Source organism: Acomys minous (genome assembly GCF_964271855.1).
Source record: "Acomys minous genome assembly, chromosome: 4".
In the NCBI taxonomy this organism is placed as follows: domain Eukaryota; kingdom Metazoa; phylum Chordata; class Mammalia; order Rodentia; family Muridae; genus Acomys; species Acomys minous.
The window spans coordinates 8,583,617-8,700,423 of record NC_140486.1 but is presented as its reverse complement, the minus strand read 5'-3'; the positions used below and the strand labels follow the sequence as shown (position 1 = coordinate 8,700,423).

The following is a 116,807-nucleotide window of genomic DNA, read 5'->3' as shown; positions in this document are numbered from 1 at the left end:
AGGCAGCCAGGCCACCTATGGAATGACTCCATTATAAAAACACCAGTAACTGTTTGAGAATGCCAGAGACAATACCTAAGTGGTCGCTACAGTCTGAGGAGGGGCCTGGGGGGAGGGGATGCTTCATAGGTGAGGGGTTCTTTATTGAGGAACAAGTTTCCCAATTGTAGATTGCTGCAATGGCTGCGGAATCTGTGTATATACTAAAAATTATTGAATGACAGGGCTTCTCTGTGTCATATCCTTGGCTGGGTAATAGACCAGGCTGGCCTCAGACTCACAGAAACCCACCTGCCTTTGCCTCCTCAGTGCTGAGATTAAAAGAGTGCCACTTCTGCTTGGCTGGAAAGCCCATCCCAAGCAACATGCTTTCTTCAGCAAGGCCACACCTCCTAATCCTTTTAAAGAGTGCCACTCCCTGGTGATGTGAGCCTATGGAGGGTCATTCTTGTTTAAACCACCGCTGACTCAAAAGACAAAATGTCCATACTTTAAAAATGTATCATTTAAAACACATTAACTGATATATAATTGACACACTATAAAATTCACTCAAAGTAAGTCATTCCAAAATCAAAATCAAAACCAAACAAAATAAAATCTTGCTCTCCTGCTTGCTTAGTTTAAGGCAAATGCAACTAGAAAACTGTACCATGGAGAAGGGAGGACTTGGTGGGGAACTAGAGGCGCCCAGTACTTACCTGCTTTGTGAGAGAGAGCTGAGGGTATCCCCGAAGTGGTCTGTCGGCTGGACAGCCGCTTACCCAGCTACAGCAAAGAAAGTAAAACAGCTGTCATAGACAGAGCATCTGTGAGGGTCCTCAGCAACAGTGACTCACACATCATGTTGGACTGAGCACTTCTAGGAAAGATGTGAACATCATAGAGGGGAAGTCCTGGTCCCCGCGTCACATGAAATGCCAAGAGCCACTCTAGTAGCCAGAGAGGACAAAAGACTTGTATCAAGACCGGAGAAGCCAGTGTCAGAACCGCTTTACAGAAACAGGCGACATCAACAGCGTGTGCCTGTGAGCAGCTCCCCACACCAGACTGGGGCTTCCATTTGATTGCAGGAGTAGCTATAGAGACCATACCCCATACACTCTGTGATTTACACCAGACCCCACTCTCAGAGAAAACATTCTATGTCCAGACCCACCAGCCACAGAGAAGAAACCAACAAGAGATTACATGGGAGTTAACTGGATGAAACAGACCCCTATATACAAAGTGATACTTCAAGACCCATGGTAAAGAGAAGGCTACTTGGGGCTGGGGAGATAGCTCAGTGCTTAGGAATGGTTAGAGGATCTGAGTTTGATTCCTAGCATTAGGTCAGACAGCTGGAGTCATTGTTTAAAGAGATCCAACATCCTCTTCTGGCCTTCATGAGCACAGCATGCATACATATGCTCATAGACCCAGGCACATAAATAAAAATAAAATCACTCTTTAAACACACACACACACACACACACACACACACACACACACACACACACACACACACGGATGGAGGAAGGGATAGAGAGAGACTTACATAGAAGGCCCTACCATAAAAGTGAATTGAAGAGATGTCCACCCCAATAGATGAGCAGATCATTGTAGAAACACAGTAAGTGTCAAGGTAAATAAATATCAAACAAACACACAAAAAATAATGGAAGACTCAGACATCAACCCATGTATACAATTGCCATTGTGTTCCTAACAGCGTTGTCAGAAACATATTAATTACATATGTAATTTAATTACATTGTTGTCCAGACAAGGTCTGCTTCTTTGACAATGGACATCACATGTAGAAGACTGAATATATTTGCCTATTTCTCATGTCATATAAAAACTCAAAATGGATCAAAAATCTTCATGTAAGAACTAAAATTTCACAGTGTTTATTAAAGAACAAGAGACATTTCAAGCCAGGCAACGGTAGTGCACACCTTTATAATCCCAGAATTGGGAAGGCAGAGGCAGGCGGATATCTGGGAGTTTTAGGCCAGTCTGGACTAGAGTGAGTTCCAGGATAGCCAGGGCTTCACAGAGAAACTCTGTCTCAAAAAACAAAAAGCAAAACAAACAACCAAAAAAGAGACATTTCAAGATGCAGGCATAGGCGATGATTTTCTAAAAGAAATTCCAATATCCCAGGAAATAATACAAGAATTGACAAAGGGAATTGTATAAAATGAAAAGATTTCTGTACAGAAAGGGAACCAATGATCAGAGAGAAGAGAGAGAGACTGCCCTCAGAGCAGGGTGGAAATTCCAATGGGAAATTAATATCCAGAATACATAAATAATGTTTATATATTAATGTTTATATTATTTATATAAATATGTTTCAAAATCAAGTAACTCAATGAAAACAGAGCAAATGGCCTGAATAGATACTTCTTAAAAGAATAAGGAGAAATACCAATAAAAACCAGCTAGACCATTTCTGGGTATCCCTCAGAAGAAAGTAAAATCAACATGCAAAAGAGATGCTTACACTCCTAGATTTATTTCGGATATTCACAATAGCCAGGAGGGAATCAGCCCAGTCCTGGAAATGTTACATATTTATTTGTATAATACATGTTAATAAAAAAGGAAACTGTATAGCCTGCATGTGACTCAACAAACATGAGACTCTTGGACATCAGTGGGGATTGATAAATGGCCTTGCAGATGCTCATTAAATATTAATGAATATTAAAGTGCTCTGTAAAGAGATAGAAATCAGGCAGCCATTTCCCTGGTTTGAAGAAAGCTGATCTCAAGAAAACAGTCTAAGACTGAAGTTCTTCTACACAGTCAAAGATGCTGACCACTGCACAGAAAGGTAATGTGGAGTTAAATTAGGAAACACGTTTCATTTGGAGGAGTAAGTGCATACATAGTACAAGCAAGGCAGCAGAAAGCCGGGAGAGCAGCACCTGCCGGCTCACTAGCTGCTATTCTGCCCTCTGGGCCTCAGCAAGGAACAGGGTCTGGCTAGGGCTTGGTAACAGGCTAGCAGCTGCCCATGGGCAGTTGGATGTTCCTTCTCACCCATGCGTAACTACCCTGCTGCTGACATTTTTAAAGGACTCTCATGCTGCCTTAAAATGTTTTTTACTTCTTTAATCATTTTATACAATAGATCTTGATCATTCATTCTCCTCTCTCAGCTGCTACCAGATCCCCTCCCACCTCCCTACTCCCCCACTTTCATGTTCTCTGTCCCTCAAAAGAAAAGAGGGAGGGAGGGAGGAAGAAGAAAGAAACTTCTGCAGTCCAGTTTGTGGTGACCAACTGTTCCTGCTCTGGAGTGTGGTCAATATGCCAAGGCCACTCCACTGAAGAAAACTGGCTTTGCCTCAGGCAGCAGCAGCTATCATATAGCAAGAGCTCCGTGGCGAGGGCGGGGGTGGTGCCCACATCCCTTCTCTCTGCTGGGATTTGGCGTGTCTTGGGTTTATGAAGGTCGTATGCATGCTGTTACAGTCTGAGTCAGTTCACGCATGTGCCCTCCGGTGTCTGCTTCCTTGAGGTCACCCGCCACATCTAGCCTTTGCCTTTTCCAACCCTTCTTCCACATAGATCCCTGAGCCTCGAGGGGAAGCATGTAATGCAGACAACCTATTTGAGGCTGAACATTCCAAATTTCGTATTCTCTGCAGGTTGACCAGTTGTGTCTGTGACAATTGACATATCTACTGCAAGAAGTTTCTCTCTCTTGCTAAATAAAAACCATTACATTCCTGAAGCTGGTCCCCAGGGACTATTTCCTTATTTGGCCACTGACAAAGGGCTGCATTCCTGAGACAAACCACCAAGATCCGATAAACAAAATTAGTTATTTGGCTAATATGTCCAGTCAGGATTTATGAACTCCCCCTAACACAGACTCCCCACTTTCCCACTCCTGCAGAAACACCCTCTCTTGTTTTTGCTTTGCTTGACTCTCTTGCTCTCTTGTTTGTCTTGCTTGTACTTTGTTGTTGTTGTTGTTGTTGCTGCTGCTGCTGCCGCCTTTGCACCACCCAACTTCCCCCTCTGGGGTAATAAATCTCTTTTGTGCTGAGAATTTGCTGTCTGGGTAAGTCCTGTGCCAGTTCTGGGGGGCCTGACTTCCCTTGCAAACACTGGTGAGTTTTGAGGACTCTCACACTGTCACTATCGCACCAGTGTGCATGTCTGACTTTGCAGGTGTTTATCGTAGCTTGCAGGGCTCATAGGCTACCCTTGGTTCAGTCCAGCTTTCAAGGCTGTGTTTGACCTCTGTCTCTGTGCCCCATCTGTGAATACTAGCCAGTAGGGATGAAGCTTCCCCTGGCTAGATTTCTTCATGTTATGACATAAGTATGTGGTATCTTACTCTTAAGTGCTGGGGTTGGGGGTTTAACCGACAGTATTGGCAATAGCCTGTAATATTTGGGGCAGTCTATGGGACCACATTGGGCAACAACTCAGAAAGAGGTAACAACTTCCTGGTAGAGTTTTATTTTGTGGTGTATAATGGCTAGTTAGGGTATTGAACTACCATTTTAGGGTAACTCCAGTGAGTTCTCTTGTATGTGTATATATTTTAGGAAGCGTCTATACCCCAGTAAGTCTCCGTACGGCTGTTGAAAAGTGTTAAAATTTCTTCCCCATATTTCCTCTTCTGCCCTCCCATCCTTTCCTGATACTCTTACTTTCTGCATTATTATGTTATTACTAAAAATACTAAAAAGTTCTGTAAAAGAACTCTTTTGGGGGTAAGTATTTGAGTGTGCAGATTTAAGTATATTTTTTGCTTCTTTTCATTTATTCTAAAAACAGTTGAAATATCCTCATAATGTATACTTTTAAATTTTTATTTTATTTTTGATTTTTCAAGGCAGGGTTTCTCTGTGTAGCTTTGGTTGTCCTGGAACTCACTCTGTAGAACAGGCTGGCCTGGAACTTACAGAGCAGGAAGATCCACCTGTCTCTGCCTCCGGAGTGCTGGGATTGAAGGGGTGCGCCACCACTGCCAGGCAACGCATGTTCTAAGCTGTAGTGTTTAGAGTTACAGGCAGCCTTCCACATACTGGGCTCATAGGCTACCCTTGGTTCAGTCCAGCTTTCAAGGCTGTGTTTGACCTCTTGTCTCTGTGCTCCATCTTCACTGGCCGCCTCCTGTGTTCCTTTAAATCTGTTTTCTCCTGTGAAGATGCATGTAATTGTTCTTAAAGGCCCCCTGGACAGTACCCAGTCTTGAGTGGGCCCAGCTCAAGATACTGAATGCCATCACATCTACGAAAACAAGATGTTTTTTTCCACGTATGATAGTATGCACAACTGTCAGAAATTAGGGCAAAACATCTCCGGAGGCCATTCTCCAACCTTGCACAGCTCTGTTGGCTTCCTTTTAGGAAACGTGTGGAGTCAGATGTTGTGGTGCATCTGTCAAGAACTGAATGCCCTTGCACAACAGATACTCTAGACCAAGGGTTCAGAACCCAGATACGGTGATATTAAAAAAGCACCCACAACTCTACAGATGATAGCTTGCCTTACCAGAGACTACCATGGTATGCAGTACTGCACCAGAATGCAAGGTGGCTTTTGGAGGTGCCTCTGGCATATGCTGAGCAGCAAGCCCCCATTTGTGCGTCCACAGCCCCTGCAAGGTGACCATGTGTGACTCCTTAAACGCATCATGAGAGCCAGGAGAGGAACGGACTCCCAGAAACATTGGAGCCTTGGGGTGCAGGGGGCGTGGTTAGGAGGTGGGAGGCGGGTGTGGTGGTGTGCCAGCTAACCGGGAACAGCCACTGCCCCCTCCCTGAGTCCTGTCATCGCTTCCTTCTGTTTATTCATCTTCCTGTTCCTTCAAGGCATTGAGTGTTGGGCGTGTTGTTGATTCAGGAAGTTGCTAGGGGGGCTGTGGGCTCCGCTGGAGAGTAAGCTTCCTGTGTTTTCTAGGCCCCTGGACAATCAAGCTTGTTTGGAATTGATCTTAGGTGAGTTTTATAATCCTTTCCCACAAAACCAACCAGGTGGGAAACAGGAAAAAATACCTGGTGGAGTCAGCTGCGTTCTGGAAGCGGGGTGGGAGTTCCCCTGCTCAGTCCCCTCTTTGCAGAAGGATGATGCCAGGCATAGTTTAATAATGTTTCCTATTTGTTTGCTGTCCCCGTCATCGGGCACCTCATTGCATAGGTCGCTCCTGCCAGACAGGGCAGCTGGTCCTTCTGGTTCAACTTGCCCAGGCTCCATCTGAGGTTAGAGATTTTCTTTTCCTGTAAATGAGTACCGGAGGACTGATGTTACCTACAGAGGAGTTGTGGCGTGCTGACGCCAGCCTTGTTTAGTTAGTTGGATGCCTGGGGCAGTCAATGAGTAGTTCAGCTCTGATGCTAGGTTAAGAGTTGCCAACTTTTCATAGGCTTTTCAGAGACTTTCAAAGACCCCGAGAATCCCGGGGAGGATGGCGTCCTAGGCCTCGAGCTGGCCACTGTGACAGCTTTTTTTCAACATCTTCAGCTGTTAGTGGCTCCGCAAGGCATCTACTGTGCCAGGAGCGCGGCGCTACCTAGAGACAGGTTCACGTGGTCACTTGGCCTGAAAACGCCTCCCTGTAGGTTCTTCCAGATCTAGGACAGACAGCAAAACAGAGTTGAGTGCCTGCCACCTCTTCTTTCCTACCGTGTCAGGCGCGCGCGCGTTAGGACCCAGCGGGGTAGCCGCGGGACCCTAGAGTGGGCGTGAAATCCATTGTGACGTCACTGGGCGGGGCTTCTTCTGGCTGGGACTGAGGGACAGAAGGACCGACTGGCGCGGCGTGGCTGGTAAGGGACGTGGATTCGCTTCACTTTGGTTGCTCTTTGCTTTCTGACGGCGCCTCCCTTGGGGGAACTTGAGGACTTGGGGTCCGAGTTGCTATGTTTCCCTCTGGGCCACGCGTCCACCCCTCCCCCTACTAGCTGAACCCGTTTTGGGGCGGTGTCACTTCGGCTATAGCTCTGGGGCGGTGCACCCCTAGCACTATACTCCTCCCTGCACCTGGGAGGCAGACAGATGGCCGGGCGCACATCTCCGTCTCCCTAGCTTTCCTGGGAGCAGGACGGGTGTCTGGCTTTGCGGGGAAACCCTGGCCGCGCGCCCCGGGGAGCCTGTGCGCAGCGCGCTGCCAGGCCCCTACCTAGACTCCAGGTCGGGCACAGGTGTGTCCAGGTCAGTTCCTGTCAGTGATTTACCCCAGTTCCCTCTTCCAGGTCGGGATGGTGGCTGACTGCGCAGGATAGCGGCGGCCATGTGGAGGTGACAGTCAGCTTGCGGACTGAGAAGAGAGCGCAAAGGAGCTTGGACCAGGTGGACGTCGTTGGCTGGCAGCGCGGCCTTGGTACTGGCGATGGAAGCGGAAGGCTTGGGTTGGCTTCTGGTCCCGTTGCACCAGCTGGTTTCTTGGGTAGCCGCAGGGGCCATGGTCTTCGGAGGGGTGGTACCTTACATCCCTCAGTATAGGGACATCCGGAGGACTCAGAACGCCGACGGTTTCTCTACCCACGTGTGCCTGGTGCTACTGGTGGCCAATATTTTACGGATACTCTTCTGGTGAGTTGAGGACTTTCCTACCTGGGAGTGCTGCTGGAGAAATGGCTTTGTTCTTGGGGGTTTCAGGTAGCAGCGAGTGGAGCTGTCTGCTTACCCGGAAGATCTCTGGAAGAGCAGGCGCTTATTCTTCAATGGTGGTTGAGCGTCGTAAGCTATTACTGAACTTCTTAGGATGCGTCATTTCCAGCACATTGTGGCAGGGCTGGAGCCGAGAGTCAAGTATAATCTACAGATCTGCTCGTTAGTTTAATGTGTCCTTACCTTTGTATGACACATCCTGGGGCCTCTCTGTGGGCACAGTTTCTGGATCCCTGCCTTTCCTTTCTAGTGTGTGGAGTGGGGCACCACCACGCCCAGCTTCTTCCTGACTTCTTAAGTGGCTGTGCCTTAAGTAGGAAGCCAGACTTTTCTCTATAATACTTAGAGGGAGTTTTGTTTTGTTTTGTTTTGTTTTAACTTTTCTTGGGTCAACTGCCTCTCATTTTCATTTTCATTCTGCTGAGGAAGTTGGAATTAATTTTAACAATTGTTGAAACCATATGTACTTGAGGTTTTTGTTATTGTTTTAAAACAAGATTTCACTATGTAGCTTCAGCTGTCCTGGAACTCACTATGTAGACCAAGTTGGCTTCAAACTCAGAGATCCTTTCTGCCTTTGCCTCCTGAGTACTAGGATTAAAGACAGATGCCACCGTGGCCATCCCATACATATTTGAGAGGACGGATTTTCAGAGGAAATAAAAAAAGGTCTCTTCATTGCATACTAAGCAAAAAATGTAATTTACCTTCTGGCCAATCCCAGGTGCTCTGTGCACACAAGGAAGGCTATTTATGCACTTCTCATGAAGGTAGCTGCCTGCAGAAGCCGAGGAGAAGGGATCCAAAGATCTGGTTGCAGAGCTCTTTGCTTTTGACTTTTTGTTTACTGTTGGAAATGTCCCAAGGTTTTCCTAACCAGTGTTAAAATCAACTTGACTGATGGGTCAGTGAGATGGCTCAGAGGGTATAGGAGCTTGCTGCCAACTCTCTTCCTCATGCCCTGTTGGTTGTCCTCTGACCTCCACACGTGGACCATGACACTTGTGCACACACACATAAAGAAATAAATTCAGTAAATCTACGTTAAATAAAACACACCTACTTTGTACAGTTCAGTGAGCTTTGCCAAGGGTGTTCATTCTGAATGTATGAGTAGGCGGTTTTCTCTGCACTTTTGCACTCTGTCCCAGCACTGGGCCCCCTGTGTCTCGGGAGTAGCTAGCTGCCTGGGTCTGTTAGGAGGTAAGTTAGTGAGCTCTCTCAGATGGAGTAAGCTGGCATTGTTGCAGCGTTGGAGGATGCCACCTTCCTGTTTGCTTTGGGCCAGGAACCTTCTGAAGAAAGGGTCATTGAGTTCTTACTTTTGTTTAAACAAACAAACAAACAAACAAACAACTGGGAAATTGCGTTTCAAAGATTCCTTCTCTTGCCTTCCCCTGGGAGGAGGGTGGAGGTCCCCAGCTGGGCTGTCTGGGGCCCGGTGCAATCAAGTAGTAGCCCTAATTAAATCTAAGGGTGACTGGAAGTAGATCTTCGATATAACCATGCTCATACTGTTGGCTGGTCTGTGTGCACAGGATGGAGCCTTGATTTTAGGCAGGCTGCCCATGTAGTGCAGCCACACTTTAACTTTTGTAGGGATGGCATACTCACTTTTAGGGTCGCCTACTGCCTGAGGTCGGACTACTGACCTGGTTTGGAGAAATCAGAAGGGAGGCCATTTTCCTCTGGGCACTAGTGGAGAGGGACAGTGGGACTGGTCTCCTTTTGTGCTGGGGCCTCTGAGAAGACATCCACAAATGGTCTCTTCGGTAGAATCCACGTCCCAAGATGTCCTGGGCTACCCCAGGCCTCCAGTGGGCACTGTGTACAGGTCCTGGTTTCCCAGTGCCTTCTAGAAGACTGAGGAAAGGAGGAGTTGAGGGCCCTGGCCCTCCTGGGTGTTTCTACCTGGGAACTGTCTCTCTAGATCCTCACAGGATGGAAGCTAGAAGTCTGGACAGTGTCTGAGACACTGGTGCCTGTCTGTAGAGACCCTGATGTGCCAAGGAGATATAATGGTTGTTCTTCTGTGCTTCATTATAGAGCCTTCCGTAGCTGTGGTCTTGCCATCCCTCTCAAGGTTTCACAGCTCAGCATCCTCTTAGACTATATAGCCAAAGGCTGTAGTGTCTGTGCTTTAACGGGAGCCGTCCCGTTCTCGTTCACACAGCTCCCTCAGGGTGGAGAGCAGCAGGTCCTGGTGGTGGCAGGCTTCAGGTGAGATGGGACCCCTTCAGAATATGGAAGGGGTGGAGTTAGAACCTCACGGTTTTTCAGTGCTAACTGGGACGTAGACATTAGAGCTCACTAGAGGTTTGGTGCAGGGTTTTGTTTTTGTTTTTTGTTTTTGTTTTGTTTTGTTTTGGACAGTCCTACAAGAAAAGACTGCAAACCTAGGGATTCAGAAACATCCGGAACCCTCATGCCTGTAATCCTTACCGTGTTACAGAACTCACCTTTAGCAGGCTGTTCTCAATGTGGGTTACAGGATTTTGCATTTTTGATGTTAGAAGCTGGGGCCAGGCAATCCTTTACCTAATGCTTGCAGGCCAAGAGAGGCAGTAAAGTGGAGAGTGGCCAGAGTGGCACTCACTGTAAGGCTCGTGCCCAGGTTCTGCTTGAGCCAAGGTCTCCACCCAGCCCTGGGAGACCTGAGGCTGCTGGTGCTCAGTCTCTTCCACTGCTGGCTGGCAGCAGGTCTTGGCTGTGAGTGTGAAACACTATCTGAGAGGCGGTAACTTTCTGCTACACTGGTGATAAGTTTCCTTTGATATGTAGGGAGTAGCCGGAGTGGTGTCACCTCCTCCTCGTCTGAGTTTTTCTGTCACTTTGCAACTTGGAGAGGTTGTCCGTAGAACTGGTTGCTGGACTTGGTCGGTCTTGAGCACCCCACTCCAGCACGGTGTCTCCCACGAGGAGTCCCATTTCATTCCTGAGAGTCCTTGGACACAGCACCCACTGTGGCCATTGCCACTGGCCCTCAAAACAGTTCTGCTAACCTCCAGTCAGGAGCAGGAGAGGAACACCCTCGGCAGATCTGCTCAGCGACAGACTGTTGCCATTTAATTTGTTAAGAAGTGACACTTGAAAAAAATACCTTTAAAAATTGATTATGTTACACTTTGTTTCCTCTTTATCTTGTTCCTTATGCCTTTTGGAGTTGTGCTTTTTGACAGTTTGTGTCCTGTTTCGGCTGCCTTCCCCCACACAAAGCCAGCCAAATAAATCCTCTGTTCTGCTCGCTGGTCTCCTTTATTGTGACCATCATGCTCATTAGGGTTGATTTTGATGTGGTTCATGGGAACATAGGCCTTGGCTTTTTTTCTCTGTAATCTTTGCAGCAGTAGGTGTCAGTTTGTTTGGGAAGCTTTGCCTTTAGCTTCAGGTGGCCCTGAAGTGGCACTCCCCATGTTAATCTTCCCACGTGACCTTCTCTGTGAGCAAATTACCAGCTGGACAGCCAGCGTGGAGGAATGGTTCTTAGGGGTGACCAAGGGCTTGGTTCTGTCTCCCAATAACTCTAAGGCTCATGCTCTGCGATGATGGGTCATAGGTGAACAGATCTGGGGGGCATTGTGGTCACCACAGAACCCGGGGACATATCCTAAGAACAGAGCTTGTCTACCTGTGCCAGATCCTATTTCCACTTGGTGCCTAGGTTGCTCTTTCCTAAGCTCCCCTGACCTCACGTAGCTGGTTAATCTGTGGAGCCATGAACTCCCAGGGGACTTTCGGGCCTTGAAACCTACACAGAGGACTTGTAAGATCCAGGCTTGGCTTGCCACCCGGCAGGAAACTGAGACTTACCCTGATGGCAGAGAAGGGCCTCACCTGCAGCCTGTTTTTCCTTGTGTAGTAACTGGCTCTGATTACCTGGGTGGTACATTTAGAAAATGTCCCGAGCTCTCTGAAGGCCTCAGGCCAGTTAGGAGTCTCTCTGACTGGGAATTGTTTGTAGACATAGCCTTAGGGTAGGTTGCAGGTCAGTTACAGGGTAGGTATGCTCCACACCATAATGGGACAGCCTTTCCTCACAGAGTGGGCAGGCCTGGCAGACACTCTTTGAGACACAGGCAGGATTGCCCCGAGTATCTCCAGGTGGTCTTTTACCAATTCCGTCGTGGCAGAGTTTTGAGAAATACCTTTATCTTATAACTAACTTATTGTCAGGCCTGGCTTGGAATTTGCTGTGTAGCCCAAGCTAGCCATGACCTCGCCATCCTCCTGTTTCCGTCTCCCAGATGTGGGCCTCTAGGAATTGACCATATACCCAGCATGTCAAATACTGCCTGGTTTTCATGTGTGGATTGTTTTTATTTTTTATTTATTTTATTTATTTATTTATTTTTTTGGCAAGTTCCTGGTGTAGCAGTAGCCACAGGGATGCTCTGATAAAATGTGCCCCTGGGTAGACTTGGTGCTGCCTGTGAGTCAGCAAGACCACACACGCCCCAGCCCCGCCCTGCCCCACCCCCACTGTGTCCCTCCTGCAAGTTTTACTGGCAGCTCTTCTCAGCTCGAGGTAACTCCCGTCCCAAGAGACCAGTGTAGTCAGGGGGCTGCAGACATGGAGGAGAGGCCGGGACTGTGACTCAATCTCCTTACTTTCAGGGGGTAGCGCTGTCAGGCCACTGTGTGGAATCGGCTGAATGTCGTGCTAACCACCAAGTGAGGTCTCAGAAATAACTTTCAGGCCAAACAAATGTCTGAGGCCAACTGGAGCCTGCATTTGGGCTTTATAGGGGTGGTGTAAGGGCTGGGCTGGGACCTGCCTTTGGAGATGAGCTGTGTGGGCTTGTCTGTCTGTCACTGCCTGGTGGTTTTCTACCCTGCCAAGGGCATGTGCCAGATCTTGCTGGCTGCTGAATTGCAGTTCTGCCCTCCAAAGCTAATGGCCCTAGATTGGCTAGTGGAGGGGTAGTTAGGGAGAGAAAGTGGTCCTGGGCTGGGAGGCCTGGGTGGAGCGAGGCTTTTTCGTGGGGATAGTCCTGGCTGCCTTCTGTTGGTAGTGGAGGGTGGAAATGGAAAATTGGCACCAGGCCACACGTCTTCCATGGACACTTCATCTCCAGGCAGGATGCAGAGCTACTGTGGTCTAGAAATAGTGTCTTTCCTGGTGAAGACTAGACTTTGACAGGAGGGTAGGTATGTAGGGTCCTCTAATACCAATGGGTGGCCCTGGGTGGGGGCCACAGAGACTAGGTCAGAGTCCATGGTGAGGAGAGAGAGATGTGGACTTTGGAAAAGCCTCTTGTGCGCATGGTGTTCCAAATTCCTTGCAGAGTCTGGCCTGGGTCCCTTGGCCCTTCCTCACTCTAGCCCAGTTGCACATGCAGACCTTGGAAGACTAGGCAGCAAGTGCCAGGGCTGTGATGCACGCATGAGACTCTACCTGGACTTCACACCCATTAGCAGCTCAGGTGCTGGCTGAGGAGGCGCTGGCTGAGGAGGCACTAGCTGAGGAGGTGCTGGCTGAGGAGGCGCTGGCTGAGGAGGCACTGGCTGAGGAGGCGCTGGCTGAGGAGGCACTAGCTGAGGAGGCACTCTTGAGGAGGCACTGGCTGAGGAAGGGCGGTGGCCGTGCTGGCTGGGGCTGCTATCTGTTCCCTTCCTGATTGGCTGTCTTCACTCCCTAGGTTTGGAAGGCACTTTGAGTCCCCGCTCCTGTGGCAGAGCATCGTCATGATCCTGACCATGCTGCTGATGCTGAAGGTCTGCACTGAGGTCCGTGTGGCCAACGAGCTCAACATTAAACGCCGCTCCTTCACAGGTGGGCGCAGCATCTTCTAGGAAGGCTTGCCTAGTCAACAGACAAAACTTAGCTTCTGTGAAGCCAAAAAACGACTTCGTTGTTATCTAGGCAGCTTTCACTTCACTAGATGATGATTATCTGTAATTGGTACTAGTGTTTTTCAGATTGTAAAAGACGAAACAATTCACAGTTTGGAACAATTAAGATAAGATTTTCTTTCCTGGAAGAAGCTAGAATCTGGGTGGGGTTTCCTGGCACTTTTGCTCACATCCTCACGGAGTGTTGTCACAGAAGAGCTGGAGAGGGCAGAGTTGTTTCTGAGGGCAGCGGTCAGGTTAACCAAACCCCATCCGGGTGCCCGTTAGCCATGTCCCACCTAAGGCATAACACAGCCAGGTCTTTGTGTTCTATGGCCTGACGACGTGGGCAAGACTCATCACCTGCTGAGCACAAGCCCCTCCCTTGACCTTGGGTAGCTCAGAAAACACAAAGTACTTGGTGGTTTTGGCCCTTTCTTCACAAAATCTTTCTCATCTGTACTTCGAGGTCGGTGCCGACTGGTGGGCTTCTTGTGCACCAGAGAGTTAAATTCTGCCTCCTCCTTCTAATTCTGATTCTCCTTTCTCTTTTTTCTTCAAGGCTAGTTCCCTCTCCACAATTCACACTGGCCTTTGCTCTCAATGCCCCTACCTCAGCATTCTGGGAATATAGGCACATACCACCACATCCAGAAAAAGCCTTCCTTTGGTCTTTCCACTAATGAACTAGTACAGCTCTCTCTTTCTCTGGATTTGTTGGAGAGACAGATGACAGACAGACAGACAGACACAGAGTTGGGGGGGAGGGAGGGACAAGAGTGTTTATTCTTGTTTATAGAAGCATTTAGTGTTTAGTTTAGTTTGAGGGGGATACCTGGGAGATGATGTCGCTGTGTCTTTATTTCTGACCATTACTTTCCACCTATTAACAGGACCCTTTTCCATCTAGTTGTAGTAAAACAGGTGATGCCATCCTCGTCTTCATGGAAAGTGGCTACATCTGGTGGTGTATCTTCTGCTGAGTTCTCATCCATTCTTTCCACATTGATATCATCCCTAAGCTCCCCTGAGCATCTATTCCCCATCCGTGTGTGTGTGTGTGTGTGTGTGTTTAAAGCAACACCAGTGCTGGTGCTGATAATATTGAGAGTCCTACCTCGAGAGAACATAGCTATCACGTAGGAGCTGAGGCTCACAGCCCTCCTTGGAACCGTGGCCTTGCCTTTTAGCAGCCTGACCTGCCCTTCTCTTTACTCCAAGCTTCCATACAGCCTTGGGGCAGGATGGTGTGGCTGCAGATGCACCATGCTCACACAATAGGAATGCTGAATGGCAAGGGGACAGTTGTACCCAGGATCCCAGGGCTCGCTGCATGTTTGCGCTGCTTCTGTGTTGTAAATACAAGAACAGGCTTGTGACTTCGATTGCCGTGTGTGTTGGCTCTGATGTGACCCATATCACATGTCGGCTGCAGGGGGCTTGTGTATAGTGTGGCGACTTAATGGCGTTTGTCTACCCAGGCGCTCACTGTCCTTCACCTCAGGTGACAGTGAGTGTAGGGAGCTTTAAGAGTGTACCCGAGTGCCACACCACAGCACAGTCCAGATCAGAAAGTGCAGTCCAGTTGTTCTCTTGTGTGTTGTTGTTCTGGGTAAAATTTTCAGGGCACCATTTGTATCCTGGTAACTAGGACTGAGTTAAACTAGTGAAGCAACAGTTTCCAGGCCTAGGACTGGGATTTGAATTTTTATCAGGGGCCCCTAATGGGCATCAGAGTAACCTCAGGGATGTCCCTTAATTTAGGAAGGCCCTCTGCAGACATGATTAAGATTCATGGGCTTGAGGAAGAACCCTTATTCTCGGTCTCCTTGTGGCTAATCTAATTTCAGGGGACAGAGCAGGTCTCACCACATGGCCCTGAGCGTCGCTGGGCCTTAGACCTGCATGGAGCAGCAGGGCTTGTCTGAGAATTATTATTTTTGTTGTTATTAGTTTGGTTTTTTGAGATAGGGTCTTGGGTGTCTTAGAGTTCACCATGTAGACCAGGCTGGCTCAGAACTCACAGAGATCCTCTTGCCTCTGCCTCCCGAGTGCTGAAACTAAAGGTGTGTGCCACCAGACTCGCCTGAGAATTCCTGATATTAACACCCTTAGCAATTTTAGTTTTTTAGTCCAATTCATATTTACCGGGCTTCATGTCAGCTTTAGCTAAGACACTGGCCTTAGTGTATTCCTGAGAATAGCTTTAATGAAATGTGTGGGTTCATTTCCTACCATCTGTGAGGAGGGAGAGGAGGGTGGTGTCTGAAAAAAAAAAAACCCAGAAATGCACCCTGGTGCCAGCCCACAGCCACCCAGCCCTGAAGCTGCCGAGGTCCCGGGGCTCAGGAGACACCTCACTTTCTTTCTTTTTTCTTTTTTGTTTTTTTGTTTATTATGTATACAGTGTGCATTAGGTCATGTTATAGCTGGTTTTGAGCTACCATGTGGTTGCTGGGAGTTGAACTCAGGACCTCTGGAAGAGCAATCAGTGTTCTTAACCACTGAGCCATCTCTCCAGTCCTAACACCTCACTTTCTTACAGCTGTATTTTACACAGGAAGTTGGTGCCTTCTAACAGGCCTTTTAACACCCTCCCAAGAAGAGAGATGGTCTGGTTGTACCGTGAGCCTCATAAGGCACAACTCAGGCAAACTGATTGTGAAAATAATTTATGAAGGGCTAGTAAGAAGTCACGTGCTGTTAAGTCTGGGAACCCCGGTTTGACCCTTGGCACCGACTCTTGTGTGTTGTCCTCTGAACTCCACATACACGCCATGCCATGCATATGCACACACACACACACACACACACACACACACACACTCACACACACACACTCACACACACACTCACATACACACTCACACACACACTCACACACACACACTCTCACACACACTCACACACATACACACACACTCACACACACACACACACTCACACACACTCACACACACACACACTCACACAGATAAATAAATGTTAAAAAGTTGAAAAAAGAATTAGTATAAACCTGTGTGTGTGTGTGTTATGTGTATGTGTACATGCGTGTTACAGGTGCTTATGATGCAGAGGGCAGAGGAGGGCTCTGGGTGTTGTCTTAGTTAAAGTTACTATGGCTGTGCCGAAACACTATGACCAGAAAGCAAGTTGGGGAGGAGAGGGTCGATTCCACATCATAGTTCACTATCAAAGGAAGTCAGGATAGGAACAGGGACCAGGAGGCAGGAGTTGATGCAGAGGCCATGGAGGGGTGCTGCTTACTTACTTGCTTCCCGTGGCTTGCTTAGCCTGCTTTCTCATGGAACCCAGGGCCAGCGTCCCAGGGATGGCACTGCCTGCAGTGTGCCGGGCCCTCCCCCTCAATCACAAGTGAAGAGAATGTCTCACAGCTCCATCTTACGGAGGCATTTCTTCAGTTGAGGCTCCCTCCTTTCAGATGACTCTACCTCGTGTCAAGTTGACCTAAAAGTAGCTAGGACAGGTGTCCTGTATTTCCCATTGCTTTATTCCCTTGAGGCCAGGTCTCTCAGTGAACTGAGTGAGAGCTTACCATTTTCCATCGAGGCTGTGGAATCCATGTCAGCTTTCTGTGCGCGCGTCGTGCTGGAGAACAGTGTTCAGGCCCTCATGCTTGCATAGCTAATGCTTGTACCCACTGAGCATCTCGCCAGCCCTATGAAAACATCTTTATTTTGAGACAGAATCTGTGTAGGCCTCGCTGCTCTGGAACTCCCTGTGTAGTCCAGGCTGGCCTTGAGCTCACAAAGATCCTTCTGCTTCTGCTCCCAAGAGAGGATAGGGACATTTAAAAATAGTTGTAACTTAATGTTTTCTTTTTCTTTTTTTTTTAAATGAAAGCTTAATTTTTTCCAGTTGTCTTAATATTATACCTTTAATTTTAAGGGTAACTAGTTCAATTTGCCAGTAAAGATTAAAAACAAAGAAACAAATGGGCGCACACCTTTAACATGCTTTTAATCCCAGCATTTGGGAGACTAAATCAGGTTAATCTCTGAGTTCAAGGTCAGCCTGGTCTATATAGCAAATTGCAGGCCAGCCAGGGCTACACAGTGAGACTTCTTAAGCAAAAAACCCAAAATAAACGAAAAAGAGAGAGCATGATCTAAAACTGTTTTCTTGCTATAACGAACATGCAGAGGTTAATCTCATAGTAGACTTTGAGGAAGACAGGGCGGAGGAAGTAAAATAGACCCTTGTGACTATTTTGAACATTTTGGTACATTTTCCAAGTTTTTTCTTTTACAGTCAGTGGTTTTATCACCAAATCTGTGTAACTTCCAAAATTAGAATCACACGTTGCATGAGACTTTTTTCCCCAACCTCCCTCTGCTCGCTTAGAATGTCGGGCTCTAAGTACTGAGTCTGGGGGAGGCAGGGGATGGAGGTGGCTCCATGGGACAGTGTGGTGCCTCTTCCTGCCAGGCAGGTGCGCTGTGCCTCTGGAGCCCGTGGAGAGTGGGCGTGCCCTGTGGGTGCTTGATGTGTTTTGGTTTTCAGTTTCAGTTTTTAATATGTGAAGTCACTAACACTTATAAAAGTGAGGAGAGAGTCTAAGGCAGGCCATTTGTGGTTGAGCTCACATCATGCACCCACCCTGACCCCTACCCCTCACTTGACCCTATATCCTGATCCTACCCTGACCCCTGACCCCTGACCCCCACTAGGACTGGGACCCAGGTCTGTTCCTGCTGGACAGGTGTTCTACCATTAAGTGGCTTCTCAGCTCAGTGCAGCATGTTTCGAGGCAAACCCCGGACATCACTGCCTTTGTAAATGGTTCAAATTGTATCTCCAGAGCGCAGTTCTGAACACGTGGGTGGTGACCCCTTTAGGGGTCGAATGACCCTTTCACAGGGGTCACCTAAGACCATCAGAAGACACAGATGTTTACCTTATGATTCAAAACAGTAGCAATATTACAGTTATGAAGTAGCAATGAAAGCTGTTCTATAGTGGTAGTGGTGGGGTCACCAAAACAATGAGCAACTGTATACATTAAAGGGTTGCAGCGTTCGGAAGATTGAGAAGCACCGTACTAGAAAGTGATGTAAGAAAGATAGCCAAAAAAGACCCACGCCATCCACATAAGTGCACAACCCCATATAATCAACCATTCCATTGGTGTGGATATTTCTGGCTGTGTGTTCTGACTCTCGGCTACTTGGTTAGCCCTTGAGTCAGGGTCTGAGCACAGGCATACTATGAGGGCTAGTGCTCTTTCTTGCTCAGTAGTTGGGCTGTGTCTTTTCTTTATAACATTAATTACTGTTGAGCTAGAACCCCTCTGCAGCCCCCCTTCTCTCTGCACTGTCCACTGAGAACTGTGATTTATCTGTGGGCGCTCTGCAGCAAGAGCAGGCCTGAGCTGCAGACTCCCGAGGGCCTCCAGGAACCTCTGTGGTAGAGACTGCAGTAGGCACCCGAGCAGTTGCTGCCTCTCAGTCCTTTTTGTCCTGGAAAAGAATTTTAAAGGTAACTGGATCCAGAGGTTGATTGGTCCCATGAGGTCTTTCTGGGTTTTCAGGGCACAGAGATGCCAAGGTTGTGGGTGCCTGAAAAGGAGATGCTCTGTCCTTGAGGGCTGCACAGTGTGTGTTCATCATTAGCTGGAGCGCCTCTGGGCAGAGGCTCCATGGCCACTCACTGAGTTAACAGAGGTCTGATATGTGGAAGAAACATATGTGGAGGTCTCGATCATCCATCAGCCTTTGTGGCTGACTTCCTAGAAGCGGCACTGATGACTACAGTATGCCGAAGGATGAATTCACACGTGCTTGGAGCTCTGATGCGTTCCACTTTGGCTGCTTTATTGAACTCGCCGGTGCCCGCTGGTTCAGTGGGAGCGCTTGGGTAGAAGCACTAGGTCTTTGGACCCTTGCTCCATCTCTGCAGGGTGTTGCACATCGTCTCTGCTCTGGACTGTAGTGGGTTGTGTCTCAGCAGAGTCTGGGATTGGATATCTCTGGCCCGGGCTGTGGTTGTCCCCTGGCTTTTACAGCGGGCCTGGTTTTTGGACCCCCATCGAACCCCCCATTACTGCACACATTCTCCCTGCTGAGCCCTTGTGGCAAGGCCAGCTGAGCTTCAAACATGGCTTTGCTCTTCCACCACCTGTGTCCCAGCCGTGTTTCGCTGGAACCCAAAGTATTATGGGATGTGTGCCATAGCCCACGCTGCTTTCCTAAGTGAGAATAATAATTGCTAGCAGCGTGGTTGCTAGGACAGTGGGTAGACTGGCGGATCATACACTCAGGCTGAGTGCTCCTTGGCCATGTTCTGGCAGAGATGTGCCTCCGAGTCACCACCAGTGGTGCCTTTCCCCAGGTGCACTACCAGCACAGTATGTGTGTTCATTTGGGTAATTTTGTCTCTAATTTACTTGTTTGTTTTTTAATTTAAATTTTGTTTTACAGTGTATTTTTTTTTCCATTTTAAATTTCTCCTAGAAGTTATCTGACAAAATTGTGCCTCAGAGACAGGTGGTTGAATTTTTCTGACATGTGTCAGAGCTCTGGGTAGGAACCTTCTCCAGTAGATGGGTGGCACCTATAGGTAAAGGTTGGCTGGCTTGCTTCTTTCTTTCTTTCTTTCTTTCTTTCTTTCTTTCTTTCTTTCTTTCTTTCTTTCTTTCACTTTTTGGTTTTTCGAGACAGGTGTTCTCTGTATAGCCCTGCCTGTCCTAGACTCACTTTGTAGACCAGGCTGGCCTCAAACTCACAGTGATCTGCCTGCCTCTGCCTCCCAAGTGCTTTGATTAAAGGCGTGCGCCACCACCGCCAGGCCATAAGGTAAATTTTTATGGAGTGTTGTGAGAGGGCTGGTTACCACCCTGGTGCCTTTGCAAACGCTTTGCTATTACTGCTACGCGTCACAGCAGGAACTTGTGTGCTGGGCCTGCATCCCACCCCAGTTCTAAGCTTGGTTCGCCTTGGTTTTATCTCCTGTGCTGCCCTCTAGCCCACCTGCTGCCAATGTCCACAGCCGGTCACACACATAGCAACCCAGGTGGTCCTGCTGGGCTGACCTGCGTGCCTTCCCGAGCCTTGGGAAGTAGGGCACACCTGTGTCAGCTTCTTCAGAACTCCCACGTGAGCCTGAGGCTTCACCTTCAGGTTACCCGAAAACCTAGGCTGAGAAGGGAGAACCTGGGCTGCTGCGTCTTTCTTGCAGTCTGGTCTTGGAAGTCAAATAGCATCTGAGGATTGAAGAGGATGGGAACACACACACACACACAATCTCTCAAGGGTAGGTCACAAGTTACACTTCCTGATGAGGGGCACCCAGCCATTTCTGGGCCACATCCAGATCCCCAGTTCATGTAGAGAGTGCGACACATCTGTAGAGATTTTGTGATGGTTGCAAGTGTCTCCAGCTTTTCTCAGCTTGGGACTTTCTCCTGTCTGCCCTATACACAGCAGTTTTCAGCTCTAAGCCTGTCTGACTGTGAAAACAGGAGACTGTAGGTGCCTGAATGTCCCAGCACATTCTAGATCTTTATCAGAGGCACTAGTGAGCTTGGCCTCAATCATAGCTGGGTGCCAGGAGGCTACACTTTGTGCTCTGCCTGTGGTCTGCAAACCACAGATTTGGTGATAGGTGCCCATTCCTCACAGGGAAGAGGTCATTTGACTGTTAGCTGCCAACCGTTTACTTCCACAGAGTGCTGGTAGGGACACAGCCTGTGACCTCACATCTGTTTCAACAATTTAAACCCCAGAAAGTGAGAGTCTGCCAGCTGACCTGAGGTGCCCTGGCACGAGGTGCTTCGGGCTATTGACCTGGTGCAGTTGTTAGCAGGAAGGTTAAAGTATAACGTGTTGGCAGGTTCTGCTGGCCTGCTCAGTTCAGGTGAGATGTCCGCTCAGGCAGGCTGAGTGTCCTTGTCATGGTGTCTGTGCAACACACCTGTCACATCCACTGTTGAACTTGCTGCCCTATGGCAGCCGGCCTGTTGCTGTGTGAGCTCTAAAACTGTTGTGTCACGCAGCCTGTGAGAACATTTCAGCTCCTGATTAACTGTCCTCAATCCCAGGCTGCCTGAGCTTCTAGGGACATGAAAATTGGGGCCTGTCCTACTGCAGTTGTTAATGTCCCTTGACTGTAGACATGAAGTGAGAATTATGCTGGGGATTCCCGCCTCCCCTTAACTCCTGTGCACCAGCTTAGGACATTATTAGAAGAGAGTAGATTGGAAAACAATTCAGAAAGCAGATTTTTTTTTAACTCAAAGAAACAAAACTCTTTTCTCCTCTGTTGTTGTTCTTGTTTTGTTGTTGTTGTTTGTTTGTTTAATTAAGAAATGCAACAACTGTAGGAAATACACCCTGCCAGTGTTAAAAACCAGTCTGTTTTTGTCTTCTCTCTTTGTTTTGTCTCTCTCTCTCTTTTTGAATGTAGCCACAGACAGTAAGGACGAAGAACTCAAAGTCCTCCCCAGGCGGCCCTACCTGGGTATGTACTCCTGAGACACTGGCTCCATTTCACTCCTGCAACCTGTCCCTCTGCCAACACCTCCATCCGCACTTACCTGTGACGTCACGAGTCGCTTCCCCAAGCATGGCTTGTTCACACTTAGCCCTCAGCTCTGCTGTTCACAGCCTGGGATGTTTTAGAACGTGCTGATTTCAAGGGATGGGGGGACCAAAAGGGAAGGAAGAATGGATGCAGAAAATTGAAGCACACAAGCTTTAAGCCGATGACAAGCTAACTCCTTTTGATGGTGTGCTCTAAGTCTACCTAGATTGTCGGTCGCTTCCTTCTCCACCGTGGCTGTCTGTCCTGAAGTCTGGTTTCAGATGCACCTCAGCGCACCTCTCCAGTCTCTCGCTCTTGTAGTTCCTTTTCCTTCCCTGAGCAGTCGGCAGTGGTCCTGCTTTTATTCTTGACTCTGGCGGTTTTACTCCAGTCTCCTTTGTTTGCTTTTGTTTCTCTACTTACAGCCATGTCAATTCTCTGATCTACTCAAAGAGCCAACTTTTGGTTTTGCTGATTTTTCTTTATCTACTTTACCTAATTCCACTTTAACCCCCCCCCCCCCCATTTTGGTTGTTTGTTTTGTGCTCTGCCTGCTTTTGCCACAGTGAGCACTTTCTTCTGGTTTCTTATTGATTTCTTTCTTATTATTGATTTTAGGTTTATTTCTATTGTACTTTGAAATATATGTTTACATCCAGGAGTTCACTCTGTGGTGGGGGGACTGACCCCCCTCCCCGTGTGTTTTGGTCTTGTGTCCTTTTTTTTTTTCTATCTTAAAGTGGTTTTTTCATTCCCTTCAGAATTTCTCCGACCCATTTACTGTTTAAGACTATACTGCAGCCTTCATATTTATGAACCTCTCAAGTGTCTTTGGTGGTTTTTATTATAATCTGCTGTAACTGTAGAGAATGCTTCCATTCAAATTCTGAGGCAAAGCTTGTGCTGGGGCTTCTCCTGTGGTGTCTCTCCAGGAGATGCCCTTGCTGGTCTGAGGAGAGGTGGGTGCCTCTTGGGTCATGGTTGACAGTCATGCTGAGGCATTTTTCCTCACTATTTCATCTGCCCAGCTGTATCCATTTTGAAAGCTGGTATTGAAGTTTCCGAATATTTGTTAATTATTCGGAAAGTCCGTTGTTGCTTTCTTGATTTTGGAGCAGTTGTTAGGTGCATATGTAGTTGTCTCACACTGACCTTCTTTGTTATTATAAAATGTCTCCTGACATTTCTCATGGTATATACACTGATCCCAAGTGACCTCTCTAGGGACTGGGTTCACTAAGATGCCTCTGTAGCCCAAGCAGGCCTTGAAGGTTTGACCTTTGCCTCAGCCTCCCAGGCAGCCAAGGAGCTGGCCTGCCCCGCAGATCTGGCTTATGGCTTACTCTAATATTAGCATAGCCTCTGTGGACCGCCTGTGGTTATGATTTGAACAACAGGCAGATGGCAAGTTCAAGGACAACCTGGGCTACAGTGCAAGACTTCATCTCAAGAGAAAATAGAAAGCACTTTGAATGTCATCCTTCTGCTCCATTGTGTCTGGTGAGAAGTCAGTTGCTCATCTTACTCGGGGGAGGGGGGGTCCTCTGTAAGTGACATTTTTTTCTTCTTCTGCTTTCAAGATTTTTGTCTCTGCCTCTGACGTTCAGCCATAGCTGGTGAGGTGGCGGAATCCGTGTCTCTGTACTTGGCTGTAACGGCGCGCCTTGGATAGTCAGGTCTGTGATCATGGTCTGTGAGCCCTGCCCCTGTTCTGCTCTCTCTTCTCCTCTTGAGCATGCTCACTACGCCTGTGCAGCTGCACCTGGTGTTGCCTATGGTTCTCAGAAGCATGGTTAGTTTTCCTTCTTTAGGCAGCATAATCTCTGTGGAGGTATCTGGAGTTGCACTGACTTTTCCATCAGATCGGATCTCTTTTTGAGCCCCGATAACGAATCTTATTTGAGACAGAGCCTGCAGCCGCCCCAGATTCTCCTGGAGATTCTGGGTGATTGTCCTTCCTTGAGGAATGTCCCTCCAACAAGTGGGATGACATCCTGGCTCCCCTGTTAGTTCTTTATAAACACTCCTAGGCTCCTTTTAGTTAGTGTTTACAGTATTATTCTAAAATTTTTTCCTGCTTTGTCTACCATTTCCTTGCAAATAATGCTTCTTGCTTTTTCTGGTTGTTGTCCCTCCATGTAGGGACGACATTTCCCTGTTTTGTTTTGTTGTTGTATGTTTGTTTGTTTGGTTGGTTTTTTTTCCCCATACTGGATGCTAAAAGTTAATATTGTGATACCCACTGCACTAATCTCCTACCTGGGGGAGGGTGCCTTATTTGCTGATGTCCTGGTTTGGTTGGGTGGAGCAGGCTGAGCCCACATCCCTCCAGGCCTGGTACTGGATACTGTGCTTCTCCCTGTCAACATTGAACTCCTGAGTGTTCTGCCCTCTCTGGCACCACGTCTGGCCTCCACTTCCATTGTGGCTCTGTTGGCGTGCAATACTCTGGGTGATGCTACATCACAGTAGGCACCGGGGGCCGTTAAGACCAGTCTGAAAATGGCTCCGCTTTCCAGAGAGCTCTTTAGCTGCCTGCTTCTTTTCCCCTCAGCTGGCCATGGAGCTACTAGCTGTTGCTGCTGTTTCACCATGGCTTCCGTTTTTCAAGACAGGCTCTGCCATGGAGCCCAGGCCAGCCTGGTAGTCACTAGCTTCCTGTTTCAGTTCCCCGAGTGGAAAAATTATGGGTATCCAGCCAAACCTGGCTCAACTTCCTGTAGCACCCAGGTCTTTATTCTTTGCTAGCACTCTGGAGCTCAGGCTTGCCTATGCTCTGTTCTAAGTACGTGTCTCTTGGGGCGGGGACTTTGAACTCTCTGCTCCCATACCTGTCCCCCAGGACAGAACCTCAGATGCTACTCCAGAGCTGGTGGCAAGAGCTGTGATGAGCCTCTCGGGCTACAGCTGGCACTGAGGACAGGCCTTGGAGGGTGACTTTTTCACTATTTCAGCCTTCTCCTCCTGGTGTAGAGTGCCCGCCCTGTGTAAGGTACAATAGTGCCACCCAGGATTCTCAGCCTTGGCCCTGTGTGGAGCTCCTGCCCTAAGTGGGCCACCTGGGGATGGAGCCCAGAGGAGAGGAGCTAAGCAGGTGAAGGGCGTGCTGGCTGCAGCAGGTCAGCCCTCATGCTGCACTGGTGTGCTCAGTGCACAGACCTGCTGCTTCTACCAATTGCCTGCTGCTTTTCTACAAGTGCTTACCTGACTATTCTTTTTAACTCGAGCCTCTGGGCTTGACCGCATGCTTCATTGCTATCTGTCACTGCCATTGATGGAGAAACTTGGAGCTAACTTGGAGCTGATGGTTCCAGACCTCTGTTGGCACACTGGAACAGACAGAGCCAAAGGACTCCTGAAATGAGCGAGAATCAACATCACCAACAGCTCGTACATAACAAGCACCTCTCACTCCAGCTTCCCTTGGAGTAGCTGCCACAGCGACAATGTGGCACCACCACTAGTGGCAGTGCCGTGACACAGCCTTATTTGTGCAGCCTCAAGTCTGATTGGGATGCCGGCCTCGGTAGATGGTTGCTTTGTTCTGGCCACGCAACAGGTGCTCCCAGTCAGTTTCCCAGGGCACCCTGTCCAGAAGCCAGGAGAGGGGACTGAACATGGCACACCACCAGCACTGCTGCCCAGCTTCCCAGAACATTGGTTCTGGGTGTCCGGAGCCATCATCCCCTGGCTGATCCACAGCCTGTCCCTTGTCTGCTGTGGGTGAGAGCAGTGCTTGGGGTGGGGAGAGACTACCAGTCTGGCCTAGAAGGTGAGGAGGAACAGTTCAGCTGTTTCAGGAGGTCTTGTTGCTATCTTAAGATCTACTGGTGTATCTGACCTTCAGGCAGAGTGAAAGCTGACGCCGGACTGTGGAGGGCTCGGGCTGTGCGCCTCTTGTCATTTCTCCAGGTGAGGCGCCTGTGCCCTGGCATCTTGTGCGTGTTTGGCCCTGGGACTTAGGCCTCTGCCTCCTAGCCTGAGTCCTTGTGAGCATTAGCTGTAGGAAGGAAGGCTGGCATGAGTCTGAACCAGGCTGGCTAGGATTGCGCTTTTTGTTTGTTTTTGCATTCAGCCTTTTTGTTTGTTAGTTTTTTGCATAGACATCATCACCAAGTTAAATTTGGACCACAGTGGCTTTTTTTTTCTTGAGCCATTTGAGGTTAAGTGTCTTTTCCAAATGCAAGGATGACTCCCTGTAACTACCCAGAATGCTAATGTCAGCAGGTCCTAGAACCCTCTGGGCAAATAAGTTGCTGCGTACTTGATTGTCTTGTCTCCAGGAGCACCTTGGTCTGCTCTTGACGTTGTAAACCTGTGCTGGGCTGTGCTTTCAGCCTGCTTGGCCTTCCCCTGCTCCTGACCTGGGAAGTTCTGGCTTAGTTGGCTTTCTGACCAAGCTGGGGGTTAGGGGCTGCCCTGGGACCCTCAGGACAGGCAGTCTGAATCTCAGGTGATCCAGGCGGATAGTCCTGCTAGACAGAAGTAAAGGTCAGACCGCAGTGCTGAGGAAGCAGAATGCAGCCAGTGTGTGAACCACCCAGAGAAGTGTGGAGTCTTCAGTAGTTCATCAAAGGAGACGGAAAAGCCACGTGCAGCGGGCCATACCCGGAGCCCCACCGCTCAGGAGGCCCAGGAGTCTGAGACCAGCCTGGGCCAAGGCCTCATCTCTCAGACAAGTGAAAACAAATGAGTAAAGTGACCCTTTATGTTTTTTAAAAAACATCCTTCAGTGCAGACATAGCCACCACAGACATTGCTGGACAGACCTGTTCTTTGTACTAAGCCTTTGGAGTCAGGCACGTGCCCTTCACCCATCCCATGCCTGGCTGGGATGTGTGGCATTGCATGCTGGGTGGGACCCTGGGAAAGGAAGGAGGAAGGAGATTTGTCACAGCTGTCTAAGAAGGGCCTTCAGGTTTGTAAATGACCGTGCTTGTGTGACTCATGGGGAAGGGCTTGGGAGGGGACTCTGCCCAACCCAATTCCTTGTGGGTTCCTGTGCAGAGCCCTGCTCCGTCCTTTAATTGCCCAGCAAGGGGCAGAATACCGGATTTCCTGTCTCTTCTGCTTGGTTTAAGGATATTTCTCTCGATGTTGTTGTCTCCCAGGATAGTGAGAACTGTTCTAGATTGCTGACCCGGGGTCTGTGACGACTGCAGGACATGGGCATGCTCATTTGGGATGTTCGTCCCCTTGTGGCCTCATTAAGTGGCCTTGCTCGGTGATGCTCAGAGAAAGAGCTGTCTGTGTTAGTTGCAGCTGATGTGAATTCTTGTCCGCACTCCCAGATTCACAGATTAAAGTGTGGGTTCCAAGTGGCCAGCTGAGTTCCTGCTAGTTCCAATCCATAGTACAGACACATGTGTCTCCCAAAGGGATGTGGTACAGTATGACAGCCACAAGAAATCTTTCTGGAGCTTGGAACCTGTGGCTGTGGGTCTACTGTGGTAGAAACATGCTGTAGTCCTACTTGCTAGGTGGAGCTGTGAGTTGTCACATGTCCTGTCATGATGTCATCGGGCGGTCTAGCCTTACCCAGCTCACCACCCCTAACAGCTCAGTCTCCTGAGCCCTTGCGTCATGTTGGTGCTGAGCATCAGCGACTTTTTCCCCCCGGGCATCCTCTCAGAGGTGAGTGATGCTGCTCGTCTTGGCAGGACCCTGACCTTCTGTTGGCCTGGAAGAGAGTGATCGTTTCTGAAAACTCATTTCTCAGGAGAGACCTGTACCTCATTCCTCACTGGGTCTGGGGTTTGCTCTAGCTCTTCCATGGCTGATTGTCATTGACTTAAACTCTAGGCAGGGAGCTCAGATAGCCCAGGCCCTCACTGCCGGGGTCCCAGACACTGTAGAACGCATGATCTGCTCTCTGGGGAAGGTGACTTGTTCTTAGCTTGCTGCTCGGGAAGCCGGAAGGCTTTGCCTGAATTGGCACAGACAAGCCACACGGGGGTGCTGGTGGGCTGCCGTAGGACCATGGATTGTACAGCAGAGGTGTCAAAGCTGCCCAGTGTAACTGTGGGGCCTCAAGGCAGTATCCACCGCTTCCCTAGAGATGGGCTGTTGAGGGTGAAAACAAACAAAGAGACAAACAGACAAACAACAACAGCAAACCCACAAAGCCCTGGCCTGGCCTTGGTTTCTTTCTGTTCTCAGTGCTGCAGTGGGCCCGGGGTCTTTTCTTCCTCACAGCAGTGTTAGGACAGCCCTGGACTCTACCCGTGGGTCCAGGAGGACTTTGACTTGACCTTAGGACTTCAGGGTGCTGAGTTTTCCTTCGTGTGCTTCTTGGCCACTTCCTGTCCATTCCTTTTGCCTAATGGCTTTTTTGGCTTGTCCATCCTGCTGCACACCATAGGTTCAGAAGGACATTAGGGCTTTCAGCAATGCTTGTTCCAGTTATTAACCTGTAAATATCCTGCGGAGCTCTTTACTTTCCCAAGAGGAAACTTGGGGTGCTGTGCCTCCCCTGTTATCTCACAGCTTCTCTGTAACCAGCTGTCCTGGGAGCCACCCTTGCCCTCATCTGGCCCTTGCTACCTGATGTTGAAGGACTGCCCCTGGCCTCCAGGTTTCTGGTCATCCCATTGCACGTGCGGTGATGTTGCACCGGGCTGATGGCTTCTTTCCAGTGCTCTGTTGGGAATTTGTTTGCCTCTGGGGGTCCTTTTAGCACCCCCTGAAGATGCTGGACTACATGGAGAGGTGGTGCGTGGACCCCTGGGGTACAGTCCAGCTCTGCTTGCCTTTGCTGCTCCAAAGAAGGCTCCTTTCAGGATTGGGCTGCTTATCTGAGGGCCAGTACCTGCTGCTTAGGGCGTCATCAGGATGCACTGGAACTGTGAGTGAGTCCAGGCCAGAATGGCATCAAGAAGGCTCTAAAGTGTAGATAAACTCAAGCCAAGCATAAGGCATAGGCCACCAGCACTTGAGAGCCTCAGCTGTATGTAGGTGCTGTGTGATGACACTCCCATTTACCTTTGCGGGCCTTTAGCCCTGTAGTAGGCCTGTTTGGGCTACATGGCTGTATTTGAGGCTGGGGAAGGGGGCCCCGGGCACCCCAAACCCGGGAAGGCAGCTCTTTATTGTGGAGTTTCCCCTAATTCCAGGCTTCAGTGAGACTTGTAACCTCCATCAGGGTGACTCCTTTGCATCGCTGAGCCTGGTAAGTGGGGTGGTTACGGGGCAATGTACTGCCGAGCTAGATAGCCTGTGACACAAATAAAATGCCATTTGGTGCAGGTAACCTGGTCTGTGTATGCTTATTGGAGTTTTTCCAGGTTAGTCCTTTCTGTTCTGGCCTACCCACCTCCAGAACCAAAGAAGAGCTTCTTTAGAAAAAAGAAATCCTTGGGTAGTATTAGAAATGATGTGTGTGTGTGTGTGTGTGTGTGTGTGTGTGTGTGTGTGTGTGTGTGTGTATTGAGTCTGAGTAATTGGAAGTTAGCCCCCCACCCCCATCCCCCACTTTAAGGAGTGCCACATCAGCATGACCTCATTTATACTGGAGTGGGGGGTGGCGGGCAACCTGCCAATTTCCGTGCACAGTTCAGATGCAGAAATCCTGATGCAGGGCAGGCTGAGCCTCTGAAAACTCCCAGGGCTGCATCTTTATTGCATTTTGCATGTTTAAGTCAATCCAGTTTTTGTTTACAAACTGAGAAACCAGGCCAGTAATGTGCTAGCTGTTTTCCTCATTACAGAGTGTGTTCAGTGGGCTGGGGTGTAGCTCTGTGGTAGAGCACTTTCCTAACATGTGTGAGGACTTTTTCTTCCCCAGCCCCAACAGTAAAGACAATAACAAAAATAGAAAAGAAAAGCCCCACCTCCCCATAAAAAGAGCCTTACTTAGAAGAGTTTAGTACCTCTGGCATGTCTGGGCCCCACCCACCTACACCTGTTAGATGTCCCTGCCTTGGACTTGTTGACCTGTGAGCCAGGTCAGGCACAGCCATGTCACGTCCCACATCCTCTCTTATGGCAGGTTTCCCTTCTCATCAGAAGCTTCCCTGCAGCCACCACTGTTGTCTGCTGAAGTGTCACTTAATTCATTCGTATGGCTGCTTGTGACCACACAGAATCTGTCATCAAACAGGAAGGGGTATTGCTCTGGTGACCAAGTATGTAGCAGTAGTACTGTGTGTTCACTGACCTCCTCTCACGGGATAAGAGCACCGTTAAGACTCAGAACCGATGCAGTAGCCATTAGTGCAGTCCTAGGAGGTGGTACCTGAACCTACGTGAATGGAGACGCGGGCTTAACCTGAATTACAGAGCGAGAGCTGCAGCTCTAACCCAGGCGTCAGAGGCTGTGGTACAGTCCATACTGTGTGCCTTCCTACAACTGTTGAAACTGAGTGAAAGGGCTTTAGCTCCCTTTAGCTGACTTAACATTGGTACCAAGAGTCCCTAGAACTGCTTTCATTGGACGCTGTCATCGCCCCACACTGGCCTCGACCTGTTTGAGTCCCCTCTCCACACTGGCTTAGGCTTGCTCCCATTTCTTCTTACGGAAGTTGAACTATCTGTGTCTCCTACGTTGACTTTGATCCACTCAGATCTCCTCACACTGGCCTTGCCCTGGTCATGTCGCCTCCCACCTCTTCCCCGCACTAACCTTGGCTGGCCTGTTCATTTCTCCTTACGGTGACACTGACTTGTCACATGGTTCAACTCCCTACACTGACTTGGCCTACCCATGCCTTGCTGGTGTCTCTTTCCCCACAAACTCCCAATTTGCTCACCCAACTGAGGCGCCTCTCTCCCTCTCCCTCTAGACTTCGATCCTCACCATTTCTGGCACTGGAGCAGCTTTGCAGACTATGTGCAGTGTGTCCTGGCCTTCACAGGTGTGGCAGGCTATGTCACCTACCTGTCCATCGACTCAGCTCTGTTTGTGGAGACGCTGGGCTTCCTGGCCGTGCTGACCGAGGCCATGCTGGGTGTGCCACAGCTGTACCGCAACTACTGCCACCGCTCCACGGAGGGCATGAGGTAGGGGTGTTCCTGTGGAGGTTCCCACACACTGGGGACATTGAGCACTTGACAGTATGATGAAACCATGCTGCATAAGCACATTGGGCCTTTGACTTTTGTGTGGGAAGATGCATAGAGCTGGGGCTAGGCAGGGAAGCAGGAATGCTCTGTGGAGGCCATGGCCCATCAGGAGCTGCAGAGCTTTCATGCAGGACCAGGGATTGAAGAAAAAGGTATGGTAGGGCAGGGGACTTCACCGAAGGAACCCCAACTATGGCTCTTTCACAGTGGGACTCACCATGGCCTACCAAAGCTACAGTGTCTATCAGAGGAGGATAAAGCTGTTGTTGGGATTATACTGAGAAGTGTCTGGAGACATCTGTCTAGCACAGGACAGTTCCTATAGACCACTGGGAAGTCTTGAAGAGAACAGCAGTTACTGAGCACAGATCAACTGGTGAGGAGGAGGGAGGAACACAGCCATGTGCTTAACTTGGCACGATCCTTAAGGAAGGAAGCCATCCGACTTTACACAGAGAGCCTGTCTGCTTCTCAGAGACCCCACTTGTGAGACTCTATCCGACTTCTCCCTGAGACCCTGTCCACTGCCCACTCCCTATCTACTTCTCACTAAGGCCCACTGCTCCTTTTGTGGAAGGCACCCAGGGGTCCCCTTTCTCTGAAGGTTCTTTGCACCCTTGTGCACACTGGTGACACTGTTGTCAATGGCATCATAGCATTCAGCTTTGTTGAGAAATCCAAAGCCTGGTAAGAAGAGACCGGCAGTGGATAGGCAGAGGTTTGGGGTCCTGACGGGTACCAGATTTTGGTACCCCCTCTGTAGTTCTTTTTATTGGCTGCAGGCTTGCAGGGACGAGGCTCACACACATGCGCAGAGCGTAGGTACACGTGTGTAAAAGCCAGAACCCGCTAGGCTTCAGTAAGATGAACACGTGGGAAGGGCAGATTGGGCTGACAGCAGTGGCCTCAGTGGATCAAGGTTCCCTGGTGAGGTGGGTGCAGCCCTGAGTTAGGTCTGGATGTTTTTTAACATCTGGTGGGGCTGGGTCCCAAAGCTCTGGTTTGGGGCTGGTGGGTGTGAAAGAGAGAGCAGCAGCTACAAGTGCATGTCAACGCGGAGCATGGAGGAAAGCCACATGGTGACTTCTGGAGGCCATTAACTTGTTCCAAAGCTCAAGTGTTGGGTGAGCCATTTTCAGCTGAGAGCAGAGATGTTTTAGGGATGGTGGCATGGAGCCAAGAAGAGAAGCCAATATTGAGGATATCTGGGCTCCTTGCTAGGGCATCTTCTTGGGACAGGGTGCTAGGCTTCATGTGCACAGAGGCACTCACTGACCAAGCCCCCTTTAACTGTCGGGCTGATGCTGCTGTTACGAGGATTGCCCACCAGGAATCCCAGCTGGGGATATCTCAGGTCCCACTGTGTCCTCACCTTCTCCAGGTGGAGGGCTGGAGTACCGCACATCTGTGGGGTTGTGACTCTTGCAGCCATGGAAAGTGCAATTTCAGATAAGTTTGGCAGAGTGAGAGTGCTTTGTGTGATTGATTGAGAATGTCATGTTTAAAACATGTGCGCACACAAAAGCCGGAGGCTGCTGACAGGTGGTGGTAACACAACTGTAGGTTTTTATCACTTTCCTCTCAGGACCTGCTCACATCACTGCACCATAGTAGGGAGGAGATCAGCCCAACTGTACTTTACACGCGGACTCCTGGGGCTGGGAGTCAGGGAACAGGGGTGATGAGGAATTGGGCGGAGGCTGCATTCGTTCCTGACTGATTCTGGTAGCCTCAGAGCAGATTTCCTGGAAAGTCTTTCTTTACCATACACATGTGCACAGGTGAGTGTGCACACATATCTGCAACATATTCCCACGGACACAGACAGCCCCACAGGCACGCACACGCATTTCCTACCTTGGAGCTACTCTGCTCAAGATAGTTTTGGATAATTTCCCTCTTGAAAACTATTGCCTGGCTGCGGCTTTGAGCCAGTGATAAATGATGATGCTTCTGGAATAACTTTACTAATTAATGCAGGAGACCTCTGCAAGGCAGATTCTGTGTGTGGGGTGTTTGCATTCTTCTTCCTCCGGGTTTTACTAGATTGGAAGACTGTTCCCTAACAAGTAATTACTGGAGAATGGGGGTGGGTGTCAAAGCTAAGAGGGAGCCAAGCACTAGGCAGCCTTCAACAGCACGGAGCAGGAAGGAGTCGCTGGCTGGGGAGGCACTGGGAGTGCAGTGCTGGGAGGCAGAGGCAGTGCAGAGGCTGAAGAATGCAGCAGGGGAGGTGCTCAGAGGCAGGGTCCTCAGGAGTGAGGGTGGAGGCCATGTGAGAATAAGATGAGGAGGCAGGAGAGCTTAGGCCGTGTAGAGTTAAAATTAAACAAAGGGGCTGCTGGGACACACAGGCCTCTGAATCATGCCCCCAGGACACCCTGCGGGATCCACTTGGTCCTCTGGGCTCTCTTGCCATAGTGAGATGCTCCCAGGAGCTGGGCTTTGCTTAACCTATGACCCCCCCCCCCCAGGTCTAGCCTTGGCTCCCTGAGCAGGCCCCTTGCATTCATAGCCTTTTGAGAAACCCAGCGTATTGCTTCTGGGGCATGTCTTTGTCACTTCCAGACCTCCACAATCAACCTGTGCTGTTTGCATAACATTCTGATAGCTCCCTGAGAAGTGCTGCTCAGAGTGCCCACAGCAGAAAGGCCAGATACCACCTACTGGACCATACCATTCTATGCCCTGAGTCACTTGCTTGCAGAGTACCTATAGTGCTTGACAGTGGATGCACAGCATCTGATAGCCGGTGCCGTGTTCTAATGCTAGAGCCATCTCTCCTCTCCATAACAGCCATGCCCATCTGACCCAGACTCCTGCACACCGCTTGCTGCTTTCTGCCTTTCCTGATTTGCCTGCTCTGGTCATTACTCGTCTGTGGAATCATATAGCGCGCGGTCCTCTGTGTCTAACCTGGGTATCATTCCTTTTCACGACTTTCATGACGTGGATGTACCAGATGTTTGTCTTCAGTTGATGGGTGTTGTGACACATGCTGTCCTGACTTGATGCATAATGTCTTCTGTGGACATACTGTTTCCCTTTATAAAGAAACCATGCAGGCATAGAATGGCTGGGTCATATGATGCCTTTGCCTGTGATCTCCCGTGGATGTTTCTGCCAGCCTGGTTTTCAGGGAGGCACATTTTTCCGATTCCACCAGCTGTGCAGGGGTCCTGATTCCCCATAGCTCTCTTCTTGTTTGCTGCTTAGTTCCAGCATCCTGCCTTGGGGGTGTGAAGTGCTTGGCCTTTGGTGGTTTGGTTTGCATTTCATTAACAATTAAATGACAGTGAACATCTCCTGTGGCCCTCTCTTCGTCCTTGACGAAGTGTCTCTTCAAGGTCTCTACACTGTATTTGTAGGTTTGTGTTTGTTTGTTTGTTTAATTACCAAAGTGTAAGACTTAAAAAATTCTGTTTAAGGTATTAGAATCATATCAAATATTTGACTTAAAATATTTCTCATACATCCTGCCCTGGCTTATTTTCCTACTTCTCAGCACCCAAGATTCAACTCTAGGGCCAGTGATGGCAGGGAAAGAGCTCACCCAGCATGCCCTGGGGGTTCGATCCTCAGCACCACTTAAACTAGGCATGGGAGTACCCACCTGTAATCCCTAGGAGGTAGAGGCAGGGGGATTATGAATTCAAGGTCATCCCAGCTATGTTGGGAAGGTAAGGCCAGATCCTATCTCAAACAAAATAACTTTTAGCTTTGAGGACATCAAGTGTGTCTACTTTTTCTTTTGTTGCTTTTGGTTTTGGTGTCTCATCTAAGCCAGGCTTACAGATCACCCGCACCCCAAGGGGACGTGGTTTAGGTGGCTTTTGTAGATGGTGGTGGTGGCTTGGTCCTGGGCTGAGGTCAGCATGCCAGTGGGCTGAAGCTGAAAGGCAAGCTGAGCAGGTGCAACAGTTGGCTGTCTTGCCCTGGGTGCCCGGGAGAGGCATTCCCGTCGGCTGCCCAGGGCAGGCATGAGGTGAGGAGGTATTTTAAGAGCAGTGATCTGGCAGTCTGGTTTGGAAGAAAAATGCTGGAGCCAAGAATGAGGTAATGGGAGCCTAGATTAAACCCGTCGGGGAGGACAGGATGGGGTCAGGCCAAGAGGCCCATTGAAGAGACAGCAGTCAGCCCTGGGCAGAGGCAGAGAGAGAGAGAGGGAGGGAGGGATGGAAGAGGGAACTGCAGCCATGCATAGACCACCAGCTACAATATGATCTTGAAGTATAAAATCTAGGCCTTTGGGATGACGGTCTGCTCACACCCACACTGGCTCCACTGCCCGGTTCACTGTACTGTGGGTGTCTCTAGAGACCTGAGGCCAACTGGTTCCTCCATCCAAGGACAAGAGAGGAACTTCATGTCTTGCCCATTGAACACTTGATTCTCCTGCCTCAGCATCCTTAGTGCTGGGATTTCAGGGGCAGTGCTCACTCTTTGCTCATGAAGATGCACTATGGAGAAGAATTAGTGTTTGATGCCTCAGAACAAACAAAACAGTAACAGTCCCGAGAAATTGGCCTGTGAGTTTGCCCCGTGTACAGCGGCCCTTAGCTTCTGATGTGTAGACCCTGGTCTCCTTGCCCTCTGCTAGCTCTCGGAGCCATTCAGAGCGTGGTGGGATGCGTGTCCTGGGAACAGAACTATGTTGCTATCTTTCCTGAGGGATAGAGGCCATCTGAAGGAAGAAACCAGGTAGCTAAGACTATCCCCTGGCACTGGGGAGTGCCATGCTCCAGCAATTACCTCATGTTTCCTCTTGCTGCTGCAGACCCAACTGTGCGTTTGGGGCCTATGGATGCTAACAGTGAGGACATTGGGCAGGTGGCCTGGACAGGGACAGGTGGTCTGGGACTCTGGGCTGCAGCTATATATCCTGTCTGTCTGCCAGACTTTGGGATCAAGCCCAAGGGCTCTCACCGCCACTTAGTGTGATGTTGGGTGAATTATTTAAGCACCCCTCCAACTGGGTCACACAGGTCACTTCTGCATGTTTTATCCCAACAAATGCCCATCATGCATCTGTGGCTTTTAGGGACAAGGTGGCCACCTTTGCCTGCAGGGCCTCCTTAGTTACTGTTGGTTTGCAGCAAACCTGTGTGAGTCACAGCTGGTTCCAGTTCCTTTCTATGCCATGACATGTCCCTTGTCCAGCCCAGTGTACTGTCTGGCAGGGTTTTTTGCCCCTGACTATAAGGCTGGAACCTGAGAGTCTAGCACCTGCTTTCTGTTTGGATACGTGTACAGACATGACTGTCCAGACATTTCCTGAGGGGCTGGACAGGTGTGACTGTCCCAGAGGCCTTCTGGAAGTTTGGCATATCTGCCTGTCTGTCCGAGGAGAATCCTGGCCTCAGTTTGAGGGTTGGGGAGACAGATACAGCTCCCTCTAAGCAGTGGAATGGCCCAGCCTTCTCCATGCTCTGGCCCTAAGCTCAGGTGTGAGGTGGTTGTATAGGTGACCCAACAACAATATATTTTGTCCCCACCATCCCTGGCTGTTCTGAGACTAACAGCGTGGGTTTACTTGACGTTAAGATGAAAACTAGAAGCCTTCCTTCTCAGCTTGATGCTCTTAGAAGAACCTATAGAAATTGTTTCCTATTAATTTAATGTTGTCAGATTATGAGGGGCATTGTCGTCTGGAAACCTACTGGGCCAGGCTGAAGAACCTCGAGCTCCTGGCCTCCCTGCATACCAGCCCTTGTGGCTGTCTAGGATCAGGCCATCCTCAGGGCCTGGTCATTCTCTGACCCATGGGTGTCAGAACTCCCAGGCTCTGGTGCGAGGTAGAATGTTCTCTCGTTCCAGGACCAGGGAAGGCCACAAGAAGGCCAGAGTTCCACCTCTTCCTTTGACCCTCATCTCTTAAGATGCTCCCTAATCCTTTGGTTCACACTACTGATGTCTATACATGTCCCTGTTCTTGGGTCAACACTGACTGCCCTTTTTTGTTCTTGCAGCCTCAAGATGGTGCTCATGTGGACGAGTGGTGACACCTTCAAGACAGCCTACTTCCTGCTCAACGGTGCACCTCTGCAGTTCTCAGTCTGTGGTCTGTTGCAGGTCATGGTGGACCTGGCCATCCTGGGGCAGGCCTATGCCTTTGCTCACCACCCCCAGAAGCCAGCACCCCATGCAGTGCACCCTGCCAGTGCCAAGGCTCTCTGAGGCTTCTAGGGAGGACAAGGACATGTGACTAACCAGCCGTGGGTGCTGAGTCCCAGCCTGTGCTTCTGCACTAGGAAGGCTGGCCCTGTGCACTCCACAGATGAGCCGGCCAGGTGTGAGCAGCGATGTCCTCATAGCCTTCGGGCGGGGGACTCAGGGACAGTGGAGCTAGCGCTGGCTCTGTGGTGTTTTCAAGGTGATAGAAAAGGCAGGTGTCTTTCCCTACCTCCTCCAGAAAAACACTGGCCTGACCCAGAAATAGGGTCATGCTACTGAACAAATGGCGGGCACAGCAACCCGCGGAGTCCCTTCCTCTCAGCCAGCTTCCCTTCGCCAGGCTCTTGTCTCCTAGCAGAGCCTGTGGCACTCTAGACAGTGTGCAGTCATGGCTGCTGGTGGCCTGTCTGCTCTCAAGCTTTGCCCTGTCCTGCCTTGTGTGACACAGGTGTGTCTGCTGTACCTGGTGGAGACTGAAGCTGCTGGCCTGACACTGGCCGCTGTATTTTGCCCTTCTCTCAGCTCATCATGAGATCATGTTATGCTTGGTAGACCTGTGCTGACCTGGCTGATTCCTGGGTCCAGAATGTTCTAGATGCTTCTACATGACAGTATCTTCCCTTCTGCTGGGCAGAAGGACTTCTTGTGTACACAATGACGCCATCCAGTTAGCACAATAGCTCTGACAAGTCACGGTGGCCACCAGATGGCTGAAGAGTCCACACTGTGCCACCTTCAAGCTTCCCTCAGATATTCTAAGTGTGTGAGCAAGATCCTTGCTTACTCTCTGGCCTGTGAGATGCTTGTGAGGATGTTTATTTTTTAAAAATGAAGGGAGACGTCTGTAGTGGTAATTACCGCCAAAGTAAATGCCATGGATCGCAGGCCCTGCTGCTGAACGAACATGCTCCATGTGGTGTATTGAAGTCAATAAACAGCATATGGGTCCAGGAGGGAGGATGGAATCACAGCAGGTAGACAGGGCAGGAGGCGGGTGGTACACGTTTCGGGGGAAGGGTGACTGGTACTAGTTTGGGAGGTGGAAGCTGGTATGGGTTCAGCTGGGAGATTTAGTGTTGCATGGAGTTAAAGAGCTCATGCGGCTCTTAGGGACCTGGGTCCAGGCCTGGGGTGGATGCGGGCAACCGTCTGGCACTTGGGGATGTGGACTTCTGGGATGAACGGACTCAAATGATCCTCCGTGAGGACAACAGAGGGTTCCAGGTAAGCAAGACATAATACAGACCTGACTAGGATTATGGGTGCCCAAGCTCTTGAAGCAGGTGGTTTGGCGATCACTCTGGAACAACTGTTTGCGAGGAAATGGAAGCCCAGGAGTGAGGCACTGCCTGGCCTCAATGGTGTATTCACGGGCGTTGATAGGCTGTGCGGTCAGTTGTCTGCATGGCCGAAGCTGCACCCCACTTTATTCTTAGCACACAAGCTCAGCCTTAGGATGAGAAAAGGAGCCACTTTCCCCTGCGCAATCATGGCTGTGATGTCTTGCCACGTGTTTCCGTGTGGACTTCATCTATTCCCCGAGAGGGCTGACTGGAATCTGAGGAATACGTGTTCCTGAAACCAAACAGGGAGCTGAGGCCACAGCGTGTCTGGCCCTGTACCCTTCGATGGAGGTTTTAGGCGGGGAGTCCTCTGGTCTGTGTATGCTCTGGTTCTCAGCAGAGCTGGCTGTCAACCCCTGCCGTATGGTGACCCAGGTTTGCTGCTTGTACCCTAGTTGAAGGTGCTCTCCGGCCCTGCTCAAAATGACTGTGGATCCCTTGCTCACTTCTTACGGCTTCCATGGCTTCTGAGGGACAGAAACCTGTTTACTTCTGGGATCTTCATGGAGGGAGTCAGTGCATCTGCCTAGCAGGAGTCCATCCTGTTCTTGGAGAAGGGGGTCCACTTGAATGTCAGTCAGCCTGGCACAGGAGGCTGCCTCTGGCTGGAGCTCCATGCCTGCTGGTACCAAAATCCCTGTGGAGACCTAAGCAAGACCAAGGCCATTGCTACATGCAGGGCAGTGCACCTTGAAAGTCCCAGGCCCATGCTCTGTGTGTGGTCCAGGGTTCTACCCATGCTGGGTTGACCAGCCTGACCTCAAGCTATACTTGGGTAACTCCAACCTCTGTCCCCTTTTGGAGGGCTCTCTGGCTCTTCTGGTCCTTGTATTTTCCCCATTCCTTCACTACAAATGCCTTCAAAGACCCTGCTGGCCTTGGCCTTGGCAAATAATGGGCCCAGTAGTAAGAAGGGTGCTCTGCTCCATAAAGAGCTGCTATCGGGGGCTAAGCAAACCCCACACCAGACCCTACACCAGGCTCCATGTTTCAGCTAGGCTTGACCAGGCCATCCTGAGCAGCCATTTCCACATCTAAAAGCAGAGTATCCTCTTCTGCCTCAAAGAGTTTGTGCAGAGATCGCAGAGGAGGTGGATGCTCTGAAGAGAAGTGGGACACGTTTCTCTTGTGCAGTGTGCTGGCCTCCATCTCTTGCCTGTTTGCTTCCCAGGTCCCTTATCCCTCACAGCCTGTGGCTGGGCAGGTGAAGCCCATCTGTGCCCTCAGGGACATGCCATGAGTGTCTAAGCCCCGAAATCACCCAGCTGCCCTGGGTGTGAGGACCATGTGAGGCTAGGCTTAACGGCACCATCAGAGTTGGGGTGCTCTATCACTGTTGTGTGCATTTGCCATCCCCTTAAATCACAGGAACCCCCCTTTCTAGCTCTAGGATCCCCAGGCTCAGCAGGGATCCCCCAGAAAACAGAATTGATACCCAAGTGAGAGGAACTCAGCCTACTGCTGTGATTGGGGGGGGGGGGCTGGCAACTTTATTCAGTTGCAGTAGATTCTTGCAAAGCTGTGGTACAAGGGCCCCAGACGGGCTCACACAGGCAATGATGCTGACCTAGAGACACATGACCTTCCCTCCTGATGGAGAGATCTAGGATTGTCCTAGGTATGGAGGGGCACTCACTGAACGTTTGCTCTGCCTCTCCACTTCCCAAGTGCTGCAGTTCGAGGTATGTTCTACCACGTGTGAGCTTGTTGGAAACCAGCAAAGCCATACGGCTTGGGGAGTTGCTTTTCCCTTCCTTCCGTGGAAGGGCCCTAGCAGGAGCTCCCTGGAGGTGTCCTCACTGTCTCCACCCGGAACCCACCCTGCAGGCCTTTCACCAAGGTTTTGTTTCCACTTGAGCCATGCCTGAGGGAAATGTCCCAATAGAAGAGACACGAATATCACCTGGAGACAGGCAGCCTTCCTTACAGGTCAGGGAGGGCAGGGAAAGGGTTAAAAGGCCACCAGGAAACCCTTAACAACCTTACCACCCAATTAAGATGGTTTGGGGGACAGAGGTCAGGGGTCAACTCTGAGATTTCACCTCTCCCCCTGCACAGAGTAGATAGAACTAGGGGACTAAGTGCCCTTCAAACCTCCACCCCAACACTTGGCAGATGAGGACACTGCCAGTGCCAGATGCCTGCTGAAGTTCTCTGCTATATGGGTTAATGGCTCGCCGAAGGTCACAAGGTAGATGCCATCCTCTGTTCCTTGGGGCTGCCCTAGATTGGGAGCAGGGGAGGCAAAATTTAGCCCAAGGTGACCGTTATTTGCTTCAGACTTGTAATTTCTGGGACCCAATTATTTTTAATTGGCCATAGAAAAATTAAAACGAAGGTGAAAGACCAGGCTGCTATATCCTCCAGGCTACGCGAAGCTCAGGATTGCTTGAGTGGCCTAGCCACGACATGGGTTAGCGGGTGTTTGGTGTCCTCTGAGGCTTTGACCCCCAGAAGCTCTCAGCAGAGCATTCCGCTCAGGGTCCCACCCGGCCTGGCGAGCTCCCTGCCGCGCGTGCGTTTTCGGGGTCCTGCGAGCTGTCCTCGGTGGCGCTGGCTGAACGTGTGCTGTCGTCGCGAGTGCTGTCCTCGCGCAGGGCCGGCTCAGGGCTGACCACGCGCTGTTGCTGCTCCTTGAGCTCCGTGTAGGAGCGCGAGAAGGTGTGGAAGATGGAGGTGACAGGGAAGGCCATGAGCAGGATGCCGCTGAGGATGCTGCTCAGCGCCACCACCTGGCCCGGAAGGCTGCGCGGCACCATGTCTCCATAGCCCACGGTGGTCATAGAGATGACCGCCCACCAGTAGCTGGCGGGGACGCTGGAGAAGTCGCGGCGAGCGCCCAGCTCGCGCTCAGCCAGGTGCACGAGCGGCGCGAAGAGCGCCATGGCCACGCAGAGGAAGAGCAGCAGCAGTCCGAACTCGCGCGCGCAGCGGCGCACCGTGAGGCCAAGCGAGCGCAGCCCCAGCGAGTGGCGCGCCAGGCGCATCACGTAGAGCACCCGCAGCGCCCGCAGCAGCCGCAGCACCAGCCCTGCGCGCTCCAGCATCTTGCTGCCCATGGGACCTGCCGCCAGCCCCGCGAGCAGCGACACGTAGAAGGGCAAAATGGCCAGGATGTCGATGATGGCAAGCGGCGTCCGCAGGAAGGCGCACTTGCTCTCGGCTTGCAGGGATCGCAGCAGGAACTCAAAGGAGAACCAGGCCACGCACACGGTCTCCAACACGAACAGGTTGCGGCACTTTGCGGAGCATTCTCCCTGTGGAGGAAAGGGACACTAGGTTGGCAGACGGGCGGTGGCCGCGAGGAAGTAAGGCAGAAGGGGGGTGTCGTACCAGGGATGTGGGAACGGGAAAGGGTCTAGAAGAATTTGGCTGAAAAGGCCTAATCTGCCCCTCCCCTGCCCCCGCTACTCTTCTAAAGATGTATTTGACATCATTTCTGCGTGTGGGCTGATGAGCAGGCTGACTCAGGAAACTGGATAGACAATCAAGCCTAGAGCCACTGGCCACTGACCACTTCTGGCTTGATCAGTGAGATGACTACAAAAAAGTTCTGGCATAAATAACCTAGCATTCCACTTGTAGACAGCAGGGAAAAGGAGAGGGGAAGAAAATCACAGTGGACCGAAGGAGGCGACAGAGATTAGAGCAGGAATACCGAGCTGAGGGCAGAGCTGAGGCGGTGGTTCTTGAGATCAAAACTGACACATTTCACACAACCAGAACAGATTGTGTTCTACTGCTACCTGCTGCTGCTACTGCCACCAAGGAGGAAAACGATCCAGGCCACACTGTGACTAACGTGCCTGCAAGGTGGATGATTTAGATGCAGTGGACGCATTCTAGAGTGGCAAAACAGAACTGGAGTTGGGAGGAAAAGAGCATCGGAGCTGACCTAAAGCAAACCTGGAAACAAGAGTCGGCGGCTGGACATTAAACCAGCCTGCCCACGCAGAAGACACAGGCCCTGACGTCCTACCTAGTGTTCTACAGTGCTCCAAGTATTAACACCAAGTGTTCACCAACCACAACAAAACAGGAGCGGAGGAAACACTTCAGAGATCATTCTATTGACCTCAACATAAAGCTCAGACAGTGTCATCTTAAGAAAACTACAGAAATATAATAAAGTCAAGCGTGGTGGTGCACCCCTCTAACCCCAACACTTGGGAGATGAAGGCAGGAGGGTTAGGAATTCAAGGTCACCCTCAACTATATATTGAGTAGACTACATGAGACCATCTCAGAAACAAAACCAAAAACAATAAAAGCTTAAAGTAAAACAAACAAACAAACAAACACAAAACCAGAACCCAGCAGCAAATAGAAGACTTAGAAACCGCAGTGGAGGGCCACTGAGACCAATGACCTGAATTTGACTCCTAAGGCTTACATGGTGGAAGGAGAGAACCGGCTTCTGCAAGTTAACATTCACACATGGGCCATGGCACATACATGCCCTTCCAATGAGTGGATACATTGATCATTTTAAAAAATAATAGAAACAACATGATGGAGAAATATTTTTTTCCTAGGGAAGCACAATTGACTTATCACCTGAAACTGATTAATATAATTCAAAATAATACCATCACTGAGAAGTAAGATCAGATAATCAGCTCTTCCCATGTTTCTAACATGTTCCCATGTTAGAAAAGGAGTTCTGAGGGGTCCAAGCCAAGACAGAAAGAAAAAAAAATCCAGTTTAGACATAATAAATAGCTCTATGAAGTCCCAACAATCCACTAAAACAAATGAACACATTAGATCTGAAAAATTAATTCAGTAATATTGAAGGATAAATATACAAATGTCAGTTTTATCTCTGTAAGCTTTCAATAAATAAACTGAAAATGAAAATTCTATTCAGTATCATGAAAGAAACTATACAGCTCACACACACATACTACACACACACACACACCACACATATGCACACACGTCACACACACAGATACACTCACATATACACAGACACACAAACACACAGAGGCACGCATGCACACACACGTTTGATGCCATTATTTCTGGAGGAAATGCCTCATGGTAAGATAGGGTCAAGGAATCTTATAGAAACAAGCATCAGTGTAATATGGAGAAGCTGGGACTCGCACACAGTGCTGATGAGAATGCAAAGTGGCCCCGTCACTCCAGAGAACATGCTGGAAGCACCTCAAATAAGTGGAGTTACCATCAGACTCCACAGTTCCATGCATGGGTATCTGCTGGAGAAAACATGTCTCCATGGAACTTGTACATGATTTTACATCAGGAGGCAAAAGCAACTTGAATGTGAGTCTATGGATGAAGAACATACAAACTGTGGTCTGTTCACATGATGGAATATTGTGAATCATCAACTGACACCACTGTAAGTGGACCCTGAAAATGTCATGTGAGAGAAGCCAGGCACAAAGGACACACTTGCTGGCTCAATTTCATATCAAAGAACGAGATAAGCAAATCTGCAGGAAGGTGGATTAGTGGCCACCAGGGATTGTGGTAGGAAGGTGGATTAGTGGCCACCAGCATTTGTGGTAGGAAGGTGGATTAGTGGCCGCCAGAGATTGTGGTAGTGGAGGTGCTACAGTTTGGGGGACACACTGTTTCTTTGTGGTGATGGGACTACTGCTAAAATTTATGGATTTAGAAGAAACTTCAAATATTTTAAATGTATGGCAGGTGAATTATATAAGTGAAACATCTTTACTAAAACACTTGATCTCTAAGCAAACCAGAGACTGTGGCTAGCAGGCTACAGAGAATAAGTGAACGGCAACAGGCAGTTGTGGTGACCATCCCACGGTTGGGTTATATTCCGAGGCTGCATCTTCTTACAGCATAAAAGAGAGTCATCTTGCTGGGAATGGGGCAGAGCTAGCCGACTGCACAACCTCAAGGCTGCCACATCTTTCCTGATGATTCCTCACCTTACTACAAATCCACTCAGCCCACAGGCCACCGCTGCTCAGAGCATTTGACTGAGAATCTGTTACTAGGTTGCCTCCACTATGGGGAAAATATCCACAGTGATGTTGCACCATTCTGTGTCCTTTTAGTTTCCAGGTCCTGGCTTCAACTCCTGCAAGGAGCTTCTAGGTCCCTGTGAGCGTCTAAAGACAGGAGCCTTGTGTATGAAGCCCAGTCAACAGAGTAGTAGGGCCTGCAGCCTCCTCTCTCTAGTGGGACCTCCACTCAGAAGGGGTCTGGGGCTTCAGTGGTCATCAGGTCTTGGCTTAACAATGACTTGTAGGAGCACAGTCAACAGTGACTCCTGTACACACAGGGATATGGGTAGGTTGAACACTCAGGGCTGTGCGGACCATCGTGTGTATGCAGGCTAGGATCTGATAGATCGCTGGTCTGACAGGAATGCAGAGAGCTGACGCCCAAACATCTCCACTCAATTCTGCACATCCTAGCCAGCCACATGTAACTAGGCCATCTACAGTTAAAGGTACTGTGTGTAGAACCCTCTGCCTCACCTAACTCACTTCAACATTAATGGGCTTCCAGGACCTGACCTTGTCCAACAGATTGGCCACTGTCCTGTCTCGTGGCTAGAAATGCCATCCCTGTACTCAGGTTCTGGCTAGCGAGAGGGGTGGAGGCTGCACTTGAGCCTGAGAAAGAGCCCTGGCCCTGGCTCCACAGTCATCCACGGAAGACTGCTCATGTTGCCAGAGGCCCAACATCCAGGACAAGAGAGACTCGTCCTCAGCCTTGTCCAAGGACACTCAGGTGCATGTCTCAGTAAAGACACTGAGTGCTCACAGAGGTCTCCTGAGCCTTGTTGTCTCAATGTCTCCTTCCCTGCGTTCCTTGGGTAGCCTGCCCAGGTCACGCACATGGAATCTGAATTGGGCAGTTTGACCCCAAGCACACTACCCTAAAGCCATTCTGGATTCATGACTGTTCCCACGGGGTGGGAGGAAACAAACCCTGTGTCCCTGATGGGTTGAGAATCACAAAGCAGGGTACCAGGGCCCAGAGCATATCCTCTGAGTCCTCACAGATCACTACTGGGCTGTACTGGAGGAAGACGCAGATGCTGCCACCAGGGACCCAGCTCAACCTCTCTGTCTAGAAATTACCAAAGATGATGGCATCTTCAAGCCTGAGGTTGGCGTAAGGGAGCAGTTTCTGGGAGAGCTTTCAACCCAGAAGGCAGACTCTGATTCGTCATGACAGGACATATTTATCCCACCTGGCCCAAACCAGGTCAGAAATAAGCCTGCACTCTTCCTCAGCTGCCGCTGGAGAGCTTTCCGGCTTTTCTTGTACTTTCCTTGCCTGCTTCACGTCCTGATTATTCTAGAAGCTGTTCAAGCCCTTGTGCAGTGGAAGCTGTGAAGGCCTGAGGCCTGGAGGGCTGATGGAGTCCTCACCACAGTTAAGAGTCAGTGGAACAGCAAACATGCAGTGTCTACGCAGAGTGACAACATGCACAGTGTCTATGCAGAGTCACCAGGAGTTGCGATCTCTCTGGAAGCTACAGCACTGTCCATGTTCTAAGTAGCAAATGTAACAATAAAGGAAATCCCAGATTCTAGATTTCTCTTTCTCTGGACCAATGGTGGCCACGAGGCTGCTGTCCTACTCCTGTCCTGTCTCTGGAACCCTCTTGCCCTCTTCAGAGGCTAGCCTCTTTGGTCAGGGGAACACCAGGACAGAGGAACTGCTATGGGATGTCTGTATGAGAAAGCCAGGCCACAGGCTGAGGAGCACAGGGGGAGTTTCTCACTGAAGGTGAATCTGGAAATGAATCAAAGCTGAGTGCACACTGGCAAGCAGGGCTGGCCATATCTGCACGGCGAGAACAGATACAGCAATTTTGAGGACCGGGTTTCCATCTTCACACCAGGAAGAGTCTTGGGGGATCCAGAAGGGCTCTTAGGGGAGCAGCACGGGAACCTAAGGGACTAGAGAGAGAAGACTTTGGAGTACTTAATAGTGCTGGGGAACCAGAAAGTGAGTGCTGGGGGAGCAGGGGATGATCTAGGTGGGTAGGACCCCGTGGGAGTCTAGGGGGGCAGGAGTGGGTTCCGAAAGACTAGGGAGATGGTCCTGGGGAACAGGAAGGAGTTCCTGGGGTACTAAGAGGGCAGCTTTCTTGTCCACTGATGAGGAGCAGGAGGAAGTGGTGGTTATACGCAGGGGCAGAGAGAGGATAGGGGAGAAAAGAGGAAGAGATGACTTTGGAGGCCATCAGGGTGGATGAGGAGCAAGAGCAGCTGCAGTCTCCGCACCACACTTCACACCTCAACCTCACTCGGCCACTCAGCTGGAGGTGGGGGCTTGCTATAGCTGCAGCCCTGTCACACTAGAATTCTCAGTCTACCTGACCCTCGTGGGCACCACAGGCCAGCCAATGCGACCTCTCCTCGGGCCTCATGGCAGTGTGCACACAGTGCCCCTCTCATTTTCTCTTCCTGACTTATCTGCTTGGACTCTGAAGGTGCTAGCTGTATTTGAATATTTGGTCCCGTGAGCAGACACCACTTCAGGAAAAGGTGCCGTGAGCTCTTCCTAGGTGACAGAGTCTGGGCTACGTGACTGAAGGCCAACCGCCTCCCAGGCAAGCAACTCAGTGAACTGCAAAGTCAGGGACCGAGGACACCTGTGAGAACATGGGAAGCAAGTGTGCACTCAGGTCCCATTGTCCTCCGTGTATGTAAGGAAGCGCTGAGCTGAGTTTCATTAATCCTCACATGTGGAACCGTCTGCACTTACCAAAAACAAATGAAACAACTTACAAAACCAAACGAAGGGATTGTCCTGTGCCCACACACTATGCTCAAGTGTGAGCTGCGGCAGCACAGGACAGACATCTATTGCCTTGTGTGTTAGACACTTCTGAGCTGTTCCCTCAGTCTATCCTTTCATATGGGCCAGCTGGACCTGAGGCTAAGGTTAGAGTCCAGGTGAGGTCTAGAATGCTGGACAAAATCACAACCACACAAACTCTGCACAGATGTACTTCAAAGGCCATCAAACACTGTCCGGTTTACCTGGAACTTGTTGGCTACTCACTGCAGGAAAGCCTTCCCTGCCAGACTCCCTTTGTTTACTTTGCATACTTCGTAAACTTCGTATACTTTGCAGGAACTATCCCAACCCTTCATAAACTTTGTTTACTTTGCAGAAAAGTGTCCCCACCCCCGCTGAGGAGTGCCAGCAGCCAGGCTTTGAATCTGGGCTCCTCCTACACCTTTCCCTGGGTACCCCCTCTTTAGCTCTTCAGTTCCCCTGGATGCCACCCTCTTGAGTCCCTGAAAGGGATGCTCAGATCTTCATCCAGGCTGTGCTGCTGGCCTCTCTACAGCTCCGGACAGCAACATCTCAGGACTCCATAGCGGCTGAGGCTAAATCTCCACAGCCCTGGCACTTGAGATCAGATGCCTGGAGAAACAGAAGCAGAAGCCACAGAGAAAGCAGCAGCACCGGAGGCCTCAGTTATGGCTGGTGTTGACAGGGGACTCAGGGAGGAAGGGGTGTTTAACTGGAGCTAGTCTGTGAGCACTGTCACTGCCATCTTTGCTGCAACCATGTATAAAATGAGCCGTTCCTCTAAGGCAGGGAGCTGTACATGGTCTGACCCTGCCAGCCATTAGTATGCATTCACAGTTTTGTTAAGGAAAGTTGTTTTCAGTTTAGAGTTCAAGTCTGTGTAAGCCCCTTAGGGCATGAATTAATAAGCCCCTCCCTGCACACCTCTCTAACTGTCAAACTGTTAATTCCACCTTTGTCACAATGCTCACCTCCAGCCCCTTGGTGGGACCCCTCCTAGATTTATGCTAATTTTAGGTGAAAAGGTTGAACAAAAACCTACCAATCCCTAAGCTTCCCCTCAAGCTCAGGACTTGAAACCCCACCAGTCCTCACTCTGGAAATCTCTGCCCTAGAAAGTACCCCCCCCCCAACAAATCCTATATAAACACTGTGTTTGCTCTGTTCTCTGCAGAGGCAGCCACTCCTGGATTCATCCCTCCAATAAATCTTTTTAAGAGATGTACTGCCTGCTGTGACTCTCTCCTCAGAAGAAGACACAAAGCCCAGGAGAGAAGAGGCCAAGAAACAGTGGGACTCATGCTCCTCAGCCCACCAGGGGTTGGGGTAACCCTCCCCAGGGAGCTGAGGAGGCCTCCTCTCAGACTGTGTGGCTCCTGGGCTCTCCTGTCTCAGGATACCTCTCCCTTGGGACACTGCCCCACCTCAGAGTTGTGATACCTTCCCAGGCCTTGGAGTTGTGAGTTTCCTGGACACCTTCCCATCCAATCAGGAAGGCCAACAGTTATCCTGTTTGGGGACTAGACTCTTAGGGAATATTAGAAATGGATCCAAAGGGGCTAGAGAGATGGCTCAGTGGTTAAGAGCACTGACTGCTCTTCCAAAGGACCCCGGTTCAATTTCCAGCACCCACATGGCAGCTCACAACTGTCTGTAACTCCAAGATCTGACACCCTCACACCAAAGCACATAAATTAAAATTAAATAAAAAAGAAATGGATCCAAAAACATCCACACAAGGAGGGCCTCCCATGCCAGAGTACAGTTCTTTGAACTGAGACAGTACATAAAGACATCTTCCAGGAGGAAGATTCACAATGGTCGCAACCAACACTGACTCCTCAGGGCTGGCCCGTCCTTCCAGGCCTGCTGACCCTGCCTGCCCCAGGGAAGCATGTGGTTAGCGTCCAGCCTGTGGCTTTGGTGCTCCTGTTCCTGCTCAAGGAGATGTGGTGGCTCACTTGTTACTCTACCAATGTTTTGTTCTTTTTGCTATTGACTGATGGATGCCATTATATGACTGTGTCAGAGTCTATCCACTGTCCATCTGTGGATGCACATTTGTGGTCTGGGTGCTTCTGCAAATAAAGCTGGCATGAACGCTAATGAATCTGTCTCTCTGGGAATTGGCTTTTCTTTTTGGGTAAATCCCTACAGCAGATTGCTGGGTGAGACCATGGCATGGTCGGAGCGCTCTATTTCCTAAGCGCCATGCCACCTGCCCTTCCATGTAGGGTCTGGGGGCCTGGTGCTCTGCAGCCCACTCAGCACTTGTCCTGGCCTGCTTGTTGCTTTCTCAAATCATAGTCTTCTTACGTGTGTATCTTCAATCTCAACCCCTCCCCCCCCCCCCGCCCTTATAAATAAGGTGTGTGGCCTTGTGCAATCATTTAGTTTGTATATCCCAAGTATCTTACAGAGTCCAGCATTTTCTCAAGTGTTATCATTTGTACGTCTTCTCTAGTGAGTATCTGCTCGAATCTTTTGTCCCTCTTTAATTGAGTTTTCTTACAGCTGAGTTTATAATACAGCTCATTAGATAGTCTAATTGCAAGTCTTTTGTCAGATCTGTGATTTGCAAACATTTCTCCCACTCTGAGCCATGCCTTTTCATTCCCTTAGCAGTCTTTCACAGGCAAAGTGCTCAACTTTGATGAAATGCAATTAACCAATTTTTCTTCTGTAGAAACCTTTTGATAGAACATCAGAAGGCTCCAATCTAGACAAGCAAACACCGTCTTCCAGGCTTTCCTGTAGAAGTTCCACATTTTATATTTATATATATGGTCCATTTTTGAGTTGAATCTTTGTATAAAATATAATGCAAGAGATTGCAGAGATGTCTAAATGGTTAAGACTACTTGCTGTTACAGAGGACCCAGGTTCAATTCCTAGTGCCCACATGGTGGCTCACAACCATCTGTTAACTCCAATTCCAGAGGCTCTGGTGCCCTCTTCTGGCTTTCTCAGGCACTGCCTGCACACTGTACACACATACACATAACAAAACATACACATAGAAATAGATATTCATCTAACCTTGTGCATGCACACATGTCTGCTCTCTGTGTTGACTGCAGGTCTCATGTTGTGCATGCATGTCTGCTCTCCGTGTTGACTGCAGGTCTCATGTTGTGCATGCATGTCTGCTCTCCGTGTTGACTGCAGGTCTCATGTTGTGCATGCATGTCTGCTCTCCGTGTTGACTGCAGGTCTCATGTTGTGCATGCATGTCTGCTCTCCGTGTTGACTGCAGGTCTCATGTTGTGCATGCATGTCTGCTCTCTGTGTTGACTGCAGGTCTCATGTTGTGCATGCATGTCTGCTCTCCGTGTTGACTGCAGGTCTCATGTTGTGCATGCATGTCTGCTCTCTGTGTTGACTGCAGGTCTCATGTTGTGCATGCATGTCTGCTCTCTGTGTTGACTGCAGGTCTCATGCTGTGCATGCATGTCTGCTCTCCGTGTTGACTGCAGGTCTCACCTCTCACAATGCTACAAAGTCTAACTGGAGCTTTGCAGTAAATGCTGAAGTTAGGGGGTGTGAATCCTCCAGCTAGTTCTTAAAACTGGCTCTGCTGTTGTCCCATTGGTGTTTCTGTATGGGCTCGCTGATATTTACAAGGACTAGGCTTGGAATGAGATTTCACAGACCCCACATCTGACGCCCCAGTGCATGGCAAACATATGTCTCTGTTCACTTTGGTCATGGATGCCTCTTATCAGCGCTGTGTTGCTCCTCCTTCCCTCTTCCTCCTCCTCCTCCTCTTCCTCCAGACAGAATTGCATGGCCCAGGTTGTCCTTGAACTCTTAACCGTCTTGCCTTTACCTTTCAAGTGTTAGAATTATAGGTATGTGCATTAACCTCGCTGTTTTGTAACTTTCGGCACATAGAAAATCGACATATAGATCATCAGGCCCCTAGACGTGTTCAGTGCAACTTAAAAAAAAACAAAGAAGCAATTTCCACTTCCACTTGTTCATCTGTGGTCATACAGTTGGCCATTACCTATTAATTTGAGTCCTGTGTTCGCCCTAACTCGTTTACTTGTTCTATAGGCTTTTTGTGGATTTCTTGGATCTCAAGTCACATGCTTTCCGATTTCTTGCTTCAATGCCCTGAGGAGAATATCTAGTGTATCGTAGCCTGGGAAGGAAAGAACGGGCATCCAGGAGGGAACGCTCCATCTTTCACATTTACCTAGGCTGGAAAGACTGGAAGTTACCCAGAGGGCCGGACTAGCTAACCCAGGCAATGGTCTACATTTTTTTCTTATAAGATGTGAAGTTTCATGGCTTGATTATAAAACTGCTTGGCTTTCTATACGTCCTGGCACATCTTTCCTAAGTGTGCTAGCACATCAGACAGCAGGTCTCCTCCTCCCATCTCCTGCCTTCCCTGCTATGGTCCTGGTGACTGGACATTTGAATGGGGCACTGAGATGCATCCTAGTCCTTTATTTTTGAGATCGGGTCTCAACTAAGTTACTGAGGACAGACTCTCTCCCTGCTGCAGTGCTCTACCTTGTGGGCTCACGGGAATGTGCCAGGAGATAGCGCCTGCCTGGACCTGCATGTGGCCTCTCCCTTCGGCTTTGCATCCCTGTTTCTTACACAGGATGTGGCTCCCCCTGGTCTTTTTGTTGAGGCATGCCCTCCAGCAACGTAAAGAACAGTGGTGGAATATATCTCTTTTAGACTTTGCACATCTGGAAAAGTCTTTCTTCTCATTTTGCTTGTAGAATTCTGAGTAGAAAGTGCTTCTCACTCAGAATGCTGCTGACGCCCACCAGGCCCCAACTTTTGATTCTGCTGTTGAATTTCAACATTCACATTAATAAACCAAACTCAAATATGTGGTGCGCACACGCCACACGCGAGCAGTTATGTGACCAGAAGGGAACATAGATAGTGTCTTAACCAACCATAAGAAGGCAAGGCCGGCTCACAGCTGGCAAAGAGGACAGGCACACTTTGGAAAACCAACTGCTCTAAAAAGCGAGGTCTGTAGAGATAGGGCCCGTGTTGGCACTGGTCTTGTTCACTTTCTAGTAGAAATAAAAGAGTGGATTCGGCTCCCGCGGTGATGAGACTTCAGCCAGCAGTGAGGTGGGTGTGCCACTGACATGCAAGGTCATTACTGTCCTTGCTTTGGCTTTGTGTGATTAGAAGTTAGTGACGGCAGCTTGCCAAGGAGCCCTGCAACTACTGTGTGTTTCAAGGTCTGTAAACGAAACATAGGAAGACAGGGTGTCTTAAGGCTATGTCTTCCTTGGTGGGTGGTTAACTTCTTCCATGTACCTTTGACTTACAGCTTGTATCTCACCGGGACTCACTCCAGATCTTCATCAGTCCAACCATCTATCTGCTTTAGGTAGCTAGGTGGAGCAGTCTGCAGGGTTACCCACACTCCTGCGGTTAGCAGTCTTAGCTGGGTGTCGGCCACAGGCTGAGCCCACAGTGGCTCTCTAATGAGCATGCTGATTTCCCCTTCTGTCTCAGAAGACACATACACACACACACACACACACACACACACACACACACACACACACACATACACACACACACACACATACACACACACACGGCTGTTAGCTCATTTCACTAACTCCAAATCTGACTTTAGCCCACTTGAGGTACATTCTTAATCATCTCTAGAGCTCAGAGCTCTCATAGTCAGACGTGGTGATGCAAGACTTGTTTAAAAACATCACTGCAGCCATTTAAGCAGAAATAATGAGGTGCCCGTTTCATATAGTCTGTGCTGAAGGAGGCTTGTTAATCCACTCTCCTGCCAACGCTTTGTTACCCAGTTTGTGTTCTGCAGCATAAACAAATCCTCACGGGTCCCCACCCCAAGTGTTGCTGCTTTCTGCCGAGAAGAGTATCATAGTAAGAAAAGGCATGTGGCTGGGGGCTGTTAGCATCCTGAAGTGGCACACTAGGCCTGCCTGTGTACCTCCTGCAGACGGGGGCTTCGCTGAGCCCTTGGGAGTGTCAATCATGCTTTTACCCAGCTTTGAGCAGTGCCACAAGGTTCTTCTAGGTAGGGATGAAATCAGCAGGATGTGGGCAGACAGGACGTGGAGAGTCCTGGGTCATGGATTAGTTACCATTTGGTACAACAATGACACAAAATGCACAGCCACTTTCCCTCATTGAGCTGTTAATTTTAGCTGCTTCCTGAAGGCCACATCCCACAGCTGCAGCTCTATTTGAGGACAGGACGGGCTTGCTGCTCTGGGCCTGGCTCCGCCCACTGCGCTGCTTTGTGGCAGGTGGGTTGGTTTGAATTAACCCAACTGCCATTACTAGAAGCTGCTTGCTCGCACTCATTAAATTTTTACTTACTACAAACAATGCACCAGGGAACATTCTAAGCTTTAGCAAAGCCTGTGGCTTCTTAGGCAGAGTTCCCAGAAACAGGCTTCATGTTTGGTTTTTTTGTTTTTTGAATCTAGAGCTTTGCAACTGCCAGGCCAACACTCTACCACTTAACTAGATAGGCCCTCAGTCTTTCTACTACAGACTTCCTCTCTCTCCGGATAGGCCCACCTGTTTGCGAAAGGCCTGTTTCTAAAGGCCTCACACACACCGATGTGGACAAGTATTCGAGCTTCTGCCAACACAAAAGTAAGACATTACCTATTCCTGAATGGGATGTGTTGTTGCTATTTTTTGCCATGCAGAACATCTGCCACAGTTTGCAGGCATTGTTCACCTACACGGCTGGCTCACAGGCATAGTCTCCTCCTCCCTGAGGTATTGCTTTTCTTATGAATGTATTTGAACTTCTTCTATATGAAGATTATTCACCTATTATCATATACATTGTAGTTTATTAGCTTTATAGTTTCTGGCTAAAATGATTTCCCCTAAACTCATGAAGCCAGGTAGATTCACTTACTTTCTTTTGCTAATCACATAGGTTTCGTTTTTCTCCCATGGCCTCCTACCTATGTAGAATTTATTTAAATAGATGCGTTCAGGTATCATCTATTAAGACAACTGGTCATGGGTATGAGAAGGCTCATTTTATACACTAAATTGCCACACAGATTTGTTCTATTTCTGTGTGATCATCGCCAAATTGCCAGGGTAAGCATACTGCCATTACTAACTATATGCTTGTTTCATGTTACTTATTGCATTTTGCAATGTATGTCTTACTAAGAACATATTTAATTTTGCATATAGTATTTCTAGAGCTGTCACTAAGTATGTGACTGTTTAATCTAAATATCAGGGTGGTGTCCGAGAGACCTCTGTCTTCCTTCCCATGTCAATGCTGGTTTTAGATACCTGTGCTTTCAACAAGGCTGTGGAAAAGACTGTGTTCTGCATCTCCAGGATCTCTTCTTACTGGCTAGCTACCTAGAAGATGACACCAAAGATGGGTCAGGTGCCCATGAGCCAGACACAGAGCTGACGTCTGCTGAGTATCAGCCACAGCTACCGGTTAGTGTGTGTCACCGCTCCAGGTCTGGGAAGCTGTCAGACACCAGAGAGGACCAGGCCTCCTGCTCAGCTGATCTCCTTGTTCTCTACAGCCCAGACACACGCATTTCTCTAGGTCCTTAAGAACATCCTGTAAGGCTCCAACAACACTCAATGGGCTTGTACCGACAGCATCACGCCTACGTATCGGTTGGGGGGCACTTCTCCCACTCAAGCACACAAGATGCTGCCCCGACTCGCTCTCTCTACCCCTCACTCAGCCTCATGCTGGCTGCCTTTTTGCACACTGAGCCTTTTTTTGCTAAGTGTATTTCTAGACTCTTCACAGTTTTATTCTAATACTGACCAGAACAGTTTTCCCACCATTTTTTTTTTTTATAAACTATCCTTATACTCAGAGAAGTGACTGTTTTTTCTTTTCTGTTTATTTTTTTAGCCGGCCACATTGACAAATTCACTTGTTTAAAATGCACTTTCAGCTGTGTCTCTTGGATTTGCAGGAAAATCCATATGAAAGATGGCTATGGACTGTAAGGAGGAAGCACCCACCTCCCCACAGCGCTTTGTCAGCAGGCAAATCTGTGGAATGCAATCACAGCCCTAGGAATCAGAAACCAGAAAGGACCTGGTAAAACAAGTAAAACAGCTTCCTATTCAGGGTGCATCCCAAGAACAGAAGGACCTGCCGCAAACTGGTCCACCCAGGGGCAGAGGCGTTGCCAGTGTATGGTCAATGCTTACGTTGCATTGTATACATGGACAATCCGAGCCTTAGGAGTGAAAGTAACATTTACATTTATTTAGCCATCCATATTTTACCATACCATGCTAAAACAAAGAACTTATTCATGGCATCCCATTAGGACTAATTAGAAACGATGCTACATTTTAGGAGATGCCCCTAGGAGGCTTAAGACGGTGCTTCTAGCCTCCTTGTTCAGCCTGCTGAGCAGCAGCTTAGGGCAGAAGGCTCTTTCACCCCTTGACGGGAGGCAGAACGCACTCAGCAGTTTTCTCAGAGTTACCAAGTGCTGATTCAAAAGACATCCACCAAGGGTCAGGCCCACTGTGGATCCAAGGCGAGCAAGATAGTTTGCTCCTTCTGCAGGATTGTAAATAGGAGGGTACCAGCATCTAGGGCCAGGTTGGCCCTTACCTGGCTTAAAAGGGCACAGACAAAGCATTGTCTTGGATGTTCACCGAACTCAGTCAATTTGGGACTGTCCATCAGGTACCCATCAGGAAGAGGACATTGGGTCCATTGAGCTTTATGCTGACGTAGGAGTCTAAGTGACAGGGGAAGCAAGGCGGGGAGGGCATGCCCATAGCCAGCAGAGATACATACGTGATCAGTGGGAAAACACCGGAGTTTGCACATAGCTGTGCACCTAAGACAACCACCTAAGGGCAGTTGATGAAGAAGAGATGGCAGTCTTCAGAGGAGCAATTAGAAATATATGTAAAAATGCGCCTATTGCCTAGTGATCAAGGAGACTTAAACAGCCATGAGATAGTGAGACAGATGGGTGAATTTGGAGAAATATTCCCTCCCTGGCTTGGCCCCACAACCTGCAGGGACATATGGAGGACTGGGCCCAAGATCATTGCCCTGACCTCTGAGGAGCAGCCACTCACACGCATGATGTTAGTCACAGTGGACGGGAACGGCCATCCAGAGCCAGTTATAACAGCAAAGAGCTGGGCAATTGATATCGCACTCCCCCAGTGCTGTGCAGACAGATGCAGGGATGTTCAGACGCTGGGAGACAAGCTGGCTGCCGGGCCGCGAGCAGGCCACCATTCTGTCAGAAAGGGGAGGTTATCAGGAGGAAGAGGGCAAAGAGAAGCCTATTGGCCTAGTGAGGGTTTTCAGTCAGCTCTGCTGTTGTCCTGGGAACTGCTCTGCATTGTGCAACTGTGCATAAAAGCGCAAGCTCAGGGCGGGTACAGGGATCGCAAGTCCAGCTGCTTCCTCCAAGCTCTGTACACACTGAGCTGGTAACAAGTGATCCCATGGAGGTGGCGGTTTATTTTTTTAAGATGGCCAAATCCATGTGTAAGGGAATAACTGACTCTCAGTTCGAGAAGGTATGCTTTTCCAGAGTGGCTTCTGTGCAAGGGGCAGGCTCCCTACAGCACACGGGGAGCCAGCCGGATGCAGGTTCGCCTGGGTCCTTGGTGCAGGGTTCTGCGGCCGCCCTCAACAGAGCGCTCCACAGTGCCTCCTGGGGGATGGTTTCGGTAAAACAGCATAAACTGGCCATGGCTAACTTGGTGAATTTTGACAACTTTCCCTTTGTGCTACACTTCAATATTTCAAGCCTAGCAGGACTCAAAATTTTATCTCAGTTTCAACATCTCAAGTATGTTTTCCCAACTGGGTAGTGCCTGATAAATTTATGCTTGGGTGACCTGAGTTCCCTTAAAAATACAGCTTATCTGTCAAAAACAATTCGATCCTATTTAGGGCAATGCTGGGAGGCAATGAAATCACACACATTTGAAAAAGATCTTCCATTTCCTGCTAGTTCAAGCGAGTCCTTGGCACCTCAGCTGTGCTTACTGGCTGATATGGATGTCAGTGGGGGCAGAATGACATGGATAACCAAACCTGGGGCATTAGAGCAGAGCACCACTGGTCTTTGTGTGCCAACCAGGTTACCAGTGGAGGTAGGAGCGGGTGGTCTGCCGTTTTCATCCAGCTTTGCTCTGTCCTCAGACCAAAAACCCTTGCTAGTTATCAGAACTTTCTGGAGTCCGACAGGGGGAGGTTGTCCACTTTATGGGGCTGGGGCCCACCTGTACCACACAACTCCCCTCTTACAGTGCTACCATGGCCCTCTGAGGTATGTTTGTATTCTTGGGGGCCAAAAGATAACCTGAGTCCCCTAATTCTCATTGATCAATGAATCTCATCTGATCTTCGCAGAACTTGCATTTGACTGATGGAAAAACTGCGACCCTGAAGGACAAATAAATGTTTAAAGGCCCCCACAACAGTCGGAATAGGCATCTGGGGGTGAAGAGATGGCTCAGTGGCTAAGAGCTCTTCCAGAAGACCCCAGTTCAGTTCCTAGCACCCACATCAGGTCGCTCATAACAGTCTCTAACTCCAGTTCTAGGGGATCCAACACCTCTTGCTTACACACACACACACACACACACACACACACACACACACACACACTTGCAGGTACAAAAGTAATAATAAAAAAGAATATGAATTTAAAGCCGGGTGGTGATGGCACACACCTTTAATCCCAGCACTCGGGAGCCAGAGGCAGGTGGATCTCTGTGAGTTCAGGGTCAAGCTGGTCTACAGAGTGAGTGCAGGACAGCCAAGGCTACATACAGAGAAACTCTGTCTCAAAAAACTTTTAAAAAAAGAATATAAGTTTAGTATAAGGATTTAACAGTATCCAGTTTTGACTCTTATGATGACACAGGGAGATGAAAGACTAGGATAGATATTGGAGGCTTGGTCTTATACCTTCTAGGCACTTAGCTGCATCTTTAACATAAGTTTTTTCAAACTAAGGTAACACAGACCCAGAACACAAACCTAGACTTGCTCTGCCACATTTGTGTAGGCAGTGTACACATTTGTGTAGCCAGTGTCTACAAAACTGACCAGGTACCGCTGTCCCATGCCACTAGAAGCCCCCCCCCCAGGCCTCCCACAGACTCCCACACCAACTCTGAGCAGTGGGGTGACCATAGCACAGAAGGAGGCTGCACTGACCAGGCCACGAGACCACACACCATGCTCACTTCACAGTCCCAGCAATCTGAGGAAGAAGAGAAAAGTAAACAGACCTGATTCAGATGCCTGACTGCAGCTCAGCCCTTTGCTGACTCACTTTGTAACATTACTGACAGGAAGATCTGCAAACAGGCAGATAAACCAATCACACACACTACTGGCTAGACAGGGGACATGGCGTCCAGAGCTAACTGGCTACATGGTGGTCCTGTAGTGCTCTGGCCTCAGGCAAGGCAAGGTCTCTACCCATAGCCTCCCAGACTCCTGTGATTCTGAATGTGACAGGACCTGGTGACATACCCTAGCACAGGTGCCCAAGCAGAGGCACTGGGCAGCAGTCTGCCACTGTCAGCAACGGTAAAGGCCACTGACCATGTTATGCCTTTCTTCTCAGCAAAGAACAGCCGAGGTTTTCTTGTCCTGGGCTCACAGCTACTGGTAAAGGCAATTCCACCAGCCCCCTATGCACTAGAACACTGTAGATGTCAAGAGGCCCAGCTGCTTGACTGTGGCCTCACCCAAAGCCATCTGTCCTACGTTCCTGTGTCCTTCTTAGGTGGAAAGAACAGCCTTAGAGCCTCTTGGGGACATGGAAGAGACCATGTTGCTGGCCATGCTGGCCACCCTAGATGCGGTCACAAGGGAAAGAGTGTCGATGTTGAGACTTGGTAGTGTGGCTCTGTGTCGCGTGGAACACAGCCATTTTCATGTCAATGTGGATGGGAAGCCCAGCGCTGGAGCTCCCCTGGTAGTTCCTCTGCGGCCTCTTCTCTGCCCTGGGGTTCTGCGATGAGCATCCTCCAGCTTCAGAACTCATAGCCTGTGAAGCCAGTCAGAGGTTCCCCAGAGAGGGGCCAGAGGCAAAGACAACACATGCACAGTATGTCTATGTCAGTGCCAGAAGTGCCATCTGGCAGGGCTCTCACGGGGGTACTAGTGAGTGAAGAACCTTCAGCCACAGACACCAGGGTGGGCACAGGGCAAAGGCCAGTGCTCATATGATGGGGGAGCTTTGTATGTGCTGGGTAGACTCTAGGGGGGCTGGAGCTTGGTCAGATGTAACCACAGATGTATCTGTGAAGGTGTCAGATGTTCCTCCTCTGTGGCCAGCCTTACTCAGTCATATGGAACTCTAAATGGCATTAGAAGGTCTCCTCCTGGGCCATAGAGAGTCCTACCTAACTGTGGGGCCAGGACCTTGGCACTTCTGCTCTAAGCCCAAGCCTCGGCCAGCTGGGTCTCTGGGAAGGGCTGCAACTTTGGGAAGCTTGGGCAAAGAATGTGGAAATATGTCCTTACAGTGAGCCCACACATCCTTCCACTTACTCTGGGGAACCCTGACTAATGCCCAGAGAGCTAGGCCCTCACTCTGCCAGAAGGTGGCAGGGCTCTGTGACTGCGGCAGCGGTGTGTCTTTGCCACAGAAACTTTTGCCACCAGCTTCCCAGGCTGCTGCAGAAATAGCCTCAGCGAATTCAAAGCTGAAATCACAGACATAAAATCCATAGCTCATTACAAAAGCCTTAATTTAATCACGTGAGCAAGTGGAAGCATTGACTGGCGCAGCCACACAGACCCATGCAAAAGGAAATGAGGAATTGTGAAAAGCACCCTGCACCCCATGGGCCTTCAGTAGCGAGCGACAGGCTGTTCTCGGGCAGCCTGGCAAGCACAGCCCGTCCCCGCTGTGCGCCAGGGCCCAGGCAAGCGCTTAGCTCCGTCTCCAGGCAACACAGCAGCCACCACCGCAGAGAAGGAACCTTGCAGCTATCTGTTGGCATAAAATTGTGCACTATCTCTCCACGCATTTGAATCACTCAAAACAGATGCTGCAACACACCCTCCTAGCCCAATGCCTAAACCGTGGGCATATCCTACCAACAGGAACACCTTCGAACCCAAACGAAGAAGACGTTGCCACTGTCACCTCTTGACTCTGCGGATACAGTTCTCAGAAGACACCTACTTCCAAATGACTCCTTGATAATCAGGGCTACTCATGGTCAGGGCCTGTGTTGGTTATGGGTTCATGTAGCACTACTGTCCTGGTGGTCTCTAAGGACTCTGATGTTATGTAGCTATTTCCTCCCAATTGAAACATTCTCTCCTACAGTCCCTAATAAGATTCGGGAAGTAGTTTACTTACAAGGCTCAGGAAGCTCCTGAAATTTACAGGATCCACTAAGGTCCTTCCTAAAGTTACATAAGATTAGTGATTGTTTGGGAGAAGAGATTCTCTTATTGGTCAAATTACCTGTAATTTTCCCCCCTTTATTTTTATTTTATGTATATGGGTGTTTTTCATGCACCACATATATATGTGTAGAACACGCATGCAGTGTCTACAGAGGCCAGAAGAAGGTGTCTGACCCCTGGGATGGTTGTGATCTGTCATATGAGTTCTAGGAATTGGAGCTCAGGTTCCCTGGAAGAGCAGCTAGTACTCTTAACTGCTGAATCAGCTCTCCAGCTCCCAGAGCAGCCTGCAATCTAGGTACTGCAACCTAGAAAGTGTGAAAAAGAACTGCATTCCATGTGAACAGCATTTTGCAATCAACAGATCTGAGGAGCCGCAATCTTGCAGGCAGGCGGATGATGTGAGTCCAACAGAAAGGCCATGTTCAAAGACATGTGTCTTCCCAGTCCCTGTAGTGAGCACTGCTTCTCCTGCCATTGGTGCAGAGCCAAGTCACACAGCCTTCTTCTGGGGTGCCTGAACTGGGCACCAGCAGCAGGGGCATGTTGGACTCTGAGGCCAGCAGGCAAGCGTGGCTCCCAACTTCGGCAGGGTACATGGCAGAACCCAACATACTCTGTTTGGAGAACAAGACAGCAGGCTTATGTTGAACGTGCCACAATTTTCCTTGGCTACCAAGAAATTGTCTGAGAAAATGTCACCTCATGTGGCAAAAGGAACTTGTAGTATGATAAAGCTACAGACAGGCCCTGAGAAGTGATGCTGACCTGGTTACCCAGGTGGACATGATGGCGGTCTAAGGTTGGTCCACACAGGAGGCTGGTGCCAATAAGAGAAGATATGTCAAAGTGGAGGTCACAGTGATGTGCACTGGTGATGAAGGAACAAGAAGGCATGGCCTGAAGCTAAAAGGCAAGGATTAGATCCAACAGCCCCAGGAAGGGGCCAGCCCTGCTCCATATTGGCTTAGCCCAGGAAAACATTCTGATTTCTACTCGTTAAAGCTGTGTGCCCCATGGTAGGGTAAGCTGGCTGTGGTTTCTATGTCAGTTGCTTAGGGAACAAGGGCACAGGTCCCTGATGGAGCTCCCAGCCAGGGTTACCCAGTTAATCTTATTTAACCCACAATCCCTGCTACCCAAGCCCACTGTTAACACTTTCTGTTCTTCTTAAGACCATGGAAAGGTCTGGAGAGGAGTGGGTAAAAGCCACACACCTGTGAGCATGCGCGGCATCACTGCTGCATGCTAGGCTGTGGTGAGATGCCAAGTTTCATACATGCTTTACTAAAAACAAAACAGCTGATGGGACATAAGGCTTTTTTTCCTGGGAGGTGGGCACAATGATGCCTAATTATATGGTACCTAATGCATGCAGAGGGCAGACATTTCCTAAGTGTTCTCTTGCACATCTGGAGACCCCAGAGCACCATTCTATGTTGCTTCTGGATCAAGGCATCCTAAGGTGTGTCACAGACCATGGTGTAGGGGAAGCTAGGGCTTCCCACTGTCTAACCCACACAGCCTAAGAGAGCTCTGTGTACCCAGAATGCCCTCACAGGGAGCCCTTACACACAGTGTCTAAACTACTTTTCACAAGAACTAATGCTTCAATAGCCAAAAGTTCTGGCTAGAGAGCGAGATGCATGCTGAGCACTGGAGCCCAAGGCACACACAAGAGAACTGACTTATAAACACGCTGAAGCCACGGTTGTACTAGGAGGGTGATTGGCAGCTATTTGGTTATGTTAGGCAGAGCAATTTTTCAGATGAACTATTGACATTTCATGGTTCCTCGCATCCTTGGAAGTGGAGAGAGAAGGACTTTACTCAGCTGGCTCCAACTGGACCACTGGAAGATCTCTGGTGTCCAGAGAGCAGATGCAGCCAGGGCTGCCTGGCTCTTAGTCAATTGTATTTCTCTGAAGGAGTTGATCCCATTAGGTGAGCACTGGGCACGACCAGGGACACTACAGGACTCGGGGAAGTTAGTCTGAGAGCTCTGCCCAAGGGAAGGGCTGTCAGTGTGAACAAGTTGGGAGTGTCTGCTCAGAGGAACAGGAGGGTGTCTAGGGAAGGGGCTGGAAAGACTTGAAGTAGCACTCAGCTAAATTCAACTTTAGAATGCCCTCTTCTTCAGGAATCCTAACATCCCCAAACACAGACCCAGCCTGCTACATAATGTCTTCTCCCCAACTGTTTCCAGAACTTTCCATGATGCTCAATGTGCACAAATGCTTTTAAGAACTGGCTAACCACAAATAACAGACCTGTTCACATTTCATGTGCTGGCATTATACGACTGGTGGACAAGACAGAGAAGAGGGCAAGAAACAGATCGTTCAACAAGATCAGAGTCCTCATTTCTCCACAAAGGCCCTCTAACCCTGGGAGAGCCAAACTTGTCCGTACAATTCTCCAGAGCAGTGGTTCTCAATTTTCCTAATTCTGCCACCCTTTAATACAGTTCCTCATGTTGTGGTGACCCACCATCACCACCACCACCATAAAATTATTTTTGTTGCTACTTCATAGCTGTAATTTCACTACTGTTATGAATCATAATATAAATAGTTGACAGGCAGTCTCTGTAAAAAGGTGCTGAACCCCCAGGCTGAGAACCGCAACTCTAGACCCTTAAGATACTGGGGTTTCCCCCCTTCTTCTTAAGGTCAACCTTGTCTAGATTTTATAGGTACCACTTGCTGAGCTGTTGAAGATGTGGAGAGGGACCCAGGAGAAAAGCTGTGCGTCCTTGGAAAAGCTGTGCGTCCTTGTCCTGAAACTTAGTGTAGTTCCGAGTCCCAAGAATCTGCTCACTGGTTCCTCACTTCTGACCACTCAGCTAGCACGAGGGGTGTGGAGCCTGTAGCTCTAGCCACTGCAGGAGGTATAGTGGACCACTATGCCTGGCACTCGGCATACACCCTCTGAATCGCTGCATCCCACCTGGGGGCCAGATGTGGCCTTTCGTCCACATCTCCATGATCCTGGCTCACCCTGTCTTGCCCACGGCCCAGAAGCCGGAGCCCACGCTCACCCGTTCCTCTTCTGCGCGTATGTCAGGCATGGTGCTCAGGCACAGGCCGACAGCCGTGACGGCCACGAAGGCCACGGAGACATAGGCGAAGAGCTTGCCCGCCAGCCCGGAGTGCGGGTTCTCCACCACATCGCGCAGCCGCCGTCGACCTCGCTCCAGCCGCCCGCTCCCCAGGGCTCGCACTGGGCTCCCCTGCGGTCCGCGACCCGGCGGCCCGGCGCTCGCCTCGGCGGCCTCCTCCTCGCGACGACGCAGGCGGCGCAGGCAGCAGCGCTCCAGGCGCGCCTCGTCGATGCCCCAGTAAGCCAGCTCGTCGCGGAAGGCCAGGGCGCACGGGCCGCGCAGCAGCCTCAGCTTGCCGGCGCGCAGCAGCGCCACGATGGCGCGGAAAGCGCACGGGCTGCGGTCGAAGAAGAACTCGTCGCGGTTCACGTCGTAGTCGTCACACACACGCAGCAGCTCGTCGTGGCCGCGACAGGCTCGCAGGCGCTCCAGGCGAGCCAGGGGACAGCGGGCCAGCGCCGCCCAGGCCAGCCGCACCCTGCAGCCCCCGACGTTGATAATGACGTGCCGAGCCCGGGCCCCTCGTCCTCCTCGGCCGCCTCGTCCTCCTCGGCCTGCGCTGCCAGGTTCCGGGCCGGGGGCCTCCGGGTGCCCCGGGAGCCGGGCCATGGCCCCATATGCCGGCCGCGATCAGGAGACTGGGCCTGCCAAGAGGAACCAGAGTGTTAGCACTGCGCAGAGAAGCTGGCCTAGCCAAAGATCCAGGGTCTGGGAGAGAGGAGCTTCCTATCCTAGGTTCACCTCTAACTCCTGCACACTTGAGGCCTCTACTTTGTCCAGACTGGGGATACCCCTCAGCTTTCCAGAGGGCATGGTAAAGTGAACACCTTATCTTACCTTGCTTTATCTCCTAGAGGGCAGGACCAGATAAGAAGTGTCTCAGGCAAGGAGAGGTCATAGGTAGAAAGGTTTAAGAAACCCTAGATTCAGACAGGGTTTGTGCCGCATATCTGGCAGGCTAAGGCCATTTGCAGACTCATGTCTGGTCTGCCCTGGTCTGGTCAGTATTTAAAAAGACAGCAGCTCTCAACTCTCCAGCAAAGTCAAGGTGGAAAAGAGAGGTGGGATGGGGCTTGTCATATGTTACAAACAGACATATGAAATTGCAGCAAGTGCACCGTGTGGATACTGTTCTAGACCAGATTAAAAGGAGCCAATTATAAAAAAGACATTTAAAGCCAAATGAGAAACACTGAGCACAACGTAGGAAGTAAAAGAAAATGTAAAGATATGATAATTGTATCTGAGAAACCAGGGCAGTTTTTCTTAGAGGTCCTGCCTGCATATTCCCAGATGAGGAGGGTCCTGGGACACTGGTGGTGGCAGAGGGAATAGACTACGTCTCACAGCAGTTGGAGTCACACGGGGCCTTTTTACACTGTAGGCATCTTTGACATCTCCGCGATGCCAGTGATCCGCTCTGCTCAGGACAAATCTTCTAGGTTAACTTTGCCTCACAGCTGGGGTTAAGAATCCCCACCAGTCAAGAGAGGTGGAAACCCACAGGGCCTGATTTTTCATCCAGCCATAGTTTCTAAGATAGAGGAACTGCTTGGTACCCACAGAAATTATTCAGATGGCCTGCGAGGCTTCTAGGTTTCTATGCCAACTGCTTGGCATACACACTTTTTTTTCACCCTGCACCAGGCTCACTTTTCCTAGAGAATTCTATATTTTTTAAAAAACGGGAGGGTGGTAACATTACTAACATCAAAGACTCTTTTTCTCAGAGGACTCCCCGCCCCCTCCAATTTACTATTTACAGTACTTCTTTGCTTCCTGGGATGGAGAGGCCAGAGGTACTTAGAGCTATGGGTAATAGCAACCACAGCATGGGCAACAGGCACGTCCCAGCTGGTTCAGGCTAGAGCAGCCTGCCAACGAGGACACCTTGGATGTCTGTAGGGGACCCTCCCTGCCTCAAGTATTCTTATTGTGACAGCCAGCCAGACAAATGACAACTGTCAGCATACCTGCTAGCAAAGAATTTTCTCAGCCACAACATCCTATGTGAAAATACATTGCACAATAGAGCACCCCAAAATCTATCCTTAAGGTAATGAAAAACGGCTAAGAACAACATTGAGAGCCGACTTATGTGGGACTTTGGGGAAAGCCATCAGTGACTATGAAGACCTTAAGAGAAAACAATTGGATCTTAGTGACAATGACCTTTTGCAGCATCTGGACTTACTCTGTCTTCCCTACTCCAGTGCAGGGAACACACCCACATCCACTCCTGAGGTCAGCCCAGGGGACTTTGTCCATCCCATGCCACCAGCTCAGTGGTGACCTTGAAAAACACAGCCTACACTACTGACCCCGAGCTGGCACTGGAGGAACAGACCTCATCAGAGCTCACCAGTCCACTAAGCTCCCGGAGGTCTGACTCAAAGGCTTTGCCGTTATCTCCCGCACCAGGAACTTGCCTCATGCCAATACAGCCAGCTTAAGACTGTCTGTCAGAGCCGTTCATGGGAGGACATGGCTGTTGTTGCCCGAGGCAATGGATTGCAATCGGAAGAGGAAGGGCTTTGGAGGACTGGCTGGGCTCGAGGTGCTCAGGGGAATAAGGAATTGGAGAACGCTTTGGGATTTGGGTTGCCGCTCATATGCCTGGGCTGTGTGTTTACTCAGTAAATATTAAAGAAGCCTCCAAAGATTTCCCAGGCTGACCTTTAGGCACGGAAGCAGGTGAGCAGAAGGCTGCCTGGCTGAGTTCTGGCAAGGCCCTAGCTCACACAGCCCATCTGCAAAGACGGGGCTTGCTTTTTGTTCTGTTAATCCAATAGAACAGAGACATTACGGCCACGTCAGGCAAGGCAAGGCATACAGCTTTACAAAAGTGATCCTTTAAACTGTGGGCTGTGCAAACAACTGTCAGCAAGCACGGCAAACCACTGGCTGGGGATCTGATTTCCTTAACTGCCACTTACACTGTTTAAATGTCCAGTTTTCAAAAACAAAAATTACAAAGACTATGTAGAATAAAAAAGAATGACCTCCACACAGGAAGAGAATAATTAAGGCGACGGTCCCTGTGGAACCCTGTACATCAGCCTCACCAGAAAAGACTAAATAAGCTCATTTGAATATGTTCAAGAGATAGCCTGGGGTAATGACGCATGCCTGTAATCCCAGCACTTGGGACATTGAGGCAAAGAGGACAGCTGCGAGTTTGAGGCTAGCCTAGGTTACACAGTAAGTTGCAGGTCCCTGTGGGTTACTGTGTGAGATCCTGTCTCAAAAACAAAACCAACAAACAAAACAGTTCAAGGAAGCCATGCCCGAAGACCTACCTGAAGGAATGATGAGAATGCCTCTCCAACAAGGGGACGATTATAAGAAGGAAGCAAGACAATACAGGACTTGAAAAGTGTAACAATGACATGAAAAACCTGCCGAACTGAGCAGGTCTCGGCGGCACAGGATAAAAACAAATCTCATGAGAGCGCCCCCTTGAGGCACAGAGGGGAAACTGAAGAAGGGGAGGCAGGAGGCAGAGGTGCCTGAAGGAAGCCCATTGTCTTGCTCAAGAGACAGCCCAAAAGGAGAGAGAAAAGGTAAAAAGAATGCTTGAAAAAACAGCGTTTTAAAAAAGGATCCCCCGGGGCTGGAGAGATGGCTCCCACTGTCTGCTCTTCCAAAGGTCCTGAGTTCAATTCCCAGCAACCACATAGTGGCTCACTACCATCTATAATGAGGTCTGGTGCCCTCTTCTGTCATGCAGGCACACATGCAAACAGAATACTGTACACACAATAAATAAATAAATAAATATTTTTAAAAAAGGATCCTCAAATCTGAGAGTCAGCTTTCTTATAGGATGCAGCCCCTGAGAGGCTAGCCATGATCCATACAAGTGGACATGCTGAGAAGAAGAGGAGGAGGAGAAGGAGGAGGAGGAATAGAAGGAGGAGGAGAAGAGGGAAGAAGAAGAAGAAGAAATGAAACCAAGGAGGGGACTCGTGGTGGTAAAGATAGAGGAGGAACTGGAGGAGGGGACGGGAGGTGGACTTGACCAAGACACATTATGTGTGTGTATGAAATTCTCAGACACTAAAAATTTCCCCATATTTGAAGGAGTCCATAAATCTATGCATCAAGAAACTCAAGCCAGACGAATTCAGATAGTGCACATTAACTGTCTAAGGACAGACTGTAAGAGTGTTTTGAAAGCAGTGGGAGAGGCCACTTTCTATGCACCCAGGACATCCTGATTAGGGTAACCCACCAGTGTCCACCAGATGCCTCGGGGCTTGCAGGTGGAGGGGTGACACTCATGACACAAGGTGATGTCATTTTATCTAGTGACAGTCAAGCGAGGTGGGGAGGGGAAATTGTGGAAATAGTTGTATAGAAACTATACGCTGTGAAAGTCGCCAAGTACTGTCAATGTAAATAACACCAACGTGCATACTTTAAGATGATTAGAATAGTAAGCATAATTTTATGTGATGTTATTTCAGTTGGAAAGCAATTTTGAGTGAGGAGGTCTGGGTGAAACACAGTGCTGTTCATGCATGTTTGCCACGTAAGAGTGAGGACCTGAGTTCAGTCCACAGCACCCATGTGCAAAGCCAGGTATGGAAAAAAAAAAAAGCAGCCAGGTATGGTGGTGAGTGCTTCTCATTCTAGGTCTGAGAAGGAAGAGACAGGTTGAGCTCTGCGGCTCACTGGAGCTAGCCTAGATGAATTGGTGAGCCCTAGGTCCCAGTAAGGGACCTTGTCTCAAAAACCATGGTGGGGGCTGGAGAGATGGCTCAGAGGTTAAGCGCACTGACTGCTCTTCTAGAGGTCCTGAGTTCAATTCCCAGCACCCACATGATGGCTCACAAACATCTACAATGTGACCTAATGTTCTCTTCTGTCATGCAGATAGAACACTATATACATAATGGATAAGGAAAAAAAAAGCAGGGTGGATAGCGCTTGAAAAATGACACCTGAGGTTGACCTCTGGCCTTCACATATGTGTACACATATGTGCATGTGCCCAAAACACATATATTTACACACTAAACAGATAGTAAAACAAATGTCAGTGAAGATGTGTAAACACTAGAACTTCACACCTGGTGGGGGACACTAAACAGCACAGCCCTGCAGAAAAGAGTTGGCAGTGGCCCCAAGATCAAGTAGAGTCAGGTCACCATGTGATTCAATGCTCTATGTGTACATGAGTACCCGAGAGAAATGAAAACACACAACCAAACACAAATGTGTGCATACACACTTATACAGCATTGTTCAAAACAGCCAAGGGGGGGGCATACATCAACTTCTATCAAAGGTGAGCGAATAGAGGCTAGCGCATGCTTACACTGAAATATTATTGAGACAAAAGCCATGAAGTATTACTACCACATGGACAAAACGTGAACATGTTATGTTAGGTGTAAAAGGCTGTGCAGAAAAGGCCACAAAGAATGGACCCATTGACATGAAGTGTCCATGGTAAGTTTGTTCACAGAGACAGGAAGTTAAAGGCTGTCAAGTGGAGAAAGGGTAATGGAGAGTAAGCTTTTGGTAGGTGCAGGTTTTCCTCTGGTGTGACAATAGCCTGAATCGACACAGTGGTGTACCGGTCCTACAACATTGTTAATGTAGTTTTGAAAGCCCACTGAAGACTGTATACTTTAAAATGATTAAAATGGTAAGTACAGTGGTACGTGACTGGAAAAAGTTCTGAGTAAGTTGGTCCAGGTGAAATCCAGCATTGTCCATTGGAACAACAAACAGTGTGTAAGCCCTGAAAATTGCTGCCTTTGGTTGTCTACACTGGGGCCTTCCACCAGGGCTAACAGTTTGGCTCCCTAAACACTGTCCAATAAGACACACACTTCACTAAGGCAACCTAGAAACCAAAACCACACATGTCCGAGTGGGTGTTGAGTGTGTGGTTCTGTGGGCTCAGTTGTGCGTCACCTGATGCATTACACGTGAGAGGTGGAGGGAAGGGTGCTGAGAGGAGGCTGACAAGCTGGGGTTCACAGACTGTGATGTTTCCTCTTTGTTGTCAACTAGACAGGACTCAGAGCCACCCAGGAAGCACAGCTCTGGGTTCATCACATAGGAGATCCCAGAGAGGTTTCACCCAGTGGGAGCCCCATTTCATCGGCTTGTACCTCAGACTGAGTAAAAAGAACACTGAGCAAAACCAAACAGTGTGCCCCTCAAACTGGGAGCCAAACTGAATCTTTTCTCTTAGGTTGCTTTTGGCATATATTTTGTCACACAAACAAACAAACAAACAATGTGCTCATGCTTGCCAGAAAGTTCTATGTGCCAACGAGGAATCGGGAAGCTTTTGAACACGGGAAGTCACTGTAGTGTGACTGTGTGGGGAAGGGAGGGGAACGTCCCTCAGCCTCTGAGAGCGGGTGTGCTGCAACCTACAAGAACTCACTCAGTCCGTGGGATGCTCAAGACCAACACCAAGTTCCTGCCCTAGGCCATACTTGCCTCCCTGTGCCAGCCATGAGATGCCAAAGGTCTCACACTGGCTTGTTCTATAGCACAAGGAGAGTGTGCCAAAGAAGTGGAAAGTAGCCAGGAGGCTTCCCATCGCGAGGCGGTGGCCCACGCCACTGAGGAATCTGAAGTGTCAGGGCTAGGCCGTCGTGAGCCATCTGCTGTGGAGACTCGGCAGCAGGCGTTCAGTTTGGAGACAGAGCTTTCTAATGAACAGGAAGATGAGCGGCAGGGAAGGAATGCCAAATGTCCTCATTTGTCCAGGAAGGGTGGCATCTGAACCCTGCACTTGGGGTCTGTGTGTAGTTCTGCCTGCCTCTCATGCCCTCGAGGACCTAATTTGTCCTAGGTTGCAGACTGGGTTCCCTGAAGGTACCACCACCATGTTCCTAATGCCCTGGCCCTGCAGCCCTGGCAACCCTGGCAAATGTGCATCAGTGCCCCACCCTCCCCACCAAGCCAAAAGCACCAGCATTTTTGGAATTCAAATTATTGGCCTTAAAGAACAGGCATTCTAGAGCTACTGAGCTTTCGTGGGGCCTGGGTTGGCACGGCCCCATGGAGTGTACTTTATTCTCTCCACCTGGCAAAATCACAACCAAGTCCAAGTTTCTGAGAAAGAGGTGGGATACCTAGTCTCCTCCATGGGGACATCACATCTTGAGAGAGGCCCTGCCACTGCCTGCCTTCTGTCCCCTTGGCTTCCACCCCCACGTCTTCTGCCACCATGGCAGGCAAGTCCAAGTGTTCATAAGGAAGAATGCGTGATGCTGAGCATAACTGGATAATCACTGAGGAACTTCCGCCGGCGTGAGCTCTCTTCCCCCAGAATATACAACTTAAAACACGGACAGTAATTACATGTTATAGGTGTTTTTAAGTCAACTTCCTTTTGAATCAAGATTGTAAAGTTGAAAGCTCTGAAGGTCTTATCCACCCTCTGTGTGGAACAGAGCAGACAGCGACTGGTTCTACAGTCACAGTGGAAACCTGACAGCTCTGTGGGAAAAAAAAATGGCAACTCTATCCAAAGCCCAGTCAAGGTAAAGAAACCTCCTGATGGATGAAAAAATACTCAGTGCCGTCCCTTGGAGCAAAACCAAACATTTAACCGGAAGGCTCGGCAGTGAGACAGAGCCGCAGGTCAAACTCCATCAGGGACACACGGTTGGGTTGTAAGAGGCAGGTTGCTAGCCTCTCACAGCACTAAGCGAGGGGTTAAAGAGTGACCTTTGCAGCCACAGCAGTGGCAAAAGGGACATCTAAATGAAAATCTATCCATCAAGAAGGTTTTGTGATTTCTCTGTCTGGTTCTAGGTTTAAAAAAAAAAAAAGGAGCGGGGAGGATGGGCTTGTAAGTATCAGAACCCAAGCTGTCCTCTTCAAAGCTATTAGGTGACCTTGAGTAGAAGGTTGCCCTGACTGGTGACCCACTGACCATAAAAGGAACATCATTAGTGAGAGATATCCTCCGTGCCTCTGCACCCAGGATGCTTGGCTAGATCCGGAGTTGAGTGTGAAGGTCACGGTGAGCACAGTAGTGTTTAGAAGCCAGGAACCTAAACAGTGTAAGAAGGACGATGCCAGCCTGACACACTCAGCCCTGTTCTGCCCCACATAGTATCCAGGGAGGGGACCCAAATCAGAAATAATATGAACCCTCCAGGGAAAAGCTGGACTCCGTGCACTGTTAGAAGCCAAAAGGATCCCAAACTGAGATAGCAAGTCCTGCCAGCGCTCTCTGTCTCTGGCGTGACAGCCGCAGGCCTCTGCTCATTTTAATTTCCCTGTCAACACGTTAAGAGCCCAGCTCTGGCTTTTTTTATTGTCACCTCTGGCTTGAGGACACCAGATGTGATATGCCATCCATGGATATCAGTAATTCTGTGGGGAATGCAGCCATCACGTATATGGCAAAGGACAAAGAGATACCAGGGACAGTCAATGACATCAAGCCCTGAAAGGAGTGGGTCCTCTCAAGGACAAAAGGTTGGACCCAGACCTCTCCCAGGCACGTGTAGTCTGATCCCCGGGTGTGAGTCTGTTATGAGTAGCTCCTCCTCAGTTTACTGGGATCTAAATCTTCAGTGAATACATTCTGACAGCCTTGGGCATTTTGGATGGATAGCACAGACATAAAGCAAAGATCAAGTTGGATACAGAATGTTCTAGAGGGAGCTGAGTATTCCAGCGCCAGTATCATTCACCACTGGTGGAGATTAATGGCACATTATCAGAAGCATCAACACTGACATTATCTTCTTCCCTGGGGCACAGCACTTAGGAAAACAGAGAGAGCTTGCTTTAAAGGAGGCCATTGGGAGGGAACATAGTTTGTTGGTGGTAATTAAACATTACTTATGTGTACCATAGTGACGTTGAGTCCCCCACAGTGCTAGCTCCAACCCAAGGTATCTCAGTACATTTGAAAGTCTATTTAAAGGTAAGTGAAGCCTGGAGTCCTGGCTGGCCTGTAGGCCTCATGACCTTGTAAAACAGACTTAACCTTTGCCATATCCATAGAGCAGAAGAAAGGACAGCGTGGGTGCTCGTCCATTCACAGGAGCCACAGATGGGCTCATCATAAACTAAGAGTTGAAAGGGCACTTAGGACAGTGCACACCACAGGTGTGGCAGCTAAGCCCCACTCACCTCAGAGTGCTCAGAGACCAGCACCAGACATAGTGGGGCCAATTCGTCTAATGCAAAGGCAATGTTATTACCAAATGTTGACTACAGGAGCTAATTTACTGAGTACTGTACAGAAAACGAAGAATGGTGCTTGTAAGGGTCACGCTGAACAGTTAGCCAAGTTCAATGCAGTCTCCACTGAGAGTGTGTGCTGTTCACGGCACTGTGGGTTTGAAGAGCCAGAAATAAAACCATCACCACTAGAGGCACTTCTGTAATTGTGGCTTGCTTACAGTTTTAGAGGCTTAGACCATGATCATCATGGTGGAAAGCAGACAGGCATGGTGCTGAAAAGCAGTGGCTGAGAGCTTTACATACTCATTTGCAGGTAGCTGAGAGAGAGAGAGACAGAGACAGACACAGAGAGAGAGAGAGACAGACAGAGAGACAGAGACAGAGACAGAGACAGATACAGAGACACAGAGAGAGAGAGAGAGACAGAGAGACAGAGGCAGACAGAGACAGACAGAGATAGACAGAGAAGAGAGACACACAGAGAGACAGAGAGAGGGACACACGCGCGCGCACGCGCGCACACACACACACACACACACACACACACACACACACAGAGAGAGAGAGAGAGAGAGAGAGAGAGAGAGAGAGAGAGAGAGGCTTTTGAAACCTCAAAGTTCATTCCCAGTGACACACTTCCTTTCAACAAGGCCACTTCTACTCCAATAAGGCCACACTTCCCAATCCTTCTTAAACAGTTCCATTAACTGGGGACCAAGCATTCAAACATGTGAGCCAATGTGGGGCATTCTCATTCAAACCACCACGCATTCACAACACACACACACACACACACACACACACACACACAGATCACCAGCAATAACAACAACAACTAAACTTCAAGGGAAAAAGCAATGCACAGATGAAGGCTTGAAGCTTACCCACTGACCACACTGAGGAGAAAGGCAATCACGAATTATGTTAGAAGATTCTCTTACTGTAAACCCCTTTGGGGAAAAGCTTAAAAGCAAACTTAAACTCTAGCTCTCATACAGACAGAAAAAGCCAAAACTGGAGGGTTAATGAAGAAGAGAAATGAGACGCTGGACCTGAGAAAGATGCGGCCACAGATCCAGCGGGACCAACACACTGTGAGGGAACGCAATGGCGGCTCTCTGCTCCTAGGGAGGCGAGAGAGGAAAGAAAGAAACATCTCAAAACAAAAATATGCAGCCCTAAAGTTGACTTAGAAACAGAAACACAGCTGGGTGTGGTGGGACACGTGAGCTGAGGTCAGAGAATCTCAAGAGTTCAAGACCACTGGGCATTAGGGTCCCAGTGCACTTTAGGAAAAACAAAAAACAAAAACGAAAAACCAGAGAAACGGCAGCACTGGATGCATCTACAGTCACGGGGGGGGGGGGGGCAAGGAAGGAAGCAGTAATTAAATATCCATTTTTCCTCTAAAAGCATCAAACGATTTTATTGAGAGATTTACCAAATAGCAAAGGAGTAGAAGAAATCAATCTTATACAAACCCAAATTGCCTTCAGGCATGGAGAGATGGCAGCGGGCTTGCAGTGGTGTGCTGGGGGAGGGGCTTTGGTTAAATGGTGGATTTCCTTTATTTCCACGTTTCTGTGTGTGCGAGGGTGTGTGAGTGCACAGACTGTGTGTGCGTGGGTGTGTGAGTGCACAGACGTGAGCATGAGAGTACGACAGGAGAAAGAGGGTCGGGGGAGTTGGGGGAGTTGAGGCTGTAACAAGGATGAACTGTAGAGTTTAGACAGGGCATGCCTGGAGACTCACTCTCCTGCACACACCACTGACAGACACTCGACCCAAAACACCCCCAAAGAGACGGTGGCTTGTTAAATGTCTGAACATAAACTCAGGAACTCAGAAAGCACCCTGGGGAGGGCAGTGCCCTGGAACATGACGGGTCCAGGCAGAGGTTTTGTGAGGATTACCAAAGTTGAAGAAGAGGTGGGGGGCGGGGCAGGGATGAGGCAAACGACGGAGCGGGGAGAGCCAAAGGCACTGTTCCCTCTGTGCTAATGACTCCTAGTCCTTGTTGGGCAAAGACAGCCCAGGTGGCTTCCAGGCCAGCTTCATCTGGGAACACATGGAGACTCCCATAGACATCCGCGTTGGTCATGAGAGAAGAGCTCTCCACACCAAATGATAGTCAAAGAAGCTGGTCCACACTTGTCCCTCCCAGGGTGGATATAAACAGCATCCATCACAAAGTGTCATGGTGCCGAGGGCCAGAACTCACTCAGTCTCATCAGGTGAACAAATCTGAAAATATCCCTAGGAGCAATGAGTGAGCCTGGGGCAGGTTCAGATGTCAGAGGACCTAGCCCACCAAACTGCAGCACTCCAAAGAGGAGGCTCTGAGGATAACTCTGGTCTAAGCTTAGGCCTCAACAACTTAAGGATTTAAAGACTTTTTCCTGCTAAGATATTTTTAGAGGATACCCAGAGAAACAAAGGTGTGTGTGTGTGTGTGTGTGTGTGTGTGTGTGTGTGTGTGTGTGTGTGTGTGTGTTCATGTGTGTGCATGCACATGTGTGTGAGTGCATGTGGAGGCCAGAGGTCAACATCAGGTGTCATTCTTCACATACTGTTCACTTTGTTCCTTGAGGCAGGGTCTCTCTCTTGGCCTGGAGAGAACAAGGAGGCTGTGCTAGCTGGCTAGTGAGCCCAGAGGTCTGCTTGTCTCCGTCTTCACAGCTCTGGGATTACAAGAGTGTGCCATTGTGCTTGGCTTTTTACATGGGTTCTGGGGGACTGAAGTCAGGCCCCATGCTTGTTGGGCAAGGATTATCGTGACCAGACTATCTTTGCAGCCACATAGAAAGCTTTTGATGGGTGCTTTTCCATCTGTGTGTCTCAGGTAGTTTCATAAACCTGGCTCAAGAAGAATGGGTAACATCTGAAGGTTCTAGAGGAGACATTCCAAGCTCTTCCACTGGGCTTGTCTTCTCCCGCCCCCAGGCAGAGATACGTTCTGAGAAGATCAGTTCTTCCAAGTGTGCAAGCCACATGTGACCAGGACAAGATTCACTTTCATTTAACCAGCTCTTGAATGGCTACAGCTGAGGAATGTTTAAAACAACCAGGAGGCCAAGGCTTAACACTGGCTGAGATGCTGCCTTGCCACGTTTCAATCTTAACCTGTTCTACCAAGGAAAACATCCTAGGAACCGAGGTAATAATTACTTCTGGATCGAGAAAGGAGCTAAAAGCAGATATTTGTACTTGCTTGTTTGTTTATTGTTGCTGTTTGAGGCAGGGACTCGCTGTGTTGGGGAACTCACAGGTTCAGGCTGATCAGGAACTTGAAACAATCTTCTTCTTGCTTCAGCCTCCCACGCACTGACATTACAGGCGTGTGTCACCACACATGGCTTTAAAGTAAATAGTTTTAAGTAAAATATGACTTAAGAGATGTCTCTTATAAATTTATGAGGTGGAACGCTCACAGTATTTCTAGTTTCTTTCTAATCATTACAGTCACATGTGAGTTCAGTCATTTTATTTTGACATGGGTTTGTTTTCTGCGTCAAAGGGACATGATTACCAAGTGTTAATTTTCAGATATACACGAAAGTGTGTAATGAGCCGGACTGAAAACTTGCTAATTAGACCCATTTTTTAGCCATGATGTTGACGGAGGAATTGACAAGTGTTTTTCATTTATGATTTATGAGACCTGGTCTCCAAATCCATGGATGTGTGGGAACCTGGTGACTAATGGCGCTTATGTGCCAAGCAAGATGCGAGCAAAGCTGCTCTCGCTGCCCCAGAGACTTTTAAAGCTATGTGTTTTGTGTGGGGGATCCCTGCAGACTCACATACAGTATGTATAGCATATTGGAGGACCCCGCTGTTTAAGGTTGCAGTCCTCCCAGTACGGATAGCCTTTCTGAGCTCTGAGCCTTTCTTCAGCATTAGATGGAGGGCCTGCTAATCTCTGCCTGACCTCATCTGGAGAGTGTGCTTAGCGTAGATGTCTCTAACCATATCTGATACATGGCCTTTGACTAGGGAGAGCTAGCTTTCCCCTCCCTGAGCCTATAGGATAATTAGGTACTGTGTTCCTTTTCATATGACAGGAGCGTGCTGCCAAATGCAAATCAAGTATCATTAAAGTGCCTAATCACAACCAATTATGTACACCTATCCTGTGAGCCCCCCCACTCCCCAAGGACTTTATAGCCTTTGTTCTCCTCAAATAAAATCAAACCAGCTCCCTGAAATGGTTCCCGGAGTGGCCATTCTCCATCGTGCTCACCGCCTTCTGAGCCCCAAACCTCACCTTCGGCTCTTCCTGCCTTTCGTGGACCAACAGCCCCCCAGGGAAGAGGAGACCCACAAGGACACAGGGAGATACCGCTGCTCCTTGCTCCTGTACCTACGACAGACAACTCCTGAAAACCTATAGGCCACTCTCTGCAGCAGGACATGGCAGGGCACAGCTTGACTGACAGAGCACCCAGCATGTGCCCGCCCCACCATGGGCAGCCACGCCCACTCTTACCCCTGATGTCACCAGCCCACTCTCTAGCCTCACAGTCAAGCCATTCTGGGATGCTGAGAGAACAGAGGCATGGCGTCTGGTTATTTTGAGATCTGCTCACCACCCTGCGCAGTTCCCTGGAGATGACGTCTCCGCTGTGCACACGGCATCTCTTCACATCTAAGTGGCAGGATGAGCTATAGCCTTCTCAGCCATTCAGAAGTGGAATGGCATTTTTCTTATTTCCAGGATTCTTGCGATTATAAACAAAGCTGCTATAAACATCTCCGAATGGGTTTTTCACCTGCTCTGGAGAAAGCAAAAGTTTTAAATTTGACCATGGTCTGATTTATCTTTTTTTTTTTCTCTCTCTCTCTCTCCCTAGATTGGCTGACTGTTGCAAGTTTGTTTCTGAAAGAGATTGCCAAAGTGTCTCCTAGAGTAGCTGGACCATTTTGCATCCCTGCAGCTCTATGTGCAAGCTCGGGCCTTGGCATTGCCAGCCCTGAGTTCACCACTGTTTGTTGTTGTTGCTGCTGCTGCAGAGCAGGCTCAGTGGGTCCTGCAGAGCATGCTCAGGGGGTCCTGCAGAGCACGCTCAGGGGGTCCTGCAGAGCATGCTCAGTGGGTCCTGCAGAGCACGCTCAGGGGGTCCTGCAGAGCACGCTCAGGGGGTCCTGCAGAGCATGCTCAGTGGGTCTTTCCACCATCCTGTCTCTGGCTCTCGGCCTCTCATCTGCCCCCAGCGAGCCCATCCGTAGAGAAATCCACTTAATTCCTGGCATTTCTCAGTTCTAAAGTTTTCAGTTTGGTTTTTCTCTGTGTACTCTGTCCCATTGCAAGGACTCCACTTGCTCACTTTCCCACCGCATGTCTGGTGGCCTCACGGGGCCATCATCACAGCTTATGTGACTGCCCATTGCTTCTAGTGTCTGGTCACCTTCATATCTACTGACTGTCAAAGCACTGGACAACAGCTGGTGACTGGCATACGGGAGGAACCTAGTTTCCCCATTTGGCCTCTGCCTGCACCCAAGGATGTCATTTTATGACTCAAGGTAGGCACTCATGACTAGGAGGGTGGGGGTCCTGTGATGTTTCTCTTGAGTAACCCCATCTTCCAGGCCCTGGCATGCATGGGGTGGGGGTAACATCTTGTTCTTTAGAATGGTAGACACCAGGCTTCCTGCCCACTGAATCCAGGTACACACAATGTTGGGATGCCTCATCACACAGGTGGAGGCCTCAGGACCTCTAATCTACTCACTCGCACAACCCACTGACTTTCTCAGCCTTGTCTGTCAGTGAGTCCGACATCTGAGGAAAAGTTTGCTTCTTTTAGACTATTGTGTCCAAACAAATTTGGGTTTTGTTCTGTAACTCATACTTTCTGATTTCTCACTTCCCAAACATAGTACTAACAGTGTGGGTGTTGAAAGAAAAACAACAATTAGAATCTCAATGGAAATTCCCGGCAGTGGTAACACAGTCAACAAACTGCAGTGAAGGGACTCAGGTTAGATATCAAGACGTTTTATAATGACTGACTTGAGGAACCCTGAGATACGCAGCGGAGGAAATTATAACACAGTGTTCCTTCATTGCCGGCATTTAGGGTGGTTATGCATCTTCCCTGCACCCCAAGTCGGGGGGGGGGTGCGTGCTAGCCCAGAGCGTCCCATCAAAGCACCTTCGGATCCACCTGAAGATGGGACAGCTTAGGGAGACCAAAGTATGGGTGGCACAAAACAAGGCTTCAAGGAAGATGTCACCCTTCATCTGCCCTTGAATGGTGCCAACATTGCCCACACTGTGTGCGGAAGAGAACTCTATACTCCATGGATGAAAGACCAGGGACTGAGTGGGAAAAACAGAGGCCAGGCTTGGCCACACCATGTCTGTCTTCACCTGTTATGCCCACCTCTCTTGTCCATGTCCGAATATGGGGTATCTGAAAACACCCAAGCAGAGCACACAAAACAAGATTGACAGCGAGACTGGGAAGACGATGGAGGAGACAGGAAAAGATGCTGAAGGAGGGGAGGCTAAAATGCAGGCGTGGGTAAAGGGTGGGCGAGAAGGAGAGGTTATGAGGAGAAAGAGGGGGAGGGAGACTGGGAGGGGAGTGGGTGGGTGAGGGTAAAGGGTAAAGGTCAAAGGGGAGGGGTGAGAAGAAGCAGAAGGGGAGAGGGATGGGGAAGAAAGGAAACAGATGAGGCCAGCTCAGTACTGAGTCCAGTGTGGGGTGCAGAGAGAGATTTGGCGACTAGACCGAAGCGGGCATGCGTGAGAGGAGGCAAGTGGACATCCGTTCTGCGCAGTGAGAAGGGGCACAGAGATCACCTGCCCAGTGCCTTCCTAACCTTCTTCCCCGATGTGAAACTGCTATTCTTCCAGCAGCAGCAGCAGCCGCCGCCAGAGGTGGCAGTAGTTTGTGTGTCCCTGTTTGAGGAAGAAGGGAGCGTCAAGCTCCAAACTTCAAGAAGCCTCTGGCTCTCACGAGTTAACCGCCTGCCCACACAAGGCAGGCAAGTAAGAGTGAAGTGGGTTGAGGAGGGTTCGAGCTCTCTGAAGGGCCATGGTACCCTCCTACACACAACCCCTAATGCAGGCTTTTAATCGGCATAACTAGGGAGAACATTCCCGGAACGCCATGAGGGATCCACCGTTGAGCGTGCACTCTTCGCTGCTTCCCCCACATTCTGTCGTCTTCTGTCCTATTGGAATGCTATCTGCCGTTTAATGTTGCCTTGGGGTTTTACCTTAGGGCTTCTTCCCAGGCAATGAGCCCTAACTCCACAGTCACATCCCTTATCCTTGGTCACGGTTTCCAAGCGAGGGCTTATCCCAGCTGCCCCTTTTCATCTGGTGCCATCTCAATCCCCGTCAATGCCTCTCAAGCCCCTGAAATGATATGGCAAACCCTGTGTTTAGTATAGGGCCATCCAGCCCTCAGAGATGCCGGCAAACAGCCCATCCCTCACAGCATGTATGTGGCCTTAGATTCCATGTGGCTTTGGGATGCCATGGAATTACTCATAGCTGAACTGACTCCTGCAGGTAAAGAGCCACTGCAGGAACATTTTACATCTATCCTGACAGCGTTGAACTGAATTGCTGTGGTTTGTGCTCTCGCCCAACAACGGCCTCACTGTAAATGAGTCCCCCACTGCCGAGCTCTGACAAGACAAATGAAAACATAACAGCCTTTCAGAATTGGCTCCTCTTCCTTAGCCTTTTGTCCCCCATTAGCAAATTAGACAGATATTTGGGGAGAATGGAGGACCATCTCCTGAAGCTCAGACCCAAAGCCCAGTCTTCCCCATCCTTCATGTTCCAGGAAAAGGGGACCGTTCTGTGCCCCCTGTTCTGGATTCCATTCGCCCAGAGCAGGAGGCTCGACTTCTCATCATCATCTCTCTCTCTCCAGCTCCTTGACCACACCCTGCTTCTCCTCCAGGCTCTCCCTTCCCCCACATAGAAACAGACAGGCAGAGATTCCCTCAGGCCTGTGCCCCCCCAGCCAGGCTCTACCTGTTTCTCACTCTCTGACCCACATCTCTGAAAGAGGGCCTCCGCTCCTCCACGGTCACAATGGCTTCCCACGTCAGGCTCACAGGCCTCATGGGCCCAGCATCTAAGGGTCCAAAGCAAACAGAACACCTTTCCAGAACTCTCTGTGCTTCATTCCTCAGTCATTCCATGTGTTCTGTTCCTCCTGGTGGTTTGCCCTTCAATGGCGGACTCCCACCCCAGACTCACGGGCCCCGCCTTGAACAGTCAGCTGCACCTCTGCTGAGCCTGGCTGGCTCCCTGACTCAAAAAAGTGCTCTTTTCAGCTCCGTTGCTGTGGCCACAACAGGATAAAAAAGAAGCTGGATGTTCATTCTAAGACTTTCTACTTCTGTGGAAGGATGCAGTTTGCTCCCTCAGTACACTCTGGTTTTCCGGCAAACTCCATCACAAAGCAGTCCCTGATGCTGTTTCCATAACACCAGGAGTTTTCATTTGGTTGTCGGTGCAGGGATGCCCTGCCTGTGGCTGGCTTGCAGTTCCGCAGGAGGACCAGCCTCTGCCTTTTATAAAGCAGCTACAATAAGCAGCCCTTCCCTCATAAAACAACAGATCTATGTGGCAGTAGGGTTGAAGTGGGTGTCAACAGAAGGCAAGCCCTTCAAATGCAGGCGCAGGGACTTCCTGGTTCTGTTTCAGAAACAGTCTACAGCTACCAGTGCCACTCTGAACATGCCTGGTCTTGTCTACTTCAGAAATATCAAATTTTCCTACCCAAGCACCCAGGAAGTAATCACAAAGAACTGACCAATTACAAAGACGCTCTGTATGTGACAAGGTTTTGATATAAAATGTTCTCCTAAACTCATATGCTGAAGGCTTTGTTCCCAATGTTCAGGTACACATGGGTACACAGATATACACATATATATGTACATAGACACAAAGACACACACACATACACACACACACACATGAATGTGTAGACACAAAGACATACACAGATATACATGCACACACATGCACACTTATTGACACAGACACATCCAAACATACAGGCACACAGAGACAGATATACACATATATACTCATATGGGTGTATATGCACACACAGATATGCACACAGACGGTCGCAAAGTATGCATACATATGCATGTGCAAACAAACACGTTCCCATGTGTATTTAGGCACCTCTGCATGCCTATATGCCTACAGATTTTAAGAATATTGTGTTCCAAAATAGCTGTAACTGTCAATTCTGTTCCAGCACATAGGAAGAGGAGTATAATTAGTGTATTTGTATGCAAATGTACTGTTAAGACCATTTCCCCCTCTGAAGCTGTTATTTACGTCAGCACTTTTGCTGTGGAGCCCAGAGAAGAGGGACGTAGGTCCAGCCCACGGAGCTCTCTGAGGAGCTGCACGGGGATAACATTGCATCCCTCCAGCTCCCCTGACCATCACTCCTTTTTGAGTCAGGGTCTCTCATTGAATCTGGAGCTCATTGGCTGCCTAGGCTGGGCTGGCCTTCTCTGTGGTGCTGGGGTTGCAGCTGTGTGCTGCTGTGGCTGGCTTTCTGTGGGTTCCAGGCAGCTGAACTCATCTCCTCGTGCTTGTATTGCAAACACTTCAGCAACGGAGACATCTAACCTTTTAACTACTATGGTTCCGAACTGATGATTTCTTTTCCAATTTTACCAAATAAATGGCTAACCTCGGACCCTTCACCACATGGAAGGCTCATAGTTAAGTTGGGGTATCTGCTGCGTCACTGTGAAGGTCACACTGTGCCATTGAGGGTAGCTATGTATCAGGGCCACTGCTGGCCTCTGGAAGCCCTGTCAGCTTGGTTTCCAGGATACTTTAGAGGGTTATGCCTAGTCCCCACACCTGGAGCCACTAACTTTTTCCTTAGAATATCAGCCTCCGTCACGTCATCATATGCTCAGAAAACCAATGCTTCTGGATTTTCTAATAGTGACACATCCCTTCCCTGTGCTCCTGTACCCCGAGACCACAGGCACTCCATCAGCTGGACTCCCTCCTGACAATACTTGGGCATCCAGAGGACAAAGCCTATGGAGCTGAAATGGACTCACAAGCCCAAGCCTTCCCTTAGAACTGGGTATTTTCTGCTGTCTTTCCATTGGTTCCAGCCAGGATGGTGTCCTGAAACAGCGTTTGGAAGCCAGAACAGGTCTCAAGGTGACATAACAGCAAGAGAGGACACCCGAGGAGACTTCAGTAGTACACAGCCTGGGCATGAGATTTCAGGCATTTTCACTTATTCCTTAGTTTTTCTCTGTTGCATTTTCCCCTTTAAGATTCTTTTGAACAAAAGATACAGGTAATTTTAGTAACTAGGAAAAGGAATGAAACGATTCCAATTTTAGGAGGGAAAAATATCATCTTACAGTTTTTTTTTTTTGCAGGAGAGTGTAGTCCTCGTGAAATGATAATGTATCATTTTCCTGTATCCTAAGCCTCATGGACATGCGGGGTAGGAAGGCCATGGACAGCCTGAGGTCGGCTGAGAGTCAGGGCTCATCGGTGACCCCTCCTGGGCCTGGTCCCTTCTTTTGCAGCTCTGGCCAGTAAAGATATTATCCATGCTGCAAGTTTTGAACCCACGGGACAGAAGAATAAAACATGCTATTGTGCACGCTCACCAGGGTCGGCCAGCCGAGTGTGAGCAATGCTCTGTGACTTGCCACTTACGATTATTTCCACAGATACCAAGAAAACCTTCTCCAAAGACTGCGTGAGTAGAGGGCCACAATGGATGAACTGTCAGCTGAATATAAAGCCACTTTCGTGTTTAATGGGGAAAAACAAAAGGCAGGAGCAAGTGAACGGATGCTACAGTGCTGGCTCCACTTGGCACTGCTTGAGAGGCACTGGGCAAGTCAGTGGCACAGGGTGGGCAGCGAGGAGGATAAATAAATACCTCTCTTTGCAGGTCAAACTATAAGTGAGTGCAGACCTCAAGAACCCAGGAGACATGCCTTGAATTAATAAAAGAATTTATTAAAATAGCTGGCTATAGAACCAACAAACAGAGGGCATGATGAAAAAAGAAAGAAAAGAAAAAAAAAGTCCACTTAAAATAGCAACAAAAACCCAGAAGAATAAGCTTCACGGGGCATGTGCATGGTTTTTACAAGAAAAGTTGACAGCACTCTGGAAACACGGAAGTGGACTAGCGTATAGCCCAGTGGTCAGGCACTTGCTTAGCATATGCGAGGCCCGGATTCAATCCACAGCATCAAAACAGTTAACTTGATCTCATGGAGAACAGTTCTCTGTTCTTGAATAAGACAGCTCAACATTGGGATACCCCTGACCACTGTGTGTGTGTGTGTGTGTGTGTGTGTTTCATGTTTGTGTACATATGCCTGAGGAGGATGTTGGCTATCCCAGTCTATAACTTTTTCACCTTATTCACTTGAGATGGGGCCTCACTGAGCCCGTTTGGTGTTCCCAACACAGTGACCATGGCCAGCTTTTGAGTGGGTACTGTGGACCCAAACTCAGCGTCACCCACTGAGCCAGTCCATGAGACTTTCCTTTTGGCATTAATTTATAAATTAAATCCAGTACCTTTCCCTAAAACAAAATAGGCTAACTTTGGATTAAGACAACTTAATATTAAAGTATGAGTGTGTGAGAGAAACCAGGACACTGAAGAAGCGCGGGGGGAAAAGGACCACAGAATTCCTGGTTACTGAGGGACAAAGGACCAAGACTCACGGAGAATGAGGGCAAAACAAGAACGTCAAGTCAGGGGATAGAAATGGCCCTCAAGGGTATGGGGGAAATGTCCATGCTCACCCCCAGTTAGACACATGCTAACTGGCACAGCACTGAGGAGCCCCTTGTCACCATGGGATGGCATCCCTCCAGCTGTGAGGTTACCGTGTGCCCAGCGCCCTGCAGGAAGTCTAGAAGTGCTCAGCCAATTCAACTCCAGGATTTAGCCCCAAAGAAACTTAAAATGCACACACAGGGCTCTTCACTGACAAAAAAAAAAAAGGTAGTGGTGGGGAGCAACTTTAGCTGGAAAGCAATAGAAAGGTCCCAATTCCTGGCAGAGGAAAGAGACTGGAGAAACCTGTGTCTCCACAGGCACACACTGCATCCACGGGAAGAGAGCCTGGCCATGCTGGAGCAAATCACAGGGAGTATTGCTAAGGGAGAAACCTCAGTGTAAAACCACACTGGGTGGACGTACAGACAGTAGCCAGGGCTGTAACACCACACACGCTGGTCTTGAGGCACAAGTGGGAGGAAATTTAGAACAGGATGCAGCAGGCATCTGTCTCTGCAGCCAGAGCTCAGACACTGTTCTCCATGCCACAGACAGAACCATATACACACGAACACACACAGCTACAAATAAGACAGAACCCATCAAGGCAAAATGGAGGGCCACAGGCAGTGTGGGCAGAACAGTACTCAGGTTACAGGGAAACGACCGTTTGAGACTGTGAGCCCAAAGACAAAAGGCTTCACCCAGTCAACAGGTCTCACGGGCTCCAAACTTTTTTTTTTTTAAAGAGTCAAGATCAGAAAAGATCTATACAGATCTGCAGAACCATTGCAGAAGGCAGGAGATCAAGCATAAACAGGAGATGTACAAGGTCCTGCAGAGTACTGTACAACATGGCGTCAGAGAGACAGGCAGCGATGGAGCGGGTCTAACTCCCAGAAGAGACACCAGCGCTGGAGGACACTGGCTTAGAAACCATTACAAATTCCTCAGCTCTTCTGCAGCTCTAACAATAGCTCAGATAAAAGTGTTTAAGATCTTGGGGTCCTGGAAGGAAAAGCATCCCTAGTTAGAATTTTTGTGTTAACTGAAGTCTTCCCATCCCAAACGCACATTTTGGGGCTTCCTCACAAGCAAGACCATTCTAGAACAGACCATCAAGATCTGAGAGAGTTTCATAGAAAGGGAAAAGGCTCATTCTAGTTCATACCGAGTCACAATGGCCTGTGGGTAGTCCACATATCTGGCCCGGAAGGACCACTCTGGAGCCCTTCCCACTTGCCAACGGGTCACAAAGACTGCGGTACCAGACACATTGATCAACGAAATATTACAAAGAGCCCAGATGCAGATCCTGGTGTCCATGGGCAGCAAACTTGGGAACAGGGTAGCTAGACAAGTCAGCAGAGTCCCCTCCACAGATGGTGCTGAGAAAGGGAACATCACAGACTGACACCACGTATGACGCTATGACGTAGGTGAACTAAACTACACCGCACAATTTCAGGAACAGGAACACTTGGAATAATTGAGGGTCATAATTTTTCATGTAACAATGTATATGTGTGGGGGTTCATGAAACATTTGACGATACCAAAAGGTTTCTAAATTCGTGATGGCAAACATTAACAACATCAAATATGTAACAAGTTCAAGTGATTCCTGGCATGGCTCATTTCTGGAGCACTGTGCAACTCTACTGCAGCCCTTGGCTCTGAACAGTCAGTGCACGCACCATGTGTGCTATTATGCTATGTAACTCCAATAAACACCGCCTAAACCCCCAGGCTCAGATTCAAGGCTGCTCTATGCTGTGAATTGCTGGGTTTTAAGTGTCTATACAATGCTTTGCACACTTACAGAAACATAATGGCTTAATCACTGAAAACACTTTTAATATATTCCTACCACTGTTCCTGAGCATGTTAGAACATCCTTGCACCATATTGAGTTAGAACGTTTAATTTAAAAAGTCAGTATTTGAGCTACTGACTTAAATTTCATTTAAAAAAATCATTAAATGAACTTTGGCTTGAGATTAGCACCAGGCTTCTGAACACGTCTGCCACTTTGTACTATATATTTACATTGAGTAGCATTCTCAACATTGTTGGTTATAAAAATCAAAGCCTTAGTCATCTCCGACAAGCATCGAAGATGCCCTGCAACCTACAGAATCCAATCTTCAGCCAAGATTTACTCTTTATGTAAAAATAAGCAATATATCTCTAGGTAGTATGAAAATTTGCCTTTGTCTTTAATTAATGGTGAAAATTAGATTATATGTGACAAAGGATCCTTTTAAAAATTCAGCATGATTATCAATACATGTCTGATCTCATGCCTACTGTGCCTGTGTGTGTGTGTGTGTATACATCTCCAGGGTCACATAAAATGTTTCTAGTGAAAAGATATCCCAAATGATAAAAAGCTTATGCCTTGAATTAGACCTGGCAATGTTATAAACATGGAAAGTATATTAGAATGTATGGTGTGTGTGTGTGTGTGTGTGTGTGTGTGTGTGTGTGTGTGTGTGTGGTAAGGTTTCTGTTGGGAGCAATAAAAATTTGGAACAGTGGTAATGGTTGTATGACATAATAAATGTAACTGGTGTCACTAAATTATACACCAAGATGGCTAGAAGCACATGCTGTCACACACACACACACACACACACACGAGAGGTGGGCTGTAAAGCTGCAGTCTTTACTGGCTGGTGCTGAGGCTCTATTCTGACAGCTTGTGGAGCAGGATCGGGCACCCTGGGGGTGGTGGTGGGTTGCCTGACAGAGGCTCAGGCCCAGGCCCATTGCCAGAGCCGAGTTCTGCCTCATGGGCCCTGCAGCACTTACCACAGAGGCACCTGACACTCCTCCATGCTGCACGGTATAATTAGGGCCCCAGTGGAACTCCTGCCCACGCCTTTGGGTAATTTGTGTGTGGGCTGCTTAGATGTTCAGGACTGGAAAACACACTTTCTGGAAGAAAAGCTGCTTCCTGTGGGGATGGGATTCCTAGCTTGTGTGCCTGCACCATGTTCCTCTGTCATCACTTGATACTTCTACAGCTGAAGGTGGTCTGAGGTGGGTGAATTAGACCCTTAGGGCCACAGCATGGAATCTCCTGGCCACTATACCACAGGCTAACCATCATCCTCCAGGCAGAAGCCAGATGCTTCTGTAGAGGGACCCCTTCCCTGAACATGTGTAAACTGTACTTCCTTCTCTGAAAAGCTGATCCTGTGGTGGTCCAGGGGACCACACAGGGTCCCTCTCGCCTCATTATACACCCAACTGGGTAAGGGGTGCAAGTGGTCTTGGTGGAAGTGAGCAGAGCCCCAGAGAAGGTGCTGGAAACTCAGGGGAGAACACAGAAGTCTGTGGTCCTGGGGAAGGCTCAGGCCCCCTCCGCCTGCTGCCTCATGCCTTTGAGGAAAGAACTAGAAAGAACACCTACTGGTGGCCTGAAGTCACCCTGTCCTGCACTGCTTTTAACTAGCAACAAGACATAGGGTGTTGGGTTAAGCATGGTGGGGTAAGTACAGAGGGTTCAGGATGAGGGAGATACTGACTGAGGCATGAGGCCTCACTCAGGCCTCAGAAACCCAAGATGGCAGGGAGTATGGAGGATGCCGAGCAAATGGCAGGATCACTGGTGACTCCTCGGCAGGGTGTGAGTGGTCTGGGAACAGCAAAGGAACAGTGTGCCACTGTATAACCACTTATGACAGGAGTGACAGCCTGTGACAGATATGCTGAGAGTGTGTAACAATAGTGTCATCAGTTTGTGACAACAGGAGTGGGTGACAACTGCGCTGCAGTGGGTGACACATGCTGTGACAACCAGGTGACAAAGATGCCTTTTAGCTACCTCCCTGAAAGTCTTCAGGCAGTTTCTCTGCTGGGGATACACCATGTGACCCCGAATGCATGGCCTGGTGTGGCTGGATCCTCATCGTCTTCCTACTGGCTCATATGCCATTAAGGCTGCTACAATAGGCACTGCAAGGGTCCTGTGGTCTTACAAAGGGTTCAGGCCCACAACCAAGTGTTTATAGGAACAACTTAGCATGACAGAGGAGAGAGAAGGGGGGAGGGAGAAAGGGAGGGGGGAAGGGGCAGGGAGGGAAGGGGCAGGAGAGGACCAGAGGGAAGGAGGGAGGGAGGGAGGGAGGGAGGGAGGGAGGGAAAGGGGGAGGGAGGGAGGGAGGGAGGGAGGGAGGGAGGGAGGGAGAGAGTAAACGACACATTACTCTCCTGCCTGTGTCTGCACGTGTATTAATTATCTATTAATTCAATTTGAAACAAGACCATTATCCATTTCTGGAAGAAAAACAGTGAGAGAATTATATAAGTGCTCAATACCACACCAACTTTGCTTGGAAAATTGATTCTGAAAGAATATTAATTTATAATCTCCAGGTGACGGGTACGGAGAACCAGGAATGAAGTGAGGCAGCCGCCTCAGGAGGTCCTCAGAGGGCGGGAGAGGAGAGGCAGGAAGGAGGCTGGAAGGGGTCACTCCATCACCCACGGATGGTGTCTGGCCTGCATGGAGCCTGTGCCCACAGTGGCCTCTGGGCCTCATGTCTGAGGTAAAGAAAGAGAAGGCCCAGACACATCTCTCCAGGGCCCTTCCTGACCAGACTTTGTAGAGCAACAAATGTGCAAACACTTTCTTCCCTTCAAAGTCCCTTCCCTGCTGGAGACCGCTTCCAAGGTAATTCTATTTGTGCAGAGCTCTTACTAAGCCTGTGTGTGGTACACAAACACACAAACTTTGTAAATTGCACTTTGCATGTTGAGAATCTCTACACCCACGACGGAGAGGGCCCAGCACCCTCAAGTCAGTTTTCACAAGGGTCACTTCTTAAAAACCCACAGAATGCTCTTAGCATTAGGGGGTGACAGGGCCACCAGCATGTTCCTATGCCCTCTACAGCCTTTCCCACCTCTCTCCCGCTGGCACCACCAGGGTAGCCCCACAGTTCAGCTATTCTGAGCTGTGAAAATGAAATCATGAGGTCTGATAACCGTGCGATCTGCTCTTCGCTCTGCCCAGGGGTCACATGAGGTATGCTCTCAGGAATCCGCTCTCTCGGAGCTGTGTTCCATCACAGAGAAGCACGCCTGCTTAACAATCACCTCTTCAGGAACATCTCAGTCATCGCCTGTTTGGGGCTACGAGGAAGGTTTTTGGCACTGTGGAAATATATGGCTAGGTTCTGTACGGGTGCTCCCTCTTTTGAAACTTTGAAAATGGTATGTGTGTGTGTATTTGTGTGTGTGCGCTTGTGCATGCCACAACATGCATGTGTAAGTCAGAGAGCAACATGCATGTGTAAGTCAGAGAGCAACCTGAGAATCCATTCTTTTCTTTCCCCATGTGGGTCCTGGAGAGGCAGCTCAGATCATCACCCTTGGCCGGAAGTGCCTTCGCCCACTGAACCGTCATGTTGGTCCTGTTTCTACTTGTTTAGGACAGCAGCTACAACACTAAGTCATATTTATAGTCTGGTGCTTATTTTTTTTCCCCCTAAAAACCACAGAATGGTTTTCCACAGAAGTCTTACTAGCCTGTGTGAGCAATGGTTCCCCTGCATCTTTGTCAGCGTTTGGTGTTGCCAGTAATTTTTACTGTTGCTTTTTTGATAGTCAGGACAGGCTACATCTCAGTGCGGTTTAATTTGCATATGCCTAAAGATTAATGATGTCAAATGCAGTTTCATGATTACTTATCACCCGGATGGTCTCCTGAGTGTCTGTTCTTATATTTTGCCTAGTTTTAATTGGAGTTCCTTGATAGATTGTTGATTCTTTATATTCTTGTTTTCTTTTTTTTCCTGGAATGTATTGTTTGCAAATATATCCTCCTAAAAGGTAATTGTAGTGTAGCTTTGATTCTGACACAGTACATGTATCAAGTTTGTCTTTGGGCCATAGCCTTGATTCAAATCTATTTTTTTTTTTTGTGCCTGTCTTAGATCAGAATGATTTTTTCCATCTTACATTTTACATATCTGTTGAGGTCTGTGGTCCAAATGTCAGAGGACTGAGGTTTAGGGTAAGGTGCACCCCAGCCCTTCACAGATGACCAGCTGCTCCAGGGCTTTTTACTGAGAGGGCCCATCGTTAAATTGCATTTGAAACAGCCAAAACGTCATCTGGGCATAATGAATGGGCTCTGTGTTCTTTTCCACTGACGCATGTGCCCCTCCAGGACACAATCAACACCTCTGTCTGGATAACGGTAGCTACAGAATAAGTACTACTGTAGCTGGGATGGCTTCAGACACCATTGCCCTTTGGGGGATTCTTTTGACTGGTTTTGAAGCTTGTACTTTCCCCTATGAATCTCAGAATGAGCTTAATATGCATATGTGGAGCTCCTTTAGGAAACATTATGGGATGTTCTTATAAGTTGTGTCAAACCTAGCCATAAGTCTGAGAGGCAACACCTGTGCCACAGTCTTCTTATCCATGAACATGGTATGACTTTGGATATCTTCCCTGTCGTAATAAGGACTGGACGCAGGGCCGTAAGCATGTTTTATACCCTTGCCTTCCATCCTAGACATCCGCTGGTATCCTAACCCGACATTTCTAACTTGCAGCATACAGATCGTGGGAGTCCCGTCCAACGGGCACCTTCTGTTTAACTTTGTTTAGAATGACTGTAGACGCCCCCTCAGCACATCCCCCTCGTGCTGAACACTAACTTGCGTGCTAGGTAAGGGCACAACCACGAGGCCACGACCCTGGACCAGACTCGTTTTAACTTTGATGTTAAAGATTAATGTTTCCATACAGAAGTTTGAGTTCTCTTTTGACCATATGTGCCGCAGGCTCGCTAAACGCACTCACCAGTCCTGGGAATTTGTGGTGATACATTTGCTGGAACTGTAGGTTCCTTGGAGCGATCGTGTCACCTACAAACACAGAGGGTAACACTCCTTCTTTGACGTGCATATTTATTATCTCTCCCACTGCTCTTCTTACTTCACTGACTAGCAGTGGTGTGAGGGGATGTCCTCACCTTCTTATCCTAAGACTTCAGTTGTCACTGTCAACTTTTCGTGGGTTTGCTTGTCCTCAACCTGGGGGTCTATGGACAGATTTGTGAGAACTTTCATTTTCACTAGGTGTTGTATTATAAATGCTCCTCTACATCAACTGTTGGCTCTCTGCTGGTGCGGTAGAATATATTAGTTGATTTTTAAATGTAAGCCAGCCAGCCTTGCACACCTGGATGAAATTTCACTTGCCTCTGGTACTCTATACATTGCTGAAATCAATTTTTCTATTATATTTTCAAATTTGACTCTTTAATTTTGAAAACCTTCTGTTTTCCCCAACATCTGAAATGACAGGGTTCATGCTTGGTTTTTTTTTTTTAATGGCACTCTCATACATATATGCAATGTACTTTGACCATGATTATTCAATATTCAAAAATAGTTTTCTAGTAGCTTCTTGAAGATTTCGAATCTGTAACTCACAGTGGGTATTTATCTGCAGTTTGCATTTTCTATGCTGCCTTCTCATGTGGCCACCAGGTAACTGTCACATCCCTTTTCTCCCAGCGTTTGGTAGAATTCTCCACTGGAAGCTTCCTGGGGGTTTCTTTTCCAGGAGTCTTAAGGACTTAATTCAAACTAGATGTAAATCACAGACTTTAACCCATTTCTATCTCTGCTGTGAGCATCCTGTGATGTTGTTTTCAAAGTGCTCTGGTTCCGTTGTAAATATTTTTGATTTGCTGTATTTTAATTTTTATTTAGTTATATATATAAAAAATTTTTTCCCTCTGAAGCCAAGGACAGCAGCTCATGTCTGTAAATTCAGTAGGATAAAACAAGAGGATAGTTTGGAGAACATCTTTGTCTACAAAGTGAGACCACTGTAAAAAAAAAATAGTTCCTTTGAATTTTTTCTGACCCACAATTACTTATAAATATGCTATTTCATAGGCATCATTTGTCATCCTGTGTCTGTGTTACCTCACTCAGTCTGTTTTCCAGCTCTAGCCATTTACCTGAGAATTTCATATTTTTTACAGCTGAATAAAATTCCACTGTGTATAGGTACCGTCAAGTCACTCATCAGCTGGTGGGTATCTAAGCTGTCTCCACATGATCTTATGAATAGAGCATAGAGCATCTATAAACACGTGCTTTGTAGTAGGAAATAATAGTCCTCACATGTATGTCCATGAGTATTATAGCTGGGTTATGTGGTCGACCTGTTGAAAGCTTTCTGAGGACCTGCCAGGCTGGTTTCCATAGCTTCCACACTAACTTGAATTCCCACCAACAATGCTTGAGAGTTCCCCGTTCTCCACACCCTCACCGGCATTTGCTGTCTCTAGTTTCCTTGATTGTAGCCATCCTAATTACACTCCCCTGACGGCTAAGGATGACAAACACTTTTTTAAATCATTTGAACCATTTGTATTTCTTCTTCTAAGAACTTCTGCTCAGCTCCATACCCTCCTTTTTAAATTGAGCTGCTTGATTTCTTGGTGTTTGATTCCTAAGTTTCTTGTGTATTGTAGATACTGATCCTCTGTTGGGTGGTTTAGCTATCAAATGTTTCTCTCCCACTCTGCCCCTTCAGGTGACTAACAGTATTGCTCACAGTACAAAAGTTCCCTAATTTAGAGAAATCCCTTTTTATAAAAAATATATTTTATTAATTTATTCATATTACATCTCAATTGTTATCCCATCCCTTGTATCCTCCCATTCCTCCCTCCCTCCCATTCTCCCCTTACTCCCCTCCTCTATGACTGTTACTGAGGGGGACCTCCTCCTCCCCCTGTATATGCTCATAGGATATCAAGTCTCTTCTTGGTAGCCTGCTATCCTTCCTCTGAGTGCCACTAGGCCTCCCCATCCAGGGGTCGTGGTCAAATATGGGGCAGCAGAGTTCGTGTGAAAGTCAGACCCCACTCTCCACTCAACTGTGGAGAATGTCCTGTCCATTGGCTAGATCTGGGTCGGGGTTCGAAGTTTACTGCATGTATTGTCCTTGGCTGGTGCCATAGTTTGAGCAGGACCCCTGGGCCCAGATCGGCTCATCATAATGTTCTTCTTGTAGATTTCTAGGGCCCTCTGGGTCCTTCTATTTCCCAATTCTCTGATGTTTCTTTCACCTAGAGTCCCAATAGGATGTCCTCCCCTCTGTCCCACTTTCCTGGTAAGTGAAGGCTTTCGTGGGACCTGCCCCTTGGGCTAGTGTCTAGATATAAGTGAGTATATACCATTTGAGTCTTTCTGCTTCTGGGTGAACTCACTCATTATGATCATTTCTAGTTCAATCCATTTGTCCACAAATTTCGGGAATTCCTTCTTTTTAATAGCTGAGTAGTATTCCATAGCGTAAATGTACCACAGTTTCTTTATCCACTCTTCTACTGAGGGACACTTAGGCTGTTTCCATGTTCTGGCTATTATGAATAAGGCTGTTTATTGGTGATTTTATTCCCTGTTCATACCTAAGCCTATATGTTGCGTTGTACTCTTTACTTGTTTTCTAGACACTTCAGAGTTCTGGTTCTAACTGAGATCTTTGATCCATTTGGAATTGATTTGTGTGCAAGGCAAGACAGATTTCTTTCTTCTCCATGTACTTGCCCAGTTTTCCCAACACCATTTGGTAATGATGCTGTCTTTTGTTCAATGCATGTTTTTGTCATCGTTGTCAAAACTCAAATAGGCTGCAGGGACTTGTAGCTGAGTCCTCAATTGCATTCCATCAATCCATGTGTCTGTTTTGTGCTAGTACCACGTTTTTTTTTTATTACTACGGCTTTGTAGTATAACTTGAAATTGGGCATGGTGCATTTTTATTGTTCAGGATTTTTTTTCTACCTGGGGTTATTTGTGCTTCCATATGAAATTTAAGAGTTGCACTAGAATTCTGATGGGAATAGCATTCAATCTATAGATTGCTTTTTTTTTTATAAGGATAGTCATTTTCACACTATTGCTAAAGGTACTACATATAGTTTCCGCAAGACATGGAGAATCCTGTTGTCCTGACCAGAAGCCTGTTCCCTGCTCCATCTTTTATCTCTAAGGTTACTTCTAAATTCTTCTTCTTTTTTAAAAACTCAGATTAAATAGATTTAAAACAAAGAAGGCATGAAAGGAGAAAGAGAACTATTTGGGACGAGGAAAGAGACGGGGTAATTGGGAGCCAAGAATATGATTCAAGTGAATTATATATGTATGCAAATGACATAATAAAATCCATTTTGTACACTTACTATTCGCTAACAAAACTAAACACAGACTCCCTTCAGATAGATGGAACATCCTGCCATATTTGACTGGTCTCCTTAAACCTCAGAGTCATATGGATGGGAGGCGGGTAAACTTTCACAAAGGAAGCTTCTGGAAACATACAGCAACTGTGCATCTGGTTAAGTTCTGGACCTGGTGAGCCCACTTGTGTTTCCACTATTTTCAATAGTATTTTAAGCAGGCATGAGGATCTGCATCAGGAAGAAAGGGCTGATGTGGGCTCTGGATGCCCCTTGGTATCATCCGTTTCTCTTCCATAGAGAAACATCCCAATCTCAGGATCTGATGGCATCTTAGTACAATGATGTGCAGAGACAAGAGTGATTTCCTAGTGTTGTGTGTGCAAATATTACACAGCCAACCCTGGGGCCAACCTGTGCAGGAGACCTCTGTACCTAGGGGGCACCTAACCCCCAAGATCTCCCCAGTTCTGAGGGCCTGAGGTGAGGGCAGAGGTTTAAGACTTTACTCATATTCACACAAAATCACGGAGGACGGAGTCCATCCCTGCTGGGATCCCGAGGCCCTGCACATGTCCTGGCTACGTGAGGATGAGAGGGAAGAAAATGGTAGAAACATTCCACTTATTAATTTTGTTGTTCTAGCCCTGAGCCAAGGCACATTGTTGAAAACAAACTTCCCTGAGCTGAAAAAATAAAAGAAAGGAACATGTTTTTCTTCTTATTAATTTGCCAGGAGAGATGTGCATACCTGGCCTCTGTGCCAGCCTGCAGAGAACCACAGCGCAGTCTAAAGGCTATTCCCTCGAGACAGAGCAAGACGCTGTTCTGTCACTAAATTAGCGCTCAGAGGAAGACGCAGCCAGTGCTCTGCGGCTCCCTCCTGGCAAGGATTCCGTCTACCTGCACTTTTCTTAAAAGCATCAGGGGCTGACAGGGTGGATAAAGTGTTTGCTGTGAAAGCCTAAGGACCTGAGTGGGGATCCTAGCACCATGTGAAATGGAGGAGTGTGCCTGTAGCCCCAACCGTGGCTAGAAGAAGGCTGCAGACAAACAAATCATAGGGGTTTGCTGGCCAGTCGGTCTAGCCAAAACAACCACCACCACCACCATATGTTGAAGGAAGACACTTGATGTCACCTTCTGGCCTTCATCTCCCTCAACAAGAAACCTGCACATATCCCCCTGCCCCCCGCCCCCGCATTCACAACTGCATCAGTTTAAGGGGAGACAGGGTCTCTGAGGCCTGGCTACAGTTAAATGAGTGTCTGAGAGTTCCAAAATTATCCCACTAAAGGGCTGCAGAAGAAAGCAAGGTCATGCCCAGGCCTCAGAAAAGGCTCACAAGAGCATCCCTGTTGATGTGTAGTGAACACTACATGTCTCCCCACCTCCTGAGCCCTGATTGCCTGGAGACACAATAGCACTGTCCAGGAACACAGTGTGTGTTTCACATTGTGAGCTCCGTGGGCAGAATGGCTCCTACTGGCTTTCAACATGAGACCAACTGATGCCACCAAGCAGGAGGGAGAGCTATAGGAGGGACACCCTCCATCTGACCTGATGCAACCGTGAAGACGTGGGATGCAGGCATCTGCCAGAGACAGGATGATTCGATCACCTTATTTTTATTTTGGATGTAGTTTAATTCATTCGGGAGTTCAGGCCCCCATAATGCTAATGTATTAAGGAGGTAGATGGTTAATACAATTGTGTCCTTAGGGGTGGAGCCTTTAGAGGGGTAACTGGATTGCACAGAGTCATGGGGTGGAACCTGTGATTGGATCCTGGTGGGTTCATAAGAGATAAAATACTGAGGTTTGATTGTGAAATTGTGCAATGTCCCCCAAAGGTTCACTTGGTCCCCAGCTGCTGGTGCTCTGGGGAAAGGAAACAGTGGCATTTTAGGAGCTAGAGCCTTGCTGGAGTGAGTCATTGGGGGCGGGCTTTCAGACTGTATAGCCTGGCCCCACTTCTTGTTTGCACACTGCTTCCTGAGTATGGTTACAATGTGACCAGCCAATATCTTACCACCATTCCTTCCCTTCTTGCTGCCATGTCTTCCTCGCTGTGACTGACTATGTCCCCCTGGAACTGTGAGCCAAAATGAGCCATCAGTTCCAAAAGCATGAGCCAAGAAATCATCTAGTGCTTATCAAGTGGCCTACCTCAGACATCTTATAATAGCTGTCCCTGTAACAGATAACTAACACTTCTGCTATATTCTGTTATCACACTATCCTGGAGAGATCCTGGTGAACTTCACGTAGCTCTGACTGGCTGCCTCCTCTTCCTGAGGCCTTCACATCAGCCTCTACGCACTACCTGTTATTGCTGCACCCACCGGGCATGTGTGGGAGAGCATGTCTATGTGTGTGCATGTGTGAGTGCCCATTCGTGTGAAAGCCTAGGTTTTAGTGGTTGAGGAATTTCCCCAAGTCTAACACATTGATCCCAGCACAGGACCCAGCTCACAGTAAACGCTCAGGAGCATTGACTAACTGACCTTAACTTTGGTCACCAGTACACACATGACAGTGCTGTAGTGAAGCCACGGAGCACTGAAGCATCCGCTAGGGTACTGAAAGATGCAAAGCAAGAGACAGCCACACTAGTGCAGAAAGTGATCTGGGGAGAAGCTCATGCTACAACAATGACAAAGAAAATAGATGGCAGAGAGACATAAAGACCACCACAGAAAAACAGGTGACAGAGAGAGGAGGCGATGAATGAGAAGGGCCACCAAGGGTACCAAGTTCAGTGACATCTAACAACCCATCAGCAACAGAAGCATGTCTGTTAACACGGGTGGACGCCATGACCAGCACTATCTAAGCAGAGCAGTGAACAACAGACTCTGTCTCAAACACGGAGGAAGGTGAGGAGGGGTATGCAAGGTTGTTCTCTGACCTCTACACCCATGCTCTGGCACACTTAGGTCTACACACACACACACACACACACACACACACACACACACGAAGTCTCATGCTCCATATTCAGAATCCATGTCTCCTGATCCCACTTCCACTACCAAACTAGAGCCCCCCAGGGAAGGGCCTGAGAGATACAGCAGCCAAGTGGTATGTATGTCAGGATGTCTGACGGACCCTCTGATCCATCCTCACTTGGGACGTAGAGCAATATGTGACAACACAGTGGGCACAGAAACCCAAGAAGCCCACCCGCTAGAGGAAGTTCCCTGAGCAGGGAGAACAGAGCACAAGTGGATCCCACAGCCCTCCCCACTGCAGCCAAGCCGGGACAAAAATAAATCTGCCTCCTAGAGATGGAATTCAGCTAAAACTGCCCCCGTATTCACATCAGCCAGACAGTTTGGAGGCCCAGAGGAGCCTCTGAATTCTAGCCTTTGATTTCAAGGCACCACTTAGGTTGAGGCGGACATCTAAACACCACCACTTAAATGTCTAAGGAGGTTAAGAATATACAGGAAAGTCACATAGCCTGCATCCTGCCTTCCTCACTGGAGCCCGGGTCCTGGGGTGCTACCTAGGTGGCAGAAACTGGGGTGCTTAGAGGAAGAAGTGCTAAACCAAGAGGTTCCACGTCTCATCAGAGAAAGAGTAGGCTCATCAGAGAAAGAGAGAGAGAGAGAGAGAGAGAGAGAGAGAGAGAGAGAGAGAGAGAGAAAGAGAGAGAAACAGAGATGTAGCTGTGCCCAAGGCCCAAGAGCCACCGGAGCCTTTGCTGGTGAGTCTTTTACCTCCCAGCTTCCCTCTCTCAGGGGAAGGAAGTTTTCTGCACCCATTCACCTTCTTATTTGTCTTTTTCTAAATTCATGATGAAATTAAAATGTTGTGTTATTTCTAATGGAATGCGGTTTGGGGTTTTACTTTATGAACAAATCTCCCCGAAGCTAGAGCACAGAGATGTCACTTGGTGCAGCCTTCTCTGGTCTACATGAGCATGGCAGACTGCTCCTCATCTGTGGACACCGAACTGCAGGTTTGCGGAACCTGTGTCCTCAGAGGACTGCCACCACCGGCTAGACGGTGTACAGCTGCTTCCCAAGGCTCTTCCTCGGCTTGCTCTCATGAACTGACCTGTTTAGGAAAGCGAGGAAGAAGACCCCTGAAGCCTTATCCTATCTGCCACAGCCCAAGCTCCTCCAACTCAGTGAGATGCCTGCATGGTAAAGGATGGTCCCTCCCTGCCCTGACTGAGCCTTCTGGAAAAAGGAACCTCTGGTTCAGATCCGGCCGCCTTTGGCACCCACGCACTCAGTGCCACACATCTGCTCCCCTCCCCTCCAGTCTGCCCCCACACATCTGCATAGGGCTTCTGAGCCAATAGCACCTCCCACTCCAGGCACCCTTGGCTCACCCTGCCCTCTGGGTACCAGGTGAGACACACTTCGTTCAGAAAAGCAGCCCAGAACTAGGCATAAAAGAGGACCCCAAGCCTCATCATATCTGCCTCAGCCCATCCCCCTCCACGTCAGAGAAGCTTAGGACCTGCACTTCCCAGGGCCAACCCCAACATTTTATCATTTCCTACCAACCTATGTTTTACAGGGCCTACTAATTACGGCACACACACCTGTAATTATGATAATGCCGCTCCCTGCTATACACTAGGTAGAAACTCTTAATTATAACTCAAACAATTAATCAACCAGCACACACTTTCTGAGCATCTGGCCCACGCAGGGCTCTGCGAGGCATTGGGAGAGGAAAACTACACAGTTCCATTCTGAACCAACTGGGAACTCACTCCCTCCACCCTCTTTCCTTACCTCCACAAACACCCAACTTTTAAAAATTCATGGCAACTTCAAGGCCCATGCGGGGTGGGGGTCAGGGGGCGGGAGCAACTCAAAATGGAATATATAAACTGACTTTGGAGAGCTGCCATCAGTCTCCCCCCAAAAGAGACCCAGAAACAACAGCCCTATCTGGACAGCACTGCATGTGCCTGTGTTCCGTGTACGGTACAGAGAACAGGGATGTTCAGGCAAGCGGGATTCACCCCTACATGTGCCACAGCACCCTCAGGATTCATAGTGTAAGAGAACGCAGCAATCCCCCTGACAACCTACTCAAGACAGCCAAAGACCAGTGAAAGTCCCACACGGCCCAAGAGAGAAGGGAGGACTGGACCGAGGGTGAGCGAGGGAGGACAGCCATTGCCTCTGGGCTTGTGGTGCCCTCCAGACATCGGTAGAAATGAAAACCACCGCCGAAGGCAAATCCCTGCCAGTGTGGGTTTACTTAACTGACCCAAGGGCATGGCCATAATGTGGTCCACTACTTAGCCACTCCCAGAGTTCCAGACTGGATCAAAATCCATTATTCACAGTATGCCCTCGCTCCAAATGCTAGCCTGGCCTTTTTAAGCCATGAGCAAAGGAGGGGACCAAAGAGGCCAGAGGCTGTGAGGGGTTACTTCTAGGATCTCCAGGGATCAAGAACAAGGCTGAATCTGAGCTCATCTCTGGGGTGCAAGAGCAGGAGAATGTGGGTTTGACCAGAAGGGTCCAGAGGATGGCACGTGATTCTAAGCCTTCCTGGCGGGGCAGTGCTTCAAGAATCAGAACACTTGGAACCAAGGGGCCTCCAAACTCCGAAACCATTCGATGCCAAATACGCCTGGAGTGCACCAAGAATCGCGAGGCTGGACAATCGTCTAGGGCTCATGGGAGCCAGCTCACCTTTCTGCACACGCCGGCCCAGGCTCAGACCCCCTTAGCGCCCAACACTCCTCACTCGCAGGCGCCACTGTCCTGACCAGACGTTGCTGTCCGAGCCGTGGAGGACAGAGAGTTTGCAGAATTCAGAGCGCGTTGAGCGGGGATCCGCACCTGATCCACCGGAGCCCTGGTACGTTAGAGAAGGCACTGTGGCAGGACAGCCGTGCGTGCGTGCAAAGCGCGTGTGCTCGCGGCTGCGGGAGTAAAAGGTGGGTGGGGGGCGTTCACTTCACCACCTCGGACCAGAAAGAGAACCAGAGCCGCGGACTCGCCCCAGTCACCTCTCTCATGAAGCCGGTGCGCACAGCCTTCAAGCCCGGTCCAGTCCGGAAGAGCCCTGGCAGCTTCCCGGGGACCCTGGACCCCGCCACCGGATGCGGACCTCCTTTGCCCTCCTCTCTCCTTACCCGGACTCCAGTAGAACCGACGCGGGCAGACGGGGCGGCAGCAAGACCCAGCCTCCAGCGGCCGCCTGAACCTCTTTAAAAGCGGACTACGCGGCCGAGCCTGATCCTCCGGCGGCCCCATTCCGCTTGCCCCGGCCCAGCCCGACCCCTCGAGCGCCCCTCCGTGGGCTTTAGCACCCGCAGCGCGACCAGCCACCCAAACCGAGCTGCGTTCCCGCATGTGGCCACCCGCGGACAGGTGTCCACGCTCCGCTCAGACCCCGATCTCGCTGCACAGACCTCTTTGGCAGCTACGCTCCTGTCCCCGAACGGTCCCTGGGACGCTTGGAGCCGACTCTGGTCACACACTGTGAATTCAACTTTACCTCCTGCCCCGGCTCCCGGCTGCTTGCTCCGCGTGCCCGGAGTGGCTCCTCGGGGCGGAGCGCAGCGTCCCCAGAGCCCACAGCTCAGAGTCCGGCACCGCCCCGTAAGCCGCCCCCGGGCCGCCCAGGCCAGCGCGTCCGGGCTACGGTAGCGCGGCGCCCCCTCGTGCCCAGCGGGTCCCAGGGTGAGACCCTTCCCCCCACCCCCCCACCCCCCCCACCCCGCTCTAGGCTGACCCCTCTGGACGATGTGTAGGACCATGGAGGGGCAAAGGCATGCGCTTCCGCACCCAGACCCTCAAACACATAAGCTTGTACATTCGCATTCACTCGCACTCAGAAAAACACACATAGCTACACAGGCACACACACATGGACTCACATGCTCCACCCAAACACACCTGAGGATACTCATACAATCGTACAAGCACATACACATGGTTTATGCATAAGCACTTGCACACACAGGAGCTAACAGGGCACACACACACACACACACGGACACACAACCAGACCAAGTGGCCTAAGGACTACACTCAGGAGCTTACAACACACACACACACACACACACACACACACACACACACTCAGACACATTGTTATACACACATTCACTCTTACACTATGTAAGGAACTCACTCGCCTGAATTCATACTCCATGCCGTTTTAGATTCATAAACTAACACCATGCCCCAAGGAAAGGAAACAATCTATTCCAAACTCCAGAGACATTGGAAGGACGGGGTGTAGGTTTCCAGTCTATGGACAACTGTGGGATCTGGAGACACCAGCCAAGCAGGAGGTGTGTGCTTTATGCTATGACAGGGCCCTTTTATGGATCTGGTGACAGGAGGCCTCTTGTGGCCACTGTGTCACTGTTTGCCTAGAGATGAAAATGTTCTTTTCCAGATTCTGTCCTGCCTGGAGGAGAGGTGTTTTCTCCTTGGAAACCATTCATTGGATTTAGAGGCAGGAACCCAGGCAGTACTATTCCTGGAAGGCCACCATGTCCCTTCCACAGGAAATGACTGCTTCTGAGGCCTGTGCCCTTTGAGGCAGTTCCATTTGTCAACACAATCTGTCTCTGGGGGCAGATGTTCCTGGCCAGCCCTCTGGATGGTTGGCGACAGAGGCAGAGCAAGCTGGGGATGCCTTTGATGCAATGATCAGCAGATTGATAAGCAAGGCAGCTCTCAGGAAGCTCTCAGCCTGTGCCCAGCTGCTCACGTTCTCACGGGTGGAGAGCGATCCAGGTGATTCCTGGGCCTCGGAGTCTCTGGCGCTGCACTGTTCTTGTGAGGAAATGGGCAGGTCCAGCTGCACCATAGCCACCCTTCTAGACCCTCGCCTTGTGCCAAGTCTCCAGGTCACAGTGTGCGCTCCCTGGAACCAGCCTGTCTCCCTCACTTCTGCAGACTCTGTGCCTCCGTGTATTCAGCCAAAGCATCGCTGTCCTTACCCAGGACTCAGCATATTTGCAGATGACCCTGGCTTTGCTCAACCCTAGTCTCCAAGTGTCCGAATCTCATCTGTGCACTTGTTGGAATTCATTTCCCTTGTCCTCTGCAATCTTCAGTTTTTTTGATTCTTTAAAATGTAGGTTACAATTAGCTCCTATTAAGTTTCATCTCGTCCATTTTTACTTTCCTGCCAGATGCTTTAGAATCTGTTAGTGGCTGAAGCCACTCTGTCCCATTATCTCCCTCAACCACTACAACATTGACTGGTTATGGTGGCTCCTCCTTAGGATGTGTTTTTCTTTCAAAAGTGTGTGTGTGTGTGTGTGTGTGTGTGTGTGTGTGTGTGTGTGTGCACGCTGCACTCTTCTCCAGTGAAGTTTGCATTTCTGACAAACACTAACATTTGTGGGCCTGGGTGTCATAGTGGCCGCAGTGCTGACCCCCTCTTGGCTACTCCAGTATTTCCTATGTGTTTTAGAAGAATGCCAGCATTGATTTACTATCCTTTGAAATACAATTAGTGGGATGTTTAAACTGCTACCAATATTACACACATACCAAAACAGAACAAGAGAGATAATGTAACGATTTCATCGTCAGCATCCACCACCCGGCAGGTGATCTGGAGGTCAGTGCTGGTGAGCTTCTGTGCCTGGGCTTGCGTAGGAGTCTGTGTATCTCTTCCATCTCTGTAGACAGGGAACAATGTTAAGAACCATGTGTTGTTGGCTTTAGTAACTGAGTTAGTTAACAGGAATGCTGAACCCACTGAAAACAGGCCAAAACTGTCAAAGCTTACAGAACATTGAAATAAACTGTTACACATGTTGAAACAATGTTTCAGGAAGGTTGACACATTAACCATTGCTGCAGCTAAGGGATCTTGAGATGCTGGATCCAGTAAGTGTGGTGAGATCGTGAGTCCAGCTTTCTGGCCTGGGACCCATGGTGCCTCCATGCAGAGCAATTTTTTGAGAGCATTCACTCATACAACCAACTCTCTGTGAGAGGCGGAACACTTGTGCTCCATCTCTCCAGCTCCCGTAATCCCACACTGGGCGCCACCTTCCCTACTTTCATTGCTCCCTCTCTGTACTTCTGAGTAGTTTGTGTCTTAGTTAGGCAGCATCTGCAGAAGGTGCTTAGAGAGGACATGGGGCATTCTGCATTCTGTTGGCCTCAGGGGCCAACATGAACTCCTCTCACCAACAGGGCAGCCCTGGGAAATTGGTGGGAGGTGGAATGAACCTGCCAACACTGGCTTGCGCTGGTTTTGTTTTGTTATGTTTGTTTTGTTTTCCTAAATGACAGGAAGTTCACATTTAGGCTTTTGTGCTTTGTGCTTTGGCATAGCTGCTGTTTTAGGAAGAGTGATGTTTCAGAATGGTTTCTGTCTCCGGTATGTAATTATTATTTTAAAAACTCAACTTGCGAAAAAGGGAAAATAGCAAACTTTCTGGAGCTCTGTCATCTAAACTTCACCACTGTTAACACCAATTTTGATACCAAAACACTTTGGTCATTTTTTATATAAAATCCTTTTGGTTCATTAATATACAAAAATAACATTATAACATATGCTGAGGTTTCACCACCAGTGTTTCTACTGTTCCACATAAAAGTTGAGAGTTACTTAAACAGAATTCCAACCTGTGACTTGTACCATGCCTTATTAATTGACAGTGTTCTCTCCAACTTTCCACTCTCAAAGAACTTTACCTTCATAGACATATTTGGGTCCTGTTCATGACTATGTTAACGTATTACCAAATTCAAACTGGCACATTGTCAGCAGAAAGTTCCAGAAGTAAATGCTGCCTTGACCTGAAGCTGGAAATTGATTTCTTTGAAGAAATAGGAAATTCTGAGCACATTTGCCTCTCTGTCTTACCAAACACTAGCCTGCAGGGCAGGGACATGCTTTCCCTCCCTCCCGCCCCCAAGACAGGGTTTCTCTGTGTAGCCCTGGCTGTCAGCTGTCCTGGACTCACTTTGTAGACCAGGCTGGCCTTGAACTCACAGCGATCTGCCTGCCTCTGCTTTATTTTTGCATCCCTGGTCCTCAGCACTGAGCCTGTCACATGAGCTTCTAAGTTAACACATGTTTACTGTTTGTGTCAGTGAGGAGGAGGTGAGTGGATACTGGTGTAAGATTGTGTTATAAAGTAAACAGACACAAAAACTTGTAGAGACATTGAGCTCATAAAGGTTAGCGTATAGGGGGGCTACAACCCAGAAGTTGTTTGGGAACAAAGTGAGGCTGTCACAGGACCAGTGTGGCAAGCAACAGACATCTGATTGGTTGTGGTGGTGGGGCTGTGAGACAGCGTCCCTGCTGGAAAGCACTAGTTACATAACTTGAAAGCTGGAGTTTAGGCTCTGTTTCTCTTTAACACAGGCATTTACAAGCCACAGCCAAGTGGTCCTGATGTTTGCAAACCAAGTGTGCTGGGTCACTTCAGAGGCCTGCCTGGCTCCATCTGCTGAGGATTCTTCAGGCTTGGGACTCCATTTTTATCTGACTTGAGCAGATATCAAGTTACTTTCATTGCTGGCATTTTCTAAATTGGTGGTTTTCTCCTAAGACATTTAACTATAATTTTCATTTCTTGGCTGCTTTTCAAAGAAAGGTGATATATTTCATTCTGTTGTTCTTAACAGTTTCAATGAGATTCAATTAGATGCTTTACAGCGGCCAGTTCTGTGGCTCTTAGCATGTTCGTAACCATCTCTACAGCCAGTTTTATATGCCTGTCACCCATAAGGAAACCTGGACCCTTTTCCCACACTTGGCAACTCTGGTCGTGTCTGCTTATCTTGTGTCTTTCTGGATCAGGGCTTGGGGGACCTGCAGGAGCCTGGTGTCCCCTTATGCTGTATATGCCACCTCCTCTTGGACATTTGTCTACTTCAGGTACTTGTATTCTTTTGTGAGTCTGCCTTTCTCAGGAACCCCCCCCCCCAAAGTTTCTTCTCTTCTAGAAGACACAGCCCTGCTTCTAAAGCAAGTCTGACCCCCTACCTCACCCCCGACCCCTGTCCAAATGCAGAGCAGAGTCCTCTGTGGGCCTCGGCATCCCCACAGCCAGCCTTTCCCGAGCACTACGAGGCTGTGAGGAATAGTTTGTTGTTTCGGTCTCTGTTTTTTCTTTCTGAAACCATCTGCTTGTGGCATTCTACATCTTCACTCCCTTACACAATTGTTCCACCGGCGCCCAGATCTGTTCGTCTCCCATCAGAGCTCTTGTCCGCCAGTCACACCTCTTTCTTGTTTTCTCTACCATCCAGCTTTTGATGGATCAAACATTCTCCGTCCCAGGGAATTTGTACTCCCTTTGAGCTTTTCTCAAGCTCCCACCTTTGTTCATTACTTTGAATCCTATATCCTAGGTTCCCCACCTCCACATTGATCAGCATTGTGTCCTCCCCTTGTCTGGGCTCCAAAGGGAGGCAGCCAAAAGGCAGACCTCATCACTTCAGCTTATCTCCCCAAATCGGAACATGGGCTTTGCAAGACAGAGCTCACTCTGTCCTCTGTGCGTGTGTCCGCACATGGAAACACTAGGCAATCTCGCTTGTGACATCAGCGTGCTCCTGAAATCTATGTAAAGGAAAATGCTGCCAATGGACCTGCATGCGACTCCCCGATACCCCAATACAACCCCACTCCCCACCATACAACACAGAGAGGCCCTCTATGGCTTCTTTCCCAGGAGAAGCAGCTAGTTTCTCACTTTCTGTTTGGAGAGGGAGAAATTTCGCCCCTTGAATTTTCTTATCCAGGGGGCATGAAAAGAGCCACCTGCTTTGTGTCAGGGTCCCTGTCCCTCTATAATGTGCAGCTATGCGTATGGCTGAAGCTGACTAATATTGCTGTGTGGTGTTAAGCCTGTGAACATTCATAATCAAGGCCTAGGGGAGGAGTCACACATAACACAGATTTAAAATAAAAAGATTAAAAAAATTTATGTGTATGAGTGTATGCCTATTTATATAGATGGACACCACATGAGTGCCTGGTATACACAGAAGTCAGAAGAGGGGGCCTACTCCCCTGGATCTGGAGTTATGGATGAGTGTGAGCCACCATGTGCAGGCTGGGAACCAAACCCAGGTCCTTTACAAGAGCAACAAAGGTTCTTAACTACTGAGCCATTTCTCCAGCCCCACAACACAGCTTTTGATATTCAGAATTGTGTCCAGTTCCTTCTGCCCCATGTCATTGATCATTGATGGAGCACAGGACCCTTGGCCATCAGCTCTGTGATGCTGACTGGTTGGCATCCGGAATTTCCGATGCTTAGAGCAGTCTCAAGCTTCACAGAACCACATGTTGAGGTATTTGCATTGCATCCTAAGTGGATGGGGTTCTGGGTGATGGGCATTTATCTGCTTTTCCCACATTCCATGGTAATGGAGACATTCTGAAGATGTTTGTTTCCTGCCTTGTGCATAATGGATCCTTCCTCATCCTTCATTTCAGAATAGGCCATTATCTGTATTCAGTCTAATAAATTTTCCTGATCACCTGTCACATCAAGAGACACCCCCCAGGTCAGATGAAGTAGGCACAGAAGCTCCAAACAGCGATTGCTATCCAGAGGCTTGAGGCTAGAAAACTATCAAAGTAGAGAGCATTCTAGGTATTCAGACATATGAAAAGTCATATTTGATGAATGGCTAAAAAGCAAACCAGAGAGAGAGAGAGAGAGAGACAGACAGACAGACAGACAGACAGACACACACACACACACACACACACACACACACACACAGAGACAGACAGACAGACACACACACACACACAGAGACAGACAGACAGACACACACACACACACACACAGAGAGTGAGAGAGAGAGAGAGAGACAGACAGACAGACAGAGACAGACAGACAGGCATACACATACACACACAGAGACAGAGACAGACAGACACACACACACACACACACACAGAGACCATTAACCATAGGCTTCTGTACCTCCCTTAAAATGAGCATTAAATTCTTTCCTCCCCGGCTCAGTCACAGGATAGACCCAGCACCTGCGAAGAGCCAGGAGTGTGGGAGCACAGCCTTTTCACCCCCAGAACCCAATTAGAACAAAACCATTCTCCATGAGTGAACAGGTGCCAGCGGAGGTCTTCTGCCTGTGAGGGAGATGGCCACCTTCCTGTGGCGGTTAACAAGTCTGCAGAACTGTAGGAAAGGCCAGTCCTTCCTGCAGTAAGGCTAGGGCACAGAAACAAGAGCAGTGCAGATAGCTGGGCATTAGCAGCAGCTCTGGTCACACTCTTGCAGGGGTGAGGAGGGACTACCTCAGGCTTGCCCCTCCCACTCCCAGTCTGTTGCTGAGATGCTGTCAGCTAAAACTTCCAAGCTAAAACACCCCAACTTCCTCATCTAGCCCCCGAGGACTTCATCAGGAAGTCCTCAGTGTTTGTGTCTAAGGATATGTACAGAAGCTGCATTCACAATAGAGATCAGAATGATTGGAGCCAATAACAGTAGATTGACTTGATAGACTGTGACAGGCACGTGGCATACAGAAACATGCAGGCGTTAAAAGCATTCCCAGGAACTGGACATCATAGTGCACACCTACCATTTCAGTGCTTGGGGCATGGGTATGGGGATCAGGGGCTTAGGGTCACATTCAGCTGCATGATAAGTTCAAGGGCAGCCTGGTCTCCAAAAGACCCCCTGCCAAACACTAACAACAAACTCTCAAGGATGTTGTATAACAACGCTGGTATAATTCATGACACTCTGGCAAACGGCACGTGTAAAATATTGTCTGGCCTGATGCCTACTGAAGCCGACCTCCCCGGGTCGGGGTGGATCAGGCACAGCAGTCGGGAGGCTGATGGATGCCTCACCTGCTGGCTCACTTTACCACCCTTTGGATCTGCTGGGCTCTCTGGAACCTTTGCTCTCCTGGTCCCAAACTCTGAGCTGTGTGCAACTGTCCAGCATGGCTGCTGTGCAATGGTGGGACTCTAGAAGCCCTTGGTAGCACCTGGCCCTCAGAGAGTGAGCTGCCTTATGTAACAAGAACACAGGACACAGATGCAGTGAGCCACACTATGTGATAAGAACACAGGACACGGATGCAGTGAGCCACACTATGTGATAAGAACACAGGATACGGATGCAGTGAGCCACACTATGTGCTAAGAACACAGGACACGGATGCAGTGAGCCACAGTATGTGATAAGAACACAGGACACGGATGCAGTGAGCCACACTATGTGATAAGAACACAGGACACGGATGCAGTGAGCCACACTATGTGATAAGAACACAGGACACGGATGCAGTGAGCCACACTATGTGATAAGAACACAGGACACGGATGCAGTGAGCCACACTATGTGATAAGAACACAGGACACGGATGCAGTGAGCCACACTATGTGATAAGAACACAAGGCAGGGATCAGAGGTGCGGTAGACCTTTCATGATAATGGATCTGAATGAGTCTGTTTATTTTTAATTTTTCTGTGTTTCCTGAATTTTCTACAAAAAAAAAAAACCTTTTGCAATCTTTATAGCTGTAGAGAGTGAGAAGTGTGCAACAATGAAAGGAATCCTGCCCTTCTCTGGTCCCTCCATTTCTGTAGCCAATGCTGGACCTGCCCTGCAGTCAACTTCTGTGGTTTATATTGTGCCTTGCTCTTCTGATAGGCTGAGTAGACCCCAATGGATGGACACATCAGCAATATTTTACTAACAGATTATCTTATAATTTTGAAAAGTACTAAGAATTTAAAGTACTATTCTTTTTTTTTTAGAGTACTATTCTTAACCATGGAACAACTGAGTGATTATTAAAAACAAACAAGAAACAGAAAATAAAACCCCTCTTAACTCATTAGATTTCCTCACACTATTTTAAAAGGATACGGAAGGCAAGGGGTGTGTCTCTCTCTCTCTCTCTCTCTCTCTCTCTCTCTCTCTGTGTGTGTGTGTGTGTGTGTGTGTGTGTGTGTGTGGTCTGCAGCTAGCATGGGCTTGAATTGCGCTAAACTAATGCCAGGCTTTTCAAAATCTGCCTCTCCGGCCTCTTGAGGTTTTAACGGTTGCCTCATATTTCACTGGACCATCTTGCCTTTCATTAAGAGCATTCACTTAGGAGTGTGTCAGCTGTGACTCTTAGTCAAAATTGACAAACACTTCCAAAGTCGTGTGACATGTGCAGAGACATAGCCTCCACTGCCACCATACTGGAGTGACACTAAACTAGCAACATCACAGATGTGCTGGCCCCTTCCCGCTTTTGTCTCAGCTCTGCTCTCAGCACTGCCATGCAGAGATGAACCCCCCGGTGGCTCCAGGCTTTGTTGGAATAACTCTACCCATGAGAAGGTTCTGGCAGGACTCTTAGGGAGTCTCTGACTGGGGCTCAAGTGCTGTGTCTACATTCACGGAGGACACCGAGCCTGAGGGAAAGCAGGGCCATGCGTTTCAGGTCCCTGAGGAAGTAGGATCTGATGGGAGCTGAGGCTGTTGTGGGACTAGTGAATGTGGGCCAGGTCAGCAGAGAGCTGCTGAATGCCAGTGGTGACATCGGGTTCTCAGCCTGCACTGGAAGGGGCATGGCGGGAGGGGGGGGGCAGGGGGGGAGCGGGTGGGGGGGGAGCGGCATTGTCAGAGGTGTCGTCTGTCCTGATGTCCTCTGATGGGGCCCCACACTGTGCCATGTCTCTCCCACCCCCACCCCACCTGCATACTCTGTTAGAGTCAAAAGAAAAAAAAAATCTGCACACTAGAGCTGAGCTGAGATTTGATGTCACTTAAATTAATGTTAGCAAGCGCTTGGCCCTGCTCTCATTTCGCAGGCGAGGAAAGTTTAGAATCATCTCAAATGTCATTTAGAGAAAGGCAAAGACAAAGCTCTCATTTGTGTCCACCGTTTCAGGCTGACTGCTCATCACCACGAAGGAAAAGGATCCTGACGATGTCCACAGGAGAAAAAGGGCTGAGAAGGGACAGGAGGCAGGCAACAGCACGAGGTCCCCTTGCCAGGCCTGTGGACTGGCCCCAGCACTGCTAGCCAGTGGCTGCCCTAATAGTCCTCAAATTCCCCAACCTGCAATACAGGGATTGCAGGAGCCAAAAATAGAGCGGCGAAGTGCTGCAGGCTAATGACTGCAGCCTGCCTTCTCCCCGCTCGGAGCTAAATAGTTCCAATTCTGTTAGCAATTTTTCTTAGGATACATCTGCCAAGCAGTCTAATCGCCTGTGTGGCTGGGATTACCGGCGCCGAGACTTCCCCCTCTCAGGGATTGTTGGTCCGGAGCACAACCCAGGCCTGGATCTGTCAGAATCCAGGCTGGATACTGGAGAGCAAGCTCACATGCTTCCTGGAGGTATGTCCGTCTGCACTGGAATAGAGTTTAACCATCACGTCTCAGAGAAAACCATCTCACCAAGCAAGAGTGAAAAGGAACACAGCATGAGGTGTGTGTCTCCATATGCCTGTCCTCCACGGATGCGTTACAGCAGTGTAATTGCTGTGGCTCAGGGAATTGGGTCCAATTTACCGTGGACATCCTATATTTCATGTGTGTAACTGACCTGTCAGCATCACAGCAGAGAGGCATGCTTTTGTGACAGGCATGGGAGCTGCCAGGTACATTTCCTTTATTGTAAAATAACTGCATTTGCTCCAGAACTTAACGTCCCTTAACTTCCACACAGCCTTTGGTGCTTTGTCGAGGGTTTCTGTCTTTGAGAAACTGCTGTTTCTGGAGGCAAGAGAGATACCTGGACAGGTGCTAGGTGAGGCTGAGGAGATTCCTGTCAGGATGGCTCCCCCTTTGCTAAGCTCTGGGTTTAATTCTGCACCCCGCCTCCTCCAGGGTGGGTTTCCTGTAGTCTTGAAATCTGAGGGCTCATGTGGTCTGTAGGAGGGAACCAATAGCAAGGGACCTCTTGGCCACCTTCACTCTTTGGGTGATGTAAAAGGTGGGCCCAGAGACAAATTCTCAGACACACGGCTGTGGGTCTTTCACTCTCCACCCAGGAGCACGCCATCCCTCCCCCAGTCAGCTCTCTCCGTTGCTGCAACCCTCAGTACTTCCATGGGCCCAGAAGTGTTGCTCAGTTTTGGAGGCATGGACCATCTTCCTAGCAACCCTTACCCATCAGTTCTGTGTCTCTCCTGGCCCTCACTTAACTTCCTATCTAGAAAATGCTGAGTAACATCATGCCCAGTGACAGCTTCTCCATGCCTGTGCTCCAGTTTGCAAAGTGGAGGTCACTGGAGAAGTCACATCTGAGCTTGTGAGTTTCTTCCTCCAAACTTCATTCCCGCCAGGAGGGAGCAGATTGAGGGCCATTTCTATCACTTCTCCGGACTGGCCTGGGCTGCCATCCAGCTCGGCTCAGAGCTAGGTCATCTGGCTTTTGGGTCCATCCATTTTCAAGCCTTGAAGAAGAGATAAACGGACAGAGAAAAGTATTAATATCTGAGGCCTCAGCTGCTTCATAAATAAATGCTGCTGACTTCAGGACTCAGAGCAACCCTTGGGTTCTCTGGCTTCTGGGAGCTCAGATGGAACTCAGTGTTGGCACATAACTCGCCCCTCACACGGTCAACTGTTACCACAGGGAGGTGCTTAAATAACCTTTTGTTTTTAAACACATCTCTTGTCTTGTCCTTCCCCCACCTCCCACCAACCTGTACCACCACCTGGGCTCCTCCTTAAGCCTGTAGCTCCTTCCAGTTGGTTACATGGGCTAGAAGAAAAGGGGGAGCACACCTCAGCCCACATGTGTGTACATGCATGTATTTACACAACTTGCTGTCTGAAAGCAGCCTATGTTACGGCTGACTCATACTAACTAACCCTCCCCGCCTTGGAAAGGAAACCTGGAGCCCATCATCACCTGTAGCTGCAATCCAGGCTGGCTAGGCCCTCATGGGACAGAGTGCTCTAGTCTCTCACAGGGTAGGAGGGACACCGTCCCTGGGTTAGACGGAGGATGCTTCGCTACATCAGTATGTGACCACAGACAAGTCCCACTGCCAGCTTTCATGTGAGATACTACTCTGCAGAGAACTGGCTACCAGGACCATCAGTGCAGCACCACAGTGCTCCAGCCTCACCTTGAGCCCTACGGCCACTTTGTCTCCAGACTGTATCATATCCAGTTGGACCCCACTGGTGTCGTTAGCCTGGGGTTTCCAGTCATGCAGGAAGCACAACAGTGGTGGGAGGGAGGTCCTGAGGTTGAGCCTCGGGTAAATCTGTAGGCCCTGGCCCAAGTGGGCTCCTCCCTGGAGAAAGCCCATCATGTTATTACCATTGATCATGACGTGAATGGCACCTTTTGAGTTCCTCACTACGTGGGCGTTGTCTGTCTGCCCTTTTAATATGCACAAAGGATGACCCGTGAGTTCTACCTCATGCTGATGAACTTCCTCTCAGAGGATGGCCTTGGAAGCCTAAGCTTGCAAGTGGTATTGGGAGGGCAGGTGGCCTCAAAGGACACTGCTTAAACCAGCATCTCTCCTACAAGATCTTGTGGTCTGTTCTCCACACTTGCAAACATGTGGAAATACAGGCACTGTGTTGGGCCTTTCAAGCTCCGTATCGCTATCTATGACCTCTGGACCTCCAAGCAAGGAATTTGGCCAGTAGTGCTAATTATAAAGTGCCAAGAGCGCCATCTTGAACCCACTTCACAGGGGCCCCGAGGCTTGTTGGGAGCAGAGTCCACAGCAGGGCAGCTTTCTCTTGCTCTGTGGCATTCCCTGAGTAGCTGCCCTTAACTCATTGCATTTGCTGGTGTGACCAGAATGTTTCCCCCATATTGACTGACAGATTAACTCACCTTTCACACAGCCCCGTGTGCACATGCCTAGGCCCATATGCAAAGAGTGCACAGAGTAAAGAAGCTCTGAAGGAAGAGACAAGGCCTTTGTCCAGTCCCTCTGTTGGCTCGTGGCCCCTAATGCCACCTTCCTCTTGCCCCTTCTTGTCAGGATACCTACCTGAGGGAAAATACAGACCTGAGCTCTACATTTACCTAGACAACAACAATGGTCACTGGTCACTTCAGAGTGACCGGAGAGATCATTCTGACAGGCTTCAGAGCACCAGAAACATTGTGTCCAGAGCTGGGGGGCCAGGACAGAGTAGTAATGGGGTGACAAGGGGGTGCTCCTGAGATTGCCCTGAGCCCTCTCAGCTGCCGAGGTCATTCTGTTCCTGTAGTCAAAACAGTGGACAAATGAACACTGTGTGCTGTCACCTACACTCTGTCATCCTGTGTGACTCCATTAGCTGTGACATCATCTCATGTGATGCTACCTCTCATGGTGTCAGTGTGTGTGGTGCTGCTGTACCATGGATGTCACCTACATGACAGCATCCTGTGTGACTCCATCAGTTGTGATATGTTACTTCCGTGGTGCATCATGTGTGCTGCTATTTTGTGTGATGTCAACCTGTATGACGTGACCCCTGGAACGTCAGTAATAGGCAGTTACTTCTGTGGGGTTCAGGCTGCCCTCAGGGTGACTGCGGGATCTTCCCACATCCATCCCAACTGTATGCTTCCCCCACTTATTAACATTTGTGGGTGATTTGGTCACCACAAAAAGACTTAAGGAAAATCTATTTACTACACTAAAATTATTTAGTGTGAGTGTGTGTGTGTGTGTGTGAGTGTATGTGTGTATGTGTGCGCACATGCACTCATGTCTGCATGTGTGTGCATGCATGCATGTCATGCCACATATGTGGAGGTCAGGGCATGACTTGTGACTTTTTGGAGTTATGCTAATTGTTTCTCTCTTTTCCACAGTGCATCCTGGGAACTGAATCAGGTCATTGGGCTTGGCAGAGGCACCTTTACCCATTAAGCCATTTCACTAGCCTGGACGTCTTTTTTTTTTTTTTAAAGCATTAATTGAAGGTATGCTTTGAATGTAAAGTTGTACTTGATTGCTATTAAGATAAATAGCAATATACAGGTTAGTTTTTATTGTCAACTTGATACAAACTAGAGTCACCTGAAAGGATGGGAACTCAGCTGAGGAGCTACTTCTATCATATTGGCCTGTAGAATTTCTGTGGGGCATTTCATTTTGAAGGACTTATTTTATTTTGTATAAATAAGTGTTTGCCTACCTGTCTGTGGTATTTGAAAGGTCTAAAAGGAGAGGTCAGTACCCCTGCGACATGAATTACAGATGTCTGTGAGCTGCCATGTGGCTGCTGAGAACTGAACCTGGGTTCTATGCCAAGAGCATCAAGTGCTGGTGAACCACTGAGCCCCACAGAAGCGGTTTCTTAATTGCTGATCGCCATAGTAAAGGCCAGGCCACTGTGGCCAGTGCCACTGAGTATGGGCCAGTGGGAGCAAGCGAGTGAACAGTTTCCTCCATGGGTTCTGCTTTGAGTTGCTTGGCTTCGGTGATACACTGTACCCTGCGAGCTGAAATGAGTCCTGCCCTCCCCAGTTTGCTTTTGATCAGAGTGGCTTTTATCACAGCAAAGAAAGGCAGCTAGAGCAAGCAATTAGTCACTCTGTTAGAAAACCATGGTGTTTAAGAAAACTGGAACGGTTTCCGTGAAACCCAAGGCGGGAGCTCTTTGGCTCTGTAAGGAAGCGGCATCTCCTATAGTATAAAGATGAGGGCTGGCCCATGGACAAAGCCTGGAGAGCACATACTGTTGGGTTAACGGTTGGGCTATGATTCAATTCACTGAAGAGGTTTTCTGAAAGGAAGAACTAAGGGAAACTCTTTCTTTCTTTTATTTTTTATTTATTTTTATTTTATGTGCATTAGTATTTAGCCTGCATGTATGTCTGCGTGAGGGTATCAAGTCTTGGAGTTACAGATAGTTGTGACCTGCCAAGTGGTTGCTGGGAATTGAACCCGGGTCCTCTGGAAGAGCAGACAGTACTCTTAACCACTGAGCCATCTCTTCAGTCCCACTTTCAACGAGTGGGGAGCAGCTCTGATGAGGACATCAACCCCCAGGCCGCCTAGACTACAGGCCTTGGAGAAGCCAGGGTCTTGCCAGCTCCTGTGATGCCATTTGAAGAATTAGCAACAGCGGCGACAGTTGTCTACTGAGCAGCTTCAGGTATCTCAGTTCTGACAGACACTGTTTCACAGTGGTCCCTTGGGTATGAGTGTAGCCCCTGCAGCTGAGTGGCTGATGCCTGGAGAACCCAAAGAGCTACCTGTGCACGCTGGAGACTCCAACCCTGACCAGCAGGAGACAAGCACGGGTTCCAGTTGGTAAGCAAGGCCCCTCTTCCCTCACCATGCCAGCCCCCGTGTTACCTGCTGTGGCCAGTGTGGCCGCCAAAAGGCAGGCTGTGTGACCTTAAGGGCTTGGCTAACAACAGGTCAGTATGTGATTTTGAAAATGTTTATTTAAAGAGCAGCTGTGGGGATTAGAGGGGCAGATTTCTATGAGAGAGAAAGGCACATGGCTGGAGAGGAGAGCTTGCGCTAGGGCTGTGACCCAGCTTACTTGTCCTGTATCTGCAGTGGAGTGACTGGAAAATTCCTTATCCCTCAACACCTACGAGCCGGAGATTACTAGGACCAAAAATAAAAAGACGCCCCACAGCTTTCCAAACAGGTACAACCTTGATTGAAGGCTCCCCCGAGACTCCCCCAGTGTGCCTGGCAGGAACTCCGAGATGGCAGAGCAATTAGAGAAGCATTTGCTAGTGAGAGAGAGAAAAAAATACCAAATGCTGCTGGCTTTCAAAGGTTTTTGTCAAATTGGACTCCAGCCAAGTT

At 49.0% G+C, this 116,807-nt stretch overlaps 2 protein-coding genes across 11 annotated transcripts; one reads left to right on the top strand and one right to left on the bottom strand.

Annotated features, from left to right (window-relative positions):
• The first annotated feature begins 5,834 nt into the window (after positions 1 to 5,834).
• SLC66A2 (solute carrier family 66 member 2) lies at positions 5,835 to 38,139 on the top strand. Of its 6 annotated transcripts, none has more exons than XM_084780672.1 (6): positions 5,835 to 5,957; positions 7,212 to 7,551; positions 13,269 to 13,402; positions 21,886 to 21,939; positions 30,783 to 30,999; positions 37,032 to 38,139. In XM_084780672.1, the coding sequence occupies exons 2-6, from the start codon at positions 7,349 to 7,351 to the stop codon at positions 37,237 to 37,239; spliced, it is 816 nt and encodes a 271-aa protein (XP_084636798.1). In that variant the 5' UTR covers positions 5,835 to 5,957; positions 7,212 to 7,348; the 3' UTR covers positions 37,240 to 38,139. The 6 variants fall into 6 exon arrangements, with proteins under 6 accessions (XP_084636798.1, XP_084636800.1, XP_084636801.1 ...); XM_084780670.1 differs by lacking the exon at positions 5,835 to 5,957 and adding an exon at positions 6,643 to 6,785; XM_084780671.1 differs by lacking the exon at positions 5,835 to 5,957 and adding an exon at positions 6,785 to 6,866.
• KCNG2 (potassium voltage-gated channel modifier subfamily G member 2) lies at positions 37,440 to 101,755 on the bottom strand. Of its 5 annotated transcripts, none has more exons than XM_084780666.1 (3): positions 101,571 to 101,755; positions 63,830 to 64,536; positions 37,440 to 41,836 (listed from the first exon to the last, which is right to left on the bottom strand). In XM_084780666.1, exons 2-3 carry the CDS (start codon positions 64,499 to 64,501, stop codon positions 41,057 to 41,059), a joined length of 1,452 nt encoding a protein of 483 aa, XP_084636792.1. In that variant the 5' UTR covers positions 64,502 to 64,536; positions 101,571 to 101,755; the 3' UTR covers positions 37,440 to 41,056. The 5 variants fall into 5 exon arrangements, with proteins under 5 accessions (XP_084636792.1, XP_084636791.1, XP_084636793.1 ...); XM_084780665.1 differs by having other exon boundaries at positions 101,485 to 101,630; XM_084780667.1 differs by lacking the exon at positions 101,571 to 101,755 and adding an exon at positions 101,206 to 101,462.
• Between the last annotated feature and the right edge of the window lie 15,052 nt (positions 101,756 to 116,807).

Excerpts from the sequence above, each read along its gene's own strand:
- SLC66A2 (XM_084780672.1), top strand. The coding sequence starts at position 7,349 with ATGGAAGCGGAAGGCTTGGGTTGGCTTCTGGTCCCGTTGCACCAGCTG. Across the intron at positions 7,552-13,268 it reads ATTTTACGGATACTCTTCTG|GTTTGGAAGGCACTTTGAGT; the intron begins GTGAGTTGAGGA and ends TTCACTCCCTAG. Across the intron at positions 13,403-21,885 it reads TAAACGCCGCTCCTTCACAG|CCACAGACAGTAAGGACGAA; the intron begins GTGGGCGCAGCA and ends TTTTGAATGTAG.
- KCNG2 (XM_084780666.1), bottom strand. The coding sequence starts at position 64,501 with ATGGCCCGGCTCCCGGGGCACCCGGAGGCCCCCGGCCCGGAACCTGGC. Across the intron at positions 41,837-63,829 it reads TACGCGCAGAAGAGGAACGG|GGAGAATGCTCCGCAAAGTG; the intron begins GTGAGCGTGGGC and ends TTTCCTCCACAG.